Raw genomic sequence first — 126,381 nt, 5'->3', positions numbered from 1 at the left:
ATTCTTCCTGCAGGCACCTAAAAACACCCCATAAGCTGGTGGGTGATTTGTGTCAGCAGTTCAGAAGGAGCAAGGACAAGCAGATCCACATTAATGATGCCTGGGCTTGGCCCTGCTCCCACAGGACTCTTGGTGGCTGTCACCCACCCTGGACTGGCATCAGGCTCTGCAGTGGCATCGCTGCTGCCCACTGCCCATCTCAGGCTGGTGCCAGCTCCACTCTGACAGGACCTGCAGATGGGAACACGAGCCAGAGCACAATGGTTCTGCTCAGGGTGTGACACGTCTGTACCCAGCCCCCAGCAGTTGGTGCCTGTGGCAGCTGTGTCCAGTGCCATGTGTCAGACAGGGAGGCCGGGACGGGGTGCTGGGGCCCCAAACCATAAGGATAAGGCAAGGACAAAAAGCACAGCAGAGATGGAGCAGATGCACCTGCCTGGAGAGGATGGTGTGAGGCACTGCCAGCATCCAGCACAACTGACCAGCAGCAGGGCCCTGGACTGGCAGCAGTGCCCTGGACTGGCAGCAGTGCCCTGGTGCCACTGGCACAGCTCTGCCATGGCCCAGCACAGCCCCACAGCAGCTCACAGGCAGCATCAGCCCCAGTTCCAGCTGCCTCCTTCCATCTCCCCCTCATTCCTCAGCGGGCTCTGGCACTGCTCCCAGCCTTGGCACAGCTGCAGCTCTCACCCTGCCCCTGCATTACTGGTGTTACTGGGCCAGTGCAGCAGGGCTGGGGACACCAAGGCACAGCACAAGCTTTGTGCATCAGTCCCTTTCTCCTCCCTTGAAAACCCAGGGCTCACCGCTATGGCACGTTGCCCACCAGGGTCACTCTCCTCGCAAGGATTTTCCCCACAGGATTTAAAGGCCAGCACTGCTGCCCAAGAGCTGTCCACCCTTCATAACTCACCCACTGCTGCCTCAAGGGCTGCAGTTTTTACCCCAAGGACTTGCAAATAGTCCCCTGCAGGGATGAAGGCAGCTGGGGCACTGCCAGACATCCCCATTCAGCTCACAGGGCTCAGGCTGCCAGGGGACCACCACTATGGTCAGGACATGGAAGGGCACTGCCAGTGCAGGGTCCTGTGAAAGGATCATCTCTGCCATCATCGTTCCAAGGAGTCCAAGGAAACTATTCAATGATTCTACAGCCTCTGGGATATCTGGGCCTGGGCTGAGGCAGCTCTCACAGGAGGGACTGTCCCTTCAGAGAGGCCAGGCTTGGTGGCACAGGGCTTCTCTTCCCATCAGGGGCTCACCCTTCAGCACTGTGCATTGTTCTGGAACAGGACAGGCAGCACACTGGAGGGCAGACAGACACCTGATCATCCATCCATCCATCATCCATCCATCCATCCATCCATCCATCCATCCATCCATCCATCCATCCATCCCCCCATCCACCATCCCCTCAGGACAGGCTGGCTCTGTCCTGCCCCAAACCAGACAAGGGGCAACCCTGCTGTTTCAGCCATAACCCTGCCAGGACCCAGAGAACTCCCCCTGCTCGTTCCAATGGCATTGGGACCTTCTCCCACTTCCTCCAAACGCCAGAAAAGCCAGGCTAGCACAAATAGAAGCAGGCTGTCTCCTTCCCAGGCCTGGGAGACAAACCACAGCGGTTTCTGCATACTTGTGTAGCTTCTTCCTACTCAGTCATCCCAAAAGCATTCCAGTAATGCTACATCTTGGATCCTTCCTCAGCGTGCCAGGACACTATCCTCGGCAGGAATAGCTCCTGGGGACTGCATCCACGGGGAAGTGGCAGGAGCTGTGCACACCAAATGGGTATTTCTGCTGAGTAGCACAGGGACACTGCTGCATTTGTCTCCTCTTAAAATTCCTAATGTGTCCACTCGGCAGACAAGCTTGCAGGACAAGCAAAAGCAACATCCATTCATTCTATAAATAAATATGTGTGTGTGTGTGTATGTGTCACTGTGCTCCTCAGACCCACACGAGAACCCATTTCAAACCTGAGTTAATTTTAAGAAGCTGATCTAAGGAAAACGTCACCGTGTACACATTCACTGAGAGCTTCCCACAGTGCCCAGAGCTGGGACAGCCACCAGAATGTCACCAACCAGCCCCAGCTCTGCCACACACACCCCACATTCTCCGAAAGTCACGGGATAGGGCCGGAATTTTGGAGGACAGGTACAACCTCTTCCCACAACAGATCATTGCCGGGAGGATCCCATGTCCCCGCGGCCGGAGCTATTTCTGTGTCCTGATGAGCTATTGCTGTCCCGGCTGTCGCACAGGATCAGTGACAGCTCAGGCTGGTGGCGGCCAGGGGTGTGAGCGGGGCTCTGAGCGGGGGGCACTCGGGGATTTTCCACTCCGAGCCGTGCACAGGCATTTCCCGAGGCTGGGAAGGGCGCAGCTCCCGCCGAGCTGGCGTTCCCCATTAGCATAGCGGGAACAGGGACCCTTTTCTTCTCCCGACGCCGGACACGGGGCGGCTGCTGGCGGTGCTGTGACACCACGAGGGCGGTGAGAGGGACGGGGGAAGGGAGAACACGTGGAAACTGCATCTCTCCCGGGAGCAAGGACAGGGCTGGACCCTCCCCGTGTGCCCCCGAGCGAGGGGCAGCGAGGCTGTGCCTGGGAAGGGGCAGCACACAGAACCGCATGGAACCCATGGAACCGCATGGAACCGCATGGAACCCCAAGGAACCCCATGGAACCGCATGGAACCCCATGGAACTGCATGGAACCCCATGGAACCGCATGGAACCGCATGGAACCCCATGGAACTGCATGGAACCCCATGGAACCGCATGGAACCCCATGGAACCCCATGGAACCTCATGGAACTGCATGGAACCCCATGGAACCGCATGGAACCCCACGGAACCCCCCAGCTCCACAGTGGGGCCACCCCTGCTCACACCTCGGTGCCCAGCTCCAGCCCAAGAGCCAAATAAATGTCTCTGCTGCCACCAAAGAGGCACGAGCAGGGCACAAGGAGTCAGCTGAGAGCTGCCCAAGGACAGCAGAAGACATTCCCCAGCTGCCCCATGCCACCACTGCTTCCCCATTAAAAAGTTCCTAATTTGAAATAACCCCGATGTGCTCCGGTCTGCAGTGGCTCAGGGGTGGGATGTGCTGGGCATGGAACTGTGAGGGTGCAGGACACTGCCAGGGTGCAGGACACTGTGAGGGTGCAGGACACTGCCAGGGTGCAGGACACACTGTGAGGGTGCAGGACACACGAGGGTGCAGGACACACGAAGGTGCAGGACACACTGTGAGGGTGCAGGACACACGAGGGTACAGGACACTGTGAGGGTGCAGGACACACAGTGAGGGTACAGGACACTGTGAGGGTGCAGGACACACGAGGGTGCAGGACACACGAGGGTACAGGACACTGTGAAGGTGCAGGACACTCAAGGGTGCAGGACACTGTGAGGGTACAGGACACACGAGGTTGCAGGACACTGAGAGGGTGCAGGACACACAAAGATGCAGGACACTGTGAGGATGCAGGACACACGAGGGTGCAGGACACTGCCAGGGTGCAGGACACACGAGGGTGCAGGACTCTGTGAGGGTGCAGGACACTGCCAGGGTGCAGGACACTGTGAGGGTGCAGGACACACGAGGGTGCAGGACACTGTGAGGGTGCAGGACACACGAGGGTGCAGGACACTGCCAGGGTGCAGGACACTGAGAGGGTACAGGACACTGTGAAGATGCAGGACACTGTGAGGGTGCAGGACACTGTGAAGGTGCAGGACACTGCCAGGGTGCAGGACACACGGAGCTGTCGGGATTGTCACAGAAGCCACGGGAGCTCCAGCGCTGAAGGGAAGGCTTCTCTCTGGGATGGATAATTAGGCAATTACTTAATCCCCACGTGCAGCTCCTGCTTGGGTGAGCAGGACAGTGCCCCTGAGAGCATCCCGGGGCCAAAGGCATCAATTCCCCCATCCCACAGGGATGGAGCAGCCAGCCAGTCCCACGGCATCCCCTCAGAATGTCCCTTCCCGAGGGCTGAGGCAGCACTGCTGGCCCTTGTGTCCTGCTGAAGCTTCACCCTTCAAAGCCAGCAACACTTTTGGTTAGCCCAGGTGTGCAATGGGGACTCTGAGACAAGCCAAGGGCTTGTGGCCTCATCCCTGTCACCAGAGGGGTCCTGGCACAGACAGGTCTGTGCATTTCCCCACACAGGATGCTCCAGTTTGCAAACACCAGCAAGAGAATTCACAAACACCGACTGATTTAGCACACACACAAAACCAAACAAACTTTGCAGCTGACTAATCCTGACAGACTGGTAAAACCTTCCAGTTTCACTGAAAAAAACCAGCCCGTGATAGTTATGGGGAATTTCTGCTGCACAAACTGAGGGGGTGTCCTACACCAATTCCCAGAGCCAGAAAGCTTGGGGAGCTCAACAGAGACCTGGGGCTGTGCTCACCATGATGCTATTTAAATTTAATTTAATTTAAATGCATTTAAAAAAGCATAACTGACATGGAAGCATTTTTGAGATACTATAGACAAGATATACAAATTACAAATAGACACAAGTGATACTGAAGGAAACTGAGGTTTTTTCAGAGCCATATTTCCATTCAATTTTAACTCCATTTGTTTCAAGCACCCAAGAATTACTGTCTGGGAGCGTCTACAGAGACTCCCATGCAGGACAGAATTCCAGCAAAAACCTGCTGCTTCTGCTCTCTAGTTCTCTTCAAGATGCCTTTGTGAAAACAAGAAACATAAATCAGGCTGCATATTTGAGTACAAAAGGGGACATAAGCAGAATGCTCACCAGGCAGTTTTTCCTACCCCTGGGAATAGCACTGAGCTGCTGGAGCCTGGCTGGGACATTAATCCTGGAACATTAATCCCCTGCCCTCAAGGCAGGCACCAGAGCAGCCCAAGGAATTGCAGCAGTTTTTATTATTAGCTGGAGCAGGGAGGCTCCCGTGGCAAAATGCCCGAGAGTGGCACGGGGCAGGCTGGCAGCAGATGTGTACTCACACTCACACTCACACCCACACCCCCACTCACACTCACACCCCTGTTCCTGCCACTGACAGCACACTCAGCAGCTAGAAAACAACCACAGGCGACAGGGACGCCTCCTCCTTCTCTGGCTGGCACGATGAAATGCCATTTAATAAACTGCATCTGAGCTGCTTGGGTATTTTTGCACATAGTTCTGGTGACAGCTGCTGTCTGGGGAGGATCCCAGCCCTAATTCTGGCCAAGGGTTGGGATTAACTCCCAGGACAGAAGAATCTTGTGAGGTGCAGGGCTGGCTCCTTGTGAGGGCAGGTGTCTGCAAGATGAATTCCTGGCATGAATTCACACCAGCCTCCTCTCGCTTGTGGAGGGCTGGGCCGTTCAAGTACCAACTTTCCCACACCCAAATCCAGAGGTAAACCCTGTCCAGTGCAGTTTCTTGGGCAGAACTGGGGACATGGCATCAGGTCTGGGACACAGGGTGTGGGACTCAACAGCTCCTGGGTTCCAGCACTCAAATCCCATGGTAGCTCCAAGCATGCAGCTCTAGGTCAGGTGGGAGCATGGAGGTGACAGGACCCAGGGCTTTTTGCAAGGCCACCAGTGCCCAGTTTGTCACACTCCAGCTCTCTGGCGTCTCCAGAGGATTGTCACCATGACCCCCTGCCTGGTTCCACCACAGTGCAGAGACCAGTGATAGGAGACCTTCCCCAGTTGCCCTCAGGAGCCTGGGCTTGCTGTCAAACCCCACCAGAGCCAGGCTGGTCTTGTGGGCACCCTGAAAGCAGAGAAATGCAAAGCTGAGGGGGCTCAGGGCACAGCAGGCAGCAGCAGTGGGGGCTGGCAGGGACATGGGGCTCCTCCCTGCCAGGAGCATCAGAGCAGGATCTACAGCAAACAACATCAGGCACATCTTCCCTTGACACCTGTTCAGTCAAAACCACTGCCCAGAGATGTCCTTTCCTTCAGGCATGGAGCAGGAGGGACATTCCATGCTCAGGGACACCAAGTGCCCATCCCATGCCCTTCCCCTGCTCCCAGGCACCGCACCCCAGGATATTTCCAGGCTGGACAGGAGGACGTGCCACTGCCAGCTTTCTTTGGGGACGCCAGGAAAGGCTCTGAGACAGCTTCAGAAAAGCCTTTATGCCAACCCTCACACACAAAGCCTCATTATGTGACAGTGAATTCTTTTGGCCCCCTACGACTGTGGGGGCTGCCAGGCTTGTCCTGGAGAAGGATCAGCACCATGCTTCCCCACTCCAGAGGGAATCAAGAGGTAGAAGAGGTTTTTTGGCTGCAGAGCAGGCTGTCCCCACACCCTGTGCTGGGCTGTCTTGGGCTTCTGTTCCTGCTGCTGGGAAGAATTCCAAAGCCCTGAGAAAGAAGAGGCACAGCCCCAACCCAGAGCTCAGCCCCCTGAGTTATGGGGAGAGGAAGGATTTAAATCAGTGCCCAGGATAAATAATTGCATGTTCTGTTTATGGTCCTGAGACAGTGACACAAAACACCAGAAAAAGACTTGAAAAGAACCAGAAAACAGAATCTTGGTGAAATCCAGCAGGTCTTGCTGAGCTCTGAAATTCACCCTTTGCCTTTCTGCTGTAGACATCAATGAGCTCATCAGGCTCCTGCCTTGCAGCAGCAACTGTGGGAAGCATGAAAACAGAGATAGGGATGGGGAAGCACCAGGAGAACAGCCATGGGGACAAGGCTGCTCCAGTGGCTCCACTGGCCCCTACAGCTACTCTGCTCCAAGGGCTCAAGAGCCTGGAGCTCTCTGCAACCAAAATAACCAGGACCAGATGTCTTGAGGGCCACTATGCTCACAGGAGTTTTTTGTAAGCACAGGGGCTCAGAGGGAGGACAGAGATGTTTGGGACCTGACAGACAAACAGGCTGCACAAGGAGCACTGCAGTGAGGGAGCCCAGCCAGGAGAAGCTGAGGGAAAAGCCCACAATGCCCAGACCAAACACAGAAGACAACAGCCAGTGCCAATTCCCCTGGCCAGAGAGGCTTGCCCTCCCTGCAGGACCTTGGGGGAACACATTCTGCCCTCAACCCCTGACACACTCCCTGGTCTGCTCAGCCACCACCCCAAGATGAACAGAAATCCAGCTCAGAAACCCCTCAGGGCAGTAAGATCAACTGTTAAAGGATACAAAAGCAATTTAACACACTGGATTAGAACTGCACATCACCAGCCTAAAGCAGGAGTTCAGAGTAAAAGAGAAGACAAAGCATCTGTGTCTGCCAGAGCATCCCAACCTGAGGAGCAGCTGGACACCTCTAGGGAGCAGGGAATGTGGAACAGGGAACAGCCACCATGTGGGACACTTACCAGATGTCCAGGACATGTCTTCACTTCCCCAGGAGACACAGAGAGGGCATTGACCTCATCTTCCTCGCAGTCTAGGGCACCGTGGGCTCTCCCCAGCTCTGCCCCATGCAGCTCCACCAGATCTGTTTCATTGTACCAGAGCCCATGCCCAGGATTTGTCTGGGGATCTTCATCAAAGACAAACTCTTCACTGCCGCTGAAAAATTGATTGTGGCCTGTAGCATCTCCACTGTGCCCTGCAGGCCCCTCTGGGAGGTTGGTAAATCTTGATTGGTGCCTCCTGGTTCTCCTGGGGAAAGATCCCCAGAGGGACAGCAAGGATTTGTCATGGATCAGCTCATAACCAGGCTCATCCTCTGGTCTGGACTCGCAGCTCCTCAGGCAGAGGAAGCCACAGACACCTTTCTCATCTTCAGCTGATGAGGAAGAGCATGGGGTCAGGGGTTCCTCCTGCTGGCCTGGGGACACTGGTGGCTTTGCTTGGTGCTCAGTGCTCCTTGTCTCCATCGTCCATGGATGGAACCCTCGCCATCACTGGCAAAGCTGGCAATGCAAAACCATAACTCATTAGCAAGAGCCACACAGGGGACACTACATTTATTTTGCTTTCCCTCATTTTCCTTTCCATTCCATTTGATTAGAAAGGGCTGTTATGGTACTTACTCAAAGAATCTCCATGCTCTCCTCACCAGAGCATGCAAGTTTCAACCTAACCAGCTGGGTTTGTATTCTTCATTCCTCTCTTCAAACACCAAACTCCCTCTGTGCTTTCAGAGGAGGGTGTGCTTCACACTGTGCCCTTTTCACTGCTGGCAATGCAGTGCTGGGGGAAGAGCAGGCGTTCAGAGGGGGCTTGGGGGATGGATTCCAGGTGCTGTCTGAGGTGTGCTTCAGGCTCCTGGGAGGAGCTGGAGCCAAGGCTTCTACACAGGCAGGGGAAGTTTGGCTGAGGCAGGGAATCACTCCATCTCCTCCCACAGGAGGGGAAGAACAGAGCTCCCAGGTGGCAGGACCCTGCCTGCCCACACATCCCACTGTCCCCAAGGCTCTGACAATGCTCCCTTGCTCCCATCAGCAGCACAAACAGCAGCTGCTCAGACACAGAGGGCTCAGAGTACAGATATAACGAGGTACCAGGCATGGGGAAGCCATGGCACTCCAGAAAACTTGCCCTGTTCCCTTCCCTGAAACGTGGGCAGAGGGGACAAGGTTCAGGGAGCACAACTAGGGCAGAAACACCAAACTCGTTCTTCCTGCATCAGGAAGTGCACTTATTATTGGTTTTTATTCCAACTAGGATTCAGAATAAATAGAGCAAACTATTACTCTTGTCTCACAGACACCCTGAGCCCCCCAGCACAGGCATTTCCCCCTAGCAAGGTGACAGCAGAGCAGTGCAGTGACCCTGGTGTCTGTCCCAGGTGCTGGGCTGTCACACCTGCCCTTGGTGACACTCCCCCAACATTCCCACTGAGGAACCCTCCGTGCTGGACACATCCTGGCCCCTCCCACCCCTCACTGCCCTTGCACTGAGTACCTGCACCGTGGAGTTCCAGCAGCCTCCAGCCTGCCTTGCAGCTCCTGCAGCCATGTCACCTAGTTTCCCTGCCAGGAAAGCCAAAGGTCGGGCAGGAATCAGGTTCAGTCCCAGCTGTCAACAGATGCATTCTATGGGTTACTTCCTGATTTTACTGGGAAAGTCTTTCCTTACACTGTCACCTGCCCCATCCCTTTGCCCTAAAGTACAATTCAGCATTTATTTGCCTTAAAAGATTCGTTTGCAGGACAAAAAATGCTGAATTCGAGCTTTATCCAAAGCCCAGAGCTGCACTTGGAAACACCTCTTTAGAGAAGAAGTTACATTTCCAGGACTGGTAACTCACTGGTAAATAGTATTTATTATTTTATTTTATTTTAATTTAATTTAATTTTATTTTATTTTATTTTAATGCCCCTTGTTGAATGAAAGTGTCTTCTTGCCCATCACTGAGCAGGCAGAAACCCCGCAGCAGGGCCAGGTGAGGCAGCACAGCCCGAGCTGGTGGCTGGGGCTGGCAGCTCACATGTCACCTCCCGGAGCTCCCAGGGCCACCACGGGGAGGTGACAGCTAAGCTACAAAGGCTGCCAGGGATGGCGAGGTCCTGCCGCCCTCTGGTGACAGCCGGGCCACGGTGGCTTTCCCAGCCCGTGTCCGGCACAGGGGCAGTGTGTCCCTGCTGCCACCAGCTCCGGGCTCAGGCTCCCTTAGCCAGGCTCGTGTCATGGATGTCCTCATTGCCAGCCCATGGACAAAGTCCCGGCCACTGCCCCAAATCCTGCTCAGGGATGGCTTTAATCGCCATTGGTTCATTAGCCAGTCAGGGATGGGTGTTAACACCCATTCACCCATCAGCTCCTTCCACCGGGTTTCTGCTCCCAGTGACCCCTGGCCAGCACATGGAGGTCCCATGGGTGGCTCCTGAGACCTCCCAGCCCTGAAGCCACTGGACCCCCAATTTTGGGGTACACCAGCAGCACTGTTCCTTCCCAGAGCAGCCTGGGAGCACCAGCAGGATCTGAGCCTGGGCAGGGCTGAGCCTGGCTCAGCCTCAGGGGCTCTGGAACGTGTGGCCTGTGGGTCCTGCTGTCCATGTGGGCTCAGGGGACACAGGGTGGGGACTGGGGAGCTTCCCCCTCCTGCCCCAGCCAGGCCAGGGGAGCTCCTGGTACTGCAGGTACAGAGAGCACAGAGCTTCATCCACACATCACATTGTCTGTGTGACTTCCAGCCTGTTTGAATTTTTCAAGTTAAAACAAATAAATTCTTTTCCTTTTTATTGGTATTAAATAGATCAAAATTAAACATATACAACAACTTCTGCTGATAAACAGTATTTTAAAAAATCCTAGTAGGAAAGAAAGCCTGGTTTGTGCATTGAGTATCAGCCATTTCTCTGCAGAGCAGTTCAAACACTCCATTATGGCAACACAGCTGCTGCTCCTTGTCACCCATCCCCAGCAGCTTTAAACAAGAAGGAAAAGCCTTTCCCCTTGGAAAGCACAACAGTTCTTACCACAGACATTTCCAGCACAAATTAATCCTCTGTTGTGGGACAGGGATCACTGCCCTGCAGGGCCCTTGGGAGGGATGTGCTGCACACCTGGCTGGACAGGATGAGGGACATTCAGCACTCACAGGTGACACCAGCACTTTAAAGGACTCTCCATCAGCTGTATTAATTCTAGGCATCTGCAAACATCAAACAAGCTCGAGGCATTTTGTTTCCCTGAACCAAAATGGTTTGGTTGTGTTTCACGTGCCCATGTCCCGTTAGCTTTGGCCATGTCCCTCTTGCCAAGGGACCACTGGTTCTGTCACAGCAGGGGCTCTGCAGGACCTCCAGGGGTGGCTGAGGAACAAACCCCAGTTTGGGCTTTTTGACCTTCTGAAGTCATATAAAAATTCTCAAAATATTACTGGATCAATTAAACACTATTCCAATTATCCTTCTGCTAGATCAGCAGCTCAAGTCACACGACCCAGAGAGAATCCAAGGATTTCTTTGAAAGTGTGGTTAAATTCTTGTAGGACAGAAAGATTTGGCTGAAGGAATCCCACCAGAGCCATCAACAGCTTTACCATCCACTTCCCTTGAATACTTCTTTTCAGCTTCAAAAAGCTGAACTAACATTTAAACGAATGAAAAACTGCACACTTAAAAGAAAAACCACATTCCATACCAGCAATAATTTAATGGAAGCTTAAAAATTTCCCTTTCCACAGTTCCCATGTCTGTGAACCACCACAGCTCCCCTCCAGCCCCCTGGTGCCACAGCCAGGCCCTGCCACAAACAGCAGCTCATTATCCACAAATGCAAAAATGCACTTTTAATCTGAAATTCAGCAATTTCCATCCCAACTCCCACCCACTGCCAGTGTTTACAGCACAGACTGCTCTTGCACATATAATTAGAAATTAGGCACATTCACACCTCAGCAGAACCCACAGACCTCAGTTTCAGTCTGTCTGCACAAATGTAGGAAAAATGACATTTTACAGCAGTTTTTTCACCCCAGGTATTTCATGGATTGCTGACTGAGAACAATAGACAACAAGAATCATTTTTGTAGTTACCAAAATCAAGTCTCAGCTCCCATAGTCTGTGCCAAACTACACCTGACTCTTGCACTCCTGTACCCAGGAGGGGTACACAATGAACCTGCAGTGACTGCAAGAGCCCCCTCCCTTTTATTAAAGTATTAAGCAAAATGAAAACCCCAAAAAACAACCCACAGAACAGTGTCTGACATCTCATGGGAAGGACAAAGGAACAAAATGCACGTTTGCACACATTTCTTTGCTGTCCCCATGAACAACCAAAGGAACAGTCACACAGAGGCAGGTGAGAGCAGAATTCACATCCTGCTTCAGAGCAACCAACACCTCTGGTACCATTTACTCCCCTTCCTTCAAGCTGTTTTAACACTTTGGGGCCCAAGCCCTGGTATGGTCTTTCAGACCCAAACAGCCTGTGCAGCAAATTTCCTGCACAGGAAATTCCTGTGCTCGATTTCCTGCACAGAACCTTTTGTTTTTATCATACATACACATTCATGGTACTTTCCAAGGAATTCTCCCTTCCCAAAAGCAGAGTGAGAGCCCAGTCCCTGCTACAAATCAGTCTCAGCATTTCTGCAGACTCTGAGCTTTGCTCCCTGTGGTCACAGGTCTGGAACTTGCAGTGAGCCCACAGTCCCTTCATGGATGCAATGCTGAAGGCACCAAGCTGGAACCCTCCCTCCTGCCACATGAAGGGATGGACACACACAACACAAGGGCAAAAGCAATTCCCTGCAAAGGGACCCAGCTGAGTTTTGACTGAACTCTCCTTTCCTGGGGAAACCCCAGTCCCACAACGCCCTGGGTGCACATCTCACCACTCTACAAGGGAATGAAAAGGAGTCAGACACGTCTCTTTCCTCTCCACAAATCACTGCAGTGAAGTTCTGTGGTTTGATAAGGCATTTTTATCTTCAGTGAGAATCCAAGCACAGGCAGGAAATCTGCCAAGTCGTGTGAACTTCATCTCCCAACAGCTTGAAAATCCAGGATCTCCTGCTCTCTCCTCAGATGGAACAATCCTTGTCCCAGTGGGCATTGTTTATTTAACACCAGTACAGAACAGGGCTAAATAAACCCCTCAGCAGCAGGACCTCAGTATCTTTCACAAAGAGGGACACACAAATGAGCACTTTTTGCAGCTCTCTGGCTTTATCTCACAACCTGCCTTTTTACATACCCCTATATATAAATTAGAAAGAGATAAAGCCAAGGATTCACTGCAGCGTCCATGAGAAAGTCCAGTCCATGTACCAGTCCCTCAGGATGGTGCTCACTGGGGGGTGAAGGTCAGGATCATCCAGCTGATGACAAAGTAGAAGAGGAAGATGGGGTACACGACGAGCGCCTTGCGGTTGGGGGGCTGGCTGTCCGCCAGGAACGCCGTGGATGCTGCAGGGACACAAAACATGAGCAGGAGCAGCAGAACCCTCACAGACCCCACTGCATGAAGCAAAGTGCAGTGAGGATTTGCAATTGTGCAATTGCAATCAGCACTGCAATTGTGTTGACAAAGAAAGCACTGCTCAAACCAATGGGCTGTAATCACCAAATTCCTTTATCATACAGAATGACAGGTCACAGAATCATGGAATCACTGCATGGTTTGGCTTGGAAGGGATATCCAGTTCCACCCCTGCCACAGGGACACCTTCCACTAGCCCAGGTTGCTCCAAGCCCCCACCAGCCTGGCCACAAATGCTGATTAACTCTGTACAATGAGAGCCAGACTTACAGATACACAACAGGAGAAACAGTGCAAATGTATCTCTGTAAAATCAGCATTTTCTAAGAGTATTTATAACATAATCTAGAATAAACCACTAAAAATTCTCACAGAGTTTAATACTAAATCATCATCCTGCTGCCCAAGGCAATTTGCATATGATCATGGAAATCACCAGAAGCAGAGGCAGAGGCTGAACCTCTGCCAGCTCAAGGACTAGAAGAACTATTTCCCTTCAGCAGCACAGGGACACCTTGGACTAGAGCATCCCTTGGTTTTGCCTGAGGGAATGACAGGGATGAAGCTCCCCAAGCCCAGGGCACAGGGAGGGACTCACCCAAGGTGGACCAGGCGAACATGGCCCCCACCACGATGAGGCGGATGATGAAGCTGACGGTGCCCGCGCCTGCCAGCAGCACCAGCCTGCACACCAGCATGGCCACGGTCAGCGGCATCACACAGTACCCCAGCACACACAGGCTCTGGAAGAAGGAGCTGCACAGGGACACAGCAACAGGGAAACAGCAGTCAGGACAGAACTGTGTGCACAGCAGTGTGTGAACTGCCCTGGAATAAACCTGCACTCACATGGTTCCTCCCAGAAGCTTCGAGTTGAGCGTGATGACAACGGCCCCAAACCAGATGATGACAAAGACCTCGGCAAACTGGGGCCCTCCATCATCCTTGCTGTCTGCAGAGCCACCCTGCAGCATCCTGGAGTGGGGAACAGGGAGAAACAGCTGCAGTGGGGAACAGACAGATGGAGGCATCAGCACTGATGGAGTTTTCCCAGACTGGAGTAGGTGCCAGAGCAGGAGCCCCAACACTGATTCCCAGTTATGCTGCAGGCTCATAGATTTTCATCTATCTTATATTTTCATTATGTCCTCAGTTTTGCACAGGAAAGGAAAATGGTTATGGCTCAACTGAGGTGTTTTCACTCCATTTTTTCCCTGTTTTGAGGGCTGTGAAAGCATTCAGAAGGGAATCAAGCCATGGACAACAGGCAGACATAGAAATTAAAGTACCAAAGTTCTGCTACCTCTCAAAGCAACAGAGTAGTGTGTGATTGAACAAACCAGCCTCAGAATATAACCTTGGAATAACTACAGGATGCAAGCACCATAGCTGAATCAGGACAACTTGAGGCACCTTCAGCAAAACCATTCCTAGGCTATGGGACCAGGAAGAGTTCATCCTTAAATCCTAAATTTAGGGACAGGAGGTGCTAATGGGCTTGAAGCATCACAAACACTTTTTATCAAGAACCCAACCAAGCAGTGCTTGCACAAGACAGAGAGGGATGAGATGAAATTGATCTTAACACATTCATTAGTAATTTTTAACCTCTCATTTCCCTCATGCACTGGCTATAAAACCCCAAATTCCCCTGGAATACTCACAGAGCCAGGGAGACACACAGCACCAACGGGCCCCACAGATCCCCTGCAGGGAGAGGGAAAACACATGACAAAAGGCACAGAATCATTTCAGTTCTGCTTTCCTGGGATGACAGAGCCTCCTGCCCTACTCCCAAGGTGCTATTTTCCACATTTCACTGCTCTACAATTTTCTTATTCATAATCTTACACCATGACCTATAATAAAATTCATTCAAGACCCACCAGTTACTAGAGCTCCCAGTTCCACCCATCCTGGCCCACGCCACCCTGTCACAGAGCCCTGGTGACACCCCAGCTGTCAGCTCTGCTGCTCAGGATGTTCAGCATTTCTGAATTCCTGTCCCACTTGATTCTGCCACTCCTGTGGAGGTCGGGAAGGCCCCAGCACTCACAGTCCCTGAGGAGCGCGCTGCTCTTCCTGGGATACATGACATGGACAAACTTCTTCCCAACGGCCTTCAGGTCCCTCATCTGCAACAAACACAAAACACTTTCATCTATCCCCCCACAAAAATTACAGCTCCCAGCTACAGCAAACAGACAGAAGTAAAGGAACATGGATGGCAAATCAGGAGAGGATCCAACCCAAGTTCTGTAGATCCTCTTCAACAAACAATGACTGCTTTTCCTACATTCCTTAACAACAGCATCACATTCTTTTCTTTAACAACCACAATATTCTATCTTTTAATAACATATGAATATAACCAACAATTTGTTTGCTCCTCTAGGAAAAGAAATTAAAAATACATTCAGTCAGTGGAGTTTCTCACAAGCTCCCCCTGAGGCCTCTGCCCTCCCAATGATTTCAGGACCACAGAGAAACTTTGGGCCACAATTCAGACACTTTTTGGTCCACAGGAATTTGTTTTACATTATGAGTTCTAAAACAATTCCCACTGAAGTACAGGTTGAGCAGAGCTGTGCAAAAACACAGGTTTTGCACAACAGCTGCCAAAGATATCAGAAAACCTGAGTTTTACCCCAGCCAGGGGCTCAGACTCACAATTGTGTCCTTGACTGGCTCATCCAATGTGGAGTAATCATCATCAGGAGAGTGAGATCCCACAGGGACAGTGATCTCCCCTTCCACTGGAATATCCTGGGATATCGACACATCTGCCAGACCTGGGAACTGAATGTGTACAAAGCTTTAGGAAGGAACACAAACATGCTCGTGTGCACTTCAGATGGGTTCTGGCTGCTCAGAATTCAGGGATACAACGAATAAAAGGTTTTGCAGCAGAGCCAGGCTGTGGCTGTCCGATGTGAGCAGCTCATGGCCTGCAGAGCTGAGCAGGTGTGGGTGAGCCTGTCCCCTGCCACCCCCAGAACCCTCCGTGCTCTGTTCGGCAGCACTAACTGAGAGAAATAAAAAAGCTGTGTTTTAAGGGAGGTGATGCCTGCCGGCTGCACAGCCGCACCGCTCCCGGCCCGGCACACACCGAGGCCGCTCAGCGACCAGGCTTAGCCGGGCTGGGGCCCTCCCCGCCCGCGGTGAGGAGAGCTCTGCGGTGCCCGGAGGTGAAGCAAACAGGGCGCAGCCCGACCGGTTCTACGGCAAAGGCTGGGGCAGGCAGGGCAGGGACAGCACGGCTCTTCTGTCCCCTTTCCTGTCTTCTTTTCCCATCACCCTACTCTGCCCTGTCCTCGTCCCCTCTGCCCGTCCGCACCCTTCGGACGAGCCGCCTGCTGCCCAGGCCTCCAGACCCCGCTCCGCCTTTGCCCGGCACCTGACCGACTGCCTGGCTCTGCTCAGGGTGAGAGGGAGGCCCGCACACCCACACGCTGCCCTCAGTCTGTCCTCCCCGGTTCCCCTCCCGACCCCCCAGCTGTCCCCAGGGCTGTCCCCACCTCGCTCACCAGAGTCCCCCCGGCCCCGCTCCCCTCGGCCGCCGCCATCTTGGCCGCCCCGGCGACGTGGAGGCCACTTGACGTCATCACCGCGCGCGCGTCACGTCACGCGCGGCCGCCGGGGCGTCCATGGCAACGCGTGCGGGCGGCGCCGCCCCCGCCCCGCCGGCAGGGGGCGCAGTGGGAGCGGCGCGCGGGGCGGCGGCGGCTCCCGGCCCGCAGCGCACGGAGCGCAGCGCGTCCCGCACCGCGCGGAGCGGGGCCGGGCGGGCGGCCCATCCCGGACTACACCTCCCGGCGGCAGCGGCGCGGCCGGAAGCGCCGAGAGCGGGCGGGCGGGGGTCCCTCGGCCGGGGCGCGGCAGCGGGAGCGGGCGGGGAGCGGCGGGCGGGGAGCGGCGGGCGGGGCCGGCGGGCGGGGCGGGCCCGCGGGATGCCGGCGGCGCGGGGCGCCCGGGGCGGCGGCGGCGGCAGCGCTCCGTAGGCGCAGCGCGGGGGAGCCGGGCCGAGCCGCGGCCATGGGGCACCCGCCGCTGGAGTTCAGCGACTGCTACCTGGACAGCCCCGACTTCCGAGAGCGCCTCAAGTGCTACGAGCAGGAGCTGGAGCGAACCAACAAGTTCATCAAGGAGGTGATCAAGGACGGCAACGCGCTCATCGCCGCCATCCGCGGTGAGCGGGCCGGGGCGGGGGTCCGGGCAGGGCTCGGCCGGTCCCTGGGGTGTGTCCCGTTCGCTGGGCATCGCCTGCAGCCCCGCGCTGGAGCCGCTTGGGGCCCGTGCCCCGCATCGCTCCGGGGAGAGGCTGCCACCCCCGGCGTGTCCCTGTTCCCCCCGGCGTGTCCCTGTCCCCCTGGGGCCACCCGCTGCTGTCCCCGCCACCCCGCTGCGGTGGCACCGGCGGCGGGACCGGCCGAGCCTCCCCAGCGTGTGCGTGCTCGTTCGGGGAAGCTGCTGCGTTATTCTGCATCCCCCGAGCGCGGGGGGAGCGTGGCGGGTCCATCCCTGGGCATCTCCTCGCCCTGCGGAGCTCTGGGAGCGTGAGAGGGGCCCTGCAGCGCCCTGCTCGCAGCCCTCCTTTTGTTGTCGGTGTTCTGTCATCCTTCAAGCCACGGTGAGCATTTTTCCCAATGACACGTCGGTTCCGATGTTGACTTTGCGGGAGTCGCCTGCTCAGAAGTGCTGACAGATCACCGGAGCACCTGGGCCAGGTTGTGTCACCTGAAGCCACCACGTGTTTGACAGTGACCTTCTGACTGCTTAGATCCGTTTTCCTTCCCCACAGCTGTGATACACCTTCATACACACCTTCCCTGTGTCGTCTCCCACGCCTTCCTGGACTCCATGATCTTAATTTTCCAATCCAAATTATTTCATGATTCTTTGCAGTTGGAAATGCAGTAGAATCCAGACCCAGGCCAACAGAGCATCCATGGGGGCAGTGGAGGGACACAGACAATCCACGCTGGTCACACACGCTTTTCCTGCCAGCTGGTTGGTTTCAGTTGGTGTTAATAGGTTTAGCTGCTGCCCTTTTGTTCAGAATAATTCAGAGCTTCCTTGTTATCGAGGCCAGGGCTGGAATAGCCCGTGTTTGCCCATCTGGAAGCAGCAGAGACAAAAGCTGGTGTGACTGAAACTGCCGACGTCACAGGGCTGTGAGACCTAACGTGGGTACAAAAATCCAAATCTCTGCACAGTCCAGGGCAAAAAAATACCCCAACAAAATGGAAATCAGAGGGATTAAAAGAAACCTGCTTGCTAATGGAAATGCTTTTTTTCATCACTTTGTTCAAAACCATTTCCCTTTTCAGTGTTTGTAACGCACAGGGGTGTGAGGGATTTCGCTGGGTCAGCAGACCCGGCCCAGGGAGACTGGCCAGGGAGGAAGGGCAGAAGCAGAAGAAAGCAGAGCACACCCAGACAGCACTGAGAACCCCCAGGGGTGAGGATTTCTTTCCTGAAATCCTGTGGGGTGTGTTTGTAGCTGATCCAGCAGGCTGCCAGGGAGGTGCTGGGGCCAGTCCTGCCTGCGCTTCCATCAGCTCCCTGTGTTTAGTTAACAGATAACTTTAAAAAATAGATGTGTCTCTGCATCCTAGCCATGTGGAGCTGTGGGTGGGAATTTGGGGTACTCACTGGCCATGGCCTCACCACGACCAGCTGGCAGATACCAATATCCATGGCTGACCATCCCACTGTGCCCCTTGGCAGGGTGGGGTGGAAGTGCCCTCAGCTGCTGGGGTGCAGAAGTGGGGGTGGTCCCATCAGGAGAGTGAGATACTGTGAGGATGGAGGGTGAAGTACCTGAAGGGGCCTACAAGAAAGGTGGAGAGTGACTTTGGACAAGGGATGGAGTCACAGGACAATGGGGAATGGCTTCAAAGTGAAAGAGAGCAGAGTTAGATGGGATAACGGGGAGAAAATCTTCCCTGTGAGGGTGGTGAGCCTTGGCACAGGTTGCCCAGAGAAGCTGTAACTGCCCCATCCCTGGAAATGTCCAAGGCCAGGTTACCTGAATGAGGAGGGGGGTTTTAGGGGACTTTAAACTCCTTTGGCCTTTCATGGATTTAGAGAAACTGGTTCCATTCCCTCCACCCAACTGATGGGTCACCAGCTGGAACAAATAGAATTCCAGGGGAGAAGCTCTTCCTGCAGTCCCCCATATCCTGGGGAGGGTCATCCTGCAGTCACAGCCCTCCCAGTGCTGCCTTTGAGTGTGGTATTTTCTCTTGTTGACTGATTCCCCTCAACAGCAGAGTACGTGGGACATCATAAGGGGAAAAAGTATTTGGTATTGCCAAGTGGAGAATTAAACAGACTAAAGCAGAGAATAATATTGTTCAATTTGTAACAAGTCTTGGGTGTGAAAGCCAATAATAGAAAATAATACTTTGAGTCAGAAATGGAAATTATTTTTGTTGTAAAGTTGGCTGTGTCCCTTGTTTTTTGTGCCAGGAGCATGGAGAGTCACCGGCAGTGCCAAGTGACGGTGCTGGTCCCACACATTGTACTGGCAGTGCTGACACCACCGTGGCTTGTCCCTGGTCAGGAAGGGAGAAGGACTGGGAGGTGTCTGTCCCTTCATAGTGGTCCCCAGCCTCTTGTGGTGGCCAGGATCAGGAGCTGATGTGGACATCAAGGATCTCGTGTGTTAGATGTTCCAGACCCAACAGAAATAGGATACCTTTGATGTTTCTGTGTCCATACCCAGAGCCATGGCCAGCACTGGTGTGACAGAGGAGCCTCACACAGGGCACATGCTCCAGGCCACCAGGGTGCCAGAAGTTGTGACTCCATGGCACCACTGTGGCTGTAAGAATGGCTGCTTTACAGCAATTTCTTTCTGTGCTTCAGTGTGGGTTTCTTTAATCTCTCCTGCTGACTGTGCTCTGCTGTGTGTATGATAATGCAAAACCACCTATTTCCCCTGCTCTTTGATCTTCTCTCCCAATTAAATATCAAATGGAGTTGGAGAAATGTCAGACAGAGACTTTTCTCATTAGTACCTGTGAGTGCTGTGATGGTGAAAGTTCTCCTTTGAAGCTTGAAGAGCTGTGACTTCTTAGGCAAATGTTGTGTATGTGGTTCTGCACTTGAATTCTGTCCAGCATGGAGCTCTGCAGAGTGCCTGGGACTGTGCTGGCACTTCCAGCCTCCCCCAGTTTGTGAGCCCTTCATTCTGAAGGGAAACATGATAAAGGAATGTGTAGGGACTGTGTGAGCTTTTCCCTACAAATAGGGTTCCTTGGGCACCCAGGGGAGGTCCCACCATCATCATCATCATCATCATCGTCATCATCCCTATAGGTCCTGCAGTGCTGTGTGTGGGAACTGGCATGTCCCCTGAGGGAACTCCTGTGTCCCCAGCATGGCAGACCTGTTCTGGGCAGGTTTCTGTGCTGTTGTTGGATGTGGTGCCTGGGGGTTTCATGCTGTGGAGTGTGGGAAGCAGCGTGGCATTGGAACAGGTTATTTTAATGGGATTGAAACCACCCAGAGCAGCCTGTCTGCCCAGTTCTCCAGATCCCCATGTCCTGGTTCATGGGAAGGCTGTGGGGACAGTGGCTGGAATCTGTTCCTGCAGTACAGCCAGATCCTGGGGACTGTGTCCAAACAACTGTAAAGCTCCTCTGGAAAATGGGGAAGAAAAAGGAGTCTACCCTACACCAGGAGAGGCTGCAGCTCTCCAGGCAAGCATCAGCTTTGCTGGGAGGCACAGCTGGGCATTGAGGTGCTGCAGTGACAATGTCCTGTCCCACAAAGACTGCCATGAGATGCTATGGAGCAGGGGGAAATGACCTGCTGGAAAATGCATCACTCTCCTCCAGCAATAATGCGATGTCTTGTACTTGTCAGCTTCTTGCTGGTGTTCCTCATCCTTGCTGGGATTTCAGCCAATAAGGGCACTTGTAAAATTGTCTCCTGACTTCCCAGCTCTGTCTCAAAAGACATCACACCCATAGCCAGACCCCAGCTCTCCATGGCAGCATCTGTGCCCTGCAGGGATCCTCAGCTCAGGTGGGCGCAGGGGGTCTCTGCAGCCAACAGCTGCTGATAGAGCAGCTCCTGCTCCTGGGCTGCAAGCTCTGAGCACAGAACTAGGGCCCCACTTGGTGCAAATCTAAACCAGACGTGCTTTAACCAGAGAATACAATAGCAGAAAAAGAACAAAAACCCTCCTAAAAGCCAACTCACCCCCAGTGCCAGAGCTGTATCCTCAGTGCAGGCAGGAGAGACGAGGGGCTGGCTCAGGATCTACCAGATCCAGCTGTGAGGCAGATCCCACCCCGTGTTCCAGGGCTGGGGGATGTGTTTGCTGGGTTTTGCTGCCCCTGGAGCAGCTCCCTGGCTGGGCAAGTTGTCTCTGTTGGGTTTGCTTTGCCATGGCTGAGTTGCCAGGCTGGGCACAGGATGGTTTGGCTGTGCCACAATGGCCCCAGGCCTAGCTCTGTGTCCCTCACTCCCTCCCTGCTGCAGTCCTGAGCTCCCCAGCCTCTCCCCTGGGAATTTCTCTGGTTACAGCTGCTCCATCCATGCCCAGGTGTGCCCAGCCCTTGGTTTGTTTTAGGAAGCCCAGGGCAGGAATGTGGGCAGGGGTGGCTGGCAATGGCAGCAAGCCAGCCCTGTCCCTGCCAGCTCAGGGGCTGGTGAGAGGGCTCTGGAGCAGATTTGGTCCAGCTTAAACAAACCAGAGTGCAGTGTTTTGTGATGGCTTTTTCCAGCCCAGATATCCTTCCCAAGGAGTTGCCTGTGTGCAGTGGCACAAGGGGCTGGGACAAGAGGGGAAGTCGTTTTCATGGGTTTAAGGATATTTTTTCTTGTGCTGCAGATGAGGCATGCAGGGAGCTTTTCATCCATCTTCTACTGCCTTTTCTGGCTCCTTCCCTGGGAGGATGTGGGTGTTATCCATGTTCTGTGTGTCTCACAGCCCAGAGCTCACAGCAGCACTGCTGCTGACCTAAGAGTTTCCTCTTGAGTCACTGTATGAAGACTCAGCTTTTCTGGCTTTTTTCTCGAGGTATTGTTGGAATATTTTATTTCCTCATGCTGTTGGTGGCATGCTGGTAACTACAGATGTGTACCATGCTTGCCCCAGGCTTTTCTCAGGTGGTTTCTGTCCTGCTGGGTGCCAGCCTGGCTCTGTGCAGTGACAGTGGAGTGCCTGCTCTGTTCTGCAGTGCACAGCCAGACACCTGTGGCACATCCTGGCCATGCTGCATCCTCCTGCCCACACAGCCTGGCTCTGGCACTGATCCCTGGCTGCCCAGCCGTGGATCTGGGCTGCAGTGCCAGGTTGGGCCATTTTCCAGGGACAGAGGGGCAGATGCTGCTGTGGGGGCTGCAGTGTCCAGGGCACTGCTGTGTAACAGGAACACAGATGTTGGGAGAGCTGTGGGTTCATAGAAAAAACAACTCAGGTGAACAATCAGCACCATTTACAGGTACTGAGCACCAAAATGCAGCAGCTTTGGAACTGCTGGAGAAGTTCAGGAGGCAGCAGTTATTTTTCCTTACTCAGCATTAAATGACCCTTCAAACACGTAAAGCTTCTGTCTGAGGTTCTGACGTGTGGATCAGAAGGCTTTTGGAATTTTGTTATTTCTGTTCTGGGGATGCTGGGTTGTCCACGCTGGCCTGTGCTGTGTCTCACAGCTCCTCAGTGCTGCTGGCTGAGCTGCTGGAGCAGTGATCCCAGGCCATGCTGGCTGTTTTCTCCTGGGACACATTCACACATTGCCCCTCTGCCCTGTGTCCTTTCTTGTCACCAAATTCTCCACGCAGGTGAACACGTGGTCATGAGTTGTTCAAGTGATGATAAGAGCAGCAGAACAGCCTGAGATAATGTCTATAAATGTTAGTACAGAAGTCAGTTGCTCTCTCAGTCTGATCTCTCTCCTTTTTATACTGTTTCTCCAGCCATGCCTGATTTTTTGGGGATGTTTTAAACAGGAACAGCTATATTAATGTTACTAAACCTTGTAGCTGTGAGAATGGAGAACAAAGGACACAACCTGTTCCTATTCCATCACAGGATGAACTGCAGAGCATCAGGGGACCCTTTGAGGTGGAAGCACAAAGCCAGACCCCCAGATCCTTGCAGAGATGCCCAGAGCGGGGTTTTCTCTTGGCAAATCCCCCCTAAGTGTGCTGTGCAGGTGGGAATGCCACAGTGTGGGTCAGGTTGGTGCTGCCCAGGAGGTGCCACTGGTTCAGGACCCGCCACATCCGCGCTGCCATCACCCCCAGCCTGGACCAGGAGCGGTGCGCGCCCCTCCCCGCTCCGCATCGCAGCTAAAGCCGGCGAAAATCCCTCCCTGGATCTTTGCGATCCTCCCTGGCGTGCTGTGTGACTCAGCTGGCCCCTGCCCAGCCCCGCTGCGCCCTTATCGAAGGAAACTCTGAAATCATCGGCGCTGGGAGCGAGCGCGGCTCGGAACCTGCCCTGCCTGCGGAGGGGGCGATGCATGGGAGGGCTCCGCCGATCATGAGATGTCTCTGTGGGGATTGCTCGTGCTCTGCCCCGGATAAGAGTCCGTTGTTTTCATGTTTGTTTTCCCCGTGTCCGTCCTGCCTGTGCGGCGGGGATCTTGGAGCACGCCCTCTCCTGCCGCTCACGCCAGAGCGCCGTGCCAAAATCCTGCTGGGCTGCTCTGGGAGCGGGGCTCTGCTGGCTGGAGCCCTGCAGGCATCTCTGCAGCCCCGCAGGCATCTCTGCCGCATCTCTGCAGCTCTGCCCCCCTCTCCTGATACCCCTGAAAAAGCGGCTGCTCACTCCTCCCAAGGGAGGGGAAAATACCTTTGTTTTGCATGGTTCAGCTTTGTGTGTTTTTATTTTTCAAAGAGTGTCTCCTTCATTCCCCAGCCCAAGGACTTGTCCCCAGGCTGGTATTCTGAAGGCATTGACTGGCTTCTGTGGGACAGTGATGTAAACAGGTGTAAAAATAGGTGCAGCAGCCAGAGCCTCACCCTGCTTCCAGCTGGCTGCTTGCTTGGCTTCCAGCCTCAAAGTGCCACAGCCAGAGCTCAGCTGGCACTGCCATCCCCATCACTCACTTGGCATTGCCATCCCATCACTCACCTGGCGTTGCCATCCCCAGGGCTCACTTGGCACTACCATCCCCACCACTCACCTGGCACTGCCATCCCATCACTCACCTGGCACTGCCATCCCCAGGGCTCACTTGGCACTGCCATCCCCATCACTCACCTGGCACTGCCATCCCCAGGGCTCACCTGGCACTGCCATCCCCAGGGCTCACCTGGCACTGCCATCCCCAGGGCTCACTTGGCACTGCCATCCCCATCACTCACCTGGCACTGCCATCCCCAGGGCTCACCTGGCACTGCCATCCCATCACTCACCTGGCACTGCCATCCCATCACTCACCTGGCACTGCCATCCCCAGGGCTCACCTGGCACTGCCATCCCCAGGGCTCACTTGGCACTGCCATCCCATCACTCACCTGGCACTGCCATCCCCAGGGCTCACCTGGCATTGCCATCCCATCACTCACCTGGCACTGCCATCCCATCACTCACCTGGCACTGCCATCCCCAGGGCTCACCTGGCACTGCCATCCCCAGGGCTCACTTGGCACTGCCATCCCATCACTCACCTGGCACTGCCATCCCCAGGGCTCACCTGGCATTGCCATCCCATCACTCACCTGGCAGCCTCTGTGTTGGGAGTTCTCAGGAAAGCTGCTGAGTGCTGCTGCCCTGGAGCCTCCCACGTGGGATTTGGGAGCTGCCCAGCACAGGGACTGGCCACCACTTCCAGCAGCAGCACCAGTGCTCATGGAGCTGGGCACTGTTCCCCAGCTGTGGCTCTCCCTTCTGTGCCCAGGTTCACCGTGCTGCAGGGCAGTGCTGAGCAATTCCCTGCTGTGCTGACAGTCAGATTGGGACACCAGGTGGTCTGAAATTCCTGGAGGTGTGGCAGGAACAGCCCCATGGTTGGGCTTGGTCTGTGTTGAACCAAAGAGCTGTGATGGTGTTCCCTCCTTTGTATCTCCTCTCTGCCTCTGTGACCCCGGGAGCATTTATTTAAAAAACAATTATTGCATTATTTCTTACTGCGCATTTCACCACTTTTGCCGGTTTCTAAGGCCTCTCATCTTTTCTTCACTTCCATTTCAGCTGGCCACGTGTTCTGGGCTGGCTGCCCTGTGTCTCTTTCCAGTTCTGCTGAAGCAACTCCTCCAGCTTTGCAGGGCTCCAAGGTTCATTTGAAAGGCCAGCAAAATTCCAGAAGGGAAAATAATATTCTCTGAGAAGTTTAGGCTTCCAAAGTGCAGTTTTACCCACGGCTCATCCTGAGGAGCACTAAGGGAAGTGCTGATGCCAGCAGGAGTTTTGCTGCTCTGGGGAAAGCAGGAGTTCCCTGGCTGAGCTGGGCCAGGCAGGAGGCTGTGCTGCAGCATCCTGTGCTTCCCTTGTGTTTCAGAAGCAAAAATCATTAAAAAAAAATCATCCAACACACTGTCCCCTTATAAAAATATTAAACATGCAGCCCAAAGTGCTGCTCTCTAGGAAACCAGTATAAGCCAACGAGTGTCACTGGGAACATAGTGTGTTCCATGTCTGCTTTGAAATGTGGCTGTGCTGCATGATTCTCTTCCTGATCAATGGATCTGTCACTGTGGAGGTCTTGGGAAGAAGGTGCTGGATAACTTAATCCAAGGGAGGGTGAGAGTGGAGAGCTGCCAGAAGCTGTATCCCACATCACTCACTCCCAGGTTTCTCCAAAACAGGCCAATATATCCCAAAACTTTGTTGTCCTTCCAGTCTTGTTTGGTTGCTTTGTGTTTTGGTTGGGTTTTTGGGCTGATATGTTACCAAATTTCCAAGCTGTTGGTGATCTCCTTGTGCTCCAGACATCCAAGAAAGCTCCTCTGTGTGTTTCACTGCCTTGAGCTTTGAAGTGCAGCCTCACAACCTTTGCCAGCTCTTCTGGAGCATGGCAGGTTTGCCAGAGCCAGTTTCCTTCAGGCAATGAGGGAAATGAAGGAGATAAAGCAGGCGTGAGAATTTTATGATAAGTGTGAGCCATTCCTCTCTGGGTCCTTGGGTATTTAATTTAACAGTAAATAAGAAAATAAACCTGTCAAGCACGTTTGGGCACTTCCCACAAGGCTGGCTGGGCAAGGAGAAGAATTAATGAGAATAAAAGATTGACTTTTAGGACAGGAAATAAAAACTGTGGAGGGTGAGGGGAGAGTGGGAGGGGGATGTGTGAGTGGAGCTGATGGTCCAGAGGGCAGGTAACCAGCTTGCAGAACAAAAGGTCACTGATTAGAGAGAGGTACTGAGAAATGTGTTTTTACTGGGAGCACAGCCCTGCTTTTCTGCCTGGAGCCTGGGCTGGACTGGCTGTGAGAGGGAAGCTGCAGTTTATGAACAACTCGAGTCAATGAAGGGCTGATTAGGAGAGGTAAATGTGTGAGAGAGTGTGAGACATCCAGTAAATTCCTTTGCAAGAGATTTGTAAAGCACAGCTAAATATAGCAAGTTATTTTTAGCAGTTCATGCTAGCCACTTACTCCTGGCAAGTGGAAAACCCGTGTCAGTGTGGGAAAAATGGCCTTTGTCCAATGTGTCAGGATTTCTGAGTCCCCACAGAGCCTTCAGGGGCACTTGCGGACGGCTCGCCCTGGGTCAATGCCAGGCACTGCCTGTCCTGGGCTGCTCTGTAATTCCCTAGTGGTGAGCATCTCTCCTCTGTGCAGCACCAAGAGGGCTGGATTCTTTGTGTGGATTTGGGACTACCTAGAAGGCTGACCAGAAGGTTATTTTTTTATCCTCATCTGAGAAAATCAACCTGTTGCTGTGTTTGAGCAGCTGTAGAATGTTTGGGAGTGTTCCATGGGTCAGCTCTTATTACTCCTGATGCTGATGGCACATCTGGGCTCAGAGGGGGAAGCTCATGGCTTTCCAGGCTGAGGTATTTTTGTGGGTCAGAGGCTGGGGACTTCATGCAGGTAGTGCACACAGTATAAATCCAACAGCTCAAAGCAGTGTCTGGCCCCTTACCCACTTTCTTTGTGTACTCCTAAAACTCTTCTTTTTTTTTCCTCTTATTTTTTTGTGCTTCTAAAACTCTGCTGCAGGGACAGAGAATTCCCAGGAAGCAGTGGGTCAGGTACTGTGTCCAGAACCTCATCCCCAGGGTGGTGATGGTGATCAGCTCCCTCTCCTTAGTGATGCAACTCCCTGAGGAATTCTTTGGCGGGAGTTGATTACAATGAGCACATTATTTTTTCCTCAGGAGTCACAGCCCTCTCTCTGCATGCTGGGAAAAGTGGGATTTCTCATGCTGTATGTATCACAGCTCTTCACCAGGGAGGAGAAAATCATCCATAGGGACCATTGGTAGGAAATGTAGGTGTGTCCTCAGCTGCTGTGTGTCAGGGTCTTGCATAATTTCCCTGACAAAAATGGATTTCCAGGGTTCAGATCCCAACCTGAAAATTTCCATGTCTTGTTTAAGGGCAGAGTGAACTTTTATTGTCTTCTGTTTGCTTATTTGAAAGGAAAATGTGTGGCTTATTGATTCCTTATGGGTTTTGTTCATGGGTTGCCGAAGCTGTGACTGAATTGCTCTGGCACTGCAATCTGTGGGTCAGACCTCAGGAATTGCTTTTTCTCCCGTGGAAAGCTCTGCTGGCTGCTCTTCCCCGAGCTGCCCATGCGTAGGTGCAGGCAGGGAGAACAGTGAAAGTCATTTCCCACCTTCCCCTGTGGGCTGGGACATCCTGTCCCTTCCCAGGAGCAGGACAGGGATGCTGCAGCCCTGTCACTGCTCAGCTATTCATGCCTTCAGCTGGATCAGATTAAACTCAGGATTCCCTTTGCACTGGAAGTGTCACTGGCCAATGATTACAAAGATGATGAGGTTGGGGGGCAGTATTTTTGTTTTTTCCTCCTTAATTTGCAGTGTGATGCCCTGGGAGCAGTGTGTGATGGAGATTAGCCAAAGGGCTGCTGAGCCCACTGCTTGCTCTGCCCCTTAGCTTCTGGAGGAGCAGCAATTCCCAGCTGGCTGTTTCCTAGGAAGGAGCAGAGTGGTGCTGTGTATTCCAGCTGCTGCACAGCCAACGAGTGTCACATAAACAAGGGTTATTTGGGTGTGGATAACAGAGGTGAGGGTGCTGTGTACCCTCCACACCTACTCTCCTGCACAGTTGGAGATGTTGGTCTTCAAAGTGTTTATTTCTAAAAATCAGGCTGTTCTTTACAACTGTGTCACACCCAATGTCCCATTGTGGAGTTGTTTAACACCCTGTGGTGTTAAATGAGGCAGCCCAGGCAGGGCTCTCCTGTCCTGGCTCAGAGATCCTGCTGGTCCCCATAGCTGTCATCACTATGTCACAGCCACTTCTATTTCCTTGTGCTCAGGGACATGGTTTCCTCTCTTGGGAGCAGAGGACCATTGCAGTCACACAGACTGTGACCTCTGGGCTGCAATCAGTGCAGCTCATTAAGGATGTGCACCTGTGGCACCTCGAGCATTGCAGACCCTCAAGCAGCACCGCCATGCCCCATTCTCTGGTCGTGTCTGTTCATCCTGTTCCCCTGTGGTTCTCTCCTGTGGTGATGGTTTCCTTCTGGTTTAAATTCTAAGAACTGGAGGAAAAAGCAGCAGCACAGCCTGGTTTGGGGCTCTGCTTGTGTTTGTGTTCTGTCAGAGACCTGCGGCTTGTGCAGTGGTCGCAGCACTTTTTTGTTTGTGGTTTTTGGTTACCTGTGGGTGCTGTCAAAGGTTGAAATGAGAATCATAGCTCCTTACTGAGCAGGCTGTGAGGCACATCCTTGCAGAGCTGCTGGTTCTGGGGGTGTGTTTATCCACACATAAATATAGCCCTGAGTTCTCTGTGTGCCTCCTGAGGCTGGCACTGGTGCTCCAGCCCTGCAGCGGGGCTGGGACCACTCTGTGCAGGGACAGAACTTCATTTTGACTAGAGGAGTAAATTATTGTAACCACAAATGGTGAAACTTGGCATTGCTTCCTGATGCTGGAAGGGAGAGGACTCCTTGAGGACTCCTGAAATTCATTTTGGTGTGTTTCCATGGAAACAGGCTGAGCAGGCAGGGTCCTTGGGATAGGGCTGAGCCTTGGCGTGCTGTTTGCAGGGATATTCCAGCTTGGAGCATGGCATTATTCCTTCATCCTTGGGTCCTGCTGCTGGGGGAGCAGGACAGGCCCTGCAGCCTCCTCTCCCTGCTGCCAGGCTCTGGGGGTGCAGAGCAGGAGCCTTTGGCAACCCAGTGTTTGTGCTGGGGGGAAAACATTTCCGACAGTTAAAACAAGGCACAATACGGACATGTCTCTCCCAGCGTGGGATGGAGCCCTGTTTTTCCACACAGCAAATCTCTTCCTGCTAGCTCCTTCCTGTGGTCAAGCCTATTTCCTGTGGCCATGGCTTATCCCTTTCTCCCCAGCCCCTGCCCCATCACTGCTGTCACCACTAAAGGGGCAACATCCCACTGAGTGTCTGTGAGCACTGACACCAATTCTCTGTGCTGGGCCCTGCAGGGACACAGCCCCTGAGTGGGAACATCTTCTGTTCCCATGGTGCCAGCAGTCAGTCAGCCCTGTGCTGCATCCCCAAACCTGTCCCATGGTGCCAGCAGTCAGTCAGCCCTGTCCTGTGTCCCCAAACCTGTCCCATGGTGTCAGCAGTCAGTCAGCCCTGTGCTGCATCCCCAAACCTGTCCCATGGTGCCAGCAGTCAGTCAGCCCCCTGTTCTGTCCCTGTCACACCCCAGAGCTGTCCCATGGTGCCAGCAGTCAGTCAGCCCTGTTTTGTGTCCCCAAACCTGTCCCATGGTGCCAGCAGTCTCTCAGCCCCCTGTTCTGTCCCAGTCACACCCCAGAGCTGTGTGACAGCGGTGCTGTCCCGTGCATGCACACAGGAGCTGTCAGGAGCCGATGTTCAGCCAAGGCTCTCTCCGTGTGGGAGTGGAGTTTGTTGCTCTGCAGAAGCCTGGTTTCCATTAAGAGCTCCTCCAGAGCCCGCCAGGCACGTATGGTACAGGCTCACACCCCCTCTCCCTCTCTCCCTCCTTCTCCCCATGGCTGACAGGGACACAAGGCACATGGAAACCCTCTGTCCCTGCCAGGTACCACCCGTGGGACCCGCGTGTGCTGCCCTGCTCCTGGCTCACGGGTGCACTGAGCCATGTGCCTTGTCACCTGCCCCAGCCAGCACCCATGGAGGGGACAGACAGACAGACAGACAGACAGACAGACAGATGCTGGTTGGGGGTGCTGCTGCTTTCAGAGGGGCTCAAGGACACACACACTGGGATGGGAGGGGGTGTTTGGAGGGAGGGATTGAAAATCACCTTTGACCAGTGGCAGGGGAGGGGCTGGATGGGGCCACAGCAGCATCAGGGGTGGTGTTGGGGATTTGCAGGGGGATGAACAAAGATTCCCCTGAGCGAGGCTGAATGAGCCTCCAGCCTGGCCTGGGTGAGCACTGGGGGACTGAGGGGGAATTATTTGCTGAGGTTTTCCATCAAGTCAATGACATCGTTCTGTGCGAGAGTTCACCATTTACGTGCTCAAGCCCCTGGCAGCTGGGGCTAAATAGCAACATTCAGGCCTGAATCTGCCCATTCAGGAGCAAAGGTTTGACCCATGGGAGGGAGCTGCTGAACGAGGCTTTTGAGGGAGAAGCAGGGGCTGCACGCTGAGCCTGAACTGGGGACTCCACAGTGCCCCCATCCCTGCCTGCCCAGGGAACTTGGGGAGCATCAGGAGCTCCTGACCTGGGGACAGGGAAAGCAGGGCAGTCTGGGGACCTGCTGGTATCCCACACAGGCCACTTGATTTCTTTTCCTCAACATTCATGTCAGTGTTGTCCAATTTTTCTCTGCCCTTCACAGCAGCATTTCAGAACATCCCATGATTGCCACCACAGTTGTAAGTTTTATTTTCAAATTTAAAAATCCATGTACACCAAATTCCTGTATCCAACAATTGCTGGTTTGGCAAAGCAGCGGTGGGAGCTGGTTGCCTGTTAACATCTGTGCCATCACATCTTCCCCACTTGTAATTTCATGAATTTCTGAAAGTGCCACATCTATGCACTGCCACAAAGGAGTCCAGCCTGGGACTGTGCCTGTAGCTGGAGTCCCAAATTAGGCAAAGTAGCAATGTAAATCAGAGTCTAACATTATTCCTTTGCTTTTCTTTTTGTTGCCTACATCCTGCTCTCTGAGGTCAGGCAAGTGCAGCCTCCTTCTGTTTGTATCTCAGGAATTGTTGTAGCTTTGTGGTCGTGCTGTCCCTGCTGGCCCTGGGTCAGGCTCTGTTGTGGTGTCACTGTCACGTCCCAGGGCCCCTCTGCCAGTGCCAGCAGACGTCCAGCCACATCCTGCAGCCACACAGGGTGCAAAGACAAAGCATCCTTTGGGCCAGAAACTTCTCTGGAAGGTCCAAAAATAATTTGGACTGAGCCACAGAAAACATCAGGCAATTTGTCTGCTACCAGCCCAGCCTGTTCCTCACCAGCAGGAGCAGCAGGTCCCAGGGCCATCTGTGGGTGCCCAGGCAAGCCCAGCTGGGGCCCCTGGCTCAGCTCTGTGCTCTGTGCTCTGTGGCACTGTCCTTCCCTCAGGGCTGTCTGTGTCCATGACCCCACAGAGGGATGGTTATTTTTAGTCCTGCCTTTTTCCTCACATTTATTTTCTGACTCTACAGATTTTTCTCCCATGTTATGAAACAATCCCTGTGAACAGTGGCCAGCCTGTCCCACAGCCCCTGTGCTCCAAGGGACTGTGCTGGTGCATGCACAGCCCTGGTGCATCTCCTGAATGTTTTCCTGCAGGGAAGTGTGTCACTGTCCCTTCCTGTGTGTGGCTGGACACAAGGCCATCGATCAGCTGTTGTATTGTGTGGTGCATCCATTAGTCCTGCAGAAGCTTTTTCAGAGAGAGAGAAAACCCAAATGCAATGCTCTCTGCAACCTCTGAGGGTTATTAATGCAGCATTTTCTGCAGGGCTGAAATTCCCAATACATATGGATTTTCATAACTACCTTCCTGTGGTCTTGTTGCATTCAGGATAAATTGCTAAGACGTGCAGCCTCTGCAGAACAATTGCAAAACCTCTCAGCTGACTGCTCTGTCCTTTTCCAGGTTACTCCTCAGCAGTGCAGAAGTTCTCCCAGACTCTGCAGTCCTTCCAGTTCGACTTCATCGGTGACACACTAACAGATGATGAGATCAATATTGGTGAGTTCTCTGCTTTTTGAAGCTGACTTCCAGTAACTAGAACAGTCTCCCTCTCTAGGAATCAGTCTGCCTGATGGTTTTTAAGCAGCCTCAGGAGCTGGCTTCCAGGCAGCTCTTCCAGAGCTTATTTTATGAAGTTGAACAGTCACGGGTCGAGTTTCACATTCCCAATTCAGCGGATAATTTGCAGAGGTTTTCCATGGCTCCAGGCCTGCTCCATGCTGCCAGGTGCTGGGGAGGAGGCAGCATGGTGCTGACCTCCCAGCCAGCCCCCCTTCCTGGTGCTGCAGTGGAGCCCAGCAGGTGCTGCTCCCAGAGCAGGAACAAACTGCCCCACACTGCCCTGAGGGGCACCAGGCTGCAAACTGCTGGCAAAAGGGTTGCTGGATGTGTCTCAAATGGAAAACAATGGCTGTCTGTGCCCTAGGCAGCCTTGCAGGGCTGCTCCCTGCACATCTGTTTGGGGATTAGTGATCCTGGAGCTGTGTTACATCCCTGCCCTCCCCCAGCTCAGCTCTGAGAGTCACTCAGGATCCACAGCCCAGCTCTGGGAGTCACTCAGGATCCACAGCACAGCACTGGGAGTCACTCAGCATCCATGATCCAGCTCTGGGAGTCACTCAGGATCCACAGCACAGCTCTGGGAGTCACTCAGCATCCACAGCCCAGCTCTGAGAGTCACTCAGCATCCACAGCACAGCTCTGGGAGTCACTCAGGATCCATGATCCAGCTCTGAGAGTCACTCAGCATCCACAGCCCAGCTCTGGGAGTCATTCAGCATCCATGGCTCAGCTCTGGGAGTCACTCAGGATCCATGGCCAGGGGACCAGACGTCCTTTAATGCCCCAGACCCCCACATTTCACATGAATCTGCTCTGGGCTTAGTGGGTGAGTGAACCCTGCAGGGCTGCAGGAGGGACAACAGGAGATTCTCAGCCCCTGAAATTCTGACCCTGCCCCATCAGACAGAACTCTTGGGCCACCAACCTGTGCTGAGGGGCTGGGGCTGCCCATGGGCTCACATGGCATTCTCCAGGCAAGAGCACAGGGCATTCATGGGGTGGGGCACAAGGTCTTTTCCAGGCTGCTCCTGAGGGCTGTACATAGGGGAAAAAAAGAAAACCAGCTTTTGTCAGGCAGCAGTTGAAGAGTGGCAGCAGTGTGATGTTGCTGGTGTCAGGTCCCTCAGCTGCTGTCAAAAGGGGAAGGAAGTAGAGCCTGTTGTATTTAAAGCCATGTGAAGCAGATTGCAACCTGCCCCTCCAAGGCTTGTTTCCTTTATGGAAAGTCTCTGGGTGAAACCTGCTGGAAATGAGTCAGCCTCTCAAATCCAATGGCAGCAGAGGTGCTGAGCTTCCAAACACACGTGGGTCAGGGAGGAGAGAACTCTGCATGCAAATGCCTCTCCTGGGAGCTGAGGGGTCTGGGGCAAACAGCCATGCAAGGAAAGGAGTGTCCCTCCTCTTGGCTGGAAGTGACAAAGCTCCAACAACCAAGCAAGGCTTCTGGGAATGACAGAGGTTCAATAAAGAGAGAGCAAGAAGAGATCACAGCAGATGTAAAACCCTCTGTGGTGAAAGGAGCATGTTTCCCTTCAGTTCTGCTGGGGAGTATTTGTTTTGCTTTTGCAAGAAGAGGTCCCTAGTTTCCCTGTGAAGAAGCCTGGGCTGTGTTCCTCCTCCCACCCAAGCCCTGGTGTGCCTGCAGGGGTTTGAGGCTTCCTTACTCCTGACACAGCAGTGAGGCGTTGACGTCTCCGTAGCAGCTTCCATCCCCTGCCGGGTGCCAGGGATCTGCGTGGGAGTGCAGAGCTCATTTGATGTGCAGGATATGGGAGTGAAGCACAACACTCACAGGCACTTCTATGCTCTGCAAGAGAACGTGGTTGGGTTGTAAATAGAGCCAAAGTCACGCTGCTGTGTCGTTGTGTGGGCACAGAGCAGCCCGGCACAGAGCGGGTGGCAGCGGGGACACTGCAGGTGGCAGTCAGGACACTGGGTTCATGTTGTGTGTCATGAGCAGCACTTTGGGGATGTGAAAGGTCATGGATTCACCTGTGTTACTCCATAGCTGTGGCTCCTCCTGTGCTCCCTCCTGCAGCTCCTTCACTGTCACCTGGCAGGACCCAAATCAGCAGCTCCTGCAGAGATGAAGGGGCATGAAGTGGGATGGCATGTTCTTCCCTCCCAGGCACGGGAACCTGGAATCCTCTGGCGGTAAGAACTTTCCTGGAATGCCTGTGGCTACTCAGCAGAGTCATTGTGTCAGTTCCCAGGTGTGGCTGGGCAGGAGGTGGCTGCTGGTGGCCCTCCTGCTCCACACTACCCTGCAAGGGCTGGCAAATTCTGACCCAGGCCAGTAGCACAGATCCACCCTGCTGCTCCCAGGCACTGCTGGGCTGGCAGCAGGATCTGAGCCTTGTGTGGTGCAGGGTCAAACTCAGTGGGCTGTTCTGTGACTGGAGCCATGAAACATGTTCCTGGGTGCTTCCTGTAGAGCAAAGGGGGAAAATAACTAGGGAACATTTTAGGCACTGACATATTCCCTGTAAGTTTGGGGCTGGATTCTCTTTCTCCCTGTGATAATTCTTTCCTGGCTCAGGCCCATGGTGTCTGTGCACTCCATCATCCTGGGGAGCCACAGTGCCAGCCCTGTGTGTCCCTGGGTGTGAGCACAGTGAGCTGTAGGGCCATGCATTGCTGGGTGCTGGAGAGCTCAGAAGTTCCTGACTCATCAGGAAGGTCTGTTGTGCCACTGCCAGCCGAGGGCCCGTGTCACGAGGCTGCAGTTGTTCCCTTTTGTGTGGCTGGGCAGCTGCAGGATGAATCCTCAGGCTGGATTTTAGCAGGACAGGTACCTCTCCCAAGGTGCTGCTGTGGATGAGGGGAAAGGGCCCTCAGTTTGCACAGAGAGCGCAGGAGCAACTCTCCCTGCCCTGTGGGACAAGCTACTCCTGTGCCTGCCTTGCTGTGTCCCCTCGTGTGCTGCCCTGCCCTGCCCAGTGTGCTGCAGGGAGGGAGGGTCTGAACTGCAGAGCTCTAGAGTCTGACAGAGCCACTCTGGGATGTTCCCACCAGGGCAAGAGGGAGCCTGGCACCCACCAGACCTGTCCCACGGTGTGCTGAGCAGGCTGGAGCTGTGGGAAGCTTTTCCATGTAGTTCCCAGGTACACTGGGGTGATCAGGATGCCCCCAGGCATCCAACACAGCCACCCTACCTGCATGGGCAGGTGTTTGCCCAGCCCTGCCTTGCAGCCTGGAGAGGTGGGAGTTTGACTTGGCACTGTCAGTGCTCTGCTGCTGAGAGGTTTCCTCCCCTGTGACAAGTTCAGCCCCTTCCTAAGTTCTCCTTCGATGGGCAGGGAGAGGGGCTGCATGTGAGGGACTAGACTCCCACCTAGTCTTTTATTTCCCCAGGCTAAATTATTCTTATTTCAGTTTGTTAAAGGAAAGGTTTAATGCTAATTTTATTGTAGTTAGACTCTGACTGCTTATCAGTTAAATCTTTTTGTTTCACTTCTAACCTTTTGGGGAGTGGTGTCAGTGTCTGTGACCATGTCTACACCTTCTGCCTTTCCTCCTGTGCATGGACTTTGTGCTTCCTAGTGCTCAATGTGATTTTTGTCATTCCCAGGCCATTTTCATTTGACACACTTGTCCTGGCAAGCACCTGCAGCTCTTCCTGGGACAGAGGTGCCAGGCCCATCCTGGTGCTGCTGGCAGACCTTCCTGCCCACAGCTCCCACTGTGGCAGTGCCTGTCCTGCTGCAGGCTCTGGGGATGGCAGCTCCCTTTCCCCCTGTTTGGCATTTGCCCCTTCTCTGCTACCTGTATTGCCACTCACAATTCCTAATAAAAGCTAATTAACATCCTCTTACCTTCCCAGGCCTTCACTCCTTCTTACCCTGGCCAGGAGATCCTCCTCTCCCTTACATAAATAAATGAATACCCTTCAAGGCCAGCCTGCACCTGGCATCACCTCAAAAGGGGCCACCCCTTCTGGGGTTTTTTGGCAGCTTTTAGACAGCCATGCTGGGGGTGCAGCCACCTTGGGGTGTCCTGACATGTGTCCCACACTCCAGTGCCATGTCCCAGCTCCACTGACCAGCCTTTCCTTTTCTTACAGCCGAGTCCTTTAAGGAGTTTGCAGAGCTGCTGCACGAAGTGGAGCTGGAGAGGTCCATGATGGTAAGGAGGTGGGAACTGGGCTCTGTCATTCCTGACACAGCTAAATTCTAAATCACAGCCTCACCACGTGCCTCAGTGTGAGGCTTCTCATCAGAGGGAAGCTGGAGCACTGGGAATGTGCTTTGTACTCACCTGGTGCCATGGGCCCTGAGCATGGGGCAGCCACAGCAATAGGTGTGGGGGCTGTGGCTCTCCCCACAGGACAGGCAGCACAGAGCCCCAGGCCCTGCAGCTGGAGGGGCTGCACTGTGTGCACACTGCTCACCAGCTGCTTCTGTGGTGAAGGGTTGAAGAACAAGAAGTGTTTTCACTCAGTTTTTGCTGGGTGCAGGAAGGCAGGTGTCCCTGAGCCCTTCTGTGCTGCTCTAGCTCCTGCAGTACAATGCACCATCAGCTTCCAGCTGCCATGTGCCCTCAGCTCTCCAGGGCTCCTCCAGAGCCAGTGCTGGCTTCCCATTTCACTCCTAATTCCAGGAAAAACATGAAGGTTAGGCTCGGTGGAGAGCTTAGAGCGTGCCAGGAATGTGCTGCTTGGCTCTGTGCTCCCCTGCCTCGTGCAGCAGCAGGAGCTCCTGCCAGGCTGGGCTGAGGGTCCATGGGCAGGCAAGGAACAGCAGGAAACCAGGAAAGCATTGAGATACTTCTTTATTATTATTATTTACATCCCAGATACAGCAGCTCCTTTAGCAGTGGGGGGAGCAGTGGAAGGTTTTGTTTCAGGGATTATGGGCACTGTCCAATTTTCAAAGTTGGGATTTTTTTTCCCTCTACTTGTAGGACCAGTTCTGTTTTACAGCAGCTCCCTCAGGAGGGCTCACACTCACGTGTTCATCAGCTTTAAATTCCCTCAAAGGCTGTGGCTGTGTGGTGTCCTTCCCCTTCTCTTCCCCTCTCCCCTCTCTGGAGCCTGGGACAGAGCCTGTCAGGGGAGTGGGGATGGGAGGAAACAGCAGGCTGGAGCTGGAGCCAGTGATACAGACTGGGAAGAGCTTTCATGTGGATTCATGGCAAGGGTGTGAGAGCACCATCCAGGAAAGCATCTCTCAGACATGAGACAGGAGTGGAAGAGACACAGGCAGGCTTTCCCTTTTCCCTAGCAGCTCCTGTGACAGATAACCCTCTGGCTGAATCTCCAGACAAGGGAAATCCATCCTTAATTTGAGACCAGCCTTGTTAGATGGGGTGGGGGACACCCCCATCATCCACAGGATGCCCCCAAATCTCCTGGGATGTGTTTGGGGTTTGCTGTGTGTTACTGATGGGGAAGAGCAGGTACAGATGGTTTAAGTGAATTCTCCTACAGAGAGAGAAGAAGCTTCCAGTAAAAAACACAAAAATCTCAGAGTTCTTGGCTTCTAGCCCTGTTCAGCCTCTGTGTAGGAGAAAATTGATCAGCATCCTGCAGTTAAAATGCTTTTTCTTTGCACTGTAGGTGCAGAACGCGAGTGATCTGCTGATCAAACCTTTGGAAAACTTTCGGAAGGAGCAGATAGGGTTCACCAAGGTAAGGCTTGTTTGTTTGTTTTCAATATAAACAGATTTGTTTTCTGTTACTGTGTTTGAATTCAGATTTTTCTCCTGTTGTTGTTAACAAGCAAGCAGTTGCTCTACTGCATTCTGACTTCAGAAACTCCCTGTTCAATGCTGGCTTTCAGCTGCTGGCATGAGGGATCGTGCTGTGACTTTTAGTCTGATTTTTCAATCATAAGAGGCTCCAAAATCTTTTCCTGAACTCTTTGAGTTCTCTCCTGGCCTGATTCCAGCACTGCCTCTGTCCTGAGCAAGGAGTGCTTGTTTCAACCAGGAGATCATCTTTGCTGCTTTCTCTCCTCTCCCCTTTGTTCAGTCAGTGCTATTGAGAATAAAAGACTTTCTGCAGAGAAGTGTGCAGTAGAGTGGGAGGGAGGAAGGGAAGGAGGGAAAGCAGGAGAGGCCAGCAGGCAGAACCTGATTATAGTTATAGGGCTTTTGTTATGAAATATTTACATAAAGCATCTAATGAGTCTTTCAGATGGACCAAACTTTTAAAGAAACAAGCTATAAAAAGCAAATTCTGCACATGTGGAGCACAAAAGATCATTTTTCCCTTGTCTGCTATCAAGAAGTCCAGGTTCCATGTTACTCAGCAGCAGCTTAAAATGGGCCTGGCTCTGACCCAGCTCCGAAATGGAGATGTTTTGGAGAACACTTGAGGCTTGGATTCAGCCCAGCCCATCTGGAGGCTTTGACGTTTAATAAATACAGGGTTTGCGAAGAGGTACTCGATGGCCCTCCTGCCCTTTGCCATGCCCTGAGGGCTGCTGTGTGAAACCCTCTGAAGAGCTGCAGCCACAACCACGGCAGAGGTGCTGCCCACAGCCCCACAGCCCCTGCTCTCGTGTCCTTGGGGCTGTTTTCTCCCCAGAGAGCCCTTGAGGTGTTTAAGGGCCCCTTTGCCCACAGCCCAGAGCGTGCTGTGCCCAAGCTGCCTGCACCCAGGGGCTGTGTGCCTGTGTCCTGCAGGCAGAGAGCTCTCAGCAGGGCTGGTGCCACAGCCCCAGCACTGACCCACCTGGCAGCCTGCAGCCCTTCCTCAGTCCCTGTGCATGGGCAGGGCACTCCAGGTGGAAGCACAGGGTGGTGACAGAGGCAGGACACTGCTCAGAGCAGCTGGTGACAGAGGGCAGGGGGTTGTTGCAGGTGGTTTGGGGTTTTGTTTCTTGTGAGGAGCAGGAACTGCAGAGGTGCCAGGGCACTGTGAGGGGGAGAGGGCTGTGCTGTGGCTCAGCACAGGTGCTCCAATGCAGAGCTCACAGGGCAGCACCTTGCACCGTGCCAGGACCCAGGGATGCACAGGGAGGTCCCACTGTCCCCAGTGCCACCCCAAAGCCTGGAGAGGCTGCGAGTTTGGGAACGAGCCCCAGCCACTCCAGCCCTTTGTCCTCAGCCCTGATGCTTCCCTGACAGCAGCCTGTGCCACATTGCTGCTGGGCTGCACCCTCAGGTGTCACCTCAGATGTCACCCTCCTTCGCCTGCCAGCCTGCAAAGCATCTCTGGGTCATCCCCACCCGGCAGCAGGAGGTGTGAGTACAAATGAGGCTCCTCACAGTGGGGCTCTGTCAGTGTGGGTTCCTCCCATCACTGCTGGGCCTGGCATTGCCCCATGGACCCTTTCTGGTCTGCACCAGGGGCAGAGGCTGAGGCTGGGCTGTGCAACAGGCTGGAGACATGACACAGGGAATTTGTGCCCTCTGCTTAGTTTCCGTATTTTGGCAGCGTCGCCTTCTGTGAGATGTTTTCTGTTCCCTGTGCGAGCTGCTGGAGCCAAATAGGAAGAGCCCTTGAATTGGGGCTTTGTGATGCCTCTGGCTGGAGCACAGCCAGTCTGAGCAGCACATCTGAGTCTGCATTCAGCCATTCTCCCGGGAGGAATGGAGTCTCCTCGGGAGGCTGTGCTCCCACACAGGGCAGCGCTGCGCCGTCACTGGGACCCCTCCAGCCACAGCCCCGTAGGGTCCCTTTCTCCCTTTTTCCCTTTTTCCTGGGGCTTGCTGTGCTCTGATGTGCCACATCACAGATAAAAGGGAGGATCTGGCACCCCCTGAGCTGACCCATTTCCCAGCTCTGGCACTCATGGCAGGGGTGAGTGTGGAAAGGAGCTGGTGCATGTGGAGATCCCATCCCTCCCTCTCCATAACCCTGGGGCTCAGCTCCATGCTGTGGGACTGGGACACTTTTGGAACAGCCTGGCCACACTTACTGAGTCAAGGAGGATTTGAATAAAATTTTTTAATTCCAGTTTCTCTTGGAAGGAGACAGCTTTTAAAAAAAACCCACAAAGCCAACCAAAAAAATCAGAGGGAAAGGCTTGTTTGGATGTACTCTAAGGGCAAGAGGAATGCTGAATAGCTGCAGTGTTTGTCAAAATTTCTTCCATAGGAGACAACATATTCCTAAAAGGTCTTAGTTAATTTGGTTTTTAATTTCATTCATTATAATTTTAAAAGAAAGGGAGGATAATAACTTCCACTTGCTTTCATCTCTGGGGGAGCAGGGCCTGAGAAGCATTTGAGAGAAAGCAGTGGGTGAGGGAAAAACACCAGTGTGCTTTGATAGAGCTGCTCTTTCTACATCCCTCAACTTTTTAGAAGTCTTTTTGAATTAACTGCTGATGCCTCATGAAAATGAGCTATGAAGATCCTCCATCCACTCCTCTTTCACCCAAACCCCTCAGGTGTGCATGGAGGTGGGGGGTCCCAGCAGGAAAAGTGTGTTTAATCCTTTATGGAGAGGAGAAGTTGCCTTCATTTGCCACTCACTCCAACTCTCCAAAGACGGAAATTTCAGAGGATCCTAATTAGCAACTAATGGTTAATGGGGAGTTTTGGCAAGTCTGTTTGTCCCTTTCCCCCTGGTGAGGTGGACCCAAAGCTGCCATGGGGCTCTGGTGTGACCCCAGTGCTGGCAGCAGTCGGGGTGAAGGCAGGACCCAGCACACACAGAGCAGCCAGAGCTGTGCTGGATCCCTCTCACACCTGGATCAGTGCTGTGCCAAGGGCTCCTGCCCATTCCTGGGCACAGCAATGCTTGTCAAAGCTCCCAGTGTGGAGTTTTTGCAGAGCACCCTCCTGCCTGCACTGCTGGGCTGCTCCCAGTGAGCAATAATCAGAAGGTGGGTGGCTCTTGGGCTTGGCAAACCTTAACGGGAACGTGGTGCTGCCCTTTGCTGAATATTCATGAGAAACTAATTTGTGCTCATGTTTCCAGATTGTGCTTCAGTCTGGGTGATTTTTTTGTGTTGTTTTTTTTTTGTCTTGGCTTGCTCTGTTCAGCAGCCAGCTCAGAAGGATTTGTAGGTCATCCTCTGCTGTTCAGTTATATGCTAATTAGCCAGAGTGGGAATGATTGGCAAGCTCCCTCTTAGTGGCCCAAAATGCCATGCAGCACTGTGATCCTGTCACACCTGGGTCCATCATGGACATCATTCCCAGTCCCTTCAGTCCCCAGAAAGAGCTCAGTGCTCCTTGTCCCCAGTGCAGCCCTGTGCCCCTGCCTGCCATGGGTGCTGGCAGAGCAGGAGGCACTCCCCAAAGGAGTTACTGTCTGAATTCCCAGCTCCTGCTGCAGAAGGAGCTCCACTGCTCTCCCAGGCTCTTCCTTTCTCTTCACCAGCCCTTCCCTGAGCAGAGGTGACCCCTCTTCCTCAGAACCCACCACATCTTCCCACAGGGAGCTGGTGGCAAAGCTGCTGCCTGGTGGTTTGTGGTCTCCCTGTAGCTGCAGCCTGTGGCCTCCTGTGGCCATACACAGCTTGTGGCCTCCTCCAGTGGTTCTTGTTCTTGTGGCCATCTGCACAGCATCCCACAGCAATGTCACCTCTCCTGGGGACAAGCCAGGAGCCACAGGCTCCCAGGCTGCTGCATCCAGAGGCACATCCCCCTGCCCATCCCATCCTGCTCCCTGCCTGGCCATGGTAGCACCAGGCTCTGGTGGGCAGCTCTTCCCTTTCCCCCTGCATTCCCACAGCTCCTGGCAGCCTCCCAGATGGAGAGTGGGAGAGTTGGTCCCAGCTCTGGCCTGGAGTGTGGCTGTCTTCCCTGGTGGCCTCTCCACAGGGTGGGGACAGCTGAGTCACCCTGCATGAGCTGCTGAGAGATGGGAGAGGATTCCTGGAGTGGGCTTCAGCCCCATTCCTGCTGTGCCTTCAGCTGCTCACCCAGAGCTCTGCTGAGGAGCAGGGATGGCACCATCCCTGTGCTGCCACCACCACCTCTGCACTCCACCTGGTGGACACAGTGGAGCTCTTGGCTGGGTTTAGAGCTAGTTTTCCATGGCAGCACCTGCTTTTCCATCTCAGGGGCTGCTGCAGGCACAGCCATCTCCTCTGAGATGTGAGGAGGTGGCCACAGGAGCGCTGTGCCTGCAGCCCCACAGCTCTGCTTCCCTGCACCTTCTGTGCCCTTGGGGTTTGGAGACTGGTCATTAAGGAAATGGAAACAAGGCAAGTTCCTGGCTGCTTTAGATGGGGCATTAATGGCACAGACAGCCCAGGGGTTTGACCTCACAGACACAGGAACTGCTCTGCAAACATTTTCACTGCTCTGGGTTTGGGTTTGCTGCTCAGGGCGTTAGTCACGAGGGTGGTGGTTTGTTTTGGTCCTCCTTCCTGGCCTCAGCCCCACAGTGCTGCACTGCTTAAATGAGATTCACCCTTGGAGGACTCTGTATTCCCCTGGATTAGATGTGGATCTCTCTGTCCTGATGTGTGAGGCTGCTAACACAGAGTCACAGTACCTGATATTGCAGGGGGTGATCCCAGAGCATGCACTTCCCTTCAGGTGTCCTGTAATTCCAGGGCAGGATATGCAATTTCTGGGGTGAAAAGGTTTGCTGGGCTAAGCCTGCCCTGCTCCAGACAGTTCCACATAAGCAGGGGTTGTCAGGTTGGTGTTACTTCCTCATGGTAACTGTGCTTTCATTGCAGCTGTGTCAGGGCTCTTGTGGGGAGAGAATCCTCTTCCCTGGAAGGCAGCTGGCAGGAAGGCTTGCTGCTGTTCTTGGGAGCTGAGCCCAAGGGTTTTAGGAGCCCCCAGGCCATCCTGCTGCAGGGCATTCTGACAGACAGATGGAATACTCTGTGCAAGTGGAATGGGGAAGCAGAACTTCAGGCAGGGGAAGCTGTGGTCACTACTGAATTCACGAGGAAAATTCCCAATACCAACAGTCTGGCAGAGTCCATCTGCTTTGTGGTGGTTTGCTTATCCATGCATTTCTGAGTGGGGACAAAGGAACAGGATTTCAGGCCTTTTAGGAGATAGTTGAATGATACCAGTAATTCCCCAGGAAGCTGGAACTGCTTTCCACTTTTTTGAGCTTTCAAAAGCCAGAGAATCTGAGCATCCCATACATAGCTGCACTGTGTGTACACCAGCTCTCAATGCTTTACCTGGCACTGAGGCTGCTGCCAGGCTGGAATTTCCTGATTTTAGTAATTTAGTTGCCTCTCAGGAATCCCTGATATGTCAGATACCATCTGAAGTGGGTATTTGTCAGCCTGGCTCCTATTCTGTTTTGTGATCACCAATGTCAGTGCAAGGCAGGAGTCAACAGCCTGGTGCTCAGTTCTGCTGCTCCCTGCCTGCTCTCAGGGGCTGCTTCTGGAGTGTCTCTGTTTGCTGCTCTCCTTCATTTGTGCTCTCTGCACCACTGCTGAGGGGCAGATGAGGATTTCCTGCCTGTCGACCTGCCAGGCTTCTGCTTTCCTTCTGGTACTCTTCAGAAACAAATGATAAACTCTTTGGAACAGAAAGTTGCCAAAATCTAATGAACCTTTTCTTGCCCTTGACGTGTCTGTGACATTGCAGTGTTTGCCCAGTTGTTTCTGGACTGTGTGAACAGCACATCAGGAGATGGTGAACAGGTTTTTGATGTATGTCTTCAGTTTACTGGATGTTGAAGAGATTGAGAGAGGGAACAGCATCTCATGTGGGGCTTTTGTCATGGTGTTGGCATGAAAAAATACTTCTTGTGCCACAGAGTATTGCTAGACTGGGTCTTGAGGTGTAATTGCATCCAAGGGGGTGTGAAAGCAGAGCAAATAAGAAGTGGCCTTCTGTTCTCTGCCTGGGTTGGCCAAAATTTGTCCATGGGAATACAGAATTGCACAAAGGATCTTGGTGTTAATGCATGTTCTTATCTGGAAAATGCCAATAACAGGTTCTGCTTCAACCTCTTGCATCTACAGGAAAGAAAGAAAAAGTTTGAGAAGGATGGTGAGAAGTTTTACTCCATGCTGGATCGCCACTTGCATTTGTCTTCCAAAAAGAAGGAATCTCAGTTACAGGAGGTGAGTATGGAATTTTTCTCAGAGTTAGGTCCAGAAGCAACAGCACCACCTACCCAAAGCCTGGATCTTCTGTGAGACCAGGGAAATCAAGCTCATAGTTCTCCTGTGCCTGTTGGATGTTGGTAATGGCTTTAGACAGCTGGGGGCTGGCCACCCTTTTACCTGGGGAAGTGCTGTGGCTGAAAAATAACCAGTTCTCATCATTCCTTTTGCTGGCCTGGCATCCTGCCTTGCTGCTGGTGCTTTTGTGTGGCTGTGGGGGCAGGCACAGGGGGTTCCTTCCAGCTGCTGCTGTTGCAGCCGTGTTGCAGCAAGGAAGGAACCCCAGCTGCTCCAGCCCACAGCAGAGCAGCTGGATCTGGTCAGATCTGTCAGCCCCCTTGTCAGATCAGCCCATGAGCATCTCTGCAAGGCAGACTGTGTGTGAGCTCTGGGAGCATTGTGTGCTCCTGCTGCAGCTCCAGAATTGCTGGCTCTGGGACACAGATGGAGTCAGGCAAGAGGGTGGTGATGGGGGCCTTGTCAGGAGAAGAGATGGAGAAGAGTAAAAATAATAAATGAGCTTTGGGAAAGCTTTGCCCTTGCAGAGTGAGAAGAGATTTTTGGATACTTGAATGAAATGGAGCCAGAAATGGGCAGACTTAGAAGAATATCCCATATTCCAGTTCACAGCTGGGCTGGACAGCAGGCAGGTTTTAGTGAGGACTGAACTATGTGTGGGTTGGCAGACAAAAGCAAGTCAAATATTTTCAAACTACATGTGTTGTATTTTCTTTTTCCACCTTTCCCTCTTTCTCCTAGGCTGACCTTCAGGTGGACAAAGAGAGACACAATTTCTTTGAGTCCTCCCTGGAGTATGTGTACCAGATCCAGGAAGTACAAGAAAGCAAGAAATTCAGCATTGTGGAGCCGGTAGGAGCTTCCTTTTCTCTCAGTCTCATTGGCTGATTTCCAGATGTGCTGGCAATGCAGGAAGGGATGAGTTACATGGTTGGATTAGGTCCTGTGGGGCAGGAATTAACCCTTCACCCTTGGCTAGCTGCAGCTTGATAGCCTTAATGGTGCTTGCTGGAGCACTGTAAAGCCCCAGCCCTGTTTCTTCTGGCTGTTTGTGGATCCTGAGGAACAGTACAGAGCTACAGTGTTGTTCTGGCTTATCTTGGCCCCCTTGGGTTTGGTGAGTGCTGTCTGTCTGCAGAGGGACAGAGGTGTTACCTGCCCTGCTCACCTGTCCCAGCCTGACCTGCAGGGGTTCAGAGCGTGGCTGAGTGCAGGGACCTGCCCTGGGTGGTGGCTCTGCCCCAGTGCCAGCTGCAGTGGAGCAGGGGTCCTGTAGATCTTGTGGATGAGCACTCTGCAGATCTGCTCTGGGTCTCCCTGCAGAGAGCAGGTGTTTTACTCATACAGATGTCTGAATAAATGTTCTATGTCTGAATAGATGTTCTGGGTGTTTTATTCAGACACATGTGTGGGTGGTAGCTTGGGCTTCAGTGGTGGATCAGCCATGCCAAGGCTGATTTCAAAGTTGTGAGGAAAAAATAATTGTATATGCAATTCCTGAAACCCCACACTCTGTCCATCTTTCCTTTCATTACAAACACAGAAGTTCAGTGTGTCCTTCTCTCCATTGCAGGTGCTGGCATTTCTCCACAGCCTCTTCACTTACAACAACCTGACAGTGGAGCTGACACAGGATTTCCTCCCATACAAGCAGCAGCTCCAGCTCAGCCTGCAAAACGTGAGTCCCTGCCCAGCTGAAGGACTTTTCTGTGTAATTTCTGTTCTCATTTGGATTTACACACCTCTGTTGGCAAGGTCTTTCCACCAGGCAGTGTGGCCGTGTTTGCATTGTTGCAGATACAGTTATTTCCTTCTCAGTTTGTGTGGGTTTTCCCCTCTCCTGCATGAGACAGTTCACAGGTCTATGAAATTGTTTTCTCTGGGAGGGATTACTGCAGTTGCACCATTTAACCTGGTGCATAAACAAGCCTGAGATCTCCTTTCAGTTTCACAAGGTTGAAATTGTACTTTAAGAAGGCCTCTACCCTTGGTTTTAGTGGTACTGGCTTCCTACAGGCTTGCTACATGCTTTGGTAAGCTCCTCTGTTGGCCAAGTGTATTAATGGGGTAGCATATCTGAATCCTGTTTTCTTTATTCTCAGTCTTTCCTGACTGGCTTTCATTTCTGTGGAATGGCAGCCATAAATCTAAGCCAAGATGGTTTTGCTGCTGGCACATTAATTGGTCCAAGTAGTATTCCATCAAAATGCCTGGATTTTGTACGCCCTGTTGATGTGACTCTTTCATGCTGAGCAGTGTAGCAGGATCCTTTGGGAATCAACACCTCTGGGAGGAGAATACATCTGTTACCTGAGCAATGGTGTGAGCAGGAGCTCAGGTGCTGCTTCTGCTCCAGCCAGCCTTGAAATTTGCTGAAGTTCCTTAATTAAAGGAACAAGTGGCCTCCCTGCTGTGCCACTCCAGCACCATCTCTGCACATGATGTGTCTCTGCAGTCATCCCTTAGAGCCCAGTGCTTCTTACAGCCAGTTTCCATGTGGACTTCTGGAGTGATTTCTGTATTTTGTACCTTGGGAACTGATTCATTTCTGCTACAGCACCTCAGATTTATCTAGGAATAAATAACATGCAGCTCACTTTTTGCTCATGTTCAAACAGGCTTCTGTTTGTTTTCTGTTACCAGACAAGGAATCACTTTTCCAGCACCCGGGAGGAGCTGGAAGATCTGAAGAAGAGGATGAAGGAGGCACCCCTGACCTGCAAACTGCCTGGGCAGCCAACCATCGAGGGCTACCTGTACACTCAGGAGAAATGTAATGGCTTTGGGATGCACCTGAGTGCAAGAGAGAACATGCAGGGCTGCCCTGACATAACCCAGCTATGGGCTGTACTCAGCTCCTGTGCCCAGGCCAGCCCTGCTGCACTGGGTGTCACCTTCTGCCAGTGCCTGAGGTGCCCAAGGTGTCACCTTCTGTCAGTGCCTGAGGTGCCCAGGGTGTCACCTTCTGCCAGTGCCTGAGGTGCCCAGGGTGTCACCTTCTGCCAGTGCCTGAGGTGCCCAGGGTGTCACCTTCTGTCAGTGCCTAGGGAAGCAGCAGCAGCCTCAGCTGGCAGCTCTGTCAGCACAGAGCTTTGTCCAAGTGACCTGTCTGTGACAGCACAGGACTAATTGCCCTGTGCTGTGATGAGATGGGATTTATGACTCCAGAGCCTGGAGCTCTGGCAGGCTCTGCCTTGGCTGTGTTTTTACCAGGATGAATCTGGTGTCCTGCCCAGCCTCCCTCTGGCAGCCTCTGCAGGCAGCTGAGCACAGCCAAGGTGGAACCAGTGCTGATTTAAGCTGCTGAGAGCAAAACTTTTAATTCTGAGCAGAATCAAACCAGACCAAATACAGCCTTTTCCAAACCCTGGCTGCAGCTCTCCATGGCCATGCAGCAGGAATGCTCAGGGGACATAAGTCAGTGCAAAACTGTGACTTCTGAGGCTACAGACAACTTTGTAAGCATTCATTCTTAATCCTGTATAGAAATCTATTTATACATATATTTGTATGTCTGTTTATCTTGCTGTTAAAAGAAAGCACACTTAGTAATTTTAGACCTCAAAAAATGTGGCATGCTCCTGCAGGCCAGTGACTGTTTGCTGCCTCTATTTATGCTTCCCTATAAATCAAATATGAAAAGTTGTTCTTCCTGAGAAGTGCAACTTAAATTACAGAAAAAAATATCAGTTCAATTATTTCCTATAAAGGGGTTCAGGTAAGAAAACAGAGAAAAGTGGCAATGGATCCAGAAATAGGAATTTCAGGGTATTTTAAAAGTTGCTGTTGTCTTTATTATTGAGGAAAAAGTAGTGAGGTTTGTGAAACAGGCATTCAGGACATGTAGGATCCTGCCAATGTAGATCTTGGCTGGGCTTGGCCAAACCAGCCTGGCTTGTGGTCAGAGTCCCACAAATGTCCTTTCACAGCAGTGAGTTGGGAGGTGCTGGAGGCAGCTGCTGCCCTGTGCTCCTGGAGGCAGCTGCTGCCTTGTGCTCCTTTCCTCTCCCTCTGTCCTCCTCCCCTCCTCCTCTCCTCCTGCTTCTCCCTTCATCTCCTCCCCTTTCTCCCTTTCTCCTCTTCTCCTCCTGGCTCTTGCCCATGGAGATGTCCCCTGGGGCTGTCAGTGTCCATCCCAGAGAAGGGAGGACACGTGGGCAGCACTGACCATGCCTTGCTGGCTGCATCCAGCTCCAGCCCTGTCCCTGATCCCAGCCTCTCCTATGTTCTGCAGGGGCTCTGGGCATCTCCTGGGTGAAGTATTACTGCCAGTACGAAAAAGAGGCAAAAACCTTACGGATGACACCCATAGACCAGAAGCCTGGAGCTAAGCAGGTGAGTTGGATGTCTGCAAACATTGGCACACCTTCCCTGCCCCTGACAGCTGACCCAGCAGGTGCCACAGAGCACAGGGCAGTTTGGTGTCACCTGGAAGAGGCAGCCCTGTGAGGAGACACTCCACTGTGTCCCTGGGAGCCCAGGCCCTGCAGGGTTTGGCAGCAGATATGGGTTGTGTGACATGAGAGATAGCAGACAGTGCTGGCCCATGAGGTCAATCTGGGGTGAAACTTGTGCCTCTCTGGAGCAGCTGATGTTGATCCTTGCCTGGGAGCCACAAGAAGTGTGGCAGCCACTGAAGTGCCTGAATGACTCAAGTCACTACAGGAGTTACTGCTTCCACATTTCCTTGCCTCAGCGTGTGCTCACAGCGCTGGTTTGTGGTTTGATTTCTGCTCTCACCACTGGTTCTGTGGGACTGGAACAGTGTGGGGAGAGGAGAGGGAACAGAGCAGCTCCAAAACTGCACAATTTGGGTAACTACTTCTTTCACAAAGTGCTTTGGTTTACCAAAGCCTGGGAGTTCCCTCAGTCCCTCCTCGTGACTGGGAGGGGTGGGAGGATGGAGCACAGCCAGTGCCTCCAGCTGAGTCCCCCACCCTGCTCTGCCATGGAGCAGATCCCCAGGGCCTTCCCAGCCAGTGTGTGCTCCAGTGTGTGAGCTCATGGTCTGGTTTTGGCAGGGCTCTGCACGCTGCAGCAGGAAAATAAAATAGATGTTTTGCAACCCCTTGGCAGAGAGCTGGGCAGAGAAATGTCCAAACTATTGCATGGAGAGATTTGTTGTCATTTATGCCATAAACATGTGTGGCCCATTACTGCAGGTAGGGGCTTGGAAAACTTAATGCCTTTCCCAAACTCTGGTAGCCTGCACCATCAGGTCACAGCTGGCCACAAACCCACAATCAAATTATAAATTGACTTTGCTGCAAAGCACAGGGACATGAACACCCAGGGCCAGAGCTGAGCCTCTCCAGAGCATGGCTGCTCTATTTGGGGTGAGGAAATACATGTCCCTTTGCCACACAGTGTGTGTGTCAAGCCATATGGATCATTGTTGATGTGGGTGATTGGTACTGACAAAAATTAGAACCTAGCTGTGCCAGAGCATGGGTGAGCATGGTCCTGGCCTCAGAGACTGGGGAGTGCCTGGCTGGGTTGGTGTTCTAGTACTGGAGAGGCAGAGTGCTGCTCTGTGGGGTAGTGCTGGTGAGTCCACAACATTCTCTGGCTCAGAGCAAGCCTGGAACTCAGAGCTGTGATGATGGTGGGAGGACCACCCATGCTCCTGGCACCAATGCCATGGGAATGCCAGGACAGGCACTGTGGGCAGTGCTGGGCTGGGCTGCAGCTGAGGGCTTGAGGAGCCCAAAATCTCCCATGTTTCTGTCCTCTCACCTCAGCTTTCATGTTCTCTCTAGGGCACCTTGGACCTGACCCTGAAATCCTGTGTAAGGAGAAAGACTGACTCCATAGACAAAAGGTTTTGTTTTGACATTGAAACTAATGAAAGGTGAGAGCCTTCACATCTGGTAGCCCCAAACCCCACGGGCCAGCAGCAAATCCCTCTTTGCTGCTTATTAAAAACAACTTTTCTTCCTTTCCCTGCCTGTCCCTGGGGGAACCCCACGCAGGTCCGGGACCATCACGCTGCAGGCACTCTCAGAAGCCAACCGCAGGCTGTGGATGGAGGCCATGGACGGGAAGGAGCCGGTGAGTGTTCCTGGAGCTGTTCCCAGCTGGAATGTGCTGCCCAGCAGTGTCCTCTGCTGGCGGCTGCAGCTCGGGCTCCCTCAGCTCCCACTGGGTATTTTGGGTTTCCCCCTTGCCAGCCCACCTGAGGAACGAGGCTGCTTTGCTGCTGTTCTGCTCCTCACTACCTGCTGGAGATGATATTTTGTGTGTCCCTGCTCTCAGCCACCTTTTCAAAGGTGTCACTGCCCACCCTGCACCCATGTTCTCCCACCTTTCTGTGTCTACTGGTGTTCCCTTCCTTCAGTCTGAGCAAAGCTTGTGGTTTGCCTACATAACAGAGGATTTCCCTAGCAATAGGTGCCCCACTGAAATGCAGGGAGGCAGCAGAAAATCCTTGATTGTGCAGATAATGGGTTCTTGCCTAATTATAAAATGAGATTTCTATGGGGCATTGTCTTTTTGTCTGTGATTGCCTCTGGGTAATCTGGGGGTGATTTATGGGATGCTGCATTTTCTTTCAGAAATAAATACCAAATTGCTGATGATGTTTTTGCTTCTCACTCCCCCATTCCCTCCCCTTTTTCAGATTTATCACAGTCCCATCACGAAGCAGGAAGAAAGTGAGTCACTTCTGTTGCTGTTCTTTGGGCTCTCACAGCCTCGAGGCCAGGCAGGATTTTCCTTGCAGATACACTCATCCTCAATTCCTGCTGAGTAGCACTGTCCCCACTCTGTGACAGCAGTGTCACTTCTGTTCTTGTACCACAGAGTCTGGCACTGATCCCAGATAAGAAGGAGTTGCATAGAGCTGCAGCAAGCAGTTTTTTATTTAGCCTGGAGTAGTGGGAAGTTGAATTTGCACCTCCAAACCCCAGTGAGAGATTCTGAGGATATAACAAAGGTTGGAATAGGGCAGTAGAGGTGGCATTGAGCTCCCTGGATGTCCCACCCACCACCATGTCCTGTGTCTCCCCTCTCAGCAGTGGTTGTACCCTGCAGAGCCCTGGAACGCTGAGACAAACTGCAGAGCCCTGTGGGGCTCTGTTAGCTGGGTGAAACCTGCATTCTGCCTCAGAGATCACTTCATCAGCACTGGCACTGGCTGGCTGTAATGAGCACTGAGGGAGCATTCCCAGAAGCATGAGCACAAACCTGCTGTGTGGCTGTGTTCACATCACACGCTGAGAGGAATGTGAATTAGGGTTTCACTGAATAAACATTCTCTGTTTGTCATAGATTAGAGCTGGTAAGAATTCCAGTGGTATCATAGCCCTCAGTATCAAGCACCAGGTGGGTCTGTGCTTATTCCTGGGGTAGGGCTAAGAGGTGTCTGAGATTGATGTTGCTGTTGCTCAGAGCAGACAGAATCAGTATAAATAACCTGCTGAAAATGCAGGGATCCCATAGGATTCCCTAGCTCAGTGGAGCAAGTCCTGTGTTCAGCTTTCTTCAGCACATCAAGCTGGATTGGTTTTTCTTTTTAATCCTAGTGATGTAGAGAAGCAGAAATTACACAGTCCCATGATGAGGAAAAGCTTTAACTACAGATTTTGCTCTGGAAGTGATTATTCAAGTCTTTCTCAGACATGATCCAAATCATTTACACTATTACTAAACCAATTTACACTGTTGTTATTATTAAAGACAGAGGGGGGACAGGGAGCAGTGCTGCAACTCAAAATAAATTTGAGGGGAAAATGGGAGAGCATGTGGAACTAATAACTCCTTGTCAGGATGTCCAGAATGCCGGTGTTTCCTGAGGGGGTAGGGCATGGGGGTGCAGGTGGGAACACTCTGTGTGCTGGGACACTGCAGCTCTGGGTGCTGAGAAGGGCTGGGGGGTCCCAGGGGTCTCCAGGAGTGCTCAGGCAGCTAACACAGCTTCCTTGTCCAAAACAGTGGAGCTGAACGAGGTGGGCTTCAAGTTTGTTCGGAAGTGCATCAATGCAGTGGAGACCAAAGGTGAGGAGCTCACCCAGCCTGGCCATGCTTCCTATGGCCTTGAATTACTGTAGTTCCTGCAGTGTTAACCACTGGCACAGACTTCAGCTTTTAGCTAAATGTGTGTCCTTCAGCTAAATGCTTGTTCTGTGGGAGCAGAACCCCCACCTGGTTCAGAATGTTGTACCAATTTGGTTGGGGTTGAACTCCCACCTTTATGCTGTTTTCACTCGTGGTGTTCTCAGTTTTGGCCCTGAGCACACCCAGTGTTGGGCAGGAGAGCAGCTCTGGCAGCAGGGCTGCTTCAGTCCCAGTCTGAAGCAGGTGGAGGGGTGGCAGCTCATCCTTTGGGATCCAGCCTGCACTAGTGAACATCACCAGTGTGGGATGGGGGCCTGGATTCCTCTCCAGATGTGGGGTTGGGGCTGGGGTTGTGGCAGCCAAGGCCCACTGGAGTGAGGAGCAGTGGGGGCACAAAGACTCTGCTCACAGAGCTAGGAGAGACCCTGATCCTGCCTGTCCCAGCACTGGCCAGTGCTTGCAGATTGTACTTCAATGTGTTTGAGGAAATCCATGACAAAGCAGCACCCCTGGGGTGTGCAGGGTGGTGTGTCCCACACCTGGCTGTGCTCACCTGACCGTGACATGGTGACCACGGTGGTGCTGGTGGCCTTGGCAGCTGGGGTGAGCAGAGCCCTGCCAGCAGAGCCTGAGGAGTGGGACAGAACCTGGGGTGTGGGACAGAACCTGGGATATGGGACAGAACCCAGGGTGTGGGATAGGGCACAGGATATGGGACAGAACCTGGGGTGTGGGACAGAAGCTGGGATATAGGACAGAACTCGGGGTGTGGGACAGAACCTGGGGTGTGGGACAGAGCCCAGCAGCAGGAAAACAATTCCACTAGATGGGGCTTTTGGACCAAGAGCAGGAAACCTCAGCTAAGCTCTTGGCTTTGTCCTCTCAGGAATCACTACGGAGGGCGTGTACCGGACTGTTGGCAGCAATATCCAGGTGCAGAAGTTACTGAATGCCTTTTTTGGTAAGAATTAATTATTCTGTGTGATGACACTGTCCTGTTCTTGAATTGGTTGTGAGGGACAGAGGGGATTGGGTTCCACAGTGAGAAATGGGTTTTGGTTCCTGTTGACCCCTTTGAGGCTCATCTTCCCCTTCTTTCCTGGGATAACACGATGAGCTGGGCTGGGAAGGTGCAGGGAGCCCTCCACCCCTGTGTAAGGTTCTTCTCTGGAAGAATGGGGACCCCTCTCTGTGTGCAGTGCGTACAATAGGGAGCCAGTGTAGGTGTTAAGAAGCCAGTGGATGTGTTCCTGGGAGCCTGCCTGTGGCTGGATCTGTATGTAATACAGGCTTAGCAACTGGGCAGTGTTTATAGTCTTGGCAGGTTGTGGGGCTCAGCAGCTCTGCTTTGTGCCAGGACAGGCCCTTCTAGGCTGGGTTCTGGCTGAGGCCATCATACCCTCACTTCATAATCACCTGTGAGCCTCTCAGGGATCTCTGGGGTCAATCCCCACCTGTCCAAGGCCAAACCATTCTCCCCAGCCCTGCCTGGGGCTGGAGCACAGGGCAGGCACTGCATTCACCTACTGCCTGTGTGCCTCAGGCTCACTCCAGCTCAGACATCTGATATTAATGCAGCATTCAAAGGCTTTGGCTGTTTCCTATTGCTTCTACTCTGGATGTTGTTTATTAAAACCCTGGTTTGTACTGGTGTCTGGCTATGCCCAATTCTCACAGAGCCATGACTTCGGGCATCTGCCCAGCTCTGCTGGCCTGTGACTCATTGCTGAGCCTCAAGTTCTATTGCTGCTTGATTCTCACCCTCCCTGTGAGCAGCTCTGTGGTTTTCTCCTCTGAATCCCACCACTGAGTGGCTTTTTGTTTTGTTTATCTGCATGGGTCTGGGTAATCACTTGCCACCCTACTGCATATGAAAGCACAGTGGAAAGTCCAATACCACCAACACCAGGAATAACTGCTGCAGCAGGATTTCATCTTTAACCACTCACAGCAGATTTTTTTTTGGTCTCTAGTCCTATTTATCTTCAAAAATAAACCCTGCTGTTTATTTCTGTAGTCCAGCTTTCCCCCATCCTTCAGTTTGTGGCACCACAGACGTGATGTGGTTTATCAGGGGGTAGGCAGGAGCAAATTGTATTTCCATGCTGCTGGGCCTCCCCTGAGCTCCCTCCTCTCAGTGCAGCAAGAGGGAATGCTTCCAGAACAGCCTTCAGGGGAGTAGCTGCAAATGAGGTATTGAGCTGGCATTCATATTTTGGATGTGAGAAAGCTTGTCTTGGACCTGTTGAAATGTGTTGTTTCTGCCAGCCTTGGGAAAAAATAAACTATGGAGAATATGCGCTCAGTGACTTCTCAGCACTGATTAAATTTTACCTTGTGCTTCCCTCTTTGTCCCTCATTAGCACCACTCCCCAGGCTCTCCAAAATCTGACACTGGTGCTGTTTTTCTGCTCTTCCCAGCCATGGGAATTAGGAGCTCTGTGTGCTGTTGTGGCTTTGTGTGTCTCAAGGGGAAGTCCTCACCCCAAGCTGTTTATTAGCAACCTCTAAATGAACTTTATTCTAAAACCTTTTCATTCTTCTTCCAGATCCAAAATGCCCTGGGGACGTGGATCTCCAGAGTGGGGATTGGGACATCAAGACCATTACCAGCTCACTGAAGTTCTATCTCAGGTAGCACTGCAGGTCACACCTGCCCCAAGGAGGCAAAGGGGACTGGGGCTGATCCAGATGAAAGATTAAATGAGCTGCCAGATATTCAGATCTGTTGGAAAGGGCAAAGTGACAAAGGCTTTGGGAAGAGGAATGATAAATATGGGTGTTGCAGAACCCCTCAATCCCAAGGGGAGGGCTGTTTCACTGATACTGACTGCAGAGGGAAATGCCACTGGGACTTGGTGGCACTGAGGGATGAGCCAGTTTGCCCATCCATCCAAGCTGGGTCATGAGTGGGTCACAATGCCCTGCACAGCTCAGTTTTCTTTCTGGTTGTTGCAGGAACCTGTCTGAACCTGTCATGACATACAAGCTCCACAAAGAGTTGGTCCTGGCTGCCAGTAAGTCCCACAGCTTCCCCACTGATGGTCCCTGGCCCTGCTCTCCCCAGCCAGAGTCCATCAAAACCACCTGGCAGAGCTCCACCAGCCCAGCTCCGTGGTGTCCAGCTGCTTCACCTGTAGAAAGAGCCGTGGCTCTCTCCTCCCAGTGCTTTTCTGTGCAGGGGATGTTGTGCTGGATGTCCCCTCCTCTGCTGCTGCAGTGCCCCTCCCTCAGACAGGGTCTTGTGCTCTCAGGGGGTCTGGAGAGCCAGAGGATGTCACTCACTTGAAAACAGCACAAGTCTGCCACAAGGACTGTTTCCCCCTAGTACTGATGTATTTTATAACCTGTGAGGGAATGGGATGTGCTGTTGCCACCCAGATACGTAGGTGTTCCCTTTAGGTTGTGACATTTGTCCTGGGATGTTGAAAACAGAGTGTCTGCCAGTACATGGAAGACATTTCTCTGCTGTGGCTGTTAGGATTGAGTCACAGCTGGGAATAACAGAAGTTATTCAGCCACGAAGCACAAGGGCAGTGCCAGGGCTTCACCTGTGCTGAGCCAGCCCGTCCTTGGCTGTCACCTCGTTGTGGCCATTGCAGATAAGCTGTGCCAGCTGTGAGCCAGTGCCCTGTGAGGGAGACAGGGATGCAGGGAGCTGCTCATCACCCTCAGCATGGGTGTGCTGGCATTTGGAAATGTGTGGCATTAGAGCATCCCTCATCCTGCTGTGTCTCCAGAAGTCACCAGGAGACTGGGAGGGTGCCCAGTTCTTTTTCTCGTGTCCCTCTGGAGAATGAATAACACCAACTCTTTCTTGGAAAGGGAAATATTCCACCACTTGCTGAAGGTGGTTAAGCCCAGGATTTATTAGTTTCAGAGCTGGTTAATCCCATGATGGCTGGGTGTGGGCAAGACATTTATCCTTTTCCTGCCATCCCTCAGAAACTTGCACCATTGAGCTTCCCAGCCACCCAGACCCCACACCATTCTTTTCACATGGAGTATTTTATTGTTTCTTGATTATTTATTCTTCTAAGGGTGACCTCTTTGGGTCAGGGACTCAGGGTTTTTCCCTGCAGGATATTTTAGGTGTTGTTCAGTGTCAGAGCTCTCTGCCTGGGTTGATAGGATTCCCAGAGGGAGGCTGTGTGCTCACAGGTGTGTGGAACAAGGGTGTGAAGGGGAGGATCTGCCCATGCCCTGCCTCTTTTGGAGTGTGTCCCTGGGCTCATTTTCAAGTTCCATTTCTTCTTCTTTCCACTTGATATTGTTTCCCCCAGTGTTCACCCTGTTGCTGTGAAATCTCACTTCCCTCTGCTCCCTTTCGTTCCCATGCTGCACAGGGAGCAGCTTCCACAGGTTTCCTTTGGCTTTATCTTTCCCTGGTGTGTTTAGTTTGAAAGTGTTGGGTACAAATTCTTCTTTGTGTTCCTGCTTTCCAGAGTCTGAGAACCTGGATTACAGGCTGGGAGCCATTCATGCACTGGTCTATAAACTGCCTGACAAGAACAGGGAGATGTTAGAACTCCTCATCCAGCACCTCGTCAAGTAAGCAGATGTTTTCCTCTAAAAATAAAGAAAGGGGAATAATGGAATCAGCAGAACAAGCCTTTTTGGGAGGTTTGGTTTGCTAAATTTTACCCAGTGTAGTCCCCTTGGGAATTTCCATGTGGATTGCACAAAGGGGGTGACTATCCTTGCTGCCTTCTGCATGAAGTGATGCTTCTCTTTCTGGTTGCTCCTTAATCCATTTTCAGACATGCACAGAGCAGGAAATGATTTAAAAATAAAAATACTGTCTGAGAGCAGGGGCTGTAAATTGTCACTCCTCAGAAATTTATTGGAAGCCACCATCGTGTGCTCCCTATATTCAGTTCTTTTCCTTCAAAGAGAGAAAATTAAAGCCAGAAGTCCGTTCTGGATAAAAAGGATATAGGATCTAAATGATTCCTCTTGTGCATATGTTGTGCAGATAACTTTGGATTGCAAAGTTAAAGAGGAGTTGGGAATGAGAAGAGATGAAATAAAGATGCTGTCAGCACGTTGCTCTCTCCAGCATCTGTCCAAGCCAAATGTTTGTGTCAGAGCTAGAGCTGTGTTTGTCACTGCTGGGAAACAAATTCTGAAACACAATAAAGAAAATTGAATGGCTGATTCTTAGTGCATCCAGGGTTTAGTTTTTTGTTTGTTTGTTTGGGGTTTTTTCTTGGAATAAGAACTATTCCTCCTTGCCCTGCTCTCTGCAGCGTCTGCGAGCACAGCCGGGAGAACCTGATGTCACCATCCAACATGGGGGTGATCTTCGGGCCCACCCTCATGCGAGCACAGGAGGACACTGTGGCTGCCATGATGAACATCAAGTTCCAAAACATCGTGGTGGAGATCCTGATAGAGCACTTTGGGAAGGTAGGGCCCCGGAGCAGCTCCGGCTGCTCCTGCAGACTGTTGCTGTGGTAACACGGCAGCTCCGGCTCCTTCTGGAGCCTCCTTGGGCTGGCTTTATGTAACACGCTGCTCTGAAAGGCTTCAGGAGCAAGCAGGGAGCAGCAGGTGTGTTCCTCAGTGTTGCTGTTATCTGGTCCCAGAGGAAACAGCGAGTCTGGGCATTTTTGCCTTTTCTTTTTAAACAAGGGGAAGCTTGATTGTAAAAACCCTAATGTATGACTGGATATTACAGGGCTTCACTCTTTACTTTGGCAGACAGGAGCTAGACCAGAGCAGAATTGGTTTTAATGGGCACAGACCAAGATGAGACACTTCAAAAGTGTTAAATCAGTGGAAAAAACCTAGAGCAGACGAGTGTTGAATGGTTGATGAAAGTAACTCAGCTATGGTTGCCTTCAGGTAGAATTACAGGGACAGTGTGGAGATGGTGTGGGGAGTCTGGGGGATCTGCTGCCTGGGCTCAGGGAAGTCTGAAAGATCTGTTCCTTGGGCTCAGGGGATTCTGAGGGATCTGCTGCCTGAACTGAGGGGTGTCTGAGGGATCTGCTGCCTCGGCTCAGGGGGAGTCTGAGGGATCTGCTCCTTGGGCTCAGGGGTGTCTGAGGGATCTGCTCCCTGGGCTCAGGGGTGTCTGAGGGATCTGCTCCCTGGGCTCAGGGGTGTCTGAGGGATCTGCTCCCTGGGCTGAGAGATGTCTGAGGGATCTGCTGCCTGGGCTCAGGGGGAGTCTGAGGGATCTGTTCCCTGGACTGAGGGGGAGTCTGGAGAAGCTGCTGCCTGGGGTGGAGCAGGTGGAGGAGCTGAGGCTGCTCCCCACTCTGTCACAGGACCAAGAGCCTTGGAGAGCCTCCAGTCTCTGAGTATTTAATATTTCAGCCTGAGCATCGTGCCCAGGCAGGGTCCTGGGGTGGTGCTGGAGATGCACATGCAGACAGCAGCTTTGCCATGTGGAGCTGTCTTTGGAAAGCAGAATATTCCCCTGTGTCTGTGCTGGCACTCGCTCTCTGTGACACCCGACACCGGCTCGGGGGTGTCAGGTGCTGGGGGATGACAGGAGCTGGGTGTTAATATCGAAAGCTGCAGCAGCGCTTGAATCCAGAGCAGCAGGTCCTCAGCAGGGAGCAGATTAACGCCCTGGTAACAGCCTGGGCTCCAAGGAGCGAGTTTGGTCCTCCAGCTGTTGACAGCAGAGAACGCAGGCACCTCTCTCGTGTGCAGTGCATGGAGCCTGCATTCAGGGCTGCTGTTTGCTGGAAGGGGGCTGGGGCAGCTCCCAGCACACAGGGCAGCACATGGGCCAGGCAAAGCTCCCTTGGCAAAGGGAGGAGGCAGCCAGAGCTGCAACAGCAAGGTTCTTGCAACAGGGGTGTGGAACCAGAGCAGCCAGGTGGGGACTGCATGGGGACCAGGGGAGGGGGTGGGAGTTGGCTGTGATGCCAAGGATGGAAACAGGATGTAAGAGCTCAGAGAGGCTTCATGGAGACACCAGCCAATTCCTTTGTAGGGCTCTATGAACGCTTGTAATAAGGTCCCACAGAAAAACAGGGACTGGTTTGTGTCTGGGATCTCATATCCTCCCTCCAGAGATGAGGCTCTACGCTCCCCTGCTTACAGCCTGCAGGACAGTCTGAATCAACACACCCTGCCACCTCTGAGAGCTGGAACAACAGCTTTAATTAAGCCAGATGTTCTTTTGCTTGCTTTTAATTTCTGCAGCAATAAGGTTTAGTTAGACACATTTATTGGATTGGGTCTGTGAGTTCGGCGTTGGAGCCGAGAGCTCACACATGAGCAAACAGCTCAGATGAGCCTTGGAGGAAGAGGGGATGTGGGTTATGTGGTGCAATCTGAAGACTGAAGACAAAGTAACTATTCATGAAGTGTTTGTGGATAATTGCTGTTTCCACAGCTCATGTTTCAGTGCTGTGCGTGGTTCAATTAAATAGGTTGATTGTTCTGGAAACACCTTCTTCCCTGTGCAAACCTCCTTAAGGTGAGGGTCTGTCAATATCTTGGTACCTTTAGGTTATTTAACTTGGATGTTCAATTAGAAGTAAATCAGAGCCTGCACCCACCTCTCAAACACAGTGGTTGGTGTAGCTTGAGTTTCAGGTGTTTAAAACATTATTCTTTGGTACCTGTGTAAGTGTCCATGGGGAGCTTAAAGTTTCCTTTAAAAGCAGGATTGGATTCTGCTCAGGATATAGGGATGAGGCTGATATTTCAAAAAAATTCTCTCCAACAGGCAATCCTTTGCTGTTTTAATAATACAGGAGCTGCTGCTTTTAATTCATGTGCCACCTTTTGTTTTGGAGAGGGGAACATGTCTTGCCCCTGCCCAGGGCAGAGCCCAGCAGGCAGTGAGCCAGCACCCGCCCTGTGTCACCAAACCCTGAGTGTGGGGCTTTTTCCCAGAGTGGGTGTGTAATCTTCCCTCACTGGAGATATTCCAGAACTGTCTGGACACAATCCTGTGCTATTTGCTTTAGGGAAACCCTGCTTGAGCAGGGAGGATGGAGCAGGTGAGCCACTGTGGGCCCTTCCAGCCTGAACCACTCTGTGATTCTGTGTTGTTGCTCCTCTCCTCGTGCACAGTGGGCCAGGCTGGTGGCAGCAAAGCCTGGTCCTGGCACATGGATTTACCCAAAGGCAGCCCAGGCTGGGTCAGAGCAGCCTGACCATGGGGTGTGGGGAGCTGTCTGCCACACTTGGGACCAAGGAGTTTAAACCAGGGACATGTTTTCCTCTCCCATCCCCCTCCCATCTTGGTCTCCTAGCTCTGCTCTTTGGTCCAGAGAAGAAGGAATATACTTTTGGTTTGAATTACCAAAATGAAGCACTTAATCAAAGCAGAATGTTACATTTCTTCATGTTACGATTTTTCTGGGTGATTCAATAAATTTGTTTTTCCATACTGAAGTGTGGCCCAAGGGTATGATGACCCAGCATGCTGGTGGGGCTGGCACAGCTCTCCTCCTCTGGGCTGGAGCCAGGAAGGGACCAGCTCCATATCTCCCAGTGCAGCCTCTGGGCTCAGCAGCTCAGTCCACCTCTCCATAGTAACTCAGGCTTTAAAGCCTGATAAAACTTCAATTAACATCCCTGGGAAGAACTCAGGAGCAGCTGCTTTGGGCCTTGATATGGTGTTTCAGATCTTCAGATGTATTTCTTTTTCAGCTCTTAAAAAGAGCCCTGACATAAATGAGAACCTCTCAATTAATCCCAACCAAATAGGTACCACATGACCAGTGAGAAAAGGAGATAAAACTTCACAGTAGCATTGTTTTTATGCCAGTATTTCATCCCAGGCAATTTCCTTGTGCCAAGCACGTCATTGTAAGCCAAGAGCTGAAGGGTTTTAGTGTTAGATCTGAAACAATGCAGGGCTGGTTTGGGTGTTTTGGGCATTGTATCTCTTTGACCATGGGAATCTTGATGTTGGTCAGGAACTTCAAAGCCTCCCTCCTCTGCTCCAGGGGAATTTGCTTCTACACATTGTCTGTGTTTGTGATTTTCCTGCTGAGCCGCAGGGCCGTGGTGGGGACAGTGCCATGGTGGGGACAGTGCCATGGTGGGGACAGTACCATGGTGGCCACCATGCCCCTGTGTGCTGGGCAGGGGCACCTGCAGCAGGAGTGAGGCAGCACCCCTTTGTGTTGGGTCCCCTGAACATGTTTCCCTTTTCAGATCTACTCTGGCCCCCCTGAAGACACCACGGCCCCCCCGGTGCCCCCCCCCAGGGTGGCTGCCCGGCGCCACAAGCCCATCACCATCTCCAAGCGTCCCCTGAGGGAAAGACCCGTCTTCTTTGGTGCCTCTGTGGAGGAGAGCACAGGTCAGTGTGGAACACCTTTCCAGGAGCAATGGAGATAACACTGCACTTTCTGGGTCCTGGACATGGCAGGCAGTGAGGGCTGCTCAGAGAGAAAGGACAGCCAAAAACACTGATACATTGGTTGCATGATGTCACAAGTCAGACTTTGTGGGATTTGGGTTTTTCTGGTACCTGCTGCATTCTCCATTAGCAAAACCAAGGCTGCCTCTTGGCACAGGACAGGCCCAGAGAAGAGGTTTTGTGGCATTAGAGGCAAAAAGCTGCATGGAGTGTTGGTGGGATGGTAGCCAGGGAGGGCTGTGCTGTGGGAGGCCCAAGAGGTCTCAAGCTGGCTCAGCTGCTGGCAGTTCCCCATCCCGAGCAAGAACTCCAAAGAACTTTTTCAGGACGCAGTGAAGGTATTTTCTAGGCCAAGTTCTACTCTGACATTATGATAAGGGCTTCAGCATTTCCTTGCAGTCAGCTGGATTAATAGCTAAGGGTGCATCAGCTTAAAATGATGTTTCTGCACCTGATTTGCTCTAATTGTCACTGCAGGCTGTGCCCTGATTCCACAGTCACCACAGAGATGGAAAGTCTCTTTCTCCATTAGTTTTCAGAGCTCTGATGATGTTTAGGTGTAAAAGTGCACTTTGTGACACTGGCAAAACATGATTGATTCACACTGCACTTTAAAACCTCCAGACTGCTAATGGAGTTGGGGCTGGCCTTGCATTTCAATGCTTCCCCAACCTGGGAGCAGAAGCTTTGCTTGGACCACCCCGAGGCTGCAGGGAAAATCCAGGTTCATAGCAGAGCTCCTGCTCTGGGTCTACAGCACAGCAAGAAGGGTGGGACTTTTGGAGGCACATCAAGTGTGGTACACAACTAACCCTGCACTCTCTGCCCTCTTGTCTCCCCATCAGAGAGGCTCAGCCAGACCCCCAACGGGGGCGGCGTGGAGGCCCCCAGGCCCCTGCACCGCAGCCGCGTGCCCGCGCCCCGGCCCGGCGGGGACGAACCGGGCCGTGCCCCCGCCGAGAGCCGGCCCCAGCCACGCACCGAGCCCGAGCTGGGCAAACTGGGCAGCAGGCTGCAGGATGGAGGGGGGAAAACAGCTGGCAGGGCGGCCAACGGGGTGGTGACCAGCCCTGTCCTGAGGACAGCCACGCTGCAGGCCAGGAGACCCGCACCCCGGCCGGGCATCTGCGGCAGAGAGGGTGAGTGTGCACCAGGGCCTGGCAGAGCCGGGCAGGAGTGCCCTGCTCCCTGGGCCAGGTGGTGGGCTTCTCCCCTTAAATCCTCTCAGTGTAGCTCAGCAGGAGGGGCTGGGAGACCAGAACAGCTTAAGGTCTGGATACAGGTAAAGTCTGACACTCATTCCTTGTTGGCTTGAATCTTCAAGACTTTGAAGGGTTAAGTGAATAGCAAGGTTGGCTGGATCCTGGGAAAGAAAAGCAGCTGGGAGGACAGGTAGTGTCACTGTCACAGGAATCACCAGTTTGTGCTGTTCCTTTCACAAAGCAGTACTGCACAGGGTTTGGTTAAGAGCACTTGTCATTCCCAGGAAGTATCAGCTTCACAGTCAGCAACTCCACTGAGTTTGTCCTTGCAGGCCCAGCTCCATCCCTGTTCCAGGAAGGCTGCTCTGGGGCAGGTAGTGTGGGAATTTCCTTTCCCAGGACTCTGTCCCTCCATTCTGGCTGTTGGCCACTGTCAGTGAGAGAGTGTTGAGGCAGAGGGACAGAACTAAACCCACAGACCTTTTCAGTGCCCCTTCATAAATATCTGGCCTATGCCAGAGCTTCCTGCTCAGTGTTTGTCGTCTCCATCCCTCAGGTGACTGTGACGGTGTCCCTAAGCCACGTTCCCATGGTGATAAGCCCGTGATAACGCGTCCCCCCGTGAGACCTCCGGATCCACCCTGCCGGACTCCCATCCCTCCAAAGCTGGAGCAGAGGCCAGATCTGATAGCAGGGACAGCAGAGGAGATGCCCTCATCTGTGTAAGCCTGTGGTGGGTGCATGGTGCTGGTGGGGACACCTGGGGGCTCAGGGGCTGGAGCCTGTGGATGTCCCTTGGCACCAGTGTAAGTGCAGGTTTGAGTGTCACTTGGAAAGCTGAACAGAGGGCACGGCCAGGGAGGGGACTGGGGCCACAGCAAAGGCAAACACAAAGCTTTGGTGCTGCCCTGGGGCTGAGCCTCGTCCCATCCCCTTCCCTGCTGTTCCTGGGTCGGTGGAGCTGAGCCCCTCCCTGCCTGCCCCCAGCAAACCTCTCAAATGAGACACTCTCTGGGGCAGGACAAGATCCAGCTTGGATCTTCTTAAGGAAACTGGATGGAGTTCAGCTTCATCTCATCCTCAGATTTCTTTCAGATTTTAAGAGAGTCAGAAACCCTGGTGGCTTTAGTGGGAATTAACTGAGAGAAAGCAAAAGGTGCCATGAGGGTCAGCTCTGTGCCAGAACTGCCTGAGAAAACTTCTCTTTCTTGAGCACACAAACACTGAAGGAAAGACCATAAAGGGGATGGATGCCCATAGGATTATAGGCAAGAGCACGGAAATAATTCCTGGATGTGGCACTCAGTGCTATGGTTTAGTTGGTGTGGTGGTGTTTGGTTAAAGGTTAGACTCCATGACCTTGGAGATGTTTCCAGACTAAATGATTCCATGATTCCAGGGTTGTATAAACAGCCCAGCCAAAGTGCTGGCGGGTGGTGTGAGGGTGGAGCAGGCTCAGAAAGAGCCTGGCTATGCCTTGGCACAAGAACTGTCAATTGAAGGTGATCTCTGCAGTTCTGCCAATGCTGCAGCTCATTCCCCTGGCACAGAGCAGATCTCATTAGCAAATTGCCAGGTCAAATTAAAAGAGAGACTTCTCCTGTTCTCTTTGCAGGGTGGCCTCTAGGACCAAGTTCTTTGAGACTGCTTCCCGAAGAACAGGCAGGTGAGGCTGGCACAGGGAGGGTGGCACGTGGGCAGCAGCAGCCCTGCAGCACAGGGTGCTCCCTCTGAGGCAGAGCCAGCACAGACAGCCCCAGCCCCAGGCCTGCCTTGTCTCACACTCACAAACAGCAGATGGGGCTCAGCTAAAATGCTGAAACTAAACAAAGAGCACAAAGTGTAAAATGTGATTCCAGATACAGACTTGGTAAGTTAAATCTGCCAAGTGAGAAGCATCCCTGTGGATCCCTGGTACTGTGTGGTGTAGTGCCCGTTGTGCTCAGGGTTTTTGGGAAGATCAGGTCATGGATGAGGTGTTGAGGGCTGGTTAGGTCCCAGCAGCTGCTGAGAGAGCATGGCTGGTGCAGCACAGGGGTGTGCAGACAGGGAGCTGGGGGGTTGTGGGGACACACTGTGGCCACCAAAGCTCTCAGCTCTGACTGGCAGCAGGTGCCATTTGTGATAATACTTTCCTCAGCTTCTTGCTCTGAAAAACTGCCAATCTCTGCCCAAGGGAGAGCAGGTTTATGTGCAAGTCTGAGAACTGCTGCTGCTGGTACTGAGAGAGAAAGCATTTGTTCTATTGCCAAACAGACCTCTCCCTGCCCATTACCCAGCCTCAAGGAGCTTGTGGAGTTGAGTTGGAGCTTGCTCCTTGCACTCATTTTTTTTCTCTATTCTTGTACTTCCTTTTATCCAGGTCTTCATCACCACAAGGCAGGATTCCACTTGACGAGAGCTGAGGCTAAAGGTACGTTTTTATGACAACAAATAATGATAAATCAAATAATAAACTGAAAGCAGACATATAGTAATAATAATAAAGTCAGCATTTATGGCATTGTGGGAGTCCAGTGGTTCTGCCATTACTGGTGGATTTGCACTGCTGCACACAACATGGAGCTTGTTTTCTTCTTCCAGGCTTTGTAAGCACACCTCAGCCCAGCTGGACCCAGGAGACTTTCTGTGCTTGTGACCCAGGAGTCAGAGCTGAGCCTTGCCAGCCCCAGTGCCCTGGAGAGCAGCTATCTTACTGGACGATGATTTCCGAGCCACAAGTGGCTCATGAAATTAGGAGAGGGAGACCACAATGGAGAGCAGGTCCTGCCCACACATCTGTGTTGAACTGTTGCCTCCCACCTCTCCTCCCTGCAGGCTGTGACAGTGCCAGTGTGTGCCTGCAGAGGTGATGGCAGCATGGGGACACAGACTGCCTGTTCTCCTGCTCACTTTTGGGAAACACGCCTTGAAAAGGCTTTTTGGACAGCACAAAGGCTGAGTCCCTGTGTTTGATGTAAGGGCAAATCAGCTGCAGTCTCTCCTTGCCCTGAGAAGCCCCTTCCTTTGTGCTTGTGTCCCTCACTTGGTGAGTGTCAGTATGTGGGACAGCCGTGCCTGGTAATGCTGCCCATGGTGACACAGGCTGGGCAGGGATGGGGGAACCACTGTGCTCAGCTCTGTGGGGTCTCTTCATCTCCTCCTGGACGTCCCTGGCTTGGGATGCCATGGGACAGACACAGCTGGGCCATGGCCACAGCCTTACCTGGGGTCAGCTCTCAGGCAGCACCCTCGGGTCTGCAGCCTCCAAGGGTGCAGCTGGAGGAAGGGAACAGCAGGTGCTCCTCCTCTTCCTCCACTGCTTCCTCTTCCATGTGAGCCACACTCCCACCAGATCCACTTCTCACAGGCCCACCAAGAAGTCTCCATCCTGAAGAAGCACAGAAGTGCTGAAGATCTGAAACTCACTGTTCGTGGGTCACACCCATTGTTTTTTTAAGAACTGCCCAGTTTCTTGTTTGCTTGTTTATTCATTTCCAGTATGAGATGCCCAGTGTGTCCCTCAGCCATGGTCCTGTGGATGATGTCCCCTGGCCTGGGAGGTGTCTCTGGCCAGGATCTCTGTAGCAGCAGAGGTTTGTAGAGGTTTGTCTGTTGCTCCAGCTGTCACCTGGGCCCAGCTCCAGGCTGTGCTTCCCTGCTTCCTCCACCCAAAGATGACTCCCCCCTTTTGAATGGTTTTCTTTAGGCACTGAGACCATTTGCAAAACAGTGGCCAAACATTCCCCCAGCTGCTTCCTGGGTGCTCCATGCCTTGAGTGTGCTGTGTCCTGCCTGGAGCAGGTCCTGCCCCCCTCCTGGCACTGCCTGTGTGACCTCGTGTCCCTGATTGCTGAATGGCACACACTGGCACTCAGGTGTGTCGTGTCCATGGTGCTCTCACTCCCTTGGCTTCAGCACTGCTCCCTCCTGTAGGCCTGGCACATGAAAGTGGCTTTCAAACCAAACCAGCCCTGTGCTGTGGCAGCTGAGGCTGTGCCACATGCACTGGCAGCACCTGGGGCTGTGCTGGGCCCCTCCTGCTGCAGCCCCTCACCTGTGGTTCTGATCAGGGATCTCTGAACAGGTGGGGTGGAGCTGAAGCTGGAGCAATCTGCTCTGAGCAGCCTGGCAGTGGGACCACCTGCCTGCAGCACATCAGCCCCTGGCCCTGTTGGGTGTTGTGCTGTGGCTCCCACACAAAAGGCCAGCATTTCCCAACTCTCTTGCTTTGGGCTGTTGTTTGGGGACCCTTTGAGCCTGTCAGCTTGGGAAGCCCCTTGGGTTCTGCTGCTATGCATGGCTCTAGAGGTGACATTCTGCAGGAGCAGTGGCTTGTCACATCCTCCTCCTGCCAGCACAGACCCCAGGACAGAGCCGGGCTCTGTGGGTGGGGAGAACCCAAATGTGGTTGGGTTTCAGTCTGACAGTGTGAGCAGTGGGGAGAGGCAGCTTCTTGCAGACTATTTCATGGTGTCCTTTCAAAGTTCTTTGTCACTTGTATGTCTGTGCTGATTTTTTTCTGCACGTGTGGGTGCAGCTGAACACTGGGGACCAGCAGTTGGTGGGGGATGCTGGTTGTGCTGGCAGGGGCTGTGGGGTCCAATCCCTGCTGCCATGAGGCACAGTCCCTGCTGCTGTGAGCACAGTCCCTGCTGCCAGTGGCCCAGGAGTGACAGATCCCAGCTGGGGATGTGGGATTGCCCTGTGCAGCACAGCAGCCCCCCAGCACCAGCCCTGGAGCCATTGTGATGTGTACAAGCTTAGGTTACTGCAAGTGTTTATAAAGTTTTCATGAAGTGAAACAACCATCTCAGTGTGCTTTGTTCTTCACAATCTCTGTCCCCACTTCTGTCCCCTCTGCAGGCAGGCCCAGCTCTGTGCCCCAGGGTGACCACACAGGGCTGTGTCCATGGGACTGGCAGTGGCCTGGGCTCTGCCATAGCCCCACTCCAGGTTTACAGTCCCCAGAGCTGGTTTTCTGCATTTTTCTGACTGGAGAAGCTGCCCTGAATATTCCTGTGCTGCCACAATGCCTGGGCAGCATTCTGTGCCATGGGTCACTGAAACTCCAATTTTCCTGTAACCACTAATGGCTTCTTTCCATCTATCCAGCACTCTTGTCCCCTCCTTACATCTTTCTCTTTTACATTTCCCCCCACCTTTTGACTCTGACATTGTGCACCAGTGTTTGCTTCTCAGGCCTCTTGCTTTCCTTTAACAGGAGAGAGAGCAGCTTCTCTCTATGGCACAGGAATCTCTCAGCTAGCTGTGGACCCTGGATTTCTGGAGAAGCCTGACAGTGGTGACAGCTCCAGAGGTTGTTCCTGGTGGCCTGGGGATAGCTGAGCTGCTCCCACAGCCACAAGGGTCCCCAGCTGGAGAAGGGGAACGTTCCCACCCACACCCTGCCAGGGCTGGTTGCTGTTTTCGGGATCCTCCCGCAATTATTTTGTGCGGGCTCAGCCCCTGCCTGCGGGCTCCTGCTGCAGCACTGGCCAGGTTTGCCAGCTCTCAGAGGTCTGTGCCATGCCCTGGCTCTGGGCCCAGGCAGCCAGAGCACTCCCATGGACACAATGCACCTGGAGCAGCAGCTGGAGGGTTTCCTGCTTGCTTTTTCTGGCTTCTTGTTTTTCTCAAAAGTTTCCTTGTGGGGCTGTAACTTTTGCATTCAAAACTGTTTTCTTTCCTCATTAGGTCTCTGTGAAGTGATAATGAACTGGAGGCACTGCCCCAACAATCCTTGTCTCCCAACCCACAGGTGCCTGGCTTGCTCTCTTACGGAAAACATTTTGATTCAATATGAGCAAGAAAATTATTTTCCAGCACAAGTGAAACCTTTCAGTTTTTTATAGAGAGAAGATAGCAAAACAAGCAGTTCCAAAGCTTGAGCCTGAGCCTCAGTGAGTTCTTCCCAGAGGAAGAATTTGAAGAGGCCAAAGACTCTGCAGCAGACACATCTGTGTGATAAATTTAGAATTGAAATATACTTAGTGGAGCAGTGACATCTGAAATTTATGTGCTACACAGAGACCCATGAAGGCGCCGGAATCCACCCACGTGGGAGTCCTTGGAGGATCAGAGCTGGAGTTTTCAGCTCTGTAGTTCTCCCTGGCCCATCCCACTGCACCATTACCCATCTGGATGCTCCGAGCTGGGAGCAGCTCCCCGTGCTGGGCGGGTTCCTGGCAGCCCTTAGCAGGTTTCTTGGCCCGTACACATGGCTGTAAATCAGGTCAGGCCTCCAAAAAATCCTGTGATTGGCTTAAACAATCAGGAGATGCTTTGAACCATTAAAGGCCATAATGTTTTCCATTTTCTGTGTTTTCAGAAGTTTAAGAAGTGCTTTAAGAGCCTCTGCCAGTGTCTCTAAGAGCTCCCGCAAGGCAGAAGCTCTGAAGATTCTTGTATAAAATGTGGCCATGCCCATGAAGGCTCAGAGAGGCAAGTCCCCAGGAGCTCCATCCTCCCACAGCTCCATCCTTCCTCACTCTGTGTCCTGCACACCCTGGTTCCCTTCAGTGCCTTGGCCACCACACCGTGCCACTGCTCCTGTGGGATGGGACACGGGGCATGACGTGCCACCAAGCCCTGTCTGCCCTGCCCTTGGCACCAGCACTGGCAAAGGGAGCAGAGCAGGGTAAGGAGCAAACCCCAGTGCTGGCTGATGTGCCAGGGCACTCGAGTCAGTGTGACCCTGCTGAGGTCTGTGGCTGCCACTGGTTCGTCCTGGGAGCAGAGGGACAGCCCTGTCACCATGGAAGGCACTCGGGGCTGGCTGCCAGCACAGCAGGGTCACACTGCTCCCTGGTCACAGGGAGGGGAGCCACTGCTGAAAGGGCTGTTTGACACAACTCGTGTCAAATTATAGCAAATTTTAGGAAACAGAACTTCTTTCTGTTTAAAAATATCTCACTTTCTGCCATGAGAACAAGAACAAACAAATAACTTTAAAGCATGGGGGCATTTTGGGGTTTTCACGGTGTTTCCATGTTTTCAGTTGACTTTTTCATGGTAACTGGACTTTTTCCTGTGAGCTTGGTGTGCTGTTCTGCCAGGGAGCCAAGGCAGATCTAAGGGCAGCTCTGGAGCCTGCTGGCACGTGGCTCATCCCCAGTGCTGGCATGGTGGCTGTCACAGCTGCAGCAGTTAGCAATGGTCAGGGAGGTCAGCAGCCTCCTGTGACCTGCAGGTCCTGGGGAGATGTGCAGGGGGATGCAGGGGGAGGGTGTGGGATGCAGGATGTGCAGCAGAGATGGCTGGAGCATTACAGAGGAGGAGTTGAGGGAGGTGAATCTGTCCTTTAGCTGGTTCTGAACCAGCAGCCCCAGTGGGCTCACTGTCCTCCCACAACACTGTTCAAGTTTGGGGCCATCAGAGACCGGTGTAAGGCACAGAGGGAGGGAACCAGGTTCATCATCCCATGAACCAGTGGCTCCTGAATGTCCCTGGGGACATTGGTGTCCAAGTGGGCATTTGGCAGGTGACAAGGGGGTGACATTGTCAGGTACCAATAACCAGCCCTGGGGAACTGAAGCCTGCTCAGTGGCCATTAAGGGTGAATTTTTAAAATAACACATTCACTTTTCACTGTGACTCAGAGCAAGGGATGGGACCAGGTTCCTTGTGGATGACAAACCCAAGTGTTTTTGTTCTCTTGGCACACTGTTCTTCAGCTCATGGGGCACGGTGTGTGGACTGCTGCTGTGCAATTACACATGAGACATTGCCAGCTATTTGTGGCCCAATGAGCTTTTTTTTTTTCCCTCCCAAGCTCTTTGCTTTGTCTCCGTGAATCAAATCTTGGCCCTGGGCAGGATTCACATCTGTGCCTTGAATTAACAAGTGGCTGATAAGCGTCTTCTTTATTACTTGGAGAGCATAGGTCAATTTTATAAAGACGTTCCAGAACAATGGATTTACAACTGTTCATAAAGATACCAAAAACAATGACAAGAGCAGGAGGACACTGGCCTTTATTAGCTCCTTGCTTTGAGAAATACATTAATCAACTGAAATTCAATTTAAAAGACCCAAAAAGGAATATATGAAAGGATTAGCCAATTGATATGTAATTTAATTATGAGTTCAGAGGTGATTAATTTAAATATGAGTTCTGACTGTGAAAGAAAATGATCTACAATGATCCAATGAACAGCCTCATCTACTGGTAAATGACCCATGGATTCCCAGTGCCTTTGCTTGCTGGCAGCCATCACATCCACAGCAATTTCATGCACAAAAATTGACACAAAAGCCAAATGCAGGCAGAGGGTAGAGCTCCAGCAAACCAGATTCTGCATTTATTGGACTCAGAACAACAGCAGATTTTCAGGTTACAAAAAGAACTGAACAGCAAGCGTGAAGGGCCACCCCGTGGCATGGCTGGGGGCTTGCATGGGCCCCAGGCAGGGCTGAAAGAGAAATGAGAATTTTCATTTACCCCCAGCACGGTGGGATTGGTTTCTTTACCTGGGTGCCAGGCAGACCCCTCTCTTTGGTTACACAAATAAACATTCTTCAGTCCCACAGGGGACTTGGGAGTTGCAGTTGTCCCCAGGGCATCCTGCACTGCACCCCACTGGCCCCAGCAGCATCTGGCACCAGAACACTCTGGGGCTCTCTCTTCCTTATCCAATGCATTCAGTTCCAATTTAAAAAACCACAAAACCAAGAAAATAGCTGTGTCAGCAATCCACCTAATTCCTTCTCTGGGAGAATTTACCCTCAGGTAATGCTGTAATTTGGGCAAAGCACTGCGATTCCAAAGGGGGCCAGAGCAGGCTGTGTGTGCTGCACCTGCATCACACGGCTGTGGGGTCCCCATGGTCACAACCCCACCAAAATGGGCACCCCCAGCATCATGCTCAGCCCTCTCCTTGGAGCCAGGCCCCAGAACAGAACCAGAGAGACCCCAAAGTCTCTCTGCCATTCCAAGGCTGCTGGCTCTTTTTCTTCTGGCAATGCTGTGGCATTGGCTTCTCTCTTTCTCTCAGCTCTGGTGGAAGGAGCAATTGCAGACACTGGCCTTTGTTACTCCCAGAAACACAGCTGTGGGCTGGGAGGCCCTCCCCAGGCAAAAAGGCACCAGCAATGAGCTTTTTGGCTTATTACAAAGAAAGTAAAATATATCAAATAGAGAACTCTTATTATTACAGAGACATGTTAACAAAGAGAAACAGCATAAAATTGCCACAGAACACCAAATATCCGGCACAGAGAGCAGCTTTTATCCACTTGCTAAGGGCTTATGTGGGTGCAGAGATTTGCTCTGTGAGTCACAAGCACAGTGTCCCCCTGCTGCTGAAGGGAATGAGCACAGGGAGCAGGTGCCAGTGGGCAGGGGAGGCTCTGACCCACCCAAAGGGGCTAGGACACCCTGCCTGGCCACAGCCAGCCCTGAGCCTGCAAACACAGACCCTCTCTGTAATCCCAGCATTCTGCCCAAATGTGAGGACACTTTGTGCAAGTCAAAGAGGGAAGAAACAAGAGACACCCCATTATTCTCCAAATGCAAACACTGTCCCTGTCTAACCTCAACAAGACACAGGACAAGCTGGAGAAGCTGATACTGACCCCAGCTTATCCCAGTGTGTGCTCTGTGCATGCCACAAAAGGGGAACCTTTGCAAACTGGGCAGCACCCAGCCAGAAAAATAATTAAAAGTCTCCATTAAATTGGCACGTTCTGACTCATCCCCTGCAGAGCATCCAGTACCTCTGTGTGCAACCAGAGAGGACTCTTAGAGCATGTCACTAAATAGATATCTTTAGCAATAGAAAATGGGCCATGCCTTTATTTTATATAGAGATAGATAATTTTAGCATACATTATGTTATTGAAACATCCAGGGCAAGAGCTCAGCAATGGGAGGGACACCAGGAGGACTGCAGGACAGGCAGGTGTTGGCAGGTGACAGTGAGGGCAGCAGCTCTCAGGCTGGCTGGGAGGCAGGTGACACCTCAGGTACCCCTCAGCATTCCCTACAGACCACAGAGACAACCCCACAGCCCAGAGCAAGGACTGCAGGGAGGGTCCTGCCCCAGCTTCACCTCCCTCACCCAGCACCCTGCTCCCTGAGCCAAGCACAAAGGGGCTCTTGGACACTATGGCAGTGGCACGTGGATGCTGCCAGCTCTCCAGACTCAAGCACAGCCCCTCCAGGCACAGAGCTCTCTCCTGGCTCTTGCTCCTGCTGAGGCAGGGGGTGCTGGCAGGAGCTGGTCAGGCTCAGGTGGGCACAGGTTGGTGATCCCTGCCCTGGGAATGCTGCCTGCCATTGCACCATGAGCTGTGTCACTGCTTCTGGCACAACACAGGGCTGAGGAATTGTCCTTCCTGCCCTCACTAAAGGCAGCATCCTTCATCCCACACCCTCTGTTATGGAATGGTGCCCATCCATGCACAAACATTGCTGCCAGGAAGATGCCAATGTCTGCATCTCCATCTGCTGCCTTGGGTTGAGCCATGACCCAGGCTGAGCCAGCTCAGAAACCCCCACACCTCTGAGATGAGCCAGAGCAGAGCCAGGGAATCCACAGGGAACATGGAGATGTTTGGCTCTCAGCTGTGACACCCAGAGGATCCCCACTCCAGGCTCAGCCAGCCCCAGGAGAGCCTCAGGGACAGCTTCTTTGGGACTGTGAACACGGTGAAATTCTCTTTGCTTTATTAAAGCAAAAGTAAACAAGAAAATGCAGAAGAAAAAAAAAGCATAAAGATAAATGGCAGGAGTTGGACTTTGGTATTTCTTAAAGCCTCTTCTTCCCCAGTTCCTGCAGCAGCTCATGAAAATCCACATGAAAACAGCATTAATTCCACCAGCAAATACACAGGTGCTGCAAGTCCTGGCTCCCACATTTCCTGGTAATTCTACTGTAGAAACACAACTTTTGAATGAACAAGTTGCAGAAGTTTGCTGTGATACTGAAGAGACAGAGAACATGACCTGCCTGCCCCTGCCTGCCCCTCTGTCCTGGGCTGGGGGTGCTCCCTGTGAGCCCCTGCCGTGCTCAGACCTCGCTGTCCAGAGCAGCTTCACACCAGGGGACACACCCAGGGCAGGTGATACCCGGGCAGAGTGTGCCCCTGCTCCCCCACTCCTCATTCCCATGAGAAGCAGGGAGAACCCCATTAGGTTTGGCCTCTTTCCAGTCTCCCAGCAGATGAACACCCAGCAGGACACTGCCACACTCATTAACCAACAAAACCTTCATTGACATGAGCCTGTGTGAAGCACAAAGCTCCCCCAAATTGCTGTTCCAACTGTTTGGAGCCATGCTGAGCTGGTAATGGGGACTGGGGATCACCACTCATCTGCTCTCTGCAGTGAAGAACCAGGGAACTTTCCAGAAGACAGGGATGTACCAGCTGGAATTTTTCACCGGTTCATTTGCAAATATCTGCAGCTCACACCAGCACTGGAAATGCCAGCAGCCCCCTGGCATGGGGGACACCCTAAGAGCAGTAACCCACCAGCTGCCAGCCAGAAAGTTCACCTATGGATTCTGCTGCTCCCCACAGGAGAGGATTGCAGGAGGAGCAGGATCAGAGCCACACTGAGCACAGGAAGGAAAACCATTGCAAAGAAAGATCCTCCCCTTCAACAGGGGCTTTTCCTCCACTCCTTCATACAATGAAAATCCCATCAAAAGGTTGGAAAGTATCAGGGAAATTTTGTTTTACTCCAAGTGTGTAAAGAAGCAGCTGCACCATGATGGAATTCCCTGGAGAGCAGGGCACAGGGTGGGCACACAGGGTGGGCACACAGGGTGGGCTCACTGCCCTGGGAGGGTGCAGAGTTTGCTGTTTGTCTATGCCAGCACAAGGATCCCTTGTAGATGTCTGGTTGGTAATGCCAGACCATGTCACAGCCCACGATGGGATGTGTGACCCACAGAGTCACTGACAGCCTGTCTGGGTCTGGTTTTGATGTACTCAGGATGTGCAGGAAGAGGGGAACTAAAATACTGCAGGGCAGGTAGGCTTGGCTGCTGTGTGTGTGCTGGGGACAGGCTGGGTGTGTGGGGTGATGCACATGGGGTGGTGTGTGTGGGATGTGTGTGTGGGGTGTGTGGGATGGGGTGTGGGTGGTGTTTAAGGGATGGTATGTGTGGGATGGTGTTTATGGGTGCTGTGGTGCATACAGGACCGTGCACATGGGACAGTGAGTGCATGATGGTGTCCTCCTGGGCTGCCATCTGCCACTGCCAGCAGCAGGAGCTGAGTGCTGCTTCCAAGAGCAGGGGGTCTCTTGGTGCTTCCCTTCCAGCCCCCCAAAACGCTGTGGTGGCACCAGCCAGCTCCCACAGCCACCTCCCCACAGACAGGGTTCAGAGGAGTCCCATGGTCCCACAGGTCTCGTAGACCCTGGCCTTGGTCTTGGCTCCAGAACACTCATCTGCTGGCACTGGAAAAAATAAAATATTTGGGACAAATGAAGGGAAAGAGCATAGCTGGAATCCCAGGTCTGCAGAGCCACGACAGGAGCAGAGCAGGTGTGGGGGCAGGGGCTGCAGGTGCCCAGGGGAGCCAGGCAGGTGTGAGGTCCGAGGGCATCAGGCACTTTCAGAGGTGGCTTTGTCAGGGAGCAGCAGCTGGCCAGGACAGGAATGTGACTGCTGAGCATCCAGGGTCTGCAGGGCAGACCGAGATCCAGCTGGACAGGCCATAGGAAAAACATTCCAGGTGGAAAACAGGAGCCAGCTGCCGGTGGGGGAGTTCCAGGGTGATCTTCCTCTGCAGCCTGTCCACTCCATCCTCACATCTCGGCAGCACAGGCAGGTCCCAGGGCCGAGCTGACCACAGCAGATCCCACAGTGGATGCAGAGCCCATGAACTCCTCAGCCACAAATTTGTCTTGTCCCCCAGCTCTGCTCTGCCTCTCTTCTGCAATGTTTGAACTCATCTGCTTCCCAGCACCGTAACGCAAACAAAACATCCGGAAGGAGGCTGACAAATAACCCACAGCCAAATGTGGAGCTGCAACCTGCTTTGTGCTGAGTTCTTTTTATAAAAATCACCCCAAACCCACCAACTGCTGGCACTCCTCCTGCTGCCCCGAGGCTCTGGGCTGCTGGAGTCACAGTGACAAACAGAAGAGAACACTCGGACGTGGTGCCACTGCCCTGCCAGTCCCTGTCCAGCACTGTGAGCAGCTGGAGCCAGGCAGAGGCCAGCGCCAGGGGTTCAGTTCAGAGGTACCTCAGGAAAATAATAATCTCAGGAATCCCAGCAGGTCTGTCTCTGCCCATCCCCTTGGCCACCGCTGCAGAGGGATTCCCCAAGGCACTGCAGGACAGTAGTGCAGAAGTAACAGGCAGGAGATGGCTGGAATGGGGGCGGCAGCACGGGGGTCCCTCTGACAGATCACTGTGCGTGGAAGTAGATAGGCTTGACTTTTCCAGACAGGATCTTGGGAACCTGCACAGAGATGATCTCGGCCATCATTTCCGGGTAGTCCACGCTCACCATGTGTGCCTTGATTAGGAGATCAAATGTAAACTGATGCAGGTCCTTGGCAATCTGGGGAAGAAAGAAGCTGGTTAAACAAGTCCCTGGGCAGTGCTTTCTCTGTGAAGACACTACAGAGGTCCCACCTTTCCTGGGAAAAGGAGCCTGGATGACACTATCCAGTGCTCCCTCAGGCTGCATCTGAACTCCTCCAATGATGGGGAAGTTGTTCCAGGGAATGATCATTCTCACCGTGAAAAATTTCTTTTTTATATTGTTTCTAATGCATTTAGATGGACATTATGTGTATAGATGGACATCTCCCTGTCCTCTCTCACCGGATGCACGGAGTCCAGGACCTTGGTGAGCTGGTAAAACCTCCGGGAGCAGGAGGTGGGGTTCTTCCTCTTGCAGGCAATGATACGGTCAAGTTCCTTAATGTAATTCATGCGGAGCTCATCAAAGAGCTTCTGGTTCTTCAGGCCATCCACTGGAACTGCGTGGGATGGGAAGGAAACAGTGAGAGGGACCCAGAGAGTAATAACAAGAGAGCAGGAGGAAGGCTGAAGCAGGGACATCCCCAGCTTCCTCCTGGGAAGTGAAAGTCCAGGCACAGGGAAAGCACCAAGGGCAATGCAGCAGCAGGTGCAGGAGCTCCGTGGAGGGCAGGGTGTGGATACTTACTAATACTGAAGAAGAGGAGAGCCTTCATACAGAGGAACTCCTGGGGTGTGATCTGAAGCCACCCGAATTCCTGGGAGAGGTGCCGCATCCTGATGCACTGGCTGTACATCCTGGATTTGTGCATGCGGTACCTGGCAGGGTGAGACGGGACAGGTGGCACAGAGCCCAGGGTGTGACACTCCCTGAGCCAGCAAACCCCCCTTGCTGGCACACCCTGCTGCCAAGGGCCCGAGCTCTGGCCCAGGGATGCAGGAGTGGAGCGTTTTCCAAACTGCCTGTGTGTGATCCTCGCTGGACACAGATGGCTACAGGGGACTTGCAGTGTTTGTTTGAAGTATGACTGCACTGATTTCCCAAACATTTCTGTCTGTGAGGGATATGAGGTTCAGGCTCCTCTATCTGAGTGCCAGCAAACCCTCCCCAGCTCTAAGCTCAAGGAGAGCCCACCAGGACCTTACAGTACATTTTCTCTCTACCTCTGCTCACCCTAGCTGCCCAACAGAGTGGAAACTGGAATTCAAACCCTGTAGCAGAAAGGCAGAAATGGAGCAGCCCCTCACCCCACACCAGCTTCCACTGCTGCCCTGGTGGGTGTCAGCCCACACAAGGCTGAGAGAGCAGGCAGAAGGACCCAGAGAGGCATCACAGAGCCGTCTCTGCTCCTGGAGGTCACCGTGGCTGGTGGCAGTGGGGAGCAGGCTGGGCACGGCCAGGTTGGGCTCACTGAAACTGCTCCAAGTGTAGTTTGTCACCTGGGCTCACCCAAAGCTTTAGGCTGTTGTTGTTTAGCACTTACTCATTGAAGACCAGGTCTGGAGCGAAGTAGAGCATCCTGGAATTGACATTGGTGAAGGATCTCCAGCCCATAGCAAACACCATCAGCCCCATCCAAGAGTACTGGATTATTGACATCTGGTCATCCACATGCAGGTTGCGAAATCCTAATAAACAATGAGGGAGGGATGTTATGAATTACTGCTGGGTTCCTGTGGTTTCTGGGCTGTTTCCATGCAGACTCCAGCTCTCTGCAGTGCTCCTCTGAGGTGGTCAAGCTCAGCATGTCCCAGGACATGAGTCGTGACATGGAGCTCCCACCTTGACTGGGAATCAAGGACAGATAAGCACAAACCTGCCCCTGGAAGGGAAGAAAGGCGACTTTGGACAGAAGGAGAAGAGAAAGTTCCATTAGGACTTCACCAAATTTAGGTAACTGGATTTTATTGTAATGCTCAGAGCCAGCAGACAGCCCTGAGGCCTCCTGCCATGGGTACAGGTGCTCTGGTTTCTGTCCCATACACACTGACCTAGTAACTGTGGGAATGAGCATGGAAACCTCAGCTGCATTGCAAGACAAACAAAAATAGCAACTAAATTCAAATTACCATTCCCAGATGGCAGCCTGGAGTTAAACCCCAGGCATGCTTACACCACCTCCAACGCTGTTTTTTCAGCGTACTTGTAAATAGGCTAATTTAATTGAGTTTCAAGGCAATCATGCATTATTTCAATCAAATATTAAAACAATTTAAGAGCTCCAGTGTATAATTACAACCCACTGAGGGAAGGATCTCTGTGGTTTTGAGAGCTCTTCAAGGCAAACAAGCTGGAGAATGAACCTTCCCCACCCTGGCACAGTTGGTGCTGGCCCTGGGGGGCAGCAGCTGACCCCACTACACACTGAGGGGTCTGGCATCAGGTGCAGTTCAGGAGAGTAAAACCCTCTGATAAAGGGCTGGTTATGATAGAAAACATTTTCCAAAACATTCTCCCTTTCTACTGCAGTGGTAGAGCCTCAGCCCTGGATGCCAGGTGGCTTTGGTGGTGTCTCTGTGTCTGATCTTGATGTCTAGTGTAGATAAGCCAAAGAGAAAGCAGGATTTGACCCTGGTTTTACAAGCCAAGTGATTAAAAAATAGCAGAAACAGAATGGGCTACTCTGCATTTAAGGGTATTCAGACCAATATCCCATTGGTAGCACCAGTCTAGGGAGCTGCCAAACTCCTGGGAACGTCAGACACCTGAGCACAGCTCATTACCAAAGTTTGGCAGAGCGTGGCAAACTTACTGTGCTCAGTGTCCTCCTCTGGAGGAGGAATACAAGGAGTGGAGTCCCTCTTTTCAATGATGACCCTGAGGAGTGGGGCCAGAATGGAGAAGGTGGGGATCTCTGGGATGCTGGGAGGTGAGCAGGCTCCTGCTGTGCCCAGACTGAGCTCAGCCCTCTGCAATCCCACTCACTGAGCTCCAGCATTACATCGTGGGACAGGCAGCATGTCACCAACCTTGCACTGACGCCTTGCAGATCCGGCTCAATAAACACATCAGTCACCGGCGCGCTCCACTTACTGCACCTGCTGACCAGCAGCTGGAAAATTCCTGACCTGTGTTACCTCTCTGAAGGCATCATAAATATATCCCACCAGGCTATCACATGGGCAACCTGAGAGGCCGGGAAGAGCCCTCTGGGATTCTGCATTGCTCTTCTGCCATGTTGCAATTCACCCTTTTCATCACTTAGGTGGGGGACAGGGCTAATCCTTGCCTAGAGGGCAGCTCTGCAGGGTGGGCAGGCCTGGAAGTGGAGCAAAACCTCCATGGAGAGAGGGAGAGAAGAGCAGGACCCTGAGCCTGGACCAGCTGCAGCCCTGTCATGGGGACAGTCCCCCAGGAGCTGTGTGATGGGACAGGGGCTGCACACCACTCCCTTTGCACCTGCCCCCAGCACTGCAGGTGGGTTTGGAACTGGGAGGGGATTTGTTTGCTTTCCTTCTCACCTGGCAGGGCCTTTGCCCATTTGACCACGTAGACCAGCTGCCGCTCCCCCAGCTCATTGAGGCTGGTCAGCAGGTTGGAGAAGGAGTCAGGCTGGCTGTTGTCGTGGCCAGCACACACCACACCGGGCTCGATGGCCTCCAGGACGTTGAGGAAGATGGGCTGGCACTCATAGCCGTCAATACGTGTCATCACCAGCTTGGGAGCTTGTTCCTCCGTGGGGCTGGATGAGCTGGCTCCCTCCATGTCGTCCTGTGCCTTCAGGTTACCCAGCTTCTTCAGCTTGCGGGCTGTGGGGAAGATACAGCCCAGTGTGATGCTTAAAAATACATTAGAAACAGTCAGGGCTTCTTGGTTCCATCATTTATAGCTACAAGGAAGGGAAAAGTGATGAGCAGCAGCAGCTCTTCCCTCAGTGGGCACTGACATGGAATGCCCTGGCATTGCAGTTCTCGCCTCAGAACAAGAGAACACACTGTGTGACCAAACAATTCCTTGTTAATCTGACATGGAAAACAACCAACATCATTGACATCTCAGCTGTGACAGGTCTCTGACTGCCATTAGAGAGGAAGATCCAGGGAAGAGAGAGAAGAGGTTTTGACTCAACTCAAAGTACTGCACATATGCAATCAAAAAGAGGAGCAACACAAGATGACAAACTCAGTGCACAGCCATGTTCCAGGGAGAAAAAACGCTGCACTTGGATGCCCAAGCAGGACTGTTCCATCCCAGAGCAGGGCAGAAAGCAGCATGCAAAGAGATAAAAGCCTTCTCCCTGCAATGCCTGCTGCCCCACAGCCAGGCTCTGCCAAACACACTGCACACATTTTACAGAAAACATTTCAGCAGCCAGCAGGTGGTTCCAGGGCTGTTTCCCTGAGTCTGCAGCTGCCCCACCGAGGGGGAGCAGACCCAAGCCAGGTCTGTGCAGCTTCACAAGTCCCATCAGCAGTGCAGAGAGGCTGCAAGGGGACCAAAGCTACACTAAAAGGTGTTTTCCCCACACACCTGGCTCTTAACCACAGCTGCTGATCTGCCTGCAAGGCACACCAGCACTCCAGAGGTGTGCTGACAGAGATCTTGGAGAGTCTGTGTTCCCCTCTGATACCAGCTCAGCACAGGTGGCCTGCTACTGCCACCCCTCACCAAATCCAAACCCCAACTAATTAGAGAATAAAAGCCCATGGCTTCCTTCAGCTGGGAACACAACATGAAACCAGTTGTCCTTGGGGTTTTGTCTCCTTCATTATGTGGTACTTATCTCAAATTTCCTTTCAGCTGTAATTAGAAAAATAAGCAGCAAAACATAAAAACGTCAAGTCAAAGGGCAGCTCTGTAAATTAACTCCAAATGTTGATTTTAAGCATTGTACTCTGTATGATCTGCTGTATGGGCAATGAAGACAGGCTTCTCTGTAAAAAGGGAGGAGAAAGGATTAAAAAAAATAAAGGAGAGTGAGAGGAAACAGTGCAGCAGCACAATGTGATGGTCTCTGGCCATCAGCCACTCCTCTCCCTCGCCTCCAAAGTGACAGCACTGCCAAGGCCACCACTAACCCACATCCCCAAGTGCCACATCCACACATCTGTTAAATCCCCCCAGGGACTGTGACTCCACCACTGCCTTGGGCAGCCTGTGCCAGAGTCTGCATTTAGAAATAACCAGTGCCTCAGGTCATGTGTGTGAGCGAAGCCAAGCATGTACAAAACACACACATGGTTTGGTTTAAGTGTCTGGGGATTTTTTCCTTAATATTTAATTATCTAGTATGAAAATATCCCGACTGAAGTGAGAAAACAGTGAGTACCTACTGCACTGGCTCTGAGACTGCAGCCACAAACCAGACTGTGACAGTGGGTGATAACTGCACTGTCAGATGGGCTTTGGGTTTGTGTGTGCCAGGAGCAGCTGTCCCACAGAAATACTGACATTACCAGGTGGAGAAAACCCTCAGAGGTAAAGACTGGCTTCTACTCAGTCACCTGTGCCAAACCCCTTTGTGCTGGTGGCTCCTCAGCAGGTAATATAAACAAAAATTTTCAAACTGGAATTAAAGACATCTGTAATGTTTTTACTCTAGGATGAGCTAGGCAGGGCAGAAGTCAACATTGCACTTCTTCCAACCAAGGTGGGAGGAACCTTGGGATGTGTGACCAATATTGGGCTGTTCCTGTTTGGCTTCAGCAGTGACAAGGGGCCCAGGGAATCTTAAGGTACAGCTGCAGCACTGCCCCAAGCCCTGCAAGCTGACCTGGATGGATTTGGAAAAAAGCTTAAAGGACACAATTATATATCACAATAAAATATTCACCAGTGCAAGAACCCCCAGGAGCACACTCAGAACAATGACCAAAGTGATGCGCATTTTAAGCACCTCCCTTACAGGCACTTCTAAAGCTCTGAGGAAGGAGCACTCTGGGCTCCAGCAGCAATTTTCATTATGCCAGGACTCAGGGAAGTTATGGAGACCTGGAAGAAGCTGCTCTTGCACTGCTATGATGGAGAGATCCTGCAGCCCCCGGCAGCACACGTCAAGCTCAGCTGCCAGCAGGACACTGAGGAGCTGAACAGGGCCTGATTTATACCCTGCTGCCCTTTGCACTTTTATGAACTTCACTCAAGCTGAAGGGAACCTGTCAAGCTATCAATCCTGTCTGGCACAACAATGTCAGTTGATAATAACATTACTGGTTGTAGGAGACACATTTAAGAGATCTGAGTCAATCAGGGCCACATGAATGAACCTGAAGGATGTAATAGTAGATGGCATTGCTGAATGATGGGAAAGGCCCTAGTGATACATCTCAAAGGCAATTTTAAGTGTTGAAACAACATCAGACAGGTTTGTTTTTTACAAGGGTGGCTCATTGCTACATTCACCCCAAAACCAGACTTAACCACTTTTACTCAACCAGCCCATATGGCAATGTAAGGATGGGAAAATAGGGATGAACATTAAGGATGATCACTGAACACATGGATTGAGGTCAGCAGACAAGGGCTGATTGTGGTGGCAAACTGCAGAAGCCATGAGGACACTAAAGACTGGACAACATGCCTTGGAGCAAGGAGGGAAGGAATGGCACTAGAGAGGCTGTGTAGGAGGCAAAGGGGTTATTGAGTCACAGGTGACAAATACCCACCGTGGGGACAGAAAATCAATAAAATTAGGAGGTTTTAATCAAGCAAATGAAGTTGTAATAAAGATCCAATTGCTGTAAGTCAAGGACAGACAAGATGAAAAATCAAGTACATAGCACTGATTGTAACTACTGCAATAGCTCTGGAAAAATTGTGTCAGATTCCCTCTGGCTGGAATTGCTCACATCAATACCCACTGTGTTGGTGAGACATGAGCTCTGCTCTGCCTCCAGCAGCTGAACCTGAATTAGGACTAAACACAGCTATGCCTCCAGCCTGGGCTTTCACAAGCTTTTGGCTCTTACTACAGGAGATTTGTAGCCCTACTATAAACAAAAATGAAAGGAATTACACTGTTTTGAGTTTTTGCTCCAGCCAGGACCCACATGGTTGCAGCTCGGGTGGCTGCCAGCTCTGGCTGTGGGTACAGGAGCTTGGAGTTCCCCATAGGAAGAGCTCCTGGCACCCCACATGGTCCCTGGGCTCAGGGCTGGCAGGATCCCTGCAGCTGTGTCCACACCAGGACATTCCCTGGGCTCAGGGTAGGCAGGATTTCCTCATCTGTGTCCATACCAGGACATTTCCTGGGCTCAGGGCTGGCAGGATCCCTGCAGCTGTGTCCATACCAGGACATATCCTGCACTCAGGACTGGCAGGATTTCCTCATGTGTCCATACCAGGACATTCCCTGGGCTCAGGACTGGCAGGATTTCCTCATGTGTCCATATCAGGACATTTCCTGGGCTCAGGGATGGCAGAATACCTGCAGCTGTGTCCATACCAGGACATTTCCTGCACTCAGGGGTTGCAGAATCCCTGCAGCATCTTCCCCAGCAGCAGACACTGGTGCAGAGGGATCATGGGCACAGGCCAGCACACCAGCAGGATTCAACACACTAAAACAGCATTATCACCAGTTTTTTTGCTCTTTTTTGTTGTTTTTTCTTTTCCCTCTCCACAGTGTCTTTTCCCTCTCTACGGAGAGAAGATCCTGGTTAGTGGATACCGGCTTGCAGGTCACTGTGATCTCAATCAATAATGAAGTGCTTCAACACATTGCCATCCTGTTCCAGAGCAGAGCCTGCAGAAGGCATGCAGTGTGTCACCTCCTCCTCCTCCCCAGGAGAGGCGCAGGGCTGCCGGGATGTGCCCCATCAGTGACTGTAATTAACCACCAGCTAAAATCCACGGCATGGAGCTGGGGAGTGATTTCAAATGCCCTGCCTCCACTGTGGGAAAGGTTACTGTGGGCAACCACAAGCTTGCCTGTTTAACAATTGCCTTTACACCGACATCCAAACCAAATGTAAAATAGACCAGGCAGAACAGGTCAGGGTGACCCGAGGAGCTGAAGAAAAAAGAAGGGAGCGGGATATCCGTATTAGCATTAATTTTGTCAGTGTGTCCTGCAGAAGAGGGTTACACTGATGTATGTCTTCTCCTACTTAAGGAAACCTCACCAGAAAAAAGCACTTAAAAATAAGCTAAGAAAAGGGAGGTAGGACTGCACTGCCTTTTGGGAGAAATTAAACAAAACCCTCTGCTCCTTGGTGAGCCACAGATCAGAGTCACTTCAGTAACAAGTCCTTCAGGACAGTGTTGGTGCAGCCCAGCAGCTCTGGAGGCTCAGCCCATCCCAGCAGTGGGGTCAGGATTTAACCCCAAATGCTGACACACCCAACCAGCCTGGGCTGCCTCTGCTGCCCTGCTCTGTGCCTGGCACTGCTGGGGCTCCTCTGTGCAGCCCCAGGAGTCCCCTCAATCCAGGGCAGCCCCCTCTCCCAGGGCATTTTCCTCCTCACTGTAACATCACAGAACCACAGGGTGGTTTGGGTTGAAAGGGAGCTTAAAGATCAACCAGTTCCACTGTCCCAGTTTGCTCCAAATCCTGTCCAACCTGGCCTTGGCAACTTCCAGGAATGGGGCAGCCACAACTTCCCTGGGCACCCTGTGCCAGAGCCTCCCCACCCTCACAGGCAGATTTCATCAAATAAACTCAACAAGGAGACACTCAGTGATCAATATTAACCGATAGACTATGAGCAGAAAACCTCAGATTTTGGCTATCAGCACCCTGTCAGTTTTGGTAGGGCTATGGGTTTGAGAACAAACTGTAACAAGGATCCTCACCAGCGACACAGGAGCAGCTTCCATCCAGCAAAAAAACCCACTGAGGTTGTCATTTCACCAAGAAATTGCCCCTTTCCCATCCAAAGAGGGGAATGCTCTGCTCTGAGGCTCCAGGAGCCAGAACCAACTCACCCTGCTGTTTCATATTATTTTTTTCAGATTCACAAGGTTCAAAATCAGGGAAAAATACATTTCCTGAAACACAGACAAAACGCTATAGAAATTCACAGCTTCGGTGTTAGAACCCTAAAAATTTTCCTGAGTGTTTTATCAGCCTCTATCATTTTCCAGCCTGTTCACACATGCAGTGACATCCCAGGAGGGGACCCTGGCCGTACCTCCCAGCGTCATCCCGGCCTCGTAGCACTTGCGCAGGCGGCAGGAGGGGCAGTTTTTCCTTCGGAACTTGTCGATGGTGCAGTCGTTCCGGCTGGCACACAGGTACTTCTGTTTGCCTAAAACACCAGAGAAACACGAGGTGAGTGCTGGGTACCAACAGAGAGGCTGGGCTCTTTTGGGATCAACAAGGGCAGCCTGGAGTGTTGGAGCAGATGAGGATTTGGCAGGAAGGTCTCAGATATGTATGACAGAAGGATTTTTGAGTGGAGAATTTGAAGAAGGAATAGAAATGATGGCAAGTTTTGATATAGAAGAAAATATTGTTGAGCCAGTTTTAGTGGATAACTAGAAGGCAAAAAGCGAGTTGGAAGGTGTTTTTATGACTCAGAGCAAAGGATAAATTCACTTCAAACAAAAAATGTTTTTACTAAGCAAAAATGATTTTTTAAGGCAAACAAAAATGCCATGTTGCAAGCAGAAAGATCTCCAAAAATTTCCACTGCAAAAAAAAAACTTCTAGCTTAAACTGTAACACACTTTTTGTGATTAGACCATAGTAACATAAATATGGTAATGTCAGTTTTATAACAAGCTATAAGTAACAGTAAAAGTATTGATTAGCTGTCATGTTTTAAGATGCTCTGCAATAAAAAAAAAATTATATATAATACATTGTAACCAAAAGTAGAGTTAGCTTCAAAGGAGCCCACAGCTGAGGCTAATAAACTGTGGGCTTGGACTCCTGTTACCCACCACCCCTAAATTATTATACCTGGATACAATAAACAGCATCCTAAAGCCCCACATCCCTCATTTCAGCTCTTACACTGCAGAGTTTGGTGCTTGTTTTTTAAATGCCATCCATCTATTGCATTGCTTTTGGTGTTTTTCTCCAGACCACCAAACCCCACAGTTTGATCCTTGTGCCACAACACTCACCTGTCAGTCCCCTTACAACCATGATGCTGTACAGAGCTTTTTGGGACTGAATCATTTTTTTTTGTGCAACCCATTAATACCAGTTGGGTTCTGCTGTCTGATTTTGGGGTTGGGGAACTGCTGCTCCACAGGTGAGTGTGATGCCACCCTGTGCCTGTATCTGCAGTACAGGGGACCTTGTGCAGCCGTGGGTTTTGGGGGAACAGGGAATTCAGAAGTTATTATGGTCAGTCACCCATACCTCAGACTCACCCTGCACTCACTCAGAGAGCAGCCTGTGCAGATCCAGGCCACAGCTTTTCTTCACTGCCTCATTTGCCACACAAGCCCAGAATCATCACTTTTCTTGTCAGGTTTGAACACATTTACTGGACCAGGATTTATCTGATGTTCTTCAGGCTGTTCCAAACCAAACTCAAGCACACAATAGAGAGGTGCAGCTTATGGACACACAGGCAGCCCACATGGGAAACCAGCCCATGGCTTTTATTTATCATCCCACAAGGGGTTACTTTCTGCATCCCTACAGGAATAGCCCTTTGGAGTCAGAGGAATCTATAAACAGGATGAACTGAATCCAACCCCTTCATGTACCAGCTTTGACATGAGATGTACCAATTTGGGTGCACAGATTTTACAACCCTCACACCTCCACCACTGCTGCCCTTGCCTGAGGCTTTCACAGTGCCCTCCTGGTCCCCCCACTCATGCCTGGCTGTGGTTTTGGCAGGAGCAGCTGCCACTGCCACCCCCAAACCCCCCTGGCAGGGCTCAGCATCCAGCCCACTCCTCTGACAGCACCACCTGCACAAACACCCCCTGTTTGACCTTCTCAGAACTGTCCTCTTCCAAGTGCATCATCACCCAGCCCTGTGCCTCAGCCATCACCTGCACTACCCACCACACCTCACACCTGTTAAATCATTTTAACACTGCCCTCAGAACAGCTCTTCTCACCTTTTCCCTGGCTCATTCCCTATGAGGAGGATACTCAGGCAAGACTTGATGACACCTAAATCCCTAAGAACCCTAAAGGGAGCACAAACACCATCCTTCCTTTCATCAGCTCATTGAGGAGGAGGATGAGTAACTTCAGTGAAAAGAACTTCAGCTGAAACTGGGTTACTTGGAGTTATTTTTGTGCCAGGGGCACTGAGCACTGAGGCCACACTCCCTCCACTCAACCTTCTTAGGCATTCACAAATGGGCGCCCTACTTTCTGGGGAACAGAGAGCTGGAAGGAGATCTGGCTGCCTGAGCCCCCCAGGGATGTTCCAGGATCAGCCAGCACAGCTCCTCCAAACTCCCCTGTGTCAGGAGCAGCACCCCAGAGCCCCATCCCCTCCCCATCCCACAGATCCCAGCCTGTGGGCTCATCCCTCACTCTGCTCTGTCTGGCACCCAGGAGGGGAGCAGGGATGAGGTTTGGGAGCAGGGACATGGACAGGGAGCCTCTCCCAGGAGCTGGGAGTGCCCTGGAGGACCAACAGGGCACGCTGGAGGAGCTGCAGGATGGCTGTGCCACCTGTGAGCTGCAGCCAGCAGCTCTCCCCATGGTCACAGCACAGCTGAGCCTCCTGGGGATGCAGAGATTTCCCCTAAACCACCAGGAAAGGAACCACCAGCTCTAAAAGGTGGGAGAACAGGGAAGAGTGGACGAGCTCCTTCCCTCTGAAGTGACTTCTCACACTCAGAGACCTGTTTCTAATTTCAGGGTAATTCACAGTCTTCATTCCTGAGCAAGGTGAGACATTTGCAATCAGCTGTTCTTTATTTAAAGATAAATGTGCTGAGTTTTCCCTCTCTAGATTTTAACACCAAAACTACTTTGTTTTCCTTTTCTCCCCTGCAAACAACAGAAATGTTTTTCATGTCCCTCCAAGGCAGAGGCCCTTGTTTGCAAACCTGTACATTCAGGTGCAAACCTTTCACACCCTCTCTGGTGTTCCCAGCAGTCCTGCTCTTTGCAATGCCCATCACCCAGCCTGTCCTTCCCCCTCCCCACCCACAGACACTGCCCAGCTGAGGACACTGCAGATGCCACCCAGAGAAGCCCCATATCCTCCCCTGCCACCTGTGCACAGGTGAGGAGGGAAGTCACACCCAGCACCCTCCCAGACCAGCACAGGCACCCCAAGAGAGCATCTTTGCAGCAGCCCCACCATGGACACACTGCAGTGCCCGTGTCCCCTCTGCCAGGAATGTCCCTGCCACCCTGAGCCCCTCCTGGGCCACCTCACACCAGGAGAAAGATGCTCCCACCACCCCTGAGCCCTCCCACTCGTGTCCTGGGACCACAGCACACACTGGGAGCCAAGGGGAAGAACTGCTCACCAGTTCTTGACTAAAAATAATGATTTATGGAGGTGAGTTGCTCAATCCAGGGGAATCATCTAACAGCCTGCTGTTGTGCCCAGACTAACTTTCTCCTCCAGACACCAAAGTAATCTGTGCAAACATCTGGAGCAAGATATACGGCTGTAAATGTGAAAAAGCAGTAAATGCCTCTTGAAAGAGAAAGATTCTCATATTTCAGAGCATGAATTTTAACAGCTGGGGGATAAGCCAAGCTTTCTATGAAAGCAACTCCCCCGTGTCTCATGTAACCCTTGAGGCTCCAGAGCTGCCCTGGGAAGCCTCTGGTGCTTGGGGCTGTCCCCAGCAGGGCCCTGCCCAGAGCTGAGCCTGTGGGTTTGGTGCTGACACCTTTCCCATGTGATGCTCCTATTAATAACTCAAGAGGGCTCAGTCACAAGGCTCCCAGGAGCCAGCACTGAGCCACTGCTGGTGAACTACCTCTGCAAAGTCATTTTCTGAATAGTTCCTCTGTATTTACCAGATGGCTACAGTGAGTGTAGGGAAAGCTCTGGTCGTCCCAACTTTTGCTCTCCCATGGTTTTTTAAGGCAAATAACACCCAAAGAGTCGTGAGAAACCCACCACTGGAGCATCGTGGGGCTGCAGCACCACTGAATCTTCTGCAGACTCAATTTCTTTGCGTGTCAGATCAGCCTGGGAAGGAGGAGGGAGCTTATGATAACATGCCAAACGTTCATTTTAACTTGGTGTCATCTTGAAATCTGGAAAGAAGCTGTTGAGTTGGCCCAGAGACATCTTTCTGGTGAAAGGCTAATCCTCAGCAGGTCAGAACATAGAACACTAATCCATATGGAGAATGATGGAGGCACTAAGAGCAGCCTGCACAGCAGCCTGGCTGTGTGCCTGCTAGGAAAATTGCCAAATACTGTGTTATTTTTTTCATTTAGCTCACTGCTATTTAAAGGCAGCCCCATCAGGAACAGAGCCCAAAGCATCCCAGTCCTACACTGCCAGGAATGCTGTGTGGAGACAGCTCTGGGCTGGCTAAGGTGGCCACCAGATCTCAGAAACCTCAGGGGGACAAGGAAGGTCTGCTTCTCTCCAGAGATACATGCAGAGACATGATGGTCCTGCTGCTGGACAGAATGGGACAGCAGGAACCCCTGGGCTGCTGCTGACAGAAGAGCTGCCTTGTTTGAAGCATTTTTCTGCTTCAGGGACAAGGGTGACTGAACTCCTGTGTCTTAACCACCCCAGCCATGCCCACCACGCTGAGAGCTGAACTGCCTACTTGTGTAGGGAAAAACAACATCTGTGCTGAGCTGGGTGAGCTTTTTGCTCATTAAATGAGGATGGGAGCCCTCCTTTGTGGTCACAGGGCAGCCACCCAGCCCTGTTGGGACCCTGGGGCAGGTGGCACAAGGAGGGTGGTGACCCTGCAGGGAGGAGATGGCCACAGTGCTTCAGTGGACACAGGCTGGGCATCTTGAGAGAGCCTGTGAACCACAAGAGCTGGCAAAACGAGATCAGGACAACATTCCTGTCATTTCTATTAACTCTTCCAGCACCTTTCTGGAAAAAGCAGTTGTTCCTGAACTTGTGAAACCCCTCAAATTTGTCAAATATTTCATCAAAGCAGGGGTGACCTGCTCCTGCCCATAAAGCCCTCAGTGTGTCCAAAGGGAAGAAGAATCAGTGTCACAACATTTTTTTTTTAATCTTTTCCCTTAGAAGCCAGTGCATGTCTATAAAACCTCCTTAAATACCCCTGAATCGCTGCCAGATAAGTTCACAACTATCTCAGAAGAATAAAATAAAAAAAGAAATGATATGCCCAGCTATCTCCCTCCCCTCCAAGATGTTGTTTGTGCTGCCCCAGTCACAGCCCTCTGCTGCTCCCTCCACTGAAGGCTGTGGCTTGACACCAGCACCAGGAAGGTAACAGGTTTCTTTTCTCATGGGGAAGCATTTTGATCTACTGCTGTAAAGTCTCCAAGGGCGACCTAAGGTTTTCTGAGAAGCATTTTATGGGCTTCAAAACATGAGAACACACTGAAATATCAGCTTTCAGTAACACTCCTCAGCTCTAAGAAGGAAGAGTTTCTGTCTGGAAACTCATCAAAAGTTAGAACATAAATCATCACCTGCCATCCCTGCATTCAGTACCTATAAAGGAGCATGATTTATTGCCACTTCCCCAAAATAAAGACTTACCCATGCACCTCAGGGTAGTGTAAGATGAAACCTCACAATCTGACAGCCCCCCTGCCCCTCCCTGCACAGACATGGCTCCTCAGGAAAGGCAAAGGGCTGCTGCCCAATCCCAACACCACCAAACTCTCCCAACCCTCTGCCACGCTGCAAGGCAGAAGAACCAGGGAGAGACATAAACACCATTTAAATTAATGATATAACACAATCAGGAGAGGGAACAACTCCACAGCACACACCTCAGAGCAGCACGAGCTGCCTGGGCCACCCCTCTGCTGTGGGCACCTCTGGTCCCTGTCACCCACAGGACAGAGCCCACCCTGGGGACAGCTCCCACACCCACCTGCAGACACAGCATTCATTCCAGCAGCACTTCATCTGACTGAGAGCCAAGACTCCACTTACTATAAATCAACAATAACTTGCTGACTTAAACAAGCATCTGTTATTTACTCTGGCTGCACAAGCCAGCCCACTTGGCTTGACACAGAGCTGGTGTGCAGCAGAGACAGATCTGCAAATGATTTACTCGAGAGAAATATGCAAAATTCATTAACTATTATTTGACTGCCCTTTTTGCCCTTTTGGCAAGACACTGATGGCCCCTGTGGCATAGCCTCTATTCTTCCCTGAACCAGCTCTGGCAAATTGGATCCTGGTACAGAGGAATGAGGGAAACGTGACTCCAAAAAGAGGCACATAATGATAATTGATCTAATTGAAGATTGAAGATCAAGCAGCAGGTGAGCATCCCTAGACTGGGACCTCATATAAAAGAGAGGTTGGGCACAGGTGAGACAGAAGCTCTGTCCCCATCTCTGCTGCCAGCTGCCCACATAAACTGTGTTAGCACCAAGGAAAAATGATGGCTTGTGTGGGTTCATATCTCCTGACAACAAGCCTGGTGAGTGACCCCAGGCACCACAGTGCCAGACAGTTCATCTTCCCCAACAGAGACTCTCCCTGCTGCCCAAGAACCACAGCTCTGAACTGCAGCTACAAACCAGACATTGCTGAGGTACAGCCCAAAGAAAAGCTGGGCTGGCTGCTTCGGTATGTTCATTCCCCAGGAAAGATGGCACTAAGACCCTGCTGTTGAGAGGGAACATTTGGGCTCACACTTATCCCTGGAGAGCCTGACACTACGGAGCTGGACATGAAGGACAGGCTGGGAGAAGGATTGTGAACCCCAAGGTCAGAGCATGGCTCCTGATGGACAGAGGGCTCTGCTGTCTCACACAAGTGACCCTCTGGAAGGGGTGTAGGAGAGGAAAAGCCTCCCCTGAACTGCCAGGTGTGCATCTGAGACCACAGGTGGGCTGATGGGAGCTTAAAGCACTCTGGAGAGTCGAGAAGAGAGGCAGGAACTGACTGCTCCAGGGTCTCACCAGGTCACCAAGACCATCATGGAATCACAGGAACGTCTGGGTTGGAAGGGACCTTAAAGACCATCTTGGTCCACACCCCTGCATGGCAGGGACACCTTCTAAGAGACAAGGTTGCTCAATGCCACTAAAAAGAGCTGTATTTTGGCAAACTGGTTTGGCTACTTTTTGAGAGCAGTGTGTAAAATGAAATGACAAACGGATTTATCCTTGATTTTTTTTCCTTTCCTGGTGTAAGAGATCTTAGAATGCCACCACAGTGGGCATTCCCTCTCCTCTGTCCCCATTACCTTCAGCTGCCCGTTTGAAGAACACTTTGCAGCTCCCACAGGTGAGGGCTCCATAATGGCACCCAGATGCCTCATCTCCACAGATCAGACAGGTCTTCTGAGGTGGGAAGTAATAATCAATGGGCAGGACATGGTCACGGCCAGTCTCCAACCTGCAGCACAAAACAGAGAGAGAAGGGTCAGCAAATATGGGCAGGACAAGCTGTGGGGAGCATGGTCATGGCACAGCCAGAGCTGCAGTGGGTGAGCAACAGCTGAGCCAAGCCTGGCCATGCAGAGACTGTGCTGGGTGCCCCTCCTGACACTGCCCACGGCGTGCAGGGTGTGACAAAGTGTGACAAAGCGCAGTGACAGTGACACAGGGTGACAGCACAGCCTGAGACAAGGTGACTGAGACTGGCTCTTGCAGGGCTCATGGGATTGTGGCTTCAATAATGAAGCTCAGCACCAAACAAGGCAGAGCATGGCACTGCCAACCACTTGATGCCACATTAACCCCCATGCCAAGGTGTCCCCAGTGCCTGACTCCCCTTCTCCAACTCCTCACCTTTCCACACAGCCAGATTCTCCCCTCTCAGCTGGCACCATCCCCTGCCCAACCTGATCTGATTTGTGTGATCAGATCCATGGAGAAACTTCTTTTCCAGAGGGCATGGCAGGAGGAGAGGGGCTTATCCAAATCAGGAGCCAACATGTCCAGGCAGTTTGGGAAGTGCTAGCATGTTGAGTTAATTACCAGAACTCATATTCCTGCAACCACTGGATGAGGCAATTAGCTTTTAACAGTCTGCAAGTCACCACAACTTTTGGATAAAATTAGATCCCCTTTCATTTTTGGCAGTGCTTTTTGCTTGGAGGTGAGCTCTGAGAAATCACTTTCCATCAACAGTGAGTGTGACAAAGATGGGACTTCTTGAAAAATCCTTTATACCCATAAAAGCCCCACTGTCTTTGCCTGTCCCTCACCTGGGAGCTGTGCAGATCCCACCTCAGCTTCAGCTCAGTAACTGGAGCAGCAATTTCATCCTCAATTTTTACAGCAGAAACCTTTTGAGTGATTTCTCATCCCTTTAACAAGAGCAATCAGTGACTGATCTGTGGATGCAGCTCAACCACCCTTCCCCAGCCATCTCCATTTCCAAGGCTTTTCTTGAATTACTGATTAAATGGAGGAGATATTGGCTGCACCATGCCTGCCATAGTCAAGTCCTGTTGCACCCAAAGTGCTCCCTGCTTGGCTTGCATGGCACCCATCCTGTCCTCCTGGTGTGATCCCACCACCCATCTCAGGGTACTCCCACACCCCCCATGCCTGCAGAGCCCTGCACTGGGTGAGAAGAATACCAGCAGCACATAGAAAAGCCTGGCTAAAAATGTCTTTTATCCAGTGTGTTTCAGACTGACACATAACAGCCCTTTCTGCTAATGACCCAACACCTCTTGTCTCCTCTCTGTGCAGTCAGAAACCCAGCAGTGCTCATTTCCCTGCTTGCACAAGGCTCCCACTGTCTCCCCCACACTCAGCACTGTGAGTGCCATGAGCAGCAGGGCCCCTCACAGCAGGCATCGTGACAACAGACACAGGACTCCCAGAGGACCCTGGGCTGTTTTTGAGGATTAATTATCTGAAACTGCAAAGCAGGTTTGCAATTGAGTGGCTTCTGAAACAGCTTTTAAAGAGCTGTTCATGGGAAGAGCTGTGCAGTACAGAAACACCTTCCAGCAGGTGTGCATCCATCCCACACACCTGTCCCTGCCACCCTGTCCCTGTCCCAAACACCCCTCCATGCTCAGCCACCCTCATCCCCACTGCCACCAAGGGATGGAGGACACTGGCTGACATGCAAGGTGATTCCTGCAGTGGGACAGGCTCCTCCTGGGGTAGGGCTTGGCAGGGTGAGCACAGCCCCAGCACCCCAAGGGGAGGAGATGTGTTTGGGCAGGAGGGGAGCAGCTCTGCCACAGACCCTGCAGCACCAACGTGGCTCCTGCCAGCAGCCACTGCCCAGAGCATCTGCCCAGGAATGCCCTTCACTTTGAAACCAATGCCCATTTGCCTCTTCTTTTTTATTTTTAGAAAGGGAATTATAAGAAAAACATAATGTAAAAATGTACTGGCAACTCAAGAGCGAGCTATGCTAATGCTGCCCTTAACGATCCATTTTCCAGTTTCCAAGGGACATTTACAGGGTGCTCTAAAAACATGCAGGCAATACATAACACTGGCCAATGAGCCCAAGAGGAGCCTGGAGAAGCTGTGGGGCTCCACTGGGCCCAAGGTGCCACAGCCCCTTGTCCCTGTTCACAGGAGGGACACGAGGGGTGGCCCAGCAGCCAGCTCACCTCCAAAGCTTCCCTCTGGGTGGAAGCTTGCACTCCATGGGGCTGTGCTGGCTCAGAGACCCACTCAGGTGAGACCAAAACAAGCCCCCCTGTGCAGGGGCTCGCTGTTGGCCAATGTGTGGCAAGTGTCAGCCCTGCTGCAGAGCAATAGTGAGCCAGGGCAGACACATCTGGGGTGCACTGACAGTGCCAGACGCCCCGAAGGCCAAGGTCAGGCTGGCTCAGAGGAGCTTGGTGGCTTTTGGAGGCAGGGAAAAACAACCTCAGAATCTATTCTGCAGCTCTAGGATGAGTTTTAGTCTCGTTTCAGACTGTAAGGAAATGGAGGGTTTGCTGAGCTCCCCTACAAGCAAATGTTTCTGGGGAGTAGAAACTATCATGTTGCAATGAAGCATTTGTTTGTCATTAGTTAAATTTCACCTAATAGCCACATTTCACAACATCCCCAGAAAGCCAAGAGCAAGCACTGGTAAAAGAGGAGCCAGCCACTTCTCCTGATCCAAAAAGGAAGTTTCCATCTCACAGGCTGCTGGAAAGGAGCCAGGGCACAAATGCCCCCTTGGCCACGACTTCCCACCCCTAAGCCAGACCAGGACAAAGTGATGGCACTGCCACACACCCCCAGCTCATCCCACCCAGGAACCCCAGAGCAGAGCACTGGTCCAGCACTCACACACAAACTCAGGTGGTCAGGGGGATGCTGAGCTCAGAACTGTGCCAGTACTCTCTCTGAACTCAAGTGACACAGAACCCTATCCAGTCATTGCCAGTGCTCTCATTTCTGACACGCTCATGCTGCCTTTAAAACAGCATCACCTGTGCATGACATTCTCTAATGCAGTATTAAATTTAACTGGCATCCCCTCAGTGCAGCTGTGGGGTTCCTGCCTGGATGAAGTTCTGTGACTCCCATCAAGGGGCCAGACCCATGCTCAGCAAAGGGCACGACTGCTCACTATGGGCACATCCTGGTGTCCCCTTGCACTGCCATTTGGCTGCTGCTGGCTCCAGCCAGAGCTGAGCCAAGCCTGTGCTCACAGCCACCACGTCAAGCTTATCTAGGTAACAAGGCCTGCACAGGAAATTTAGAGCATTCATCTGTTAAAATGCTTTGAGCCATTTAATCTATAAACATGCAGCTTTGTACACTGAATTCATGTCCTTTCTGCTAAATAGCCTTGAGTACGTTTCCACTCTGCCCATGACTTGTTTTTGTGTGTGATGGCAGCAGAGGCACAATAGCATCTGAGAGCAGAGCAGCATGAGCCCCAGGCCTTGTAAACACACATAGGAACTGGATCCTCACCGGATTTAAATAAATATTAGCAGATGACAATGGGTTTTCTGAGCATCCCAGCAGTGCAGGCTGGCACCTCAGAGAAAGCAAAGTCCTCCCACCAGCAACTCACAGGAGCAGGCTTGGCTCCCCAGCCCTGGCACTGCCTCAGCCCCAAGGGCACAAATAGCTTCCACAGGCACAGCTGCATAAATCCCTTTTCAAATCTCCAAATTAAATTCTGGGGTTTTTTTTGTTTTGTTTTCAAACACTCTGTTTACTTATTTTGGCAGTTTATTTTTCACACAGCACGTCCTCACTGCAGCTGAACCCCCCCTGCTCCCAGCCCTTGGCTCTTTTCTCTCCTGTGCTCCTCTGTAGTGCATGAAGGCTGCTCCAGACCTGGAGCTGCATGGACCCAGCCACTGTTTGTCCCTGCACTCAGGAGACAGCCCCAGCCTGCCACCTGGCCAGCTGAGGCACTGCCACCTGTAAATGGCAGAGCCACAGCACAACCCCCTCATTTAGTGCCATCCTGGGCTCTCACCTTCCCATCATAAGGAATTCTTCCATAAGGAAGAAGCAGAAAATGAGCTTAAAAAGGTGAAAGGTGGCAGGTTTGCTACACCTGGAAGGCAAAGCCTGGGCAAAGCCACCCTGCAGCCTCCCCCCCTCACTGGTGCCCACACTTGGCACAGCTGACACCAAATTTTCTGCCTCACAGCCTGAGGCTCAGGGAGCAGCTCTGAGCTTTAATAAATCAGCTCAGGGAAGATGGAACAGTTGATCCCCCAGATGGAGCAGGAACCTACAAAAAGAGATGGCACAAGCTCGTTGCAAGGCCACCTCAGATGGGAACTCACCTGATTACAAAGCACAAAGGGGACAAAACAAACAAGGAGCAGCAAGGCTGCAGGCAGGCTGCAGCCCTGAGGAGCGCTCTCGAGGCCACCAGAGCCCTACACTGAATCCTCCTGGTGACTACAGAGTCACCTGGAGCCACCAAGGACAGGACCTTGGCATCCTTGTTGCATGGAGAACCCAACTTATTTCCCAAGGAAACACTGTCCTCACTGATATCTATGCAGTTAGTTTAAGCCACACCATAATCTTCCATTTTCAAATCCATCCACTCTGCTCACAAAAAGAAAATGTACCTGTAAAGAAAATCACAAATAATGAGACACTTAATACATATATTTCACGCTCCAAGAGACACTGCCACGATGCCAGACACAGATACAGGTTTACAGCTCCCAGGAAAGCATCCAGGGAACAGATTTGTGGTGCCACATACCAACATCTTTGCCTGCAGAACTTTTACCTTTCCCTCTGCCAAAATCAAGTGCAGTGATGCTTATGAAATGCTCTGGGAGAGGGGATGTGAGTTCTTGGTGGCTTTTCTCACAGCTGGTGTGCCAGGAGGATCTCCAGAGGAGCAGGACACTGCACCCTAGGGCACAGCACCTGAGGTGAACCAGCCATGTGGCCCCCAAGGCCACCATGGTCCCCCTTAGCTAACCCCAGCATCTGGTCAGGGCTACCAAGAAAAACCCAAGGTAGAACGATTCCAGTCAGTGTCACATGGAACTCCAAGTGTATTTGGAATTTAACTTGGCAACAAAGATCAAGTTGTGCTGGTGGCCAGAGCTCAGTGGTCGGTGGCTCCCAGCTGGGCTGCAGAAGGATGCCAGGATTCATTCCCAGATATTTAAAACACAAAATATTTTCCCCACTTCCTTTGGCAGTGGAATTACTGCTAAGGAAACCAGCCCTGCAAATTCTGCATTTTTATCTCTCCACTGGAGGAAGCGCAAGGCAAAAACAGTGAGCAACAGGGGCGGGCGGGACCTGGCATGGAAACATGAGGAGACCACAAATACCACGGATCTGGCTCCCAGCTGGGGAGGCACATGGCCTGAGCCAGCACCCTCCCCCTGGCTCAGCACAGAGCCCTGGGGAGGGACAGGGATGGGAGCAAGAAGCAGAACCCCCATCTTGGGGTCAGCCCCCCTCCCACCCCTCTCGCAGTGAGGGATGCCAGGGATCACTGCAGTGCCCTGGTCCCACAGCTGACCAGCAGAACTGGGTTATTGTGAGGCTCATTTACACCAAGACCAACCCTTTGCAGAGATACAACTGCAGGGGCATAAAAATCCGTTGCTTTATTATGTCTGGGAGTAGATACAAGCACTATCTGCAGCATTTCCTTTCAGCTCTGCTGGCAAAGCACAGAGTTTCTAGAGGAGACTTCACGACTTGTGCAACACTATCATCTTCCTGCGTCCTCCAAGCGGATCGTGCTCTGAGTCATCCCTGACATAAACACACCAATTATAATGAAGGTTTCACATCTTCAGTGCCAGGTCTCACTGCAACTTTTAGCCCCAGTCTCAGCAGAACAGACAACATGGAAGCAAATTCCCCAGTGAGCCACAGGACTGCCCCTCAGCAAGGCATGGAGGGATGGATGGATGATGGATGGATGGATGGATGGATGGATGGATATATGGATGGATGATGGATGGATAATGGATGATGGATGGATGATGGATGGATGGATGGATGGATGGATGGATGGATGGATGGATGATGGATGGATGGATGATGGACAGATGATGGATGGATGGATGATGGATGGTGGAGGATGGATGGATGGATGATGGATGGAGGGTGGATGGATGGATGGATGGATGGATGGATGGATGATGGATGGATGGATGATGGATGGATGGATGGATGGATGGATGGATGGATGATGGATGGATGGATGGAAGATGGATGGATGGATGGATGGATGGATGGATGGATGGATGATGGATGGATGGAGGATGGATGAATTATGGATGGATGGATGGATGATGGATGGATGGATGGATGGATGGATGGATGGATGGATGGATGGATGATGGATGGATGGATGGATGATGGATGGATGGATGGATGATGGATGATGGATGGATGATGGATGATGGATGGATGGATGGATGATGGGGGGATGGATGATGGGGGGATGGATGGAGAATGGATGGATGGATGGATGGATGGATGGACAGATGGATGGATGATGGATGGATGATGGATGGATGGATGGATGGATGATGGATGGATGATGGATGGATGGATGGATGGATGGATGGATGGATGGATGGATGGACGGACAGCTGCACCAGTACCAACCCCAGTGGCACACACCTGCAACACAGGGTATCCCAGACAGGCATGGACTGGAAAACAGTGCTTTGATGCCAGTTTGCACTTTTAGTGGCATATGGCAGGGACAGCCAGACCTGCTGTTTTGGGGGCTGAGAGCATTCCCAGGAAAACAGAGAGCAAAGTCCCACAGCCCTGCAACTGGCTGACTCCAGGGACCTGTGGGCATGGGTGGTCCTCCCATTATCACAGACCCATGCTGGAGTTTTGACTGGCCCTGCTGGGCAGCAATGTCCAGAGAGAGCCGTGGCACGCCGGCAACCAAAGCCCTGCCCACTACCCCGTGGCCGTGCTCTTCCAAGCAGGCGAGGAATGAAAGCAGCCAGGAATCATTTTCTTTTAAGCCTGCCTGCAAACCAAAACACAGATGCCACATCTAATTTTAGGCCTCCCAGCCTTGAGAGTGTTCTGCCGAGTGTCTCGGAGTGAGCAGTGAGATAGTCATCCTAGGACACGCCGCAGCCGCAGTGGCTGCGCACCCGCCTTGACCCCGGCGCTGAAACGATAGCAGGGCACAGCGTGGCCAGGAGTGAACAGATCCCCTGATCCCAGGGGATCCTGCAGGACACACTGAGCCCCCTCCACTGAGTGGAGTGCAGAGTTCAGCCACACTGCTAACTCCAGCCTGCCACCTTCTCCCTGCTGGGCATGACAACTGCTTCAACTCGAGCCATAATCCAAGGGTTTAAGCACCCACATGGTAAAAGGGAGGGTGAACAGAACAAGAAGAGAACAGCTGCTCCCCAGAACCTTAGCTCCCATCTCAGCTCAGCTGTGCCCAGCCCTCAGCACAGCTCCAGTGGGATGTTCTGTCCCACAGGCTTCCCAGCACTGTGCTCTGCTCCCTCTTCAAACCACCCCCAAGACAGCCCAGAATCAAGGACCCCGCACTTGGCACAGGCTGTGCTGTAAACAAGAAAGAGAAAAAGTCCCTGGGCTGCTATTGTTTTTCTAACCATTTAAAGATGCTCCGGGGAACTGGGGAGCAGACTGGGAAGTAACAGATTTCTTTGTAAAGGGAAGATCCTATTATCAGGGAAAAGACTTTTTGACCACAGGGAACACGTGAAAACAAAGCCAATTATGGAGAGCCAGAAAAACGAAATCCATGTGAACAGGCTGAGTTCATCAGGACCATGTCACATGTTCTGGAGCACAGAGCATGCACAGGGACAAAGCCCAGAGCCAGCCCACAGGGGTTACAGCCCACACCCATGGCTCCAGACACGTGTGCCCCAGAGCTGGTGCTGCCAGGCAGCAGGACAGGGAGTGGGGTGAGTTGGGGGGCTGGTTCTCAGTGCCTGAGCAGGGAGAAGCAGCAATGCTGATCCCACACCAAACCCTGTGTGCCCACAGAGGCTCACGGAGCTCCAGCACAACACCTGCCCTCCAGGGACATCCCTGCAGAGGGAACACTGCAGGCCCCAGGGTGAGGGCTGGGGATGTTCCTCACTCAGAAGAGAACACACACATTATCTGTGTGTGGTGTTCATGGGAAGATGATGAATCCACAAATGTGCAGAGGCACACACAAAATTCAAGAGGAACAGTAAATCACCCGAGCTCTCTTTGCAGGGGGATTTCATTTTCCAGTTAACACACTTTATTGCTTCCCAGATGAAAGCTATCAACCCAATCAGCACAAAAATTCCTTCCCTGTATTTCCCTTTCAAGAGGAAAGTGGAGCTGCTGAGATACCCCACTCCAGCCCTCACAACAGCGGGTCAGGAGATGTGAGGATGTGCTCTGCTGATTGGCACGAGGGGGAGGAGGCAGGAGCCTTCATGAGGAAATTTGTGATACAGAAACTTGTGCCTGAGCTCTGTTCTCAGCACACAGGCCAAGGTCAAAGCGTTTTTTTTCTGCCATTTCTAACCAGCAAAGAAGCAAACACAGCTAAAATGTGTAATGACAGCCAAAATGCTGAGGGCTGGTAAAAACATCAAAGAAGTGTCACATCATTTTGGGAGAGACAAGAAGCCCCCTCCATCCACCCCCAGGCAGAGAGAGCACAAGGGGACAGAAGCAAACTCCCACCTCATCCCAGGGACTACACACATCCTCTGTAAAATGTGTTCTGGAGATCTGCAGCCTCCCCTGGCATTCACAGGGACGGCTCCTGCTGGCAGCAATTCCAGAGGCACTCAGCAGGGTGGGGGTCTGGAAGGTGAAGATGCTGCTGTAACACAGAAGGATTTGCCCTGAGGTTCTTCCCAGGCTACAGCCAGCCCATGTCCAGTCCCTCCTGGAGCACACTGGTGCAGAGGGAGAGGTCACCCAGCAGAAGACATCACCCATCCTCAGGTGACAAAGCCAGGCAGGACACAGCTCAGCAACACAGGAGGGTCTGGTGGGAGATGTCCCTGCCCACAGAGGGGAGCAGAATGAAATGGGCTTTAATGCCCTTCCAAAAAACCATTCCCTGGGTCTATGACCAGATTCCCCAGGCTCCAGCAAGAGCTGGATCAGGCAGGGAGCACCCAGGACACCCCCCAGCAGCGCCTGTCACAGACACCTGGCTGCAGACACGGAAGGTAAATCGTTCTGACTGCTGCCATGCCCAGCACATGAGGGGTGCTGGGACTCTGCATGGAGCTCTGAACAGCTCTCCTGCCCTGCACAGCCCAAGCAGGGCTCTGCCAGCACAGGCACACCCCAAATGTGTCCCAGGAGCACCCAGATGTCAGGGCAGACACACCAATGGTTAAATGTGCCTGTGCCTGGCTGCTTGCCCTGGTTAAAGCTCCCTCCCCACACCAAGGGTGCCCTGGGCCAGCACCGTCAGTGCCCCAGTATTGGTGGCTCTGCACTGACCCTCCTCCCTGATGTAAGCCATCTCTTTTGCCCCTGGAGTTGTTTGGGAAGCCACAGCTGCCTTGCCTGTCATGAGGTGCTCGGCATGGTCCACCCAGCCCCAGCAGCCCCACGTGCCAGGAAACACGATAGACTGGCCCCTCAGCAGAAACAGGGGCTAATCCCAGGAATCATTATTTACTTATTAGGATGGGCTCCCTTCTCCTTTGGATGACACGGGGAAGCCACCAGGACACCTGTGGAAAGCACGAGTGTAATCCACCCCTGTGGACACCCGAGCTGCCTGGGGCCGGGTGGCCTGGGAAAAGGGCAGAAGCTATAAATACCTGGGGAACTGGCATATACTTTTAAGATTATTTCTTCTACTGCGAATCACTTAAGCTGAGGTCCGTGTCCCTAACAAACCAATCCCACCACTTTCTGAGGACGTGTCAGCACCTGACTTTGTTCTCACTATTTGCAGAGGCGTCCCTGGGCGGGGGCTGGGGAGCTCTGGGTCAGAGCACAGCGGGTGACCTTGCTCTTGCTGGCCTCTGTTCAGACTGCACTAACCAGGGAGCAAGCAGCACCATGAGAGGAGCTGAGCCAAGCTGACCCAAGCTAAACCGAGCCTCCTGTCCCGCTCAGGTCCCTGGGGAGTGGCGGCTCCTGCGCGGTCCTGGAGCGCGATGCTGCCCTCCCGTAACCCCGCTCCTGCAAACACCGGCAGGGGTTGCACGGGGGCACTGGGGTCACTGCAGGTGAACGGGCCAGGGCATGGGGTGCAAAGTCCAGCATGCTGCTGCAGGATGGTCCCCAGCACCCTGCCCAGCCCCTCAGAACCCCGGAGCTGAGCCAGGGCTGTGGCCACTCACACACCAAGGGGCTGCTGTCAAACCTGCAGAAAAGGGACAATTCCTTTTCCCACAGCTGCCTGGAGGCTGAATGAATTGCTGCTCATGAGTGCTTTGGCAGTAAAGTACTACTACTGGGAGTATTTTTATTACTGTTAGAGGATACTTTGATTCTCACTTAAATAAAATGCTGGCAAAAAGAATGAGGGTTGCAATGGCTAGATTTAAAGCACAACAAAACACAAGCACACACTGCAGTAGCCACCAGCACCTGGCCAGGGTGAGCTGGACTCCCCCCACAAGGAGATGTCCCCAGGGAGGCTCATCCCTCCCCCTGCCCTTCACTCTGAGCAGCAGGGGGATGAAGTGTGGCTGGCCAGGGATGGGTAGCACAGGCAGAGCAGGGAAGGCAGGCAGCAGTGGTAACAGCGAGAGAATATGGATGGAGAACCTCCGTCACAACTCTTTGCCATGACAACTGGGCCAGTTCTTTTTCAATTCAATGAGCTCCCTCATACCACTATTAACAAACAGGGCTGGCTCTGGTCCCCACAGCGTGCAGCAGCAGTCAATACCAGGGCCACCAGCCACTGCCAAGGCCACCACTGGGCATGCCTGCACTGCCACCCACTAAGGGGGGACGTGACCGTATCTGCCTCTTAATTGTTTACCAGGGATAAATGCTCTGCTACAACAGGAGATGGGACACTGCCCCTGTGCCTGCTGTATGCTGGGTCTCTGGAGGGAAAGAAAGAGCTGGAAAGGCTCCAGTACCCCCACAGAAAGCGTTGCCACTGCTGTTTTCCTATGATGTAGAGCTGGGCTCATCCAAGGTGAGAGCAGATCACTCTGCTCAATGTCTTGCCCAATGATAATTCCAACGGGAGGTGCCTGTGCCCCCTGTGCCACATCACTACATGCAGATGGTGGCACCCAGCCACCCTCCCCAGCTGGCCCAGGCTGTCCATGATGGCTTTGTAGCACTTGCTTTGCATCAGTCTGAGTTGCAGATGTGCCTTTTGAAGAAAATCTTTCAAAAAGAAAATTAACTTGCACAAAGTAATGAGGCTGAGGAGCTGTGCAAGGAGGACTCTTCACTTTTCCTATATATTTCCAATGTTCCAGAGCCATCCATAGCTGCACAGATCTCTGGGATTGACCAGGGCAGCTCTGAGAAACAAACAGTTTTTACTAGAAGTCATAGAAAGTCTCCCACTGAATAGTTTTCTTTCAGTAAACACTCACTTGATAAATTTTAAATGTTCCACCAGATGATAAAATAAATACAATTTCTTTCTTTAATAATTTTAGTCCACAAGCACTAACAGAAAGTATCCACTGCAAACACCAACCCAGCAGCCTCCACTGAGTGTTCCAAGTCTAGACAGCAACTGGCAATTGAGAACTGGCAAAGTGGGACAGCCACCTTCAAATAAGCAATTTATAAAATATGAAGGTCCGTGCCAAGAGTGGAATTCATGGTAATGACAGAAAAACACAAAGAACTCAGCTATTGCTCTCTACTGCAAATTGTTCTTAACCCCGTGTAATGAAACTGTTTTCATCGCACCAAAACATGACTTCAAGATTTCCAATGTTTTAGGGAGTTTTGTGATTTCTTCCTGCAATACACAGCGGTTTTTCCAGCTTTCCTCCCAGCTCAGGAGCATGTACCATGCACAGACTGACTCCAGACCTGCTCCAGTTTCTGCTGTGCCTGTTCCTCCCACTGCCCATCCGCAATCTGCTCCGGCTGGGACCAGGAGGTGACCCCTGGCACGGACACAGAGCGGGCTCTTGTCTCCAGCACGGCCTTGGAGGGTCCAGGGGAGCTGGCACAGCCCCTGGGATGCCGCTCACAGTGACTGCCCCGCTACACTGTTTCTGCTCTCGTTCCTCCCGGGACTGTCCCACACCTTCCTCGCTCTGAGAAAGGGGCAGAGGCAGCGACTTCCAGGAATCGTGGGCTCCGTGCCACGGGGACACCATCCCAATCCAGCACCCACTGATGCCCATCCCCAGGGGCTGGTACCTGTGCCCATGGCAGGGATCCCAAACTCATTGATGCCCATCCCCAGGGGCTGGTACCTGTGCTCATGGCAGGGATCCCAATCCAGCACCCACTGATGCCCATCCCCAGGGGCTGGTACGTGTACCCATGGCAGGGATCCCAATCCAGCACCCACTGATGCTCATCCCCACAGGCTGGTGCCTGTATTCATGGCAGGGATCTTGTCCCAGAGGAAAAAAATCCATCTCTGCAATGAGAATCCTGACCTGGGAGTGACCCCTGTGCTACAAAACACACTATCTCTTGTTCCAAATCAGTATTTTGACACACTCTTCTGTCCTCAGAAGCAAAACCAAAGTGCTTCCCATTGTTAACTGGCTCTCAGTCAGGAGTGAAGCTGTCCTAAGAGGAAAACCAATGGTTATGCCAGGCTGGCTGCTGAGGAGTGGTGCAAAGCACAGCTCATCTGTGCAGTGGATAAGTATCAGGGAATCTGTAAACAGCAGGAAGAATGTAAAAGCTGCATAAGCAGAAGAGCTGCCGTGAGCAGATCCTGTGCAGCTTCCAGCCTTGAAGCCTCAGGGAAAAACACAAAGCACCTGTGCGACTCCAACCCATCAACACTCTTAAAGCTTTTCATGGATTGTTTATTTGGCAAAATTTTCTGATTTCTCAGCTGCTGCCACCAAGTGCACCAAGTGCCACATAAAGCCTGTCCATGCACTGCAATCAGCACTTGAGAGGAGGCAGGATGGAATACTCACTGCTGATACCAAGCACGAGACTGTGCAACCAGCTTCCAGAGGATGTAAGAGCTCAAAAATTCAAAACATTTGGAAAATAGGATGGGAAAGCCTAGTGGGGGATGGAGCAATGTCTGCCTTTGGGCAGTGAAGAGGCAAAGAGATGCTGTGTACCCTCAGAGCAGCTGGCTAGGTCCCACACAAACACCCTACATGGGTGACCCATCGCCTCTTCCCAGCGGTAAGGGAGAGCTGGAGCACAGAAGAGCAGGGAGGAGAAGGAGGGACAGACAGAGAAGGGAGGGGAAAAGGAGGAGACTATTTTATGGGATTTGATATATGCTCAGGAGTGAGGAAAAGGAGCCACCAGTGCCGTGCTCCAGCACAGTGTCTGCCTGGCTGCTCCCCCAGTCCTGAGGGGTTCTCCTTGCTGACCACAGCTCCAACATCCCTGCAGCACCAGTTACCTGGTCTCAGCTTATCACTTGTTTCACAACCTCAGCTGCAGCCACGACAGACAGGCACCCTGCCACAGCCTGCTGTCGCGCCAGCTCACATTCAGACAAGCCCTGAGTTCCCTAATCCAGCTCCAGCTGGATTATCACAGTCACCCTGTGTCTCTGAGCAAGGAAAGGGTGTGCTGAGGGAGAAATTTGTTTATTTTTTCTCAATTTATCAGGAACTGACAACAAGCTTTAGCACATCCCCAACTCTCCTGGCCACCAGAGGCTCCCTGTCCATGTGTCCGTAGGGGCCGAAGGGACCGGCTGCCCACACAATATTCTGCCATGTTTCTCTTGTCTTCAAAGAAATATTTACATCCTATGGCAAACTGCCAGAGCAGAAAGGTCACTCTGACAACAGCAGATGAGAGGGTCAGCCCCATCTCAAGGGCTTTGGTGTTCTGCCAGTGCAGCACTGAGGGTCCCCAGAGCCCTCCTGGGATGGGGATACCAGAGCAGCTGCTGCTGGGCACCGACTGGGACTGAGGGCAACCCTGAGAACGACCTCCTGCCTCATTCCATCTCCCAGTGTAACAGCTGCCCTTCATCCCCTCGCCAGTCTTATCTCCTCCCTGCACAGGAAGGAATTACTGTGGGTTTTATCTGTAAGCCTATCACAATTACAGAGCTGAAACGATTACAGAGCCATCGAGCCAGGTGATGAATGAACACGTGGCACTGGCCCAAGCTGACCACAGCCAGACTAAGGAAGGGAAGCAAAGGCAGATGTAACCAGCAAACACCAGCATTCCAACCAGTATCAGCACCAGGTAACACAATGATAGCAAATGCCACTTAAAAACATCTGAAGCTACGTGGACAGCAGATTTTCCTGAGCCAAAAGCCCTTTAAATCCTTTTCTCCCCTTGGATTCCATGGTTTCAGTAACAGCTGCTTCTCTGATTCCATTTCATTCTAGAGGCCACCCCCTCCAATCCACCAATTTGTTTTCTGATGGCAGAACCTTGGATTTATTCTGACAAAGCTCCATCTTGCTCCTGAAACAGAATATTCAGTCACCTCCAAATACTGCTGGTAGTAATGATGCAACAACCAGAGTCAAAGATAAACAGCTCCAAGTCCACAGAGTAACAAAACATCAGATTAATTTGCTAATTACATGTAAGCCTGACTGATGCAGTTGGGGACACTGTACCAAAAGCTTTGAATTAAATAAAATTGTGTTAATAACTACAGTGTTTCTGAGATGTGCCAGCACCTCTTAACCCTGACACTCCCCCAAGTATTAAAAATTGCTCATGCTTAAGTGCATATGAAGGGTGTTTAACTCATAAAGTATCTACCCATACCTGGTCCCAACTGCAGCAGGGTAGATCTGGGGCTTAGGACAACTTCATCTGTGAGGGAAGAGCCATGATCCTGCTGGCAGACAGCAGGACCATTCAGAGAGGAAAGAAAGTAGGAGCAGCACACCTTGAAATGCTCATTATTCTACAAAGGAAGGGGGCCTGTGTATGCTGTGTAACCCAGCAGCACCCCGAGGGACAGGGCTCTGAGGTGCCCATTGCCTCAGGCTTGTAAAGCCCCAGAAATGACCCTCACTGTCCCCACAGAACACAGACTGCATCCTCCGAGGCTACGAAGGGAAAGCTTTGCATGCAAGGTCAAGTAGGGCAGGAGATCAGACCTAGCACCACACAGCACAGGAGTGCAGGTCCAAAAGTCAGTCATCCTTCCATCAGGAAATTTTACTACAGAGCCTCTCAGCTCCCACAAACCTTTCTTCCCACGGGCACTGCTGCCTGGGATGCTGGTACACAATCCACAGCTCCAGCAGCAGCAGAGCCTGCTCCTGTGCTGGCACCCACAGATCCAGGAGAAAATGCAAAGCTACAGGAGTGGGCCAGCAGCACTGTAAAGCTAATGGACACCTTGCTAGGATGAAATGTAAACCTGGCAGTGATTAACACATATGGCTTGAGCCAGACCACAATGAGTGTTCCGCTTTCCTTACGGCGTTTGAAAATTACATCTGAACACAGAGAGACCATGTCATTCCACACCACCTTTGCAGCAGCAGGGCAGTGCTGTACAAGCCTTGGAGTTTAAAGGACAGGACACTGGTGCTGTAAAGGTTTCTGTGCCAGCTCCAACCCTGCTGATCCCACAGGGGGAAGCAGGCACAGCAGACCCAACAGAGCTGCAAGGAAGAGGAGCATACAGCACTCCCACAGGAATGAGGGGATGTTGTTTACCTCTAAGGCAAGACCCGGAACAAACCTGCGCTGCCATCACCAGCATCCAAACACTGAACTTTTCCAACTCGATTCCCTCCCTGCCCCCTCTGCACTGATTCCAGCAGAGATTCATCCAGACTCCAGAGGCACACCCAGAGCTTGCATAGCTCCTGCCACGCACGAAGCTCACAGCTGGATGATGCTCGCAGCTGGACTCTTTCTGACCTCTCGTTACTTTTATTCTTTTTTCATTTGCCAAGCTCTTGACATCTCTGTACAATCCCCCAGTAAATCACTGCGTGGATGGAAATTGCCCCAGTACCCAAATGAAGCTGTGAGCATTTCAAACAGAAACAAGCCCAGAGGCAGTGCACTTGCCCGGTGCTAATTGAGAGGTAAAATCTAATTGTTCATTTCAGCCTTTGTTCCCACCATCCCAAGCATCACGGGGCGAGTGTGTGGATGCAGGACTGCCATGATGCAAACCTCAGCTGAGGCCTCACCTACTCCTGGATGGGGCTCCCTCTGAGCCAGTAGAAAATTCCATGGACAGCCCTTTCTACCATTTCCATCAAATCTGCTGTGCTGACCGGTGAGCATGCAGGTGCCCACTACTTTGAATGCTGTACAGGTATTTTACAGAGATGGCTCATCACCTTTTTTTTGAGGTTAAGCCATCAGGAAAATTTATTCTTGATTGAATTTTACTTCTCAAAAAAATTTCCCCATCCCTGGTTCATTCTCAAAATCTATTCTAGCTCTGCTTTAAAATATATTTTCTATCTGTACTTAAAACAGCCCCGAAGCACAGGCGATATTTCTCTGCCACTACATTCGGGGTTTCCTGCTTTGCACAGTGCATTCCCGGCAGGCAGTTCTCGGCGGGACAAGTTGCTGGGAGGATTTTAACTCCGTGTCAAGATCCGTCCGTGCTTCAGGGCACAGCGTCCCGATCTCGCCCGCTCCCAGCGGCCGGGAGCAGCGGGATAACAGATGCGTGAGGGAACGAGAATAACTCAACGACCTCGCAGAGCGGCGGGGACACCGCGCGTGCACCGCGGTATTCCTGGCACGCTGCCGCCTAATCAGTCCCAAATAACAGCATCCCGGCAAAAGGCAAGATTCGGCAGCGGAGAGGCGCAACCAAAGCGGGAATAGCCAGGACACAGCGGGGTCGGAGCCGCGGGGCGCGGCGTGCCGGTGGGATGCGGGTGCAGGAGCAGGGATGCAGGCACAGGATGCCGGTACTGGCGGCAGGTGGGATGCAGGATGCCGGCGGGAAGCACAGTGCAGGGTGCGCATGCCGGTGGGATGCGGGACGCGGGTACTCACCGGAGGTCGCCGTAAGCGCCGGCGTAGCCCTCGACCCAGGGCTCCAGCTCGCTCTTGATGCCGGGGGCAGGGGCGGCGAAAGGCGCCCGGCCCGGTGGGTACCAGGCATCGCCAGGGCAGTCGGCAGGCCCGGCGGGCGGCTCGGGGCACGGCCCGTAGAGCTGCCCCTCCTCGGCGAAGAAGGTGGGCCAGGGGGGCGCGGGGCCCGGCGGGACCAGCTCGGCCCCGAAGCGACACGGGCCGCCCCAGCCGCCGCCCGCGGCCGGCCCCGCCGCGCTCTCCAGCTTGACGCGGCTGAAGCCGCGGGGCAGCCCCGGCCCGGCGGGCGGCTCGGCGGCCACGGTGGCCTCGAAGGCGGGCGAGGGGTCGCGGGTGGGCGGGCGCGGGGCGCGGGGCGGCCCGGCGGGCACGGCGAACATGCAGTCCTCACGGGGCAGCGGCTCGGCCGGAGTCTCCAGCGCCTCCAGCGCCAGCCCCATGGAGGCGGACACGGCGCGGCACAGCTGCCGGGCACTGTCGCCCAGCGGGTCTTCCTTATCCGCCGGCTCGGTCTCGGGCGGCGGCGGCGGCGGCGGCAGCAGCGGCATCGCACCCGCCTCGCCCAGCAGCTCCCTCAGCTCTCCGGCGCAGGGGAAGGACGAGCCCATGGCGGGGCCGGCGGCCGGCAGCGCCTTACCGGCAGCACGGGGCTCGGGGGGCGGCAGGCAGCCCGGCGGGGGCGGCAGGCAGGCGGGGGAGTCCGGCGGCGGCCGCGGACTCGGCGGGCAGGGCGCGCTCGCCGGCGGCTGCCCGGCACCCGGCTCCTCTCGCGGCGGCTGGAAAGCGTCGCAGACGCTCTGGAAGAAGCTCTGAAAAGCCCCGCGGAAGGTCCTGCCCGCCGGTCGCGGGTAGACGCGACCGACCCCCAGCTGCACCTCCATGCTGGCCGAGCGCGGGGCAGCGATCGCTGCAGCGGCGGCGGAGCGAGGCGAGGGCGGAGAGCCTTGGCAGCGCTCCCGGCCCGACCCCGCGGGCCGCCTACCCGAGGCGCTGCTCCGCGGCGCCCATGGCACTGACCGCCGGGCACGGAGCTCGCTGCGCGCAACAGGCACCCAAAGTTGTCGGCGGGGGCGCGGGCAGGTGCGGCGGCGGAGCGAGGGGCGGGCGGGGGCGGCCGCGGGGAGGGAGGCGCGGCGGGGAGACCGCCCCGTGCTGCGGCTCCGCCGCGATTAACCCTGTGCCGGCCGCGGCTCCCGCCCGGCCCCGCGCTCGACGCGGCCCCACCGGCGTTCCTGGAGCAGCGCGGCCGCGGAGCCGCAGCCCCGCCGCAGTGTCCGGGCTCGGCGTCTCAGGAGCGGCTCGGAGCTGGATGAGGCTGGCCCGCTGGGGACAGCGCCCGTCACCGCGGCCCCTGGGTGAGCGCCCGGCCGGCCCCCGCGTCCCGGCTGGGCGGTCCGGGGCGGGATGGGGGCGCGGCGGCTGTCCCGGTTCCCAACTGCGCTGCTGATGGAGCGGGTGCGTGCGGAGCGCCCGCCCCGCCCCGGGCCGGCTCGGCTCGGCTCGGCTGCTCCCCCGCTCTCCCCCCGGCTGGCAGCTGGCGCAGCTGGGCGGACTTGGTCAGAAAAATGCTCCTTTTCGCGCTGGCGTGTCGTCGCTCAGCAGCTCTCCCCACCCCCGGCTGGGCCCGAGCCGATCCCCGCACCTCTCGGTTCGCTTGCTGCCTGCAGAGCTGCCCGCTCCCACCTCCCACTGCCCCGCGTCGTGCCACAGCCCCCGCCTGCCAAAGCACGAACCATCCATCCCTTGGGCATCCCCGCCCGGGTCACGCACTGGGATGAAAAACACTCACAAGCAGAGAGAATTAGTGCGGGACCTACCGTAAACAAGGCTTGAGCTCCCCTTGCTGGTCCTGGAATAACAATCCTAAAGCAACTTCTAGGAGACACCATCCCCAGACAATCCGGGAATGGAATCATTTTTATTCGAGGGGGCTTAAAACAAACCCGTTGCTTTGAGCCCCTTTGGAGACAAAGGGGGGAAAAGTCATAAATAAGCGGAGCCTGTGGGGAAAACAGAGAGACATATCCCATCTTTTAAAAGCCTTTTTACAAGCTGTAGAAGATAAAAATAAAAATCGAAGTCCAGCCAAGCAAAATTTGGCAACGTGCTCCATCCTGCCTGCGTGCTCAGAGCAGCTGGAGGAGGGGCAGCAGGGCTGGTGCTCCGAGGGGACGGGGTCACTGCGCTGGCTGCTGCAGCCCGGGATGGCTGAGGGCAGGAGCTGCCACCCCCGGACCTGTGCCCGGCTCTCCCTGGCCACCAGGGAGAAGAGCATTTGTGGAGAAACCTCATCAGATCTCACATGTGGGTGAAACACCACGTTGGGTCTAATGCCAAGTCCCAGCGCCCCTAAAGCACTGAAGGCAGCTCAGCTAACACCTGAGGTGGTGGAAACCAAGGGAGATGTATTAAGGTTTGTGCTGCCAAGTGGATGTGGGTTCCGGTGTCTTTGCTGTTCCAGCTTCTCAGAGTTGACAGGCTTGTGGAGTGAAAAATTGACTCTGGAAAACATCTGGGGGAGGATTCTTACCATCAGCCTCAAGAGCTGTATTGAGAGGGGCTGAGGGCTGGGGCTGCAGTGTGGTATGGCTGCAGGAACAAGGGCCTCTACACCTCAAACAAGATGTGGGTTCTGACCAGAGAGCTTTGTTTGACCCCACTGTTCCCACAAGGAGGAAACATGCTCAGCTTGTACACCCTGAAACGCCCCAAACCTGCAAAGACCTCAGCCCAATTCAGACTCTTTATATTCAAACAACCATCCCATCTGGGATGGGACCTGTTTGGGCCTCAGCTCCTAAAAATCTGGAGCTTTGACTTTGGTGCTGATCATGTTGCCTTGCCCTTTCCTCTCTCTGCAGCATCCACAGGGCTCTGGATTTTCCCTCCATCTGAATGTTGCTGTGGGATTTTTGGAATGTTGAGCACTGCAGAGGTGCAGAAAGTGAGACTGCAAAACAGTTTGTATACTTCAGCCTGCAGAGCCAACATTTCAGTTCTGACTGATGATCTGTGGTAAAGATGTTTTAAATTTATTCCTTGAACAGGCATCTTCCAAGGGTTTTTTTTCACTTGATCCTCACATTTCATTTAAAATTGATTAAATGTTAGTGGATTTTCTGGCTGTATGTGTGCTCAACTGCATATGCTACGCTTAAAGGCTCTGTGTATTTTAATCTTTATACTTGGTTGCCGAAGTCATCACACAGTGTTCTAGAGATGTCCTTTTCTCAGCTTGAATTTGATATGGATTTCAATTACATTTTCCTGTTCTCCAAGCAATACATACTCAGTTAATTTGTATCTGTAAATGGTTATTAAAGCATGAATTTAACATCCCATCCCATATTTATAAAATTCTCCATAGGCTGAGGTCTGAGCTCTGTAAGTCACCAACATTTTGGTCATTCAGTTCAAAGTCAATTTAAAGGCACGAGAAGTTAAAAAAATTGAAAATGATGGACTGGCCTGTGTGTCACAGAACAGGCACTTTGCCTGTCCTCATTGAAAGCAGAGTCAGCTCCAGTTTGGGCAGGGGGAGATGCTGAGGAAACCTAATCCAGAAAAACACTTTGACACATCATCATCTTGAAGTGTATTAATAGTCCCAGTTTTCTAGCTTTTTCTAGGGTTTTTTAATAGTTTCCTAGAAATCTAGGAAATAGTCCTGTGCTTAAGGTTAAGGATTCCCTTAAGTGCTTTGCTGGATCAGTACCAAGGTGATTATTTACAAAGCACTGTCAAAAAGATTGGACACCAAGAAAAAACTTTTTGTGATAAAATCCTTTGGCTCAGAATGTCCTGTGTGACTGCTCAGAACTGCAGCAAACAACATTTTTTCAGAGATAGGGACCATTCCATGAAAAAATTTCCCTCTAGACCCAAGCGTAACAGGTGATCCTTTGTTTTGTTGCCTGAAAAAATATTCAACACCAGGTTATCTCTAAGAGCTCGAATGTTATTATCACAGTCCTGCAGAACTTGCCAGGAACAGAATCAATCTTTTTTCACCATTAATCTTCAGTAAAATGAGGCCAGTAACACAGAGTCCAACAATTTTGCTTCCATTCCTTGAAGCCAGTTGCAGGCATAACCCATTAGCCATCACTCACTGAATTACCCTGCTTGCACTCCTCCTTTTGTACCATCCCTGCTGGGAGGAGATGTGAACATGTCTGTGCTACACCTGCCCTGCCAACATCCCCTAAATGGTGAACTAATGGAGTTTTTTTTTCCCAGCTGCAGCAGCCTGCATGAGAAATAGAGGGATTATTTCTGTGGAGCATTGAAAATAACGGCAGGGATTCAGAAAGAATCACAAACACAAGTGTTATATCCCACTCCCTGCTGGGGCAGAGGCAGCTGGAGGAGCCAGAGGCGCTGTGAGCCTCAGTGGTGCCTGTGCAGGTTGGAACAGATCTGTGCTCTCACCTAATTGTCACCCAGCGAGGAAGACACGGTAAATTATGGAAAGCAACATGCACACAGGTGAGAGAGGCTGGTTTGTACTCTCCTGGATGCTGTGGCCAGGGTGGGAGCCCATTAGGGCTGGAGGAGCAGCCAGCCCAGCCTTTCCACCACCCACACCTACGGACAGCAACCAGGCAGGAGCCTGTAGAGCACCAGGCTTATTAATGCTGCCTCCCACAGCTTTTCCTCATTATTCCATCTGCTCTATTCTTCTTAGACTGTCTAGAGCTACACAACAATGAGGTTTTCTTAAGTTTTCAAACATTTGGGCCATTTGTGTCAATCCTGGACTGCTGACTGCCTTATCTCATGAGACAGATGTGTCAGTTCACATGGGTGGGTTAAGAGGCTGTAAAATTTGCCCTTGCAGGGACTTGCAGACAATGTTTTCACTTTCATCTATTTTAATTCTAAACATTAATAATGATTCACACCTCTCACAGCTTGCACCTTTCTGATTTAGGGCACAGGTTGCTTCACTCTTCCTTGCACCTCTCCTTAGTGGCCAACACTGATGTTGCTTTTAGCAAGGAAAGCCCAAAGCTCAGGGCAGGAATCATCTGCCTCCTCAGTGAGATTTGATCAAGCTTTTGGGACAGATCAGTGAGAGGATCCTGCTGTGCTCATGTCACCCTGCAAGCCTTCTCTCAGCAAGGGAGGATTGAGTGCTGTCATCTCTCAAAAAGAAGAAGAGTTTGACCAAGTTTGGCTCGCAGTAGGACTCCCTGGCTGGACCCTGCCAGGGCTGGCATCAGCCCAGCAGCATTGGAGTGGGGCAGACCTGCACAGTGCCTCTCAAATGCCTTTGTTCACATCTTGGAACAGATCTTGCTTTAAATACACGGCTAAGCGATGGCTTAGGTAATACTTCTGGAACAGTTACAATCACCTGAAGTGTTTTTCTTCTCCTTGCTCAAATCCATCCCTGTCACCTCCACAGAATCACTAGCATATTTCCCTTCTCTGACAACTTGGAGGCTGATTTTCAGAACAGCCTGTTCATGCACCTTAGTGAGATGACTGAAGTGCTTGGTCCATTTGATCAATCCTTGCAGTGCTGAGAACACAGATCTTCACTCCTAATGAAATACACATTTGTACCATTTCCCATGTCTTACACAATTGCCTTTTGGGCAGAGTTTGGAGTTTCTCAGGAGCCAGGGAGGTAATACACAAGTTTGTGATGAGTTCCAATGTGAAATCTGGTCCAAGGCAACAACACTGGCAGATCCATTTTCCCAGCCTGTAGCTGGGAGAAGACTGGAATAAACCCACCTCCATTTCTCACCTAAAGTGAGATGCCAGAGGCTGATGAAGGTTCAGTGGCTTCACTGAACCCCTTGGGCACTTGGGGTTAGGGTTAGGGCTTGTCCAAGTTTCAGTGTGGAGCTGTGTTTGGTTATTGCTGTGTGTTTGAACACTCTGAGGATTTCAGGAAGTGTCAGAATGTTTTATCTGCAGTTTCCAATGCTGCTGATCTTTGTCCCAGCTCAGCAGGCACAGCTCCTCCCAGCACACCTCAGAGATCACTGCACGCTCCAGTTTCCTACACTGCTGTTTGAAGATGCTGTAGCACATCTAAAGAATATCAGAGAGGAAAGGTGTGCCAGGGCTCAGCTGAGACTGACTGAGAGGATGAGGCTGAGCTGATCAAATGCAAGAGCTGCTGTGGGAAGAAAACTGCCCATTGGAAACTTCAATAAAACAACACACCTCTTTCATGTTGCTACAGCACAGCTCACAAAAACTCTGATGCAATGTCCTAGAGGTGAAAGACTGTATAATTTACTTCACAGGCATATCTTTACTGGTACTTGGATTCTGAGGTCCATTCTTTCATCAGGAAAACTTCCCATGCCCTTTAAGTCATTTCTCTTGTACCTTGACTTCTGTCTACATTCTCCCATCTATTGACTCTGAGCTCCTTGCCTCCTTCACTGAGCATGGAGCTCTTCCTGCATGGGCTGGTGTGACAAGCACTTTTTGTTGCCTTTAGAGCCAAGCAAGCTTCTGAAGGGGAGAGTTTCCATCTCTCCTGTTCTCCTCTCAATGTGGTTCCTTTACTGCATAACACACACGCTGGGGCACTCACTTGGAGGGACTGAGATGCTGCCACTGCATTCCACACTGCAGACTGCATAGCATGCAGGATAACCTGCAAGGATGATCAGGGCTGTCCTTGGGCTCACCCCTGGAGAGGTAAATCCAGGCCTGGCTGGTGTCCACTGCTGCTTGCACTTTCTGAAGCACTTCCCTGCCCCTCTGGGACAAGGAGGAAGCGTGCTTGGTAATAAATTAAAGGGAAAACTAGAATAGTGCATCCCCAAGGGAGAAGTGGAGATGAAAGGTATTCGTCATGGCATGCCTCACTTAGATGACCTGGGAAAAAAAGCCATAAATATGGGTAGTGTAGTGTCAGCAAAGTTCCCCCAGTGAATCAAAATAAAGAAACCCTCAAGCTCAGGAGTCTGAAGTCACCAGGACAGCTGCAACACAGAGGTGAGAATAATTTACAGAGAACCCAGAAAGGCCATAAGTGTTTGTGTTCCCCACATGTTCTCCTGCAGCACAAAAGTAACCTGCTGGTGGAACAGGTTTTCAGTGATTTATCTCCTGCTGTCTTTCAATTAGTATTGAAGATTTTTGGCTCACGGTGTAAAACCTGTTAGTAAACATCATTCCAGGGCAGTAAATCTTGGCGTAAGGAGGCCACAGAGACTCCCAGCCCTCTGCATCCTGGTGTGATTTCTGTAATGCTGCTGCTGTGGGCACTAAAATGGGGTGTTTGTCCCTCAGACTTTATCTTTGCTGCTCCAGTTCCAGCCTCAGCAGCACACACTGGTGCACACACAGACACAGATGCTTTAGTCTGGTCTCATACTGGGAACAGAGGTTACACCAGTGGGTGCAGCCCTTCTCTGACACTGCAGGGCACTGGCCAGACATGCTGCTAAGCTGAGTGTTGGCCTGGGTCTTGTTCAACCAATAACTGACATTTATTGACTTTAAAAATTTAAATTTGTATCTGGAGCCATATTGCCCAAAGCCTCCTTTGTAGGGCTCATTATTGTTTCTCATATGATGGTCTCTGGGTACTTCTATAAACTGTTGTTGCACAGTTCCTTGGGAAGTTTTCATGGCTGTAAATCATCAGCAGATGTCTCATTTTTCTGAAATATCAAGAAACTGGCAGCTTTACTAACAAGAAAATAAAGGAGAACATTTTTTTTGTTGTTACATATCTCCTTGTCAAGCACAAAGGTCTGCAGTTCCTGCATGTATTTGTATTTTGTTGTTTAGCCTTGCCCCCAAGGAATCCATCCATCTGATATCCAGCCCTATTTTGAAACAGACACTAGAAATGCCATTTCTGTGCTGTCAGGTTTTGCAATCCTGACAGATCCCCAGGCTAGCCTGGTGTCCACCCTGCCCAGAAAGCCGAGCTCATTAGCAGGGTCACTCATTGTGATCCCCTGGCCCTTTGCTGTCCCTCTCCCTGCAGATGCAGAGAGCTGCTGGCTCCTTCCTGCCTCAGGGAGGGCTGAGGGATGGCTGCATCTGCCTCTGCAGCTGGAATCCAAGCTCCACATTTCACTCCTGGTCTCTCCTCCTGAGCCTGAGATGACACCAGCCACAGCTGGCAGGAAGAGGCGGGGAGTTAAGCCATGCCTCAGTTCCTGCAGAGCTTCACTTTGCTTGTTTTGATGAATTTTCTTTCTTTTCTTTTAATTTCTTTTATATTTCTTTTATTTTTCTTTTATTTTTCTTTTATTTTTCTTTTTTTCCCTTTTAAAATTTTATTTTTTTATTCAATTTAGACACAGTCATAACCCTCCAAAACCAATCTGGTGCAGCCACACACTCTAACCCAGAGCCAGCCCAAAGCACCAGCATTTCTGGGCTTGTTGGCACCAAACAGGCAGCAGCCTGAGAATGTAAACCACTGTGGATGGTGCAGCAGGTGTGTTACAGAGCTGGTTCATCATTCCAACACACACACAGCATTTCTTTTGGGCTGGCACGTTTTGTGACCCCTGAAGGACATGCTCTGCAGTGCCCATCGCTTTTGCAAAGAGAAAAGCTTTTGGCTGTGTTAAAATGTGAGCCATCTCCCTGGATTTAGGAAACAGAGGAGGATTTCTCTCCTGTCTGCTGGGGGATGAATGTTGTGTTTGTAAATCTGCAGCAAAAAGCTGGGCAAAACTGCATCAGAGAGAACTCAGCCTGAAAGGAAAATGGAATTCCCTTGCATTGCAATCTCTGTGAGGTTCTGCCAACCTTGTTTATCCTATTTTCTGGCAAGCCAAGAGTTTCAACCAATTATTTACTGCTTCCTTCCTCTTCACTAGTGCTGCTCACAACAACTCATATCAGCTCATTATTTCTGTGCTATTAGACAAAGTACTGTTTGGTGTTACCAAAATAAAGGGGAAACAAAGCATGAGCAGTCTGTTTCAAATCCACTGCCCCTGCTCAGGTCCTGCCTCACAACAGATCTCTGAGCACCTTAAATCTGTTCTGTCAGCTGAACAGACCTGAACTGAGCTGCTTTTCACCTCAACAACAACAGCAACAACCCAGCCAAAATGTTTTCAGCATTTTCAGCCCAAGAAAAAACAAGTTTAGAAGAAATGCAAAATGTGGACGTCCCAAAGACCACAGTATAAGCCAAGGAATTATTTCCTCATTGATATCCATGAATTTATCCCAGGACAAGGGAAAGGCTGTACAATTTTTGGCAGCTAAAGAGCAGTGAGTTAGACCAACAGGAGAGGCTCCTCTGCCTTTTTCTTTTAGTGGCAGTTGATGCTTCCTCTCCCTTTTTGACGTTCCTACAGCACTGCAATAGGACAGGAACCCCTCAATGCCTTTGTGGATTTTTTTTTTAGCCCAGTGGGTCCTGCAGAGCTCTCCCAGCCCAGCTGCTGCCCCTGTGCTCACATGTGGCAGATGCCTTTGTCCCCAGCCACAGACATGCATCATCCTGTGCTGTGTCCAGTGGGGCTTGGAAGATCCTCCAGTCCTCAAACTGAGCTGTCATGGAACAACAATGCAATGAGAAAACTGATTGGAACAAACAAGAATGGGTCTGGTTTATGTATAAATAATTCTGTTAGATGTGGAACACAAACACACCGAGCATTGGGTCAATAAACATGAGACAAACAGCAAGGAAATGTGAATTGGCTGTTTCACACCCCAGTGTAATCAATGTGCAGAAAGGCCACACAGGCCAGGGAGGGGATCTGAGAATGGGGCTCTGTGTGTGCTTGAGCATCCACAATCTTTTGGGCCCTGATGTTGATGTAGAATCCAAACCATCTGCAGCTTCTGGTGGAATTGAACAAGGCATGAGGAATTCCAGAAGAATCAGAGATCTGATTCAAAGAAGGAGAGGTCAGACTGTGTTGCAGTGCTGTACAGAAGATTGGAGTCTTGTTCATAATCTTTTTGGGGAAATGATTTAAGAACTCAGAAAAACAGTAACATGAAAAGAATCTGTTGTTTTTACCAAGGCAAGAGCAAATATTTAAAGTTCCATTGAAAAGTCCCAAGTGTCTCAGAGGTGTGGAATGTCAATTGATTGCATTTCCAATTAGTCCTTTTCTCTGCAGAGAAAGGGTCCTTCCAATAGATTATCTGCTCTGGTTCCAATCCTCGATAAGAACAGTGCCATAAATCCATTTGAGCTGCCCATGTGGTAACTGGGATGTGCTGCCTCTGTGCTGCCTTATCTGCCTGTCCATCTGCAAGAAGGTGCCAGGTCCTGCCTTGTTTTTAATGAGTGATTGCTGCCTTTACTGAGTTGACTAATTTGGCAAAGTGAAATACAATTCATTATCCAGCTCTGTCTTCTTCTCAGCCTCAAAAGAAGGTTTTGCATGCAATCAGTTTTGTGGAAAACTTCCAATCATTTTAAGGGTGGGACCTTACAGCTTTTGGAAGAAATTGTAAATTTTGAGTGGAAAATGGAGGAGCAACAGCTGCACAGGCTACTATATAATGGTAAATAAAATAAAAAGATGTTGAGGAAAGAATCACCTTTTATGCCATCTCTCCCTTTCTTTAGGATGGTTAGTGGGCTGCTGTATTGGAAAAGCTGTTTTTAAGGAGAAAGAAAAATCCTTTTCCTCTGTGTAAGTCTACTGGCATGAAAGAGGGAATTCCCTCTGTGAATCTGTCCCTCTGAGTGGGCCAGCCCTTCTGCCTCCGTGCACAGCCCTTCCCCATGCCTCAGCTTTGCTCAGTGCTGCTTTATGCATTTATTCTTTTACTCATCTGATCGTTTCTGCTTCTGCCACTTCTGGAACTGGAGGGAGTCCAGGGCTCTCCTTGTTTTCCATCTCCCATTCCCCACGAGTGGGAGCAGCTCACAGCCTGAGCACACCCATGGTGAGGAAATAAGGTGAGATACATTTCTGCAGGTTGTGTTCAATAAAAATACCCCCAAACCGTCTGTTGGGTCTGTTGTGTTCCTTGAAAGAGAGGGTTTGAGAAGCCACATTTGAACTGATCTCATAGGAAGGAAGTGTTGGGAATGACAAAGGGACATTTTAAGATTAATCATAATTAGGGTATAAAGCAAGAATTATGGTCTTAAGGCACACAGATAAGGAAAAGGTGCAAGGTAAACCAGGATGGTCTCTGATTGCTCCCAGTGTTTTGCCATAATTACAGTTCACCTGGGAGAGGGACAGAGTCTGCAGCCCCTGCTCTGCTGCTGCAGGGACCCAGCACAGCTCCTGGGCAGGACTCCAGACATGGTCCCAGGCAGGTAAAGGAGTAAAGGAATCTGAGTGTGATGTACATGGGAAAGGGAAAAGGACAGGATTCTTGTGTTTCTTCCACCCTCTGATCTTCATCAAAGATCACAACTTAGGAACCTGATAGGATCTGGGAAACCTCTTGTTTCAGAAGAATTCCAGGAAGGGTTTGCATAAACCAGCTGAGGAGTTCCTCTTTCTGGATGTGACTCTGTGACTCCAATATCTATCCTGTGCTGCCATGTATAAAGTTACTTTCATTATCCAGTTTGTTTTCTTCTCACCCAAACATCTATTCTGTGACTATTTCCGAGGACCACTAGATTGACGTCAATCTTTTTTTCATCCTTCACTCCTCCCTGAGGCATAATTAAGGTCATTCCCTGCTGCTCAGTTTCAATCCAGATTCCAGTGCCTGCCTGGTGTCCTCGAGAGTCCGTTTGGTAATTGCTTGTCACCCTTAGGAATTCTCACTGTCTGTGATGGAAGTGAGTCAAGGCTGTCACTCCTCGACAGCCTCACGGCCTGAGGGATGGTATTTAGTTGGTTTCTACACCATTCCCATTCGTTTCTTGTATCAGAACCATTCCTGTTGCTCCCACTGAATTTGTAACAAACATTTTAAAGCATTCTCTGTTTATCTGTGGCTGTTTGTAAATGTTATCAGGTGTGTCCTGGCACCTTTCACATGCAGAGCATGGGGAAACACACCCTAATTAACCTTCCAAACCTCCTTGTAACGTGGGTGAGCTTTCTGATCCTCCATCTGCCTGTGCTGAGGATCTCTGCCTTCTCCAAACTCATGAAACAACGTCAGAACCGAGGTTAAACTGAGAAATCCTTCACTCCTGTTGCTGGGATCTGACCTTGCTGCTCCCACGGAAACCTCTCCATTGGGATTGCACACTGCACACTGCACATTGCACACTGCACATTATACACTGCACATTACACATTGCACACTGCACATTACACACTGCACATTACACACTGCACATTACACACTGCACACTGCACACTGCACATTACACATTGCACACTGCACATTGCACACTGCACATTACACACTGCACATTGGACACTGCACACTGCACATTGCACAGTACACATTGCACATTACACATTGCACATTACACACTGCACATTGGACACTGCACATTGGACACTGCACATTGCACACTGCACATTAAACACTGCACACTGCACATTGGACACTGCACACTGCACATTACACATTGCACATTGCACACTACACACTGCACATTGCACACTGCACACTGCACATTGCACATTGCACACTGCACACTGTACACTGCACATTACACACTGCACACTGCACATTGGACACTGCACACTGCACATTACACATTGCACATTACACACTGCATATTGCACATTACACACTGCACATTTCACATTGGACTCTGCACATTTAACACTGCACATTGCACATTGCACACTGCACATTGCACACTGTACGTTACACACTGCACATTGGACACTGCACACTGCACATTGCACATTGCACACTGCATACTGGACATTGCACACTGCACATTGCACAGTACACATTACACACTGCACATTACACACTGCACATTACACACTGCATATTAAACACTGCACACTGCACATTACAACATTGCACACTGCACACTGCACATTGCACACTGCACACTGCACATTGCACATTGCACACTGAACATTTAACACTGCACATTACACACTGCACATTGCAATCCATCCCTGCCACATCAACACCCTCCAGGAGACTTTAACCCCTTCCTGTCCCCACCACATCGGGAAAGGCTGCAGGTGTGTGCAGGGATGGGTACAGACAGCCCCTCCTGCCTGACAACAGTTTGGAGAGTTTCCCCCAAATGTCAGAGACCCTTTCAGCTTAGTCTGAGATATCCATGTTCAATTTTACTTGCCCTGGACTGGGCATCTCTTACTTTCACTAAAAGTCACAGTGATTACTCTCCCTGTAAACAAAAAGTTTAATATGCTGTGGGGAATTCACTTAACTCAAGCCATGGCAGATTTATAGTTATTAAATGGAATGCCAGGAGGTTGTTAGCACTTTGGGAATCCTAGTTTGTTATTTCATAATCACATATTTATGGTTCCCACAGCACATTGTTTTTGTCTTGCCGTTCATTTATGGCAGGTCTATTAAACTGCCACAGCTAAGCTTCCAGGCCCTGGGCTGTAACTCTCTCCAGCACTGCTGTGATTGCACTTTCATTCTTCTGGGGCTGGTTTGATGGAGATCGATACCAGTACCCTGGAGAATGTAGAGGGAGTGTGTTCTGCCCTGTGAAGCAGGCACAGAAGGGAGCCTGTGAATGATCCATCATCTGAGGAACACTCTCCTTTACAAGCAGGATTTGCTGTCTGCCAGCCCAGGTGTTGTCTCTTGGAGTGAGTGTGGATGAACTGAGCCCAGTCTCCAGCCTGGTGAGCTGAACACTGGCTGTGCTGCTGGGCTGTGAGGGGAGGGAGCAGCCCCTCACCCCTGCCACAGCTGCCCCATCACACAGAAACTTCACAGGCTTTCCTGCCACCACTGCCAGCACATGTCCACACCCACGCTTCCACCTTCTCCAGGACTTTATAGCCCTTTTTAAAGGACTTTTTTGCAGTAAACTTGCAAGCCTCCCTTGTTTTCATTTTTTCTGCTGTTAATTTATCTCTCTCTGCCTTTCTCCTCCCTCTTGATTTCCATCAGGGCCTGGGGTGCTTGTGAAGCTTTGCCAGAACACCCAACCCCATCACACTTGTCTCATTTATGGAGAAGGAGTGGAGCCCAACAGTGCTGCTCAAAAGTTGGGAAATAAGGTGAATTTCAGCATGAAATTTTTCACAGAAAGGGCTGTAAAGTACTGGAAAGGGCTTCGCAGGGAGCTGATGGAGTCCCCATCCCTGGAGGCGTCCAAGGAATGCCTGGATGTGGCACTCAGTGCTCTGAGCTGGTGACAAGGTGGGGATCTGTCACAGGCTGGACTTGATGATCTTGGAGGACCTTTCCAGCCTTGGTGATTCTGGGATTCTGTGAAATGAAATGCATTTGGGAAGAGCTGGTATTTTAAGAGGACTTCAAGAGGGGATCTTACCACAAAGGCAATTCTAGCTCTGGAATTCTCTCAAATTCAGCCTCCAGTGTGCACCTGCCCATCAGTGAGCACAGTGTGTAGGGCAGAGCTTGAGTACACTGCACCACAAAGAATTCATCCTCCCAAGAGAGTCTTTTTTCCTTCACTTTTATTTTTTTTTTTTGTAGTAAACAATTCAGATTATGCACTTAGAATCCTTGTCCAAATATTGATTTATTTAGTTGACTCATTCTCACACAGGGAATAACCTGGAGAGTGCTCTTTTGTTTTCCTCCTTCATACCTCTGGCTTTTCTTTAGAAAAACATTAATTTTAAATTTATGGATAATCTAGAATGCTACAGCTTTTCAGTCAAGCTTTAAAAGCACATACCAAAATAAACCCAAAGTTTCCACTTTGTACCCAAAATGGTAAAAAAAAAGTAAAGCAGTGCATGAGGGTTTTAATTCAGCAGCCAAATCACTGACTGCATGTTCCCAAGGACAAACAGGCATCGCTGAGCCTGTGGGAGCTGTGGGAGCAGCTCCCAGGGACCCCTGAGCTCGGGAAATCTGTGGCAATAAGAGACCATAACTGCAGCAAAGTGAAATACCAAAAGGTATATAATGAAACTTGGGAGTCATTTGGATCATTTTTAAAATGGAGAATGAGCCAAAGTAGCAGGAAATAGAGCAGGAGGAGTCTGAGGTTTATTCAGTTGTTACTGAAGAGAATTCCTGAACAGCAGTGGAACCAGGGCCAGAATCCTGAGCCCTGTGAACTCAGCTGTGCTCCTGTCCTTGAGACTATCAACAAGAGCTTGTTTTCTTTGCAAGTCTTGAATTCATTTCTAGGAAAAGAGGTCAGCAGGAACAGTGAGAGCTGTTCCCTTTTACGTATAACCAGCACTGATGTGATGCTCTCTTCCAGGCTTGATGCCCCCAGGTTGGGAAATAATTACAAGTATATTAGTCATAAGGCCAGTAACAGTGGGATAAAGCAAGTGCCATCAGTGTCCTGCCCAGGGCACACTCCTTCACTGGGTGAGATGTCAGCCAGCAGGACCAGCACCACTGGCAGCACTCCAGACATCAACACAGATGCTGGTTGATTTTCAGTTCTGCAGTGCCTCAGCTCCTCGGGCTGCCTCAGTCAGTCTGGCCCAGAACCACACTTTCACATTTTCAAAGGAACTTTCAGGTCACATAAGGATTTGTCCTAGTCAGAAGGTGGCTGAGAGAGGTGGAACTTTCCCCTCCTTAGACTGCAGGAGCTGCATTCAGCATCTGTTGTCTGCGTGTATTTTGGCTGGGCTTGGAGTGGGTGACCCTGGTGGACAGACAGGCAGAGCAGGGGGGATGCTCAGCCTCCCCAGCACTGCTGCAGCAGCAATTCTCATTCCTCACAGTCTGTGGTGGGTGGCTTTGGCTTTTCTGGCCAGCATCCAGCAGACAGCAAGGATATCAGCTCTTGTTATTCCAGCTCGTTTCCCCGTCTGCCTCTGGCTCTTTTGTGGTGTGAATGCAGAAACTGCTGTGTGTGTGTGTGTAAAACAACACAGACCTTTACAAAATGGTTTAAAACTATATTTTTGTGCTGAAAAAATGAACAAATGCAGCTGAAATTCTGCTCAAGGACACAGCTGAATAGAGGAGGCAGTGAGTATTGTGTTTGTATGGAGGGAGGATAACGAATAATAGAGTGCCTAGCAATTTTTGGCGTCAATTTTCAATATTTTTAGGTTTTATTGACTAGGGAGTTTTTCTGTGAGACCTGGATTTTCTAAAGAGACTTTTCTGTCCAGCAAATAATCATTACCAGTGCTGCTCATTTTTTTTGCACAGCTATCACCAAATGTAGTTCTAGATTTAGAAGAGCATTTTGAGTTCCTGTAATCACAGTGTGTTTGGAAACAGGGCACACACACTGAAGTCACTGTTGTAAGGGCACAGAACTGACAATCTCATGCAGAATCACAAAATCATGGAGTTGTTCAGGCTGGAAAAGATCTTTAACATGATGGAGCACAACCATCAACCCAGCATCACCATCAGGAAATCCTGTCCTCATGTGCCACATCCACAGGGATGGATTAGGAGGCTGAATGCAAACTTCATTTTCCAGCAGAGCTTACAGCCGAGCCTACAGGATAAAATTTAAATGTGAAGTGTTTCAATTGTTTAGACATTCAAATATTTCAAGTTTTCAAAAAGGTCCACAGGTTCACACTGAGTGGGGCCAGTTCTAAAGCAGAATAAGAAATAAGGGCACACTG

General features: G+C 51.9%; 3 protein-coding genes across 3 annotated transcripts; 1 reads left to right on the top strand and 2 right to left on the bottom strand.

Moving 5' to 3' along the window:
• Positions 1 to 10,128: 10,128 nt before the first annotated feature.
• Positions 10,129 to 16,499, bottom strand: YIPF6 (Yip1 domain family member 6). Its single transcript, XM_033072665.2, has 7 exons — positions 16,413 to 16,499; positions 15,565 to 15,693; positions 14,951 to 15,029; positions 14,559 to 14,601; positions 13,744 to 13,869; positions 13,493 to 13,650; positions 10,129 to 12,821 (listed from the first exon to the last, which is right to left on the bottom strand). The coding sequence occupies exons 1-7, from the start codon at positions 16,497 to 16,499 to the stop codon at positions 12,703 to 12,705; spliced, it is 741 nt and encodes a 246-aa protein (XP_032928556.1). The 3' UTR covers positions 10,129 to 12,702.
• A 383-nt stretch (positions 16,500 to 16,882) lies between these two features.
• Positions 16,883 to 69,123, top strand: OPHN1 (oligophrenin 1). Its single transcript, XM_033072331.2, has 24 exons — positions 16,883 to 17,083; positions 32,060 to 32,155; positions 36,282 to 36,343; positions 37,776 to 37,847; positions 44,068 to 44,169; positions 44,971 to 45,081; positions 45,803 to 45,907; positions 46,873 to 47,002; positions 48,464 to 48,564; positions 49,989 to 50,080; positions 50,202 to 50,280; positions 50,849 to 50,882; positions 52,162 to 52,224; positions 53,171 to 53,245; positions 54,834 to 54,918; positions 55,243 to 55,301; positions 56,730 to 56,835; positions 57,534 to 57,693; positions 61,420 to 61,567; positions 62,473 to 62,766; positions 63,386 to 63,551; positions 64,445 to 64,495; positions 65,192 to 65,242; positions 65,413 to 69,123. Exons 1-23 carry the CDS (start codon positions 16,930 to 16,932, stop codon positions 65,232 to 65,234), a joined length of 2,388 nt encoding a protein of 795 aa, XP_032928222.1. The 5' UTR covers positions 16,883 to 16,929; the 3' UTR covers positions 65,235 to 65,242; positions 65,413 to 69,123.
• Positions 69,124 to 70,758: 1,635 nt separating this feature from the next.
• Positions 70,759 to 110,749, bottom strand: AR (androgen receptor). Its single transcript, XM_033072165.2, has 8 exons — positions 109,739 to 110,749; positions 92,473 to 92,624; positions 85,329 to 85,445; positions 79,719 to 80,006; positions 77,741 to 77,885; positions 76,945 to 77,075; positions 76,599 to 76,756; positions 70,759 to 76,332 (listed from the first exon to the last, which is right to left on the bottom strand). The coding sequence occupies exons 1-8, from the start codon at positions 110,656 to 110,658 to the stop codon at positions 76,177 to 76,179; spliced, it is 2,067 nt and encodes a 688-aa protein (XP_032928056.1). The 5' UTR covers positions 110,659 to 110,749; the 3' UTR covers positions 70,759 to 76,176.
• Between the last annotated feature and the right edge of the window lie 15,632 nt (positions 110,750 to 126,381).

This window comes from Catharus ustulatus, chromosome 14 (assembly GCF_009819885.2).
Source record: "Catharus ustulatus isolate bCatUst1 chromosome 14, bCatUst1.pri.v2, whole genome shotgun sequence".
Lineage (NCBI taxonomy): Eukaryota > Metazoa > Chordata > Aves > Passeriformes > Turdidae > Catharus > Catharus ustulatus.
This window is presented reverse-complemented; position numbering and strand designations above follow the sequence as displayed.

Bases quoted from the DNA above. Each gene is read 5' to 3' on its own strand.
- YIPF6 (XM_033072665.2), bottom strand. From the start codon at position 16,499: ATGACGTCAAGTGGCCTCCACGTCGCCGGGGCGGCCAAGATGGCGGCG. The intron at 13,870-14,558 runs GTGAGTATTCCA...TCCCCACTCCAG, and splicing joins CTGTGTGTCTCCCTGGCTCT to GATGCTGCAGGGTGGCTCTG. The intron at 12,822-13,492 runs GTGAGTCCCTCC...GTGTCCCTGCAG, and splicing joins GTTCGCCTGGTCCACCTTGG to CATCCACGGCGTTCCTGGCG.
- OPHN1 (XM_033072331.2), top strand. From the start codon at position 16,930: ATGGGGCACCCGCCGCTGGAGTTCAGCGACTGCTACCTGGACAGCCCC. The intron at 45,908-46,872 runs GTGAGTCCCTGC...TTCTGTTACCAG, and splicing joins TCCAGCTCAGCCTGCAAAAC to ACAAGGAATCACTTTTCCAG. The intron at 55,302-56,729 runs GTAAGTCCCACA...CCTGCTTTCCAG, and splicing joins AGAGTTGGTCCTGGCTGCCA to AGTCTGAGAACCTGGATTAC.
- AR (XM_033072165.2), bottom strand. From the start codon at position 110,658: ATGGAGGTGCAGCTGGGGGTCGGTCGCGTCTACCCGCGACCGGCGGGC. The intron at 77,886-79,718 runs GTGAGAAGGAAA...ATTGTTTATTAG, and splicing joins ATGGGCAAAGGCCCTGCCAG to GATTTCGCAACCTGCATGTG. The intron at 76,757-76,944 runs GTAAGTATCCAC...CATCCCACGCAG, and splicing joins TCTCCTCTTCTTCAGTATTA to TTCCAGTGGATGGCCTGAAG.